Here is a 135,521-nt window from a genome sequence, read left to right as displayed (position 1 = left end):
TAAAGCATGGTACAAACCATAAAGCCTACAAATATGCATAAAAACATAACCCTAAAAGCTTACAAAAGCACATGGGTACAAACACATTATATTGAATAAAAACTTAAACAATATAAACTAAAAGTGCATAAAGTTTCTCCCATTCAAAGTGATGAGAAGCTGTGATGCACTTGGAACATATATACTTGTAACCTGAAACACTTGCATAAAACACATTAGACCTTCAAGGTAAAGCAAGTAATAAAAGGATAAGTATAATGTAACAAGTAAATTGCAATCAAGTAAACATGATGTGAAACATGTGAGCAACTTGATCAAACACCAAAACAGTCATATAGAAATGACAACAATGATCACATAGCAAAACAATTGATCATCCGAACATGCATTCAAAGAAGCACAATAGCATAAGGAAGTATGCATGTCTAAAACAAAAACATGATGCGAAGAGAATCACAAAACATAACTCAAAGCACCATAAAGCCTGCGCTTGTTCAAAACAAAGTTTTCTTATTATCTCAATGTCTTCTCCCCCTTGGTATATGCATCTCCCCTATGGAATATCTCTCCCCCTACAAATGTGCATGAGAAATAGAATTTCTCCCCCTAAGGATGTGCACAAGAGTCATATAGAAATGACAAAACACTCCAACATACTCATTAGAGTATACTCTCCCCCTTTTTGTCAGGAATAGACAAAGGGTCAAGGAGAAACAAGGGCAAGAGATGAAGGTATGAACAATGCCAATGATGCATGAGGGGAAAAATGGAAATATTTTTTTTTTTTTTTTTTTTTTTTGAAAACAACTTTGAAAATAACCCTCAATATGCAAAACACGCGATTTTCGCGACTGAGTTAAGTCGCCAGGGCAAGCCGCCAAAACGCTCAAAGACAAAATTTTGAAAAATTTTCTAAGTGTTTTTCGCGACTGGAGGGTCTACCCACGAGGGAGTCGCGAGCTGAGCCGCCAAAATCTCTGAGTAACCCTCGCGACTAGACCTTCCACTCGCGAACAAGTTGCCAAAAATGACCCGCGAAGACGCGACTGAGTCTCGCGACTTGACTTACCCGCGACTGAGTCGCCAAAACTGGGCAAAACTGGGTTTCTTGAAAAATTTCAGATTTTTTAACAAAATACTTTCCAAAAACACCTAAAAAACTCAAAAATCTTTTTGTGCTTGAATTAACAAAGATTGAGCATGTGAAAACACATTTCATCAAGTACAATCACACAAATGAATATGGCATTTATTGAACATAAACTTGTGTGTTGTGTGTGGATATCAACAATGAAATAGTCCTTAGTCTAATGTGAAGCTTCAATGATCAATTCAACCAAGGCATACACAATTAGCACTAGATCAAGTGATCCATCTCAATTATAGAAATATGTATATATGACCTCCCACAAAACTTGATAACATATCTTGGAGCTTTACATTTGACTCCATAACATTTGATCATTTTGATCTCTTGAGACAATCGCCTCTCATTGTGAGAGTGATATTTGATATTTCACTTTAATGAACAAGCCTTTGGCTTTTTGAATAAACATTCTCTTTAATATAAGGTCGCTTACCCTTTTTCCTAGTCGAATACTAGAATGTGCGACAGGCTTTTGCAGCTCAATATCTCTTTTCATTTGGAGATTTACATTTGGTGAGCTCTTCTTAGCAAAAATAAAAATAAAGAGTGGGAAGATATATAGACACAAGTCTATGCAAGTTTCAAGATCAACATAACCATTCACTAATCATTCATGACAAGTTTGAAGATCTATTTACAACAATCACATAGATTTCAAGATTTCTTCCACAGTGATATGAGTGCAAAGAAACAAGCAATGCTCGAAAATGCACAAAGCCATTAGCACAAAGGTACAAGGCAAAACAAGTTTTGAGACAAACTCAACAACGTCGATCAAGCTTTTTGATTTTCTACTTTTTATGTGGTTTTGGATTTTTACACACACAAACCAAAGACATAAAAGTAAGATCAAAACAAAAACAAAACAATGCATATAAAGATATGCATGATGCACAAATGCATGACAATGAAGCATCTAATGCATGAAGGGTCCTACAAAGATCGAAAGAATTAGATCAAGGACCAAAGGAGCAAAAGCTCAACCATAGGAACCCTTCCTCATCCAAACAGAACAATTGTTTGGAATGAGTGTCTCATGAGAAGTGAGACGAGGGTTGGAAGAATGAGAACCGGAGATGCACATAGACAAGGAGTTAAGAGCATTAAACACTTTCTTTAACAACATGCTATTATCACTCAAATCCGGTTTATCCTTTTTATCACAACTTCCAAGAAGCTCAAGTTTTTCTTTTCTTTTGATTCTTTTAAAAGCATGAAACTTAGAGCATTGAGGTCTTAGATGACCAAAGGCACCACAATGGTGACACACAATGTGTTTAGGTCCACTAGGCCTTTTGGGAAGGGATCTAGCAATATGGTTTTGTTCCCTCTTCAACTTATGACATTGAGGTCTTATATGACCAATCACACCACAATGGTGGCAAGTTGAAACAAACTTAGATCCATCCAGAGCCTTAGGTTGAGACCTAAACAGAGGCTTTGACTTAACAGCCTTTCTCTCCACCTTTTGATTTCTTTTATGTGGAGGAATGTACACCGATTTGTCCTTTAAGGTAGAACACACACTAGGCACAAAATCGGGCATCACAACATGATTGCAACAAATATTTTCATCCTTTTTAACAATAGGTTCAGCAATCAAACACTTGGCATGCATCTTAAGAGATTCATTTTCACATTTAAGATCATCAACAAGTTTGTTAGACAAAACAAGTTTAGCATCCAAGTCCATATTCAAACATTCAAACTCTTTCAGCTTTTCAAGAGAAATTTCAGCAAGTTTTTTATATTTCTCAACCAATTTGTTGGATTCATTGAGCTTAGCAATCAAATCATCCTTTTCACAAAATAACTTGCTCAAATTCTTTTGAAACTTCTTAGCATTTTTCTTCAAGAGTTTGTCAACAACACCCATGGATTCAATTAACATGTCATCACAATTATGAGGATTAGCACTCATAGAGACATTTTCACAAACACGTGGCATGTTACATTCATCACCAACCAAATCATGCAAAGAGTCATACAAAGCACAATCCATGGCAAATAAACACAAGGGGTCAAGGATCACACTTAGGTATTTAAACAACAACAAGTGTACCTGCTCTGATACCAATTGAAAGTTCAAAAACGTGTACAAAAACACTTTTGAACGTTTAGATCCCCAAAAACCAACTTAATCAACACAAGCAATATGTTAAACAACTAGTGTGCGAAAACTTAACATATGCTATAATATGGAATAGGTTAAACAACTATCTAAGCCACAACAAAATAAACCACAGCAGATAATGTAAAGGCAGAGATAGAGAGGAAGGAAGATGCAAACACAGAGATAACACCAGATGTGTTATCGAAGAGGAAACTGAAGACCTCGGCGAAAAACCTCTCCGCCGCCCTCCAAGCGGTAATCAATCCACTAGAAAATACAGTTGGGATACAAGGACAGCAATAGACCCTCCAAGCCTAATCTACCCAATGCACCTAAGCCCTCCAAGCTTCTTGCTCCAACGAGGTTGCGCCGAACCTTTTTCTTTTCTAGCTTCCCGGATTCCGCTACTACACCGTAGCATCAACCAATGAAGATTGGCTCCTTCTTAACTGCTTCCCAGAACTCCAAACGACTGTCTCACAGAGATGATAATGGTGAGAACCAGGTTTGGTATAATGCCTCTCAAGGATTTGACAATGGAGAGGAAGAGAGTGAGGGAATTTGATGAGACTCTAAGGTAGAGATTGTGGATGAAACAATCTGGTTTTTCTTTAGGGTTTCTCTCTCAAAATTCTCTCTGGAAGCTCTCTTTCAATCGTGGGTTAAAAGGGTATTTATACTGGAGTGGAGAGGAATGTGAAACGTCAGGTTTTTCCAAAACAGGGGTGGCTCGCGGCTTGACCTCGCGGCTTGACCAAGTCGCGAGATCCAGTCGCGAGTTAACCGTATGGCCAGTTGTCCTGTAGTGCTCCAGCTAGCATGACTGTTCATCTTCCAGCATGCTTGGCACGTGTGCAGCTTCTGGCGGCTTGCAGCCGCGAGTCCACCCGCGAGTCCACCCGCGAGTCCCAGCCGCGACACTCTGTTTTCTTGCACACTCTTGAGCAATCTTCACTCTATCTCACTCACTACCCTTACAACAATCCCACCTAAATACAGGGTTACTAAATGCTGAATTACAAGCAAATTTGGCACGGAATAAAGCCAATTAGATGGTTGAATAAATTCAACCTTACAACAAGAGTAAAAGATGCGCAATAAACCGAAACACTACTCTTATGCCTAAGTAAGTATAATAAGCGATAAATGTAAAGCTTAAAGTGTAGGGAAGAAAGATGAAAACATAAGATAGCACCGAGACGTGTTATTGAAGAGGAAATCGAAGTACTCGGCGAAAAACCTCTCCACTGCCCTTAAAGCCAAAATCGATTCACTAGTGAATAAGTTGGAGTACACAAATATCAAAAAGACCCTCCAAGCCTAATCTACCCAATGTACTTGAGCCTTCTAAGCTTCAGCTACCAATGGTCTTCTAGAAGTCTTGTCTTCACTAGTTATCCGGATACTGCAATTCCGCCCGATTGCATCTGCACTCAATGGCTTCTTCCAATGCTTCCCATATGCACCAAAACTTCTCTCAAAACTCAGAATGAGTGAGGTAGGTGTTTGGGCTAAGAATCTATCAAGGATGTGTAGATGGAGAGGTAGGAGTAATGGAAACTTTAGAGAAATGATGTAGAGGATTGTGGGTAAACAATATTTATCTCACAAGTGTTTGGCTTAGGGTTTCTCTTTCAAAAGTTTCTTGTAAAGATTCCTTATTCTTCTTACAATTTTGTGGGTAATGAGGGTTTATATAGTGTTGGTAAGGGAATGAGAAAAGGCACACACAAAACAATTAGCCAGAGAGTTTCGTGGGTCATTCATAACTTGGCCTGAGTCGTGAATGACTAGCAAAATTCAGCCTATAAAAAACTCTTCAAATTCTAGCATGTGCTTATCACGTGGCCTATTTCACGGGCTGGCACTTGCAAGCCAGTCACGAAATCCTCATATTCACAGAATCTTCACCAAACTCTCACACACAACCCTTACATTAAATCCCACAAAAATACAGGGAAATGATTGAACATAATTACAATCAAATTTCATACGGAATTAATGCCAACATAAAACATAGTTGTAAAACACAACTTTAAAATATCCCCGTTTGGCTACTTCATGACAAAACCCCTGAACAGACTCTAGAGTTAAAACGTGAGAATGGGAACAGAGGCAAAACTCATTCACACCTAAATCTAGAAACTGTGAAGCACTAGAACCATATATACCAGTATCTTGAAACACTTGCATATAACAAATAGCTTCATTAAATAAGAGGCAAGTAGAATACAAGGCATGTATAAAGAGCAAGTGAAATGCGAACAAGTAAAGACAAAACAGATATGAACAAATAGCATAACTTGATCAAACAAGAACAATCATTAAGAAATGGCCATAATGAACATTTAACGAGTAAATGATCATCTAGACATGCAAGCAATTAAGAGTAGTGCAAAAATTAATTGCATGTCCAACAAACACATGATGCATTAAAGAAACTAATGCAAGGGGCAATAGATAATTAAAAGTATCAAGAAACGGCTATAAAAACCAAGATATAGAAGTACTAAAGATAAACTAAGTTTTAAACTAAAGTACTGAAAGCTTTAAAGTAAAGTAATGTAAATAAACTATACTAATCAAAACAGGGCAAAATGTTGTTAGAACTTCTAAGTTGTGTGGCTGTAAGTTAGCTTCCTCCTTTTGTATCCACTATGCTCCCCCTTTCTATATGCACTCCCCCTTACTCTATGATGCTCTCCCCCATACTCTATGGAGTATTCACAATATTCACAATAAGGATTTATCCCCCTTTTTGGCACAAATAGCTAAAGGTCTGCCTCAAGCTTCCGCTGAATCTCATCCAACTATGTCTCAGTAGTAGTCAAGCGAAGCTGAACATGATTATTGTAAGAATACATGATATTAGCAAGTCCAGAAATGCACTCATGTAAACCCTTCATCAAAGTCATCATCCTATCCATGTGAGGGATAGGTGATCCGGGCTGAGAGTGAGTGTTGGAAGGTTAAGGCTCCAGAGTGTAAGGAGGTAATGTCTCAGGAAGTTCGGAGACACAAGGAGTAGCTGAACTTTTCCCAATGGGAGAGGCAGGAGAGAAAGTCTTAGATCCACTCAATGGAGGCTTGGTGGGGCTCTTCTTTGCCCTTTCAATAGAGGAGTGAACCTTGCTGCTTTGAAGAGAATGCAAGGAAATCGGACCTTGACAAGGCAGGACCGTTCCATTCTTAGAAGGATGAATGCCCTTGAGAGTTAGAATCATCATGATTAGGCTACAGAAAGGAAGATGTGTCCTTGTAGCTGATCGTCCTGTAGTCCTTCCCAAAATCTGAAAGATGTGAGCACAAATGTTAATTGGAACTCAATTAGTAAGATCACAACGGAATTGGGCTCTTCCAAGATAGATGAAACCCGTGTTGGTTAGTGGGTACAGGTTTGAGTACATAATCAAGGTAAGAGTCTTCATTTCCGACCCGAATCTTGAAGTGCCAAATGATGTACCCGTGGATGAAACTTCAAGATCTGCTCCTAATGTTTCAAGGATTTGGACAACGGGAGCCAATCAATCATCATAAGGGGATGTATCCACATTTACCGGACAATTCATTTGAAGAATCTTAGCTAGATAGTCTGGAGTGATGAAGAAGTCCTTTCTACGAACCCAACATTTCAGTTCAACTCCGGTAAACCAAGTGTTGGAGTTGAATTCCATGATCAAGTTCTCAATAGGATCTTCAAAGGCACTAAACAAGCTAGCCCAATCTCTGTTACCAAAGATTTTAGAAATGAAAGTTGATCCCAATGTGTCAAATATCACAATCCTTTCTACCACAAGTGGAGCATTCTTGAAATTGTTGTTGAAGGATTGAGAGTCCAGAAGAGTCTTGAACCACTTGTTATCAAAGTTTGCTGACGATTGTCAAGTCCTCTTTGATACTGGAGATGATGTGAGATCAATCAAAGGCTCTTTACTACGTGAAGATCGATAAGGCATTTGCAAAATAGCCATAAAAACACAAACCATACACAAAAATGGCAACAAACTTGATTAAATGCAAGTTAGTACAAAAACAAGTAAACAACTCTTAAAAACTAAGTAAAAAAGTATACATTAGAACACAAAGACATGAAAACAATGCTAGAAGTCTAATTAGACAAAGAGCATGACAATATGCATGACAATTGTGATAGGGTGTGTGCATGTGTAATGCATGACCAAAGCATGAACAAGCATTCATAGGGAAAAGTGTGCAAAACACATAAGCAATGATAGAAACATGTTACAATTAAGTAAACATGGCAATCCCCAAAGTTTGGTACTCATCAGAGTCCAAACAAGTGCCAAAATGCCTAAGGGGCATTTTATCAAACACTTAGCATGTATGAACTAACCCTATATGATGAAAAATACATGAACATTATGAAATATGCCTTAAATACATGTTCAAAATGCCACATGGGGCTAACATAAACATCAACAAACAAAATGGGACTAAGCCCAATCAACAAAATAGAAAAATTTGTTGGCCCCATGTGGAAAAGGAAAACGCTAACTACGTTTTGATGACTCTGGAAGACTTGTATGTTACTCCTATGAGATCTTAAAGGTTTTGTACCTTCTAACTCTATAAGTGTCTACTAGAAAAAGATTTACATTCAAATGCTGGTGGAATCTAGTTGTTGCAAGATCAACGAGAAGTGATCTAAAAACTTTGAGTGGGATCTCAAAGTCATAAACATAGGAGTTTGTGTTCTACAAATCCAAGAGAGAAGGAGTCTGTGGATTCAGAGCTTCCACGTGGTCATGTCTGTAAGTTACTACTGGACATAGCAATAGATTTAGGGCTAAATCTTTTATAAAAACTTCAATTCTCTTTTAGTGGATTTGTTTTACCTTGAGGATAGTTAGGTCAAATCCTCCCCAAGTTTTTACCTTAAGATGGTTCGTTTCATAGGTTTTCTTAGGTGATCATAAAGGTGTGTTCTTTATTTTTTCCCTGTTGTGCATGATATGATCTCTCTTTGTTTAACCTAGATCTCGTAATTAACCTACGTAATTACTTGGCTAATATTTTAGGTCAAACAATCTGCGTTAATGGGTCTAAACAAACAAACATGGAGAGTTTTGAACATAAAAGCTCAGTTTCGATCAATCAAGGGAAAACTTTGATCGATCAAAGCTGTTAAAAAATTTTGAAACTTAAAAATTTGGAAATTGTATTTAGAAAAACAACTTAAAAAGTAGTTTTTAAGACTCAATGTATATGAACATGATCCAGAAAAGTTTTAAAAAGATTATACCACTCAGATGCAAATATCAAAACCAATCAAGAAGTTAAAATCAAAAAATTTAAACTTCTAAAACATGAAAATTTCTTTTTTCTTCAAACTTCCCAATCAAAAAAAAAAATAAAATTGCATTTACATATTAATTCATATGCAATTAAAGATAGCCAGATTAGACAACACACACAGTCTTAAATACAATATTTAGCATCGATTTGCGTGTAGTGTGTGCAACTAGTAAGTGTACAAAGTATTGAAAATGTGAATTGTAGATAGTAATCAAACAAATTTTCTACATCATCAAACACATTGGTTTGAAAGTAACTGTAAGGTTGAATTTATTCAACCATCTAATTGGCTTTATTCCGTGCCAAATTTGCTTGTAATTCAGCATTTAGTAACCCTATATTTAGGTGGGATTGTTGTAAGGGTAGTGAGTGAGATAGTGTGAAGATTGCTCAAGTGTTTGCAAGAAAACAGAGAGTCGCGGCTGGGACTCGCGACTGGACTCGCGGCTTCAACCCGCCAGAAGATGCACACGTGCCAAGCATGCTGGAAGATGAACAGTCATGCTAGCTGGAGCACTACAGGACAAAACAGGACAACTGGCCATACGGTTAACTCGCGACTGGAACTCGCGACTTAGTCAAGCCGCGAGGTCAAGCCGCGAGCCACCCCTGTTTTGGAAAAACCTGACGTTTCGCATTCCACTCCTCTTCAGTATAAATACCCTTTTAACCCACGATTGAAAGAGAGCTTCCAGAGAGAATTTTGAGAGAGAAACCCTAAAGAAAAACCAGATTGTTTTACCCACAATCTCTACCTTAGAGTCTCATCAAAATCCCTCACTCTCTTCCTCTCCATTGTCAAATCCTTGAGAGGCCATTATACCAAACCTGGTTCTCACCATTATCATCTCTGTGAGACAGTCGTTTGGAGTTCTGGGAAGCAGTTAGGAAGGAGCCAATATTCATTGGTTGATGCTACGGTGTAGTAGCGGAATCCGGAAAGCTAGAAAAGAAAAAGGTTCGGCGCAACCTCGTTGGAGCAAGAAGCTTGGAGGGCTTAGGTGCATTGGGTAGATTAGGCTTGGAGGGTCTATTGCTGTCCTTGTATCCCAACTGTATTTTCTAGTGGATTGATTACCGCTTGGAGGGCGGCGGAGAGGTTTTTCGCCGAGGTCTTCGGTTTCCTCTTCGATAACATATCTGGTGTTATCGCTGTGTTTGCATCTTCCTTCCTCTCTATCTCTGCCTTTACATTATCTGCTGTGGTTTATTTTGTTGTGGCTTAGATAGTTGTTTAATCAATACCATGTTATAGCATATGTTAAGTTTCCGCACACTATTGTTTAACATATTGCGTGTGTTGATTAAATTGGTTTTTGGGGGTCTAAACGTTCAAAAGTGTTTTTGTACACGTTTTTGAACTTTCAATTGGTATCAGAGCGGGTACACATCTGTTTGGTTTTATTACCATTGTGTGATCCTTGACTCCCTTTCTTTTGAGATGGATAGGTCTCAATCCCTTAATGCACCTCCATATTTTGATGGAAGTAACTATGCATTTTGGAAGGTTCGTATGAGAGCCTTTTTATGCTCTATTGATGAATCCGTGTGGGATGCTGTTGAGATGGGTTGGACCAAACCTGAAGCAGCCAAATCCACATGGGATAAGGCAGCACTTACTGCATCTAATGCTAACAGTAAAGCACTAAATGCTATTTTCTGTGGTGTGTCTCCAGATGAATTTCACAGGATTTCTCACATTATTATTGCCAAAGATGCATGGGAGATTCTGGAAACAACTTATGAAGGCACGAAGAAGGTGAAAGATACCAAGTTACAAATGCTGACCACTCGGTTTGAGGAGCTCAAGATGAGTGAGGATGAGTCTTTCGACTCGTTCTATGGGAAGTTAAATGAAGTGGTTGTCAGCAAGTTTAACTTGGGGGAGAAGATGGAGGATTCTAAGATTGTAAGGAAGATCCTTCGATCATTGCCGGAAAGCTTCCGTGCCAAAGTAACAGCCATTGAAGAGAGCAAGGATCTTGACGACATCAAGGTTCAGGAGCTGGTTGGTTCTCTACAAACCTATGAAATGTCGCTGCCAAATCAACGGAAGGGTAAATCCATTGCTCTAAAGACTGTTAATGAGAAGGTGGAAGATCAAGGCTCTTCGGGAGAAGATATGGTGGACAAGGATGTAGCCTATCTTGTTAAAAATTTTAAGAAGTTTTTGAAATTCAAAAACAATGGAAAATTTGATGATAAGAGAAAATTCCAAAATTCTGGAAGGGAGAAGAGGGATTTCCAAAGGAAAGATGGAAAAGAATCCAAATCCACACAAGGTGTTACTTGTTTTGAATGCAACGGGCATGGACACTTCAAGAGGGAATGTCCTAACTATTTGAAATCAAAAGGCAAGGTGTATGCCACAACCTTGAGTGATTCAGACTCGTCCGACTCAGAATCTGAAGAGAGCTGTGATGGAGAAGGGAACTACTCAGCTTTCATGACTATTGCTCATGTTGAGCCTTCGGATGAATTGAATTTGCTTGTTCAAGACCTTGGAGAACATAGTGAGGATGACTCACTAGGAATTGCTGAAGAATCAGAAGCTGAAGAAGAAGAAAGCACAGCAACTCTTCAAGAAAATTACAACTCACTTTTGGAGAAATCAGGTGAATACACAAGGGTAGCCAAGGCAGCTGTGAGAAAGATGAAGAAGGCTGAGGAGGACTACAAAAGTCTCCTAATCCGGTATAGGGAGGCCAAATGCGAGATTGAAACTCTTAATGGTGAGCTGTCCGAAGCCTACACTAAAGTGAGATTCCTTGAGAATGAGGTTGTTCAAGCAAATGCAAAAATAGAGAGGGTCACCACCAAGAAGCTTGATGATGTTATATCATCTCAAAAGAGCTTCTCAGACAAATCCGGACTGGGATATACCGGAGGAAGTAGCTCAACTGGAAATGTCACCAAAGAAGTGAAGTTTGTGAAGTCCAAAGATCCAGTTGTAGCTGACTCTACGAGTGTGAACCTCGAGGTGGAGAAAAAGAAGAATGTGGTAGAACAACGGATGCTGAATCATCGAAATCAGTCTATGGGCAGGTCCGAGTCTCGTGCCAAGTCACGTCCACGACCACAAAGAGGTCCTAGAGGAATGTATGTGTGCCATTATTGCGGACTTCAAGGGCACACTCGACCAAATTGCCAAAAGCTGAGGGCAATGAACAGTGCTACTCCTCAAAGGTCAGGAGGACCAAGAGTTGATAGGAGAACTTGGGCAGGTGATCAACCTAGAGAGCAACATGGAGATCCCGGAATGATGGACGTGATGAAGATGATTGGTGCATTCACCAACTGCTTGGAAAGCTTCTCACGAAGGTTTGAAAGCCCTAACTCCCGTACCCAATCCTCTAAGGAAATCATCCCAAACGCAAGTGTCGTGTGGGTGAAAAGGGGTACTCATGCATAAGCATTTCAACATGTCCATGCATTAATACTTCCTATGCTTTGTGACTTTGGTTGTTTGATATGCTTGTTGTTTTTGATTTTGTTTGTTTGTTTGTGAATTTTTCTTAATTGTGTTTTATCAATCTTTTTGTTTCTTGAGTCAAAAATCCAAAATTACATAAAAATTTGAAAATCAAAAGGCTTGATTGACTTTGTTGAGTTTTTGTCTTAAAACTCGTTTTGCCGTGTACCTTTGTGCTAATGGCTTTGTGCATTTTCGAACATTACTTGTTTTCATGCACTCATATCACTATGGGAAAAATCTTGAAATCTATGTGATTGTTGTAAATAGATCTTCAAACTTGTCATGAATGATTAGTGAATGGTTATGTTGATCTTGAAACTTGCATAGACCTGTGTCTATATCTCTTCCCACCTTTTATTTTTTTGCTAAAAAGAGCTCACTAAATGTAAATCTCCAAATGAAAAGAGATATTGAGCTGCAAAAGCCTGTCGCACATTCTAGTATTTGACTAGGAAAAAGGGTAAGCGACTTTATATTAAAAGTGAAATTTCTTTCAAAAAGGCCAAAGGCCTATTCTTCAAAGAAAAATGTTATATATCCCTCTCACAATGAGAGATGATTGCCTCAAAAGATCAAATGTTATGGCTGAAAGTGGAGTCAAATGAAAGGCTCCAAGTTATGTTATCAAGTTGTGTGGGAAGTCATATATTCATATTTCTATAATTGAGATTGGTCACATGATCTAGTGCTAATTGTGTATGCCTTGGTTGAATTGATCATTGAAGCTTCACATTAGACAAAGGACTATTTCATTGTTGATATCCACACACAACACACAAGTTTATGTTTGATAAATGCCATATTCATTTGTGTGATTGTACTTGATAAAATGTGTTTTCACATACTCAATCTTTGTTAATTCAAGCACAAAAAGATTTTTGAGTGTTTTAGGTGTTTTTGGAAAGTGTCTTGCTGAAAAAATCTGAAAATTTCAAAAATACAGTTTTGCCCTGTTTTGGCGGCTCAGTCGCGGGTGTGTCAAGTCGCGAGCCTCAGTCGCATCTTCGCTGGTCAGTTTTGGCGACTTGTTCGCGAGTGGAAGGTCCAGTCGCGAGATTCACTCAGAGATTTTCGCGGCTCAGCTCGCGACTCACTCGCGGGTAGACCTTCCAGTCGCGAAAAACACTTAGAAAAATTTTTCAAAATTTTCCTCTTGAGTGCTTTGGCGGCTTGATCTGGCGACTGTGTGGCGACTTGAACCAGTCGCGAAAATCGCGTGTTTTGCAGAAACAGGAGCAGTTTTTAAACTTTTTCAGTTTTTCCCTCGAATTTTTGTGACTGTTCATCTTCTCTCTAAACACTCTCCCTCCCAAACACTCCGTGCTCCCTTTTCCAATCTCTTGTGTTGCATCCTTACAGCCCAAAATCGTCGAGTTCCAGGTATGGGTTTTCTAATTTTCACTCTTTTCTACTTGATTTTGTGCTTTTACCCTTGATTTTTCGCATTTGATTGTGTTTTTGAAATGAGTTTGTGGTTCGGTCTCTGCTCTTTGTTCTTGCTTAGCTTGTGGATTCTGTTGTTATAGGTTGTGTTAATGATAGTCATTGTCATATTGCTCTTATGCTTAGCTAAGTATTCCTTTCATTTCAATCTGAACTTTGAGCTGTTGAGATGTTACTATTGGTTCTGTTGAGGTTGTGAGTTTTTCCTTTGCAAGATGTGCATGTCTTAGTTTGATAATCTGTGGGATGACTCTGTTAGGTTCAATATATTGTTTGTTTGTCATATCATTTTTTTAAATCTGCCTCAATGTCCTTCATCTGCCTTCAGGATGGCTTCACCATGTTGTTCATGTGTTTCCTATCCTAGGCTTGGTTTATCCATATGTTTGAACTAAATTGCTTGCTGTTTAAGTGTTTGAAGTTCACTTGTTTGATTGATATCTCTCTCTGTTAACTACATGGTACTGACTAGTTATGCGCATATATTGTTATATGTTGTTGTGGCCTTTTCTGATTGTTCACAGATGGCTCCTTCACCTCAGAAGAAGAAATCTACTGCGAAGAAGGCTGACAAAAGACTTAAGATGGATCCTAGATTGTTTAGGTCAGTTCATCATTTTGAGAGATACAAGGATAACTTCTTGAATGCAGGAATCATTCAAGAGAGATTTGTGGATTTGGATGATTTAAGGCAAACTTTTATTCCCAGTTGTTTTGAAGGAAGAGGATGGGACAAACTTTTAAGTGATTTCCCTTTGGTGTGTGAACCTCTGATTCGAGAATTTTATTCAAATGCTGTGATAAAGGAGAATGAGTTAAATTGCTGGGTTAGAGGGAAAGAATTCATCTTGGATGCACATGTCATAGATGATGTACTAGGGCTTGAGGGTTTGGATGATGAGGAGTTTGTCAATTTCAAGGATAGGAGTGTCTCTATTGAAACAGTTCAACAGAGAATAGGTGGGCAGAGAGAAGGGAAGTGTTTGAATACCACTGCCTTTCCAGTGGACATGAGGGTTCTAACCATAATCATGATGTTTAACCTTTATCATATTAGGAAGTTGACCACAATCAATTGTGCTAGAGCAATTTTTCTGATGGATCTCAAAGAGAAGAACTTCATAGATATAAGTTCCCACATCTTTGACATCATTGTGGATGAGACAAGAACAACATCTAGACCAAAACTGATCTTTCCCAGTCTCCTAATGAGGATATTTCGAAGGAAGGGTGTTCAAATTCCTCAAGACATCAGTCACATGTCCACACCCTCTGCAATCAACAAACTTACCTGCAAAAGGATCAGTGTTAGGCTTCCAGGAGAAGAAGATGAAGGTGATGAAGGAGAGGAAGTCCCAATGGAGACTGATGCAGAGGCAGCAGGGCATGCATCCACCTCAACACCAAGGAGGAGTGGCAAGAGGTCCAGAGCTTCAACTTCTGCAGATGCACCTCCAGATGCTTTCCAGATCATTCTGGAAAGGCTTGATGGGATCAGGGCAGTCCAGACTGAGCATTCTGACAGAATGAGAGCCATGCAAGACCAGATTGATGTCTTGGCTGCTACACTTGACAGCTTCACAACTCAGCATGACCAGTGACCCTTTGGCCATTCCATGTCAAAAAGGGGGAGAAATTTCATTGATAATTGAAGCAGAAAAGCAGCTCTTGAGGGGGAGTAATTTGTTGAGGGGGAGTAATTAGTGTTTTTATGGTTTTTATGTTTTTAATACACTGGGTTTTGGTGTATAACTGTTTCTAACTTTCCTCATATACTCTTGGATAAACTTTTATATATGTTTGATGATGTTATTCAGGTATTTGCTAGTTTGTACCCATATGCTTTTGTAAGCTTTGAGGGTTTATGTTTTTTGCATAGTTTGTAGGCCTTGTGGTATGTACCATGCTTAAGTGCAGCCTTTATGCTATGTGAAATCAGTATTTTAAATCTAAATGTTCTGCATTGTGGTTTATGTACTGTCACTCTTGTGCCCTTGTAGGATTGTTCCTAGATGCATATGTCTTGTGTGCTATGCATTGGTTGAGTGTTGTACATACAAGTGTCTTGCCTTGTGCTTGTTAACTTGTATGTCCTTGTGTTCATTCCAAGTGTGAATGAACACTGTGATCACTACCTTGTGGTGTTCACTTGGTTGATCAAGCCATGGTTTGTTCATTAACTCCATCTTATGCTTGATCTCTTTTTGCCTGTTTCATATGCATTAATAATTTTCTGCTTACAATGATCATGGTGTATTGTTGTGTTTCAGGAGTTTATGTTCATATGATTCAAGTGCTTCACAGCTTCTAGAATTAGGTGTGAGTGAGTTTTGATCAACTGTTCCCAACTCACATGTTAAGTCTAGAGTCTGTTTTAGGGTTTTGTCACGGAATAGCCAAAGGGGGAGATTGTAAGGTTGAATTTATTCAACCATCTAATTGGCTTTATTCCGTGCCAAATTTGCTTGTAATTCAGCATTTAGTAACCCTGTATTTAGGTGGGATTGTTGTAAGGGTAGTGAGTGAGATAGTGTGAAGATTGCTCAAGTGTTTGCAAGAAAACAGAGAGTCGCGGCTGGGACTCGCGACTGGACTCGCGGCTTCAACCCGCCAGAAGATGCACACGTGCCAAGCATGCTGGAAGATGAACAGTCATGCTAGCTGGAGCACTACAGGACAAAACAGGACAACTGGCCATACGGTTAACTCGCGACTGGAACTCGCGACTTAGTCAAGCCGCGAGGTCAAGCCGCGAGCCACCCCTGTTTTGGAAAAACCTGACGTTTCGCATTCCACTCCTCTTCAGTATAAATACCCTTTTAACCCACGATTGAAAGAGAGCTTCCAGAGAGAATTTTGAGAGAGAAACCCTAAAGAAAAACCAGATTGTTTTACCCACAATCTCTACCTTAGAGTCTCATCAAAATCCCTCACTCTCTTCCTCTCCATTGTCAAATCCTTGAGAGGCCATTATACCAAACCTGGTTCTCACCATTATCATCTCTGTGAGACAGTCGTTTGGAGTTCTGGGAAGCAGTTAGGAAGGAGCCAATATTCATTGGTTGATGCTACGGTGTAGTAGCGGAATCCGGAAAGCTAGAAAAGAAAAAGGTTCGGCGCAACCTCGTTGGAGCAAGAAGCTTGGAGGGCTTAGGTGCATTGGGTAGATTAGGCTTGGAGGGTCTATTGCTGTCCTTGTATCCCAACTGTATTTTCTAGTGGATTGATTACCGCTTGGAGGGCGGCGGAGAGGTTTTTCGCCGAGGTCTTCGGTTTCCTCTTCGATAACATATCTGGTGTTATCGCTGTGTTTGCATCTTCCTTCCTCTCTATCTCTGCCTTTACATTATCTGCTGTGGTTTATTTTGTTGTGGCTTAGATAGTTGTTTAATCAATACCATGTTATAGCATATGTTAAGTTTCCGCACACTATTGTTTAACATATTGCGTGTGTTGATTAAATTGGTTTTTGGGGGTCTAAACGTTCAAAAGTGTTTTTGTACACGTTTTTGAACTTTCAGTAACTATCACCTAAAAAGTTACACCATATAACTCCCACATCTTCTAATAAACAAGCTTGCAATCATGTAAAAGCATTTTGATTCTTTTTCCATATATTTTTTTTCTTTTTGACCACAATCAAAGATATCATGCATGGACATATAGGATATAGAAAAGAAAATACCCTTGTTACAATTTTTTTTTTTATTTAAAAAAATAACACCTCATTTTATCTTGTTGTGCAAGTGCTACACCTTACCAAGTATGGCCTTTATGTTTTGCACACAGGAGTTCATGATTGGTGAGTAACAGTGGTGAGATGGTTACTTATGCTTTTCTCCTAGGATTTTCTAGTCCTTACGATCAAAAGAGTGTGACATCAAAATCAAGATCGTTTGTTCAAAGACTGTAAACAACTCACACAATTAAGCACTAAATAGCACAAAACTAGCAAAGTGAAAAGAGTAGCTTATCAAATCTAAGCAAGGTACACAGTCATGAATGCAAATTTCATTGGCCAACCTTAATTACACACTAAGTGATGTGCAATACAAAAAAATAATTTTTGGATTTTCAAGATTTTATTTTGACCACAACAAAAAAGTACACATGATGCTAAATAAATAAAATGCAAAAGCAATGCTTGACACATGTAATGCAAAAACAGCGCTAAACTAAGCTATAAAGGGTACACAAACAAGAAATATCAATTTCTTAATTAACCCATGAGTACATGTATAAACTAGTACATACTTAGGGATGGCAATGGGTCGGGTTCGGGCCGGGTTTTTGCATACCTGGGCCCGACCCGCGGGCCAAGACCCTAAACCCAGACCCGACCCGAATAATAATCGGGTTTTTTTCCCGGGGCCCAGACCCGCCCCGTCGGGCCACGCGGGCCCCGTTTAACTTGTTGGGCCCAAATTTGGCCCAACTAATTTTTTTTTTTTTAAAGCCCATTGAGTTTTTTTTTTTCCAGATTGAAGCCCATTCATTGGGCAGCCAATTTAAGCCCATTCAAGGCATTATTAGGCAGCCAATTCAAGCCCATTCAAGGCATTATTAGGCAGCCCATTCAAGCCCATTCATTGGGCAGCCAATTTAAGCCCATTCAAGGCATTATTAGGCAGCCAATTCAAGCCCATTCATTGGGCAGCCAATAAATCATAACTATAAATCAATAAATCAACAAACATCAATAAGGTAGCCAATTCAAGCCCATTCATTGGGCAGCCAATAAATCATAACTATAAATCAATAAATCACCAAACATCAATACATCTATAAATTAATAAATCATAACTAAAATCACCAACTAAACATAAAAATAAAATAAATCCAATAAGTCCAAGAACTAAGTATCAAAAGTCCAACAAGTTCAAGAAATTCAAAAATAAAAAGTTACAAAACAAATCCTACAAGTGTAAGAAATTACAAAATGTCTTATCCTCCACAAACCAACAAATTAAAAAGGCTAAAAAATTACAAAATGCTAAAAAGGCTTAAAATAATTACAAACCAACAAATTAATCCAACAAGTTTAAGAAATTAAAAAGGCTACTAAATTATTACAAAATGTCTAATCATCCATAATTGTGACACAACTCCCATCCTCTTCATTAGGCTCCCCATCATCAAGAATTGTTTGAACGGTACAATCTCCGGACATAGTTGAAGAACCTACAATAACAATGAATTAAAGAATGAAATATCAAATTGTAACTAGCAAATATAAAACTACAATTTTAATTTTATAAATAGAAATTAGACAATTACTAACCGTTGATTTCACTCCATAACCAATTCTGAGCACACATCATTGCCTCTATAGTCTTGGGATGTAGCCTACTACGGTGTGGACTTAAAAGTCTCCCACTAGTGCTAAAGGCCGATTCTGAAGCAACAGTTGTAATAGGAATGGCTAAAATATCTCTTGCAATCCTTTGTAAAGTAGGATACTTTAAACCATTACTTTTCCACCATCCCAAAATATCAAAATCTTCACTCCTCTTCAACACTCCCTCATCAATGAAATGATCAAATTCCATTCTAGCACTCCCATGTTTCTTTGAACTACTTGAACTATTATTCACAAACTCATCAAAAGATGACATTGCCCCACTCAACCTAAATTTCATTTGTGCCACAGGGCTTGAAGTACTAGCAGGAACATGGGAACTTCCTTCATTATCTACAGAGGACTCATTTATATCTCCATACTCATCAAGTAAATCATAACAAAGATTCTTAATTTTTTCAATCTCCAAATTAGAATTATCACCATAAATTTTAGGATAATAAAATTCTAATAACTTCATCTTATATCTTGGATCTAAGATAGCAGCAATAGCCATAACAACACTAACATTAGCCCAATAAGAATTAAACTTAGCAAGCATACTTTCCGCCATCGTACTTATCATCTCATTTGAATACACACTCCATTCATTCAATGCAATTTTCAACTCACACACCACATTAAAATACATATTAGTTGTGGGGTACTTACGACCAGAGAAAAACTCAGTCGCACTATGAAACAACTCCAACCTCCCACAAATATCTTTGGCTAACTCCCAATCATAATCATATGGTAAACAAGTATAAGATATTTCACGTTTAGCCAAACGTGAGAAAACATCTTTATAAATCAATGCAGTAGAAAGCATTAAGTAAGTTGAATTCCAACGAGTTTTACAATCTAAGACTAACTCTTTGGTGCATTGAACACGCAATTGACGTGCATTTTCTTCAAATTTTTGCCTTCTTTTTGGTGATCCAGTCCAATAAATCACACTATCACGAATCCTCTCAATACCATCACCAATAAGAGACAACCCATCTTGAACAATCAAATTCAAAATATGTGCAGCACACCTCATATGCAACATAGACCCACCCAACATAAGAGAACTAGTATCAAGCTTATTCAAAAGAAGTCTAATCATGGCATCATTAGTACTACAATTATCAACAGTAATTGTAGACAACTTCCTATCAATGTTCCACTCTAAAAAACAATCAACAAGGACATCAGCAAGAACTTCTTTTGTGTGTGGAGAAGGAACATAAACAAACCTAGAAAAATAATATGAATAATTATAACATAATTCAAAAATCATTCTAAATGTAAAGTCTTTAACATTCAATTTATAGATAAAAAAATTACCTTAGAACCCGGCTTTGCAAAATCCAAGTATGATCAATGAAATGAGCCGTAATGACCATAAACCCTCTCTTTTTGTTACTTGAAGTCCACATATCGGTTGTAATGGCCATCTTACTTCCATTCTTGTCCGTCATCTTCAAAGCTTTCTCCCTCTCATTATCATAGATCTTAAAAATGTCACTCTTCAAAGTATTTCTTGTGACAAGTTTAAACATAGGTTGAAGATCGGTCACAAATTCTTTAAACCCAATATGGTCAACCATTGAAAGAGGATATTCATGTAGGATGACCATACGGGCAAGCTTATTCCTCACTCTAACTTGATCAAATTGATAAGTACTTAAACTCATGGTTCCATCCACCTTATTTTGTTGTTTGATCAAAACTTGTTGTCTCATATCCCTTATATCTTTAAATTTCATTCGTGGACATCTTGCTAAATGATTACGTAAATGAGTTGTACCTTGACTAGACTCACCCAAGTAAAGTTTGTTACAATGATGGCATTGGGCTTTAACTTTTCCGTCAACTTTCTTCCTTGTAAAGTGAGACCAAACATCTGAGGTAGTCTTTCTTTTTCTACTTGTATCCAAGTCCTCATTTGTAGGCTCTTGCTCTCCCTCTGTCCCTTCTTGTTCCTCTACCTCTAAGTCTTCTCCTACTAAGTCCACCGTCGGAGATTTCGGATTCCTAATTGGTTCAAAAGTTTGGGAGTTAGAATCAAAACAAATTATCACAAATCTATTATTACACATACTCATTGATTAACTACAAATTCAAACACTTACTCATTTAATGGTGATCCTGAGGGTGAACTGCCAGGTGACAATGGTGAGGGTGACCGTGAAAATGGCGAAGGAGACCGCAAAGTCGGCAAGGGACAACGTCCGGTTCTCAAGGGAGAACCACTTGGCGAGGAAGAACCAGATTTGTTTGTGTCTTCCATCTCCATTTTAGGATCTGCATTCCCAACAAACACAAAAAACAAACAATTTCTTCCATTAAACAAACTATGCAGAAATGAAGAAAACACCAAAGTTATCACATGAAACAAAGTCACAAATCCCTATGGCATTGACCCTTTGAAAAACTTTCTTGCTCCTCAAAGCAACAACAATTCATGTAAATTACTAAATTTTAGCTCCAAAAGTAAATAACACCAAAAAGCAACCAAACCCAATCCAAACCCAATCCCAATCCCCTACTCACAAAATTTTATCAGCCTTTTCATTAACTACACAACACACCCTATGTGACAGAGTAAGTCTGAAACCTTTGCCTGAAGAGCTAGAAATCAAAGCATCAAAGAATTACCTTAAAAGCCACTGATAATCTAGCCAACAAGTCATATTATGTTGTCTTATGCATTATGATTATCTCCTACTCCCAATGACATAAACAATCGAGATCATAGTAATAAGCAACAATTGCAACACATTTGAGAAGCAAATCGAAACTTAATACCAGCAAAGCAAAAGGTAGTAACCTCAGTTTCCTTGGAAAATAAATTTGGGATCCAACAACCATTAAAAGTTAAAATGGTCTCTTCTACTATTTTGATAAAAACCAGATTGCCCATCAATCATTTAATGCTAATCAATATAGCCAATATAAATCCGACAAGATTCAATCTTTTGTGTTTCGTAAATCCAGTTCATACTAAGTAGAAATTTGCATCCAGGTAAAGACAGAACCAATATAACCAATGCAAGCAAAGAAGCAAAAAGTGAAATAAACAGAACCAACATATACACAGACAATATGTGAGGCAAAATGATGGTCAAAAGATAGAATTATTTTTTAACCAAATAGTTGTATGAGAGAGTTTTCCTCCTCACAAAAAATAGTACATCTAAAATTGATAAATGAAACAGAAAGAACAAAATAAAACAAAATTTTCATTCAGCTTCCTTACCTTATGTGAAGAAAGAATGGATTTAATTGGAATCCCAAAACCACAAGCAGCCTCAGTCCACACTAACCAACACAAATCTGTACAGAGAAAACAACAGAGACAAGAAACGTTAGCCAACATAAAACCCATTTTTAAAAAATCCAAACCCATTTAATTGGAACCTCTTCTGCTATATTTGTATTTTACTCAATCCTATATCTTGATTTGAAGGTCTCAAACTACACCAATCAAATGGCTGACTTAAAGTTATAATTTTTTTCCTGTATAATGTGAAGGGATCCTCTACCACATAACACCATGCATGAACCAAATTCATTGAAAGACATTTATTAGAATTGTTGAAGGGAAGTGCATGACAGGAATAGAGCTCGGAATGTGGTTTATCCTATGAAGTACAATTAGTAGGCACCTTTGTAGCAAACAATGTTGCTGCCCAGTTGTTGATAATTAAAGACCATGGGATAGGGTCTCTCATTGTTCATGAAGTCCCTCATATGGGACCGAACTTAGAAGCAAGTTCTAGCTATTAATTACGGGGAAAAAGTTAGGTACCGTCTTAGGTATTGGCGAATGAATCATATGGTTGAAGTAAACTATTGTTGGGAAAATATAACAGTGTTTAATTTCACTTCATTGGTCAATTAATACAGCCACGTAGTTAAAAAATTCAATTGAGGAACTTGAGTTGAGTTACAACACTTGTAGAATAGGTTTTGGCCTGAATCGTATTGTATGCTACAAGCATGAAAGGATAGGCCTAGAATAGAATAGAATAGAATAGCAGCAGACATGATTATGAAAGAAAGATAAGGTAGTTTCAATAAAAATAACAAAGAATGTTGTTGTAGTTGTAGTTGGATGAAATGAATAGGTAAAAATGTAAATCCAGATGTGAAGAAAATTAATTACCTTTATTATATTAGTGAGGTGGTCCGTTAAGTGGATTCGTTGAGATTGACAAGGGTATCAGCTTCCAAGAATCGACTCAGATGCTTATCATCCAAATGTTCCTGAGAACAGAACAATAATCAATCGTTTAAGAAAAGAGAAAGGATGGAATATTCCAATTAAAGAGAAGAGAAGAAGATACGTACAGCCAGGCAAGCTCTGTATTTTTGCCACTCAGAAACACATTCCTCTTTCTTCCATTCACCCTTCACGAACTTCTCTGAATACCATCTGTACATTAAAAACTTTTTGTTAAAGACGAATAATAAAAAAAAGAAAAAGAAAAAGAGAGCCCCTTTTCTTTTCCCTAATAAAGAAATTTTTATTAAAATAAAAAATAAAAGAAGAAGAAAGGATTTGGAAGTTGAAGTTGGAACCTGTTGAAGCAATTGTGGTAGGCAGCTCTGAGATGGGCACAAACCTGTGGGTCGACGATCAGCCACATTACAACAACCAAAAAAAAAAGAACCGGTGACACAAACCTGGAGATGAGCTGCGGAGTGAGGGAGTGAGGGAGAGCTGCGTGCTGCGTGCTGCGTGAGGGAGAGCTGCGTGAGTTGCGTGAGGGAGTGAGGGAGAGCTGCGTGACTGGAGATGGGCGACGGAGTAAAAGAGAGCTGCGTGCTGCGTGCTGCTGCTGCGTGAGGGAGTGAGGGAGAGCTGCATGAGGGAGTGAGGGAGAGCTGCGTGACAGCGTGAGGGAGTGAGGGAGAGCTGCGTGAGGGAGGGCTGGAGGCTGAGTGATTTCAGATTTGGGGATTACTGGGTTAGGGATTTAGGTTAGAATTATAGGTTTATATATATAAAGGGCATTTTAGTAATTTAGGATACCGGGTTTTAAACGGGGCGGGTTTCGGGCCGGGTTTTGGGTCGGGTTTCGGGTTTTTCCAATAAAACCCGGACCCGACCCGAACCCGCTTCGGGTTTTTTTTAAAAAAAATCCATACCCGACCCTATCCTTAATCGGACCGGGTAAAATCCGGCCCATTAGGGTCGGGCCGGACCGGGTACCCGCGGGTCGGGCCGAAATTGCCATCCCTATACATGCTCATAAAAAAATTAAAGATATCTCATGCACTCATTTAAGGAACACACACTTTCTATGTTTTTCCATAATTCAAGCATGTTATAAGTCGAGAGAGAGATATTATAATTCATGTAATTCTCAAGAAAAATAAAACAAAACACAAAATAAAATATTTTTGTCTTTTTGAAAATTTTTAAAGTTTTTGGATTTTATTTTTTTGAATAAAAAAATAACCTAAGAAATAAAACAACCAAAAACTGAAAGAAAACATGTCCACAAATAATTGAAAAAATTATATCAAGGACAAGTAAACAACATTCACCTTAGCGAATCTTTTCTCACCCATACAGCATGCGTCTTTGGCTTTGTAGGTGAAAAACCATGAGAAACAAAGTGTATTTGAGGGATTACACACTTCTTTTGAGAAAGACCTAAATCCTGCAATTTCCTTACATAAGCCAACAAGCTTAAATTTTTCACAAGTATGTGAAACAATTTATCAGGACTTGTAGCAGGAGATATATCATCACAAATTGTTTGTTTATTTAGACTCCTAAAAACACAGATTGTTTAAATTTCAATTTGTGATAGTTAGGACGAATGTGACCATAGACACCACAAAAGTGACAAACAGGAACAAATTTAGTAATATCAGTATTCCTAAAGTAGTTTCTGGTCACAAGCTTTTTGTAAGGTTGAATTTATTCAACCATCTAATTGGCTTTATTCCGTGCCAAATTTGCTTGTAATTCAGCATTTAGTAACCCTGTATTTAGGTGGGATTGTTGTAAGGGTAGTGAGTGAGATAGTGTGAAGATTGCTCAAGAGTGTGCAAGAAAACAGAGTGTCGCGGCTGGGACTCGCGGCTGGACTCGCGGCTTCAACCCGCCAGAATCTGCACACGTGCCAAGCATGCTGGAAGATGAACAGTCATGCTAGCTGGAGCACTACAGGACAAAACAGGACAACTGGCCATACGGTTAACTCGCGACTGGAACTCGCGACTTAGTCAAGCCGCGAGGTCAAGCCGCGAGCCACCCCTGTTTTGGAAAAACCTGACGTTTCGCATTCCACTCCTCTTCAGTATAAATACCCTTTTAACCCACGATTGAAAGAGAGCTTCCAGAGAGAATTTTGAGAGAGAAACCCTAAAGAAAAACCAGATTGTTTTACCCACAATCTCTACCTTAGAGTCTCATCAAAATCCCTCACTCTCTTCCTCTCCATTGTCAAATCCTTGAGAGGCCTTTATACCAAACCTGGTTCTCACCATTATCATCTCTGTGAGACAGTTGTTTGGAGTTCTGGGAAGCAGTTAGGAAGGAGCCAATATTCATTGGTTGATGCTACGGTGTAGTAGCGGAATCCGAAAAGCTAGAAAAGAAAAAGGTTCGGCGCAACCTCGTTGGAGCAAGAAGCTTGGAGGGCTTAGGTGCACTGGGTAGATTAGGCTTGGAGGGTCTATTGCTGTCCTTGTATCCCAACTGTATTTTCTAGTGGATTGATTACCGCTTGGAGGGCGGCGGAGAGGTTTTTCGCCGAGGTCTTCGGTTTCCTCTTCGATAACACATCGGGTGTTATCTCTGTGTTTGCATCTTCCTTCCTCTCTATCTCTGCCTTTATTTTATCTGCTGTGGATTTTATTCTGTTATGGCTTAGATAGTATTTAACCTATTTCACATTATAGCATATGTTAAGTTTCCACACACTTGTTGTTTGACATATTGCTTGTGTTGGTTAAGTTAATATTTGAGGGTCTAAACGTTCAAAAGTGTTTTGGTACACGTTTTTGAACTTTCAATTGGTATCAGAGCGGGTACACTTGTTGTGGTTTTAATACCTAAGTGTGATCCTTGACCCTTTGTGTTTAATTGCCATGGATTGTGCTTTGTATGCCTCTTTGCATGATTTGGTTGGTGATGAATGTAACATGCCACGTGTTTGTGAAAATGCCTCTATGAGTGTTAATCCTCATAAGTGTGATGACATGTTATTTGAATCTATGGGTGTTGCTGACAAACTCTTGAAGAAAAATGCTAAGAAGTTTCAAAAGAATTTAAGCAAGTTATTTTGTGAAAAGGATGATTTGATTGCTAAGCTCAATGAATCCAACAAATTGGTTGTGAAATATAAAAAACTTGCTGAAGATTCTCTTGAAAAGCTAAAAGAGTTTGAATGTTTGAATATGGACTTGGATGCTAAACTTGTTTTGTCTAACAAACTTGTTGATGAGTTAAAATGTGAAAATGAATCTCTTAAGATGCATGCCAAGTGTTTGATTGCTGAACCCATTGATAAAATGGATGATAATATGTGTTGCAATCATGTTGTGGTACCCGATCTTGTGCCTAATGTGTATTCTACCTCTAAGGACAAATCGGTGTACGTTCCTCCACATAAAAGAAATCAAAATGTGGAGAGAAAGGCTGTTAAGTCAAAGCCTCTGTTTAGGTCTCAACCTAAGGCTTTGGATGGATCTAAGTTTGTTCCAACTTGCCACCATTGTGGTGTGATTGGTCATATAAGACCTCAATGTCATAAGTTGAAGAGGGAACAAAACCATATTGCTAGATCCCTTCCCAAAAGGCCTAGTGGACCTAAACACATTGTGTGTCACCATTGTGGTGCCTTTGGTCATCTAAGACCTCAATGCTCTAAGTTTCATGCTTTTAAAAGAATCAAAAGAAAAGAAAAACTAGAGCTTCTTGGAAGTTGTGCTAAAAAGGATAAACCGGATTTGAGTGATAATAGCATGTTGTTAAAGAAAGTGTTTAATGCTCTTAACTCCTTGTCTATGTGCATCTCCGGTTCTCATTCTTCTAACCCTCGTCTCACTTCTCATGAGACACTCATTCCAAACAATTGTTCTATTTGGATGAGGAAGGGTTCCTATGGTTGAGCTTTTGCTCCCTTGGTCCTTGATCTAATTCTTTCGATCTTTGTAGGACCCTTCATGCATTAGATGCTTCATTGTCATGCATTTGTGCATCATGCATATCTTTATATGCATTGTTTTGTTTTTGTTTTGATCTTACTTTTATGTCTTTGGTTTGTGTGTGTAAAAATCCAAAACCACATAAAAAGTAGAAAATCAAAAAGTTTGATCGACGTTGTTGAGTTTTGTCTCAAAACTTGTTTTGCCTTGTACCTTTGTGCTAATGGCTTTGTGCATTTTCGAGCATTGCTTGTTTCTTTGCACTCATATCACTGTGGGAGAAATCTTGAAATCTATGTGATTGTTGTAAATAGATCTTCAAACTTGTCATGAATGATTAGTGAATGGTTATGTTGATCTTGAAACTTGCATAGACTTGTGTCTATATATCTTCCCACTCTTTATTTTTGTTTTTGCTAAGAAGAGCTCACCAAATGTAAATCTCCAAATGAAAAGAGATATTGAGCTGCAAAAGCCTGTCGCACATTCTAGTATTCGACTAGGAAAAAGGGTAAGCGACCTTATATTAAAGAGAATGTTTATTCAAAAAGCCAAAGGCTTGTTCATTAAAGTGAAATATCAAATATCACTCTCACAATGAGAGGTGATTGTCTCAAGAGATCAAAATGATCAAATGTTATGGAGTCAAATGTAAAGCTCCAAGATATGTTATCAAGTTTTGTGGGAGGTCATATATACATATTTCTATAATTGAGATGGATCACTTGATCTAGTGCTAATTGTGTATGTCTTGGTTGAATTGATCATTGAAGCTTCACATTAGACTAAGGACTATCTCATTGTTGATATCCACACACAACACACAAGTTTATGTTCAATAAATGCCATATTCATTTGTGTGATTGTACTTGATGAAATGTGTTTTCACATGCTCAATCTTTGTTAATTCAAGCGCAAAAAGATTTTTGAGTGTTTTAGGTGTTTTTGGAAAATATTTTGTTAAAAAATCTGAAATTTTTCAAGAAACCCAGTTTTGCCCTGTTTTGGCGACTCAGTCGCGGGTAAGTCAAGTCGCGAGACTCAGTTGCGTCTTCGCGGGTCATTTTTGGCAACTTGTTCGCGAGTGGAAGGTCCAGTCGCGAGGGTTACTCAGAGATTTTGGCGACTCAGCTCGCGACTCCCTCGCGGGTAGACCCTCCAGTCGCGAAAAACACTTAGGAAATTTTTCAAAATTTTGTCTTTGAGCATTTTGGCGGCTTGCCCTGGCGACTTAACTCAGTCGCGAAAATCGCGTGTTTTGCATATTGAGGGTTATTTTCAAAGTTGTTTTCAAAAAATTTTCATTTTTCCCCTCATGCATCATTGGCATTGTTCGTACCTTCATCTCTTGCCCTTGTTTCTTCTTGACCCTTTATCTATTCCTGACAAAAAGGGGGAGAGTATACTCTAGAGTATGTTTCGGAGTATTTTGTCATTTCTATATGACTCTTGTGCACATCCTTAGGGGGAGAAATTCTATTTCTCATGCACATTTGTAGGGGGAGAGATATTCCATAGGGGAGATGCATATACCAAGGGGGAGAAGACATTGTGTTAACTAGAAAACCTTGTTCTGTTTGTTTTCTTGTTGGCTTTATGGTGCTTTGTGTTATGCTTTGGTGTTCTCATTGCATCATGTTTGTGCTTTGGACATGCATATATCCCTATGCTATTGTGCTTCTTTGAATGCATGTTCAGATGATCTTTTGCTTTGCTATGAGATCATTGTAGTCATTTCTATATGACTATTTTGGTGTATGATCAAGTTGCTCACATGTTTTACATCATGTTTACTTGACCGCAATTTACTTGTTACATTATACTTGTCCTTTTATTACTTGCTTTACCTTGAGGGTCTAATGTGTTTTGTGCAAGTGTTTCAGGTTACAAGTATATATGTTCCAAGTGCATCACAGCTTCTCATCACTTTGAAGGGGAGAAACTTTAATCACTTTGAAGGGGAGAAACTTTATGCACTTTTAGTTTATATTGTTTAAGTTTTTATTCAATATAATGTGTTTGTACCCATATGCTTTTGTAAGCTTTGAGGGTTTATGTTTTATGCATAGTTTGTAGGCCTTGTGGTATGTACCATGCTTAAGTGCAGCCTTTATGCTATGTGAAATCAGTATTTTAAATCTAAATGTTCTGCATTGTGGTTTATGTACTGTCACTCTTGTGCCCTTGTAGGATTGTTCCTAGATGCATTTGCCATGTGTGCTATGCATTGGTTGAGTGTTGAGCATACAAGTGTCTTGCCTTGTGCTTGTTAACTTGTATGTCTTTGTGTTCATTCCAAGTGTGAATGAACACTGTGATCACTACTTTGTGGTGTTCACTTGGTTGATCAAGCCATGGTTTGTTCATTAACTCCATCTTATGCTTGATCTCTTTTTGCCTGTTTCATATGCATTTATAATTTTCTGCTTACAATGATCATGGTGTATTGTTGTGTTTCAGGAGTTTATGTTCATATGATTCAAGTGCTTCACAGCTTCTAGAATTAGGTGTGAGTGAGTTTTGATCAACTGTTCCCAACTCACATGTTAAGTCTAGAGTCTGTTTTAGGGTTTTGTCACGGAATAGCCAAAGGGGGAGATTGTAAGGTTGAATTTATTCAACCATCTAATTGGCTTTATTCCGTGCCAAATTTGCTTGTAATTCAGCATTTAGTAACCCTGTATTTAGGTGGGATTGTTGTAAGGGTAGTGAGTGAGATAGTGTGAAGATTGCTCAAGAGTGTGCAAGAAAACAGAGTGTCGCGGCTGGGACTCGCGGCTGGACTCGCGGCTTCAACCCGCCAGAATCTGCACACGTGCCAAGCATGCTGGAAGATGAACAGTCATGCTAGCTGGAGCACTACAGGACAAAACAGGACAACTGGCCATACGGTTAACTCGCGACTGGAACTCGCGACTTAGTCAAGCCGCGAGGTCAAGCCGCGAGCCACCCCTGTTTTGGAAAAACCTGACGTTTCGCATTCCACTCCTCTTCAGTATAAATACCCTTTTAACCCACGATTGAAAGAGAGCTTCCAGAGAGAATTTTGAGAGAGAAACCCTAAAGAAAAACCAGATTGTTTTACCCACAATCTCTACCTTAGAGTCTCATCAAAATCCCTCACTCTCTTCCTCTCCATTGTCAAATCCTTGAGAGGCCTTTATACCAAACCTGGTTCTCACCATTATCATCTCTGTGAGACAGTCGTTTGGAGTTCTGGGAAGCAGTTAGGAAGGAGCCAATATTCATTGGTTGATGCTACGGTGTAGTAGCGGAATCCGAAAAGCTAGAAAAGAAAAAGGTTCGGCGCAACCTCGTTGGAGCAAGAAGCTTGGAGGGCTTAGGTGCACTGGGTAGATTAGGCTTGGAGGGTCTATTGCTGTCCTTGTATCCCAACTGTATTTTCTAGTGGATTGATTACCGCTTGGAGGGCGGCGGAGAGGTTTTTCGCCGAGGTCTTCGGTTTCCTCTTCGATAACACATCGGGTGTTATCTCTGTGTTTGCATCTTCCTTCCTCTCTATCTCTGCCTTTATTTTATCTGCTGTGGATTTTATTCTGTTATGGCTTAGATAGTATTTAACCTATTTCACATTATAGCATATGTTAAGTTTCCGCACACTTGTTGTTTGACATATTGCTTGTGTTGGTTAAGTTAATATTTGAGGGTCTAAACGTTCAAAAGTGTTTTGGTACACGTTTTTGAACTTTCACTTTTGTTCTTGCCTCAACAAAAAACAATTTGGTCTAATGTGACCAACAACACTACAAAGGTGATAGGTAGGCACAAAAACAAATTTCTTCTGCAATTTAGCAGTAGGTTTAGACACAAGTTTAAAAACTTTAGTGTCTATATCAGAACTCTTACCTTTGTCTAACCTAGCAAAACAAGCCTTTCGTTTATGATTCCTCTTAAAAGGAGGAACATAAACTTTTTCATCTTTAGCCTTAAGAGGAATGAAAACAGATTTGTTATCAACAACAAGTTTGGTATTAGACAAATTTTCAAGTTTGGTATTATACACCAACACAGAGCAAGGAAAAAAAGGAAAAAGAAATTTGGCCAAAAATTATAACTAACTACCATCACTAATAAACTAGAACTAATTACATTAGGACACTTGGTCAAACTCAATAACTATTTTTGGTATTAGCTTTTCACGTGCTGATCTTGTGACTTCATTAAGCTTAATTTTGTCAATTGCCCAGTATCATTAAACGACATTTCCATTTCTTCTTTATTTACTTTCCATTTCTTCAAAGCATCACAATTTGATCTTTTAACAGTCGGAAACTCAATTGAGTGAGTTCTTAACTAAGATAATTTTTTTTGTTTTTACTAAGATGTTCTCGTGTCCAATCAAGCCTTTTTAGTGAATAATATTGTTAGGTTATAGATTGACCCCAATTTATTAATTTAATTGCTCAAGTTGATTAATTAAGTGAAATTATATGTAAATCATGGAGGCACTAACAAATCACCAAATAAACTAAGTGCAGTGGAAATTAAATTTACATGATGATTTGTTGATGAATGGGGAAAATCTCTCACAAAGAAAAAACCTCACCAGGTGAATTTCATATCACCACTCCCAAGAATCCACTAATCAAGAACAAGCGGTTACAAGTATAAGGAATCTCACCACTACCCTAGACTATCCAAAAATACCAACCTACAATTGAACTTCTACTCCAATCCCTAATTGGACTTGATCTTGTAGAGACTTCTTCCTCTGCCCGGATCCCAATACGTGACTAACTCCCAACAACTGGTTGATTGTTGTTGGATGCAAAGTTCTTCACTCCAAAGCAAATTGAAGATTTGGAAGCATTTGGTTACAAAACCCTAAAGCGCACAAAAACGCAATAGTTTCTCACAAAATGTATGAGTTTTCTAATTGAGTCTCTGTGTCTTTGATGACTTTAAAATAAAAATTTTTTATGGTCTAAAGGTTTAGTGAAAGAAACCCTAGCAATCCAAGTCATTATGGGCTAAATTTGAAATTGCTGAGCTCGATAGATTGAGAGGTGTCGAGCTTGTGTAGAGAATCCTTCATTAAGTCTGGATAGATACTAGTGTCGAGCTAGTGTTGAGACTAGTGTCGAGCTTCACTGAATCAAATTTTCTTCCCTTGTTTCTTGGTTCAATCTTCATGTCTTCAATGATACTGTTAGGTTCTAAATGTTTAGAACAATTGGCAAATCGTGAACACAAACTTGTCTAGATATAGATCTTAGAGTCTATAGGTTTTATTAGACAATGCTCAATGTGATTCAAGTCAAGATTCAAGAACATACAAGTTGCAGGAAGAAGATTTCATAATCTGTCTGGTTCGTTCAATCGAAAGACAAACTCGATCAATCGAAAGTCGTATTTGCAGAATTTTAATTAAGCCCAAACAGCAATTCAAGCCCATTAAGGATTAGGGTTTTTAATCTACTTCTTCAGTATATAAAGGAAACCCTAAGCACGTTTTTATGTGACTTTTCAGAGAGAAAAGAGGGTGCCTCTTTTGTATTTAGGGTTTTGTTCCTAAAAATCTCTCTTATGTCTTCTACCGGTGCTATTCCTTGAAGAATCTCAAGATCCGGTATTGTAGAAGTTGCTGCTTTCTCTAGTCATCAAAGGTGCTGATGATCTAAACCTTCAAGGGTGGTCTTGGAGTCATAAACAAGAGAGTTTGTGTTGCTAAACCTTTGAGTGAGATCTCAAAGTCACAAACGGGGGTGTTTGTGTTTTGCAAAAGCCAAAGAAAGAAGGAGTCCGTGGATTTGGAGCTTGTACGTGATCGTGTCAGTAAGTTCTACTGGTTGGTAGCAATAAGAAGTCAAGCGTGGGGGCTTGTAAGTCTTATTGTATGAACTTCGATTCTTTCTAGTGGATTTGCTTTTTACCTTAAGGATAGCTAGGTTAAATCCTCCCCAGGGTTTTTACCGGTTTGGTTTTCCTGGGTTATCATATCGTTGTGTTATTTATTTTTCCGCTGCTTTGCATGATATGATTGTTTGATTGTGATAAACTAGATTTGGAATTTAGACTAAGTAACAACTTGGCTAATTACCTAGGTTAATACAATTGTGTTTTAAGGGGTCTAAAAACTATCAGATACCACTTGTAAAGTAAACTTCACATACTTGTTGATACATTAAAATCAACTTCTATCTACCTAATTAAAAGTAAAGTGCATTTTGTCGAAGGATAAGTCAATACATAGAAAATATGACCCTAACACATATGCATGATGCGTCTATAGGGCTCTAAATGCCATGGTTCATTTTTGTAAAGTTGTAATTTACAACTATGTATTTTGTTGGCTTTTAATTCTGTGCCAAATTTGACTGTAATTTTATTCAATCTTTTATACCCTGTATTTATTGTGCGATTTTATTGTAAGGGTTGTGTGATAGAGAAAGAGTATGTGAAGACTTAAGCAATTGAAGACAGAAGAGTTTTCATGGGTAGCTCGCGACTAAGCAGCCTGTGAAATGATGCATGTGCCATGCACATGATTGGAATACGAAGAGTCAGGACAGATAGAGACAGCTGTGTTTCGCGAGTAGCTCGTGAGTAAGGCCTTTCCGCGAGACACTCGCGAAACATTTTGTTTTGCCAGACTGTCATTTTTAATACACACTTTCTGTGCTTATACTATATATATCCACTTTACCTATAGATGTTGAGGAGTGCTTCTGAGAGAAAACCCTAGCCACAAACCTTGAGAGTTAGAGATTGTTATACCCACATATCTCTACACATTTGCTTGTGGATTTTCCTCAACTCCTACCTCTCCATTTCCATACCATTGAGAGGTTGATAGCTCAAACATTTACCACACCCTTTCAGAATGTTCAATGAGGTTTTGGTGCTACTGGGAAGCATTGGAAGAAGCCAAGGATGGCAGATGCAACATAGAGCTTGTTGCGGAATCCGGAGAGCTAGACAAGACACGGTTCCGAGAAGCCTTGTTGGAGTAGGAGCTTGGAGGGCTTAGGTACATCGGGTAGATTAGGCTTGGAGGGTCTCTTGCTAACTCATGTATCCCAACTGATTGTTTGGTGGATCGATTATTGCTTGGAGGGCGGCGGAGAGGTTTTACGGTGAGGGCTTTGGTTTCCTCTTCGATAACACATCGCTGTGTTCTCTTTGTGTTTGCATCCTTCTTCCCTACTCTATTTGCCTTCATATTACTGCTGTGTTATATTGATTGTGGCTTAGAGTAGTTTATTTGTTCATCTGCTCGCTTTTACTCTATTCTGCAGTTAGTATAAGTTAGAGTAAAATCTATTGAGTCATAATTTATAATTTGGGGTCTAAATAGCTCTTGTGTTTTCACACATTTTAGAGCATTCAATTGGTATCAGAGCAGGTGCACTTGCTATGGTTTAATTACCTAAGTTCGATCCTTGACCTCGTTTGAGATGGATCGGTCTCTATCTTTAAATGCTCCACCATATTTTGATGGTAGCAACTATGCCTTTTGGAAAGTCAGGATGAGGGCATTTTTGTGTTCAATTGATGAAACCGTTTGGGTTGAGGTGGATGTTGGATGGACTAGGCCGGAGGCTACTAAATCCACTTAGGATAAGGCAGCTCTTGCGGCAGCTAACGCTAATAGTAAAGCTTTGAATGTAATTTTTTGTGGTGTGTCTCCAGATAAGTTCCATAAGATATCTCACATCACTATTACCAAGGAGGCGTGGCAAATATTGGAGACCACATATAAAGGAACAAAGAAAGTGAAAAACATTAAGTTGCATATGCTGACCACTTGGTTTGAGGAGCTGAAAATGAGTGAGGACGAGTCATTTGACTCATTCTATAGCAAGCTAAATGAGGTGGTTATTGGCAAGTTCAACTTGGGTGAGAAAATGGAGGACTCAAAGTGAGGAAAATCCTTTGATCATTGCCGGAGAGCTTTCGTGCAAAGGTTACAGCAATTGAAGAGAGCAAGGACCTTAATGATATCAAAGTTCAAGAACTAATTGGCTCACTTCAAACATATGAGCTGTCATTACCCTCACAAAGGAAGAGCAAATCCCTTGCTCTTAAGATGATCAACGAGAGGGTAGAAGCTCACGACTCATCGGATGAAGTTGTTGTCAATAAAGATGTGGCATATCTAGTAAAGAATTTCTAAAAGTTCTTGAAGTTCAAGAAAAATGGAAAGTTTGTTGAGAAGGGAAAATTCCCAAGTTTCGGAAAGGAGAAAAAGGATTTTAAGAGGAGAAATGGAAAGGACTCTTAATCCTCTCAAGGAATCACTTGCTTCGAATGCAACCGACATGGACATTTCAAGAAAGAGTGTCCCAATTATTTGAAAGCAAAAGGCAAAGTGTATGCCACTACTCTAAGTGATTTAGACTCTTCTAAATTAGATTTAGATGAAAGCTATGATGGAAAGGGAAACTTCTCTGCATTCATGACCATTGCTCATGTGGAATCTTCAGATGATTTAAGTGTGCTAGTGGAAGAGCTTGGTGAGCACACTGAATTGAAGTCAATTGGGATAGTTGAGGAATCTGATGATGAGGAAGATGAAGGAACAGTGGGACTGCAAAAGACCTATAATTCCCTCCTTGAGAAGACCGGTGAATATGCAAAAGTGGCTAAGGCAGCCATTAAAAAGATGAAAAGAGCAGAGGAAGATTATAGAAGTCTTCTAGTGCGATACAAGGAGACCAAATGTGAAATGGAGATGACCGAAGCCTACTCAAAGATAAAATTCCTTGAGCTTGAGGTGGTTCAAGCCAATGCTAAAGTAGAGCAAGTTTCCTCCAAGAAGCTTGATGAAGTTCTTGCTCATCAAAAGCCATTCTCCGATAAAAGCAGATTGGGATACACCGGTGAGAGCAGTTCAAGTGTCAAAGTGACCAAAGATATGAAGTTTGTGAAAGCTAAAGAACCGATGGTAGCTACCACAAATACTGACCAAAGGTTTATGACTAAACCTCCTAAACAATCAGTGGTCAAACCTAAGGGTAATGGGAAATCACTCCCAAAGTCACAAAGAGGTCCGAGAATACAACGCTTCTGCCATCATTGTGGACTTTAAGGGCACACCAGACCAAATTGTCATAAGCTTAGAGCATTGAAGAATGCAAGTGATCAGAGGTCAAAAGGACCAAGAAATGACAAAAGGAATTGGGATGTTGAACAATCTGGGGGTCGAGATAGTGATTTTGGAGTGATGGATGTGATGAAGATGATTGATGCATTCACCACCTGTTTGGCAAACTTCAACAGAAGGTTTGAAAGTCACAACACTCGTACCCAATCTTATAGGGATATCAACCCAAATACACGTGATGTGTGGGTGAAGAAGGGTACTCATGCATGATCACCAACTATGTCCATGCATTAATACTTCCAATGTTTAGGATCATAGGTTCATGCATCATATCATGCATTGATTTGTGTTTATAACATGTTTCTTTTACAAGTTCTGTTTTTGTACATGTTTTTGTTGATCTTACTTTACTTGTTTTGTTTTTTAGTGTGTTCAACAATTCAAAAATCATAAAAATTGAAAAATCTTCAAAAAGTTTGATCGCTTGTTTTGTGTATATCACATGTGAGTTTGGCCTAGTACCTTCATACTAATGGCGTAGTGTATTTATGAGCTTAACTTGTTATGTATGCACATATATCTTTGTGGGAAAAATCTTGAAAACTATGGGTGATTGTTGTAAACAAATCTTCAAGCTTGTCATGAATGATTGGTCAATAGTCTTGATGGTCTAGATACTTGCATAAACTTGTGCCTATATATCTTCCCACCTTTACTTTTATGTTTTTGCTATAGAGCTCACCAAATGTAAATTTCACAATGAAAAAGAGATTATGAGCTGTAAAAGCCTATCGCACATACTAGTATTTGACTAGGAAAAAGGGAAAGTGACTTTTGTATTGAAATGTGTGGTGCTCAAAAACCTAAAGGCTAACTCTCAATGTTGAAATATCAAAAATTTCAAGCACCGATCTCAAAAAGAGATGTTTTATCCAAAAAGGATCAAATGTTATGATTTTTGCTGAAGCCAAATGAAAAGCTTCTAAGTTTTGTAATCATTCTCTTGTGGGAGGTCATATATGTTCATTTCTATAATTGAGATAGACCACTTGATTTAGTACCCGTTGTGTATGACTTGATTGAATTGATCATTGAAACTTCACTCTGATCTAAGGACTATTCCACATTTGATACTTACCCACAAGACACAAGACTTTGTTCAAATAATGCTTATCTCATTTGTATGATTGTACATGTTCAAATGTGATGTGTATGCTTAAGTACTTGCTGATCAAACCCAAAAATATTTTTGAGTGTTTTATATGTTTTTGAAAGTGATATTATACTTTCGTGCTTTTAGTTTTTGTTCAAAATGCATTTTTGTGTTTTTCTTCAAAAACTGGTTCAGAGGCTGTTTCGCGAGAAGCTTGCGACTTAGAGCTTCCCGTGAAATGTGCTTAAGGGAAATTAAAAGGTCACGTTTTCATACAAAGAGTCTCGCTACGGCCTTGCGAGTATTTCGCGACTAAACTCTTCTCGCGAAATGTTTTTAGGCAAAAACTGAAATTTTTTAATTTCATACAGAGGCTATCGCGACTGTCTCAAGACTGTTTTGAGACTAAAAACTTATCGCGAAAGCTTCAGTGTGTCTCGTGACTAATATCGTGACTTCCTAACCCGCGAAAAATGTATGTTTTCAGTTTTATATAGCAGATGTGACAGTTTTTCAAAAACTCTCTATTTCCCTTGCATTTCCTCTCTCGAGCCCATCTCAACCCAAAATCATTTTTCAATCAAACCCCAATGTTTTCAAGCTTGTTTTCTGCATCTTCAACTTCAAGGTATGTTTTCTAAAACATTTTCTTCATGTTTGTGTAGGATTATGTAGAAATTAAGTTAGGATTCTAAAAATTTGGGGATTTTTCGAAAAAGGGTTGGGATTCTTAATTTTGTGATTTTTTTTTTCAAAATTTTGATTGGGTTGAGTCCCATTTGATCTTTGTGTATCTGTGTTGGCCCTGCGTGGCATTCTAATCTTGTATTGAGTCATTTTCACTTATGTTCATGCATTGTTCATTTGTGTTGTGCTCTGTTGCATGCTAAGTGTTTGACAGAATGTCCTAGTGACATTCTTGTGTTGAATTGGACTCAAGTGAGTCCCTTTGCTTGGGTTTACTCTTGATTGGACATGTGTGACATGTTTTGGTCAATGAATGTGTGTTCTACACACTTTGTCCAAGTTGTGCCTCAATGCCATGCCATGCACACACTATGCACACACTAGGCATCCTTTAGGCACACCCCATGCACCTCCTGCTGCACTCACTTGCATCAGCACATGCACAGCACAGATACACACATGCACAATCATGTACTTCATGCATTATGCTTCTGTTTACATGTTTTAACACTGATAGCATGTTGTTTTAAGTTTGTTTGCTCTGTTTTTTAGTTGGTTATACTCTGTTTTAAGTTGTTTTACTTTGTTTTGGAACTAACATGTAACTAATCATGTTTTTGTGTCCTGTTTTGTGTTTGTGCATTTTTTTTTTTTTGTTCTTTGTTCTCTATGTAAATGTTCAAATGTCTCCTACCAAACATTCAGCTTCCAAGAAACCAACCTCAAAGTGTGCACGCACAGATTTTGACAACTTCAAGTCTATGGAAGCAAACTTGAAGCACAATGACTGCTACAAAAGAGCAACCATTATCATGGAAAGGGTTGTGAAGTTAGACACCCTAGAGGACACTTGCATACTTGCAGTGTTCAGGGAAAGGACATGGTCAAAACTGCTAAATCCAGTTGGAGTAGTGTATTCGGAGATTATCAGAGAGTTTTTCTCCAATGCTAGTGTTGAAGGGGATAATATAAACTGTTGGGTAAGGCACAAAGAATTTGTCATCATTAGGGACAGCATTCAGGAGTTCTTAGAAGTTCGTCCTCCCTCACACATAATCACGGTGCAATATAAGGATAGATTGGAATCTACTGAGGAGATGGCGAGGATACTTGGTGGTACTCCTAAGAAAACCTCCATGAACACAATCCCATTCAATCCAGAGATGAGAACCCTTGCTCATGTGATGATCAACAATTTATACCCAGTCACCAACCTCACTACATTGTTCGCTCCAAGGACAACCTTTTTGTACGATCTCTTCACTCACAAAGAGATTGATATTTGTGGACACATCTTCCACATTTTGAAGAGGAGCATTGAGAAGGAAAATTCCAGAACAGTTATGCCTTTTCCCTCATTGATTATGGGCCTAATTGCGAAGACAAGACTCAAACTCTTGAGTGGTCTCACAGTGGTTCAGAGGGACTATCCTATTGGTGCACACACAGTGACTAGGAGCACAGGTCACATCAAAGGCTCCAAAACAGGTGTGCATACGATACCACAATATTGTGTTGAGGAGGAGGGAGGAGATACAGAGGAGGAGATTGATAGATTCACTTCTGCACCAGAGACTTCAGCACAGCCATCCTCTTCAGCACCTACACAAGGACTAGACAAACTTGATTGCCTTCTTGATAGAGTGGACCAGCTATATACTTTATTAGACTCCCATGTGTAGCACACCACGGGCCAGTTTGCTTATGTCTAGGGTTAGATCACTGCCTTATCCTCTCAGATCGATGATTTGTCTGTCGACCACGGTTCAGATTCAGAGTCCGACCAGTTCTAGCCCTTTGGCAATTCTGGTCAAAAAGGGGGAGAAAATTTTGAGGGGGAGCTTGCACAGTTAGGGGGATTATAACTTAGGGCTTAGAAACATTGGTTCATTCAGGCGGTTTACCTTTGTTTATTTTAACTTTTATAACTGCTAGTTTATTGTTATTATTGTTTTAGCTTAAAGTTTCAGTACTTTGTTCTTAATTTTAGTCTTATATTCAGTATGTGTTTACCTTACTGCTTTGTAGCATTTTTTTAAGTACTTTTAGATGTTGATAATATGTCTTAAGTACCTCACTCTTGTGCCCTAGTAGGATCTTGATTCCTAGATGCAAATACTTTGTGTATTTTGCATTGGTTGAGTGTTGGACATGCAATTGATCATTGTGATTGGTCTTCATTGCATTGCATGTCCAGATGAGCATTTCCTTGCTAAATGTTCATTGTGGTCATTCTTTAATGACTGATTTTGTTTGATCAAGCTATACTTACATGATATATAGTGTTTTCAAACTTAATCGCACTTTACTTGCTCATGTACGTACCTTGTATTCAACTTGTCATAAGCTTAATTAAAGTTTTGTTTGTGTGCGAGTGTTTCAGGTTACAGGTATATACATGCAAGTGCTTCATAGCTTCTAGATTAGGTGTGAGTGAGTTTTGCCACTATTCCCAAACTCACATTTAAGTCTAGAGTCTGTTTTAGGGGTTTTGTCACGGAATAGCCAAAGGGGAAGATTGTAAAGTTGTAATTTACAACTATGTATTTTGTTGGCTTTAATTCTGTGCCAAATTTTATTGTAATTTTATTCAATCTTTTATATCCTGTATTTGTTGTGGGATTTTATTGTAAAGGTTGTGTGATAGAGAGAGAGTATGTGAAGATAGAAGAGTTTTCGCGAGTAGCTCGCGGCTACGTATCCCGCGAAATGATGCATGTGCCCTGCACATGACTGGAATGCAAAAAGTCAGGACAGATGGAGACAGCTATGTTTCACGAGTAGTTCGTGAGTAAGGCCTTCCCACGAGACACCCGCTAAATATTTTGTTTTGCCAGACTGTCATTTCTGATACACACTTTTTGTGCCTACACTATATATACCCACTTTACCCACAGATGTTGAGGAGTGCTTCTGAGAGAAAACCCTTGCCACAAACCTTGAGAGTTAGAGATTGTTTTACCCACATATCTCTAATTTGCTTGTGGATTTTCCTCAACTTCTATCTCTCCATTTCCATACCATTGAGAGGTTGATAGCCCAAACACTTACCACACCCTTTCAGAGTGTTCAGTGAGGTTTTGGTGCTACTGGGAAGTATTGGAAGAAGCCAAGGATGACAGATGCAACATGGAGCTTGTTGCGAGATTCGGAGAGCTAGACAAGACACGGTTCCAAGAAGCCGTGTTGGAGTAGGAGCTTAGAGGGCTTAGGTACATCGGGTAGATTAGGCTTGGAGGGTCTCTTTCTAACTCATGTATCCCAATTGATTGTCTAGTGGATCGATTACTGATTGGAGGGCGGCGGAGAGGTTTTAAGCCGAGGGCTTCGGTTTCCTCTTCGATAACACATTGCTGTGTTGTCTTTTTGTTTGCATCCTTCTTCCCTACTCTTTTGGCTTTCATATTACTGTTGTGTTATATTGATTGTGGCTTAGAGTAGTTTATTTGTTCATTTGCTCACTTTTACTCTATTCCACACTTTGTATAAGTTAGAGTAAAATCTATCGAGCCGTAATTTTTAATTTGGGGTCTAAATAGCTCTTGTGTTTTCACACATTTTAGAGCATTCAATTTTAAACATAAGCACAAATAAATTTTTTTTAAAAGAAAAAAAATGCTAAGATATGGTGGGCCTATGTAATTCATGTGGTGATTCACCTAATAAGTTTCAAGTACACATTTTATTCAGAGCCCTCTTTTGAAAGAAATTGAGCTTGAAGCATTGGTGATTTGGTGGTACACAAGGTGAGAATAGCCCATGAGTCAAAACGTAAGCGAGAATAGTTGACTAAGATCTCGGATCTAAAACTTAAAAGTAAATGGGGGCACATAGTCATTCGAGCTATCATTCTCCAAGACAATAACACCTAAAGTCTTATAAGCACATCTCTTGTCATTTCAGAGTTCACTCGTTAAACAAGGGAGTTACCAGGAGCGAAAGGAAGGATGGTTGAATGTAAAATAGCCACGAATGAGAGGTTTGCTCAAATAGAGGGGGACTTAGAGGAATATAAGTTCTAATGCCACTTGTTAGGTCCCAACCTAGTATTGTGTGAATTAAGAAAATCAACTGAAAATTTTAGTAAAAACCTCTTGCTTTTCTTTGCATTCACACAGACAATTGTTATTCTCACTATGCTCACACTACAGCAGCGCCTTTTTAATTTTTTCACTTTGCAACATTAATCAAAACCTTACAAATTCTCCTTAAATTCCACACTAAGAGTCCAGTTGGTTGGGGATGGAAAAGTTGGAGAATATAAGAGATTTTAGTTTCCCTTATTTGAGTTTGGATGAGGGGTGGAAAAGTGGAGTGAGAAAAACTAGTTTATTTGCTTGAGGAGAAAAGTGAAAGAATGGATGATGTAGTTCATATAAATTTACATTTTATGTCCTTACTACATAATATATAGGAAATAATTTATTTATACTTATTAAATATTACTTATTATGAATTAAATTAATAAAATGACGTCTTCAAAAAATTAACATATTACACATATTATTTTACTTTTTTTTTCTTTGTAATTAAATTTATTATATTTTGTTAAATAAAAATTAAATGAAATCGTCCAATAAATGCTTCCATGTCGGGGGAAAAAAATCATGGACCTTTGCTAATTGAAAAGGAATAGCACAAAACATGAATATACAAGCAGTGAATGTTATTGTATGATGATAGAAATGTAACGTTAAAAAAATAAAAAAAATCCAGCAAAAGACGATAAGGACAGAAGAAAACAAATCATAGGATAGAGGTAGTAGTTGAAGTGTTGAACATTGTAAGTGAGGATAAAAATATAATTGTAAAGACTGAAGCAAAAGGGACCAAAATTTCTCTAGTTTTCTCTTCAAATGAGAAAATTGATTTTTGGTGCTCTTGGCCCTACCAAAATCTCACCTCTTTTCCCTCTCAACCAAACAACCAAAATTTCTCTAATAATCACTCCAACCAAATGCAACTTAAGTCACAATTGGATTTTGAGACAATTCTCTAACACTTATAGGTCATATGGATTTTAAAAGTGCTATGATGGTTGAATTGCATAATTAATTTAGATGAGGCCGAAGTCATAACCTTAAATTCTTAAATTCTATAGGGATGGGGTGGTTATTTGAAACGCTAAGGGCTTGGTAATTGCTTCGCTAACTTAGCAAATCCCTCCTCCTGGTACAGTAACACAAGTTGAAGCAATGGCAGCAAGAAAGCAGTTGAGTTCACTTTAGAAGTGGGTATCGGAGAAGCAATTGTTAAGGGTGACTCAAATATTATTTTTAAAGAGAAGCTCTAAACCATCATTCACTTTTTGCATGGGTATTTAATTCACAATGCAAAACTTCAAGTTTCTCATTTTTCTAATATTAATTTTTCCCTTGTTCGCCGTCAAGAGAACACAATAGCACATTCTCTTGTAAGAAGAACAATCACGTCACTCAATTTACTTGTCTAGGTGGAAGATGTGCCACTAGATATTCTTCATATTGTTTAGGCGGATTTGGCCTCTCTGATTTAAAGAAATTGATTTTTTTTTTCTTCTTTCAAAAAACTGGAGACTTGGTATAGAAAGTAATCCTTCCAAGTGGTACTAAAAACCTTTATTTTGAAAAATGATCTCCTAATTTGGAAGGACCATACTTGATTTGTAAAGTATCTAATGGAAATGCGTACAAGTTGATGTATTTCGATAGGAATTAACATCTTAAATCGATAAATAGAATATATTGAAGCATTACAAGCCAAGTATGAATAAAATGGAATCACAACATAAGAGATCCTTGGTAGTAAAACTTATTATACAAGCCAACTAATTTTTTAACAATAATAGTAGTAGAGGTCTTTCAATAGTAATTAAGAAAATAGTTATAAGAGTGATAAGCTGAAAACAAAGCGTGAAAAGTTAATTATAAAATGCAGCAATCAGACCAGTCCAATCAATTGAAGGTTCTTTACGAAGATTATCAATTTCTTGGCTTAGTTGTTGTAAAAGCTGTTCTTTCTCTCGGAAACCACTGATATCTGTCTGAATGCTACTTTTTTGTTGAGAATACACTTTTTTGAAATGGGGCATCTTCTGAATCATTAGCATTTCATAATCTCGTAGATTTTTCTCCAGTTCTTCCTGTTTGGAAACCATCTCTTGCATCTTATCTCGACAGGGTTGAAATTCAGTCTTGCGAGTGTTTAGAGTGTCAACAAGTGAAGCTCGAGCTTTTTCAAGTTCAGCTCTCTTTTTTTCTTTTTCAACTGCAGTGCTTAAACGATTAACTTCCCTATCGATCTCATTAATGAATTTCTTTAAACGGTCACACTTGTCCTTTCCAAGGATACTGGTTTCGCCAACCAAGCCTTCAGCAGCTTTTCTTAACTTGGACAAGCGAGACTCATCCAAAAGAACAACATCAACCGACATATTGAAGAAAGATTTAATATCTGCAAGGGACTCTGTTGTGGCATTAGAAGAGGAAGAGGCAGACTTGAATACTTTTTCCATTTCATTAAGAGATTTAGAGATATTCTCTAAAAGCATATGAAAATCCTTCAAGTTCTCCGTCAATTCAGTTTGTTGTGATTTCTCTTGCAGTTCTTCAGCTGGAACTGCTGGTTCAGTCGATGATGATTGCCTTCCCATGCCTAAAGACGTGGAAGTTGGCTTAACATTAGAACCACCGCGCTTCTCTGCAAAAGTGTAAGAAGATGTAGATAGCAAAGCATGAAATTCAATATACAGGGGACAACAGAAAGATCAATGAAAGATAATTCACCAAACATCCCCTGACTACCTCAGAAAAGAAGGCATAAAGCCTAGACTACCTCGGACATGGCTGTAAATGCCATATAAGTATATAACTCTTCCACCAAGAATTGAATTACAAAAAAGAGCGTTAGTTTGGGAATTGCTTATTTACGGTAGTTTGTTTGTACATAGTTTATTATTTTGGAAACATTTATGTTAAATGTGTTACAAAAAACTTAAAGCTGAAGTAGTTTATTAAAAAAAACTAAAAGCTAGAATATTTGGGGAAAAAAAAAAGAGTCAAAAAATAAAAAACTAATTTTTTTTTTCAACAATTTCCAAACGAATACTGGTATGAAGGAATCCAATAAGAACTAAGTCAAACTATCATAAATATAGTTAAATGTTAGAATTTATCACCAAACAACTTAAGTTTTTATTTATTAGGCTGGTAACTACGGCAAGGACATAAATCTCCACCCCGGAGTTCTTGAGACTTGGTATATAAAATCAACTCTCGTGTTTAAAGGATACTTCCCCAATAATACAATGAGCTGAATCATCTAAGGCTGTTGTCGTTGAAGTGAGAGTCCTAAATTCAATTGTACTATATTTATTCTCTATAAAAGGGAGGAAAGACGGTTCCAACCATTTTCTAAAGGATCAGAAAATAATTCGAAGTACTTTAGATAAGATGGGAATTGGGATTTTGCCTCCAGGATATCAAGCTTTCATCCACATATGAGTGCAAGTATATGACTCTGTCTTTGTAATTCTTGGTCACCCGGGCCAACGAATGAAAATAGGCAAAACACATAGTTGTATTAATTAAAGGAAAAACTTTAAGATCACAACCATTTCGCACTTATTTTTACAACTATCTAATGTGGATGAGTGTTAGTAGTTAAAAAAAAATAAAAATTGATGGGTTCAAGTAAAATTGACAAACAACCAGTAGTCAACCTCTAATCAATGAGTCAGGTTGGGTACATGTGGTGGAGGTTTCTGGAAGCTTGGGGAGGTGGATTTTTCTGTTGAAATAAAATTACAAAAAGAAACGTACACACAGACACAGAGAGAGAGAGAGAGAGAGAGAGAGAGAGAGATTTATAAAATTTCTTGTATTTTTTAAATTAAAAAAATGTAAATAAAATTTCTTGTATAAAAAATTGGGAAAAAAAGAAGTCAAAACTACCTATTTTAATGCAAAATAGAGCTGGACAGAAGGATCAACGTTAGTAACAATTGTGAGCTAGGGACTAAAGTTACAAAAACAAAACTTACGAGCCAAATTTGACAACTCAACAAACTCAAAAGATATAATTTGTAATTTTGTCAAATGTTTATGTTCTTGTACGGCTGTGGCAAGCCTTCCATTAATTTCCCAAATGGTAGTAAACAATAATCTGTAACATAGATGGGAAGAGACTGAGACAAAAACAAATACAGAAAGAAAAAAAAAAAATACCCTATAATTTCCATCTTAATAATATGATGATACTTTTCCATTCTACATGCCCACTTTAGCTCGAAGTATATATTCAAGAAATCACCGTTATTTTAATACTTTAATCTTTTGAAAGCGTAGTTGAGAAATTAAAACAACTCCGGATATTAAAATATTTATGTATAAAAATAACATTTTTTTAATATCGCTCACTCTTTTTTTTCTTATCTTTGTGGGTCAAGAACTCAATTTCGGAAATTTGAAGTTCCCTTCATACACTTTTTTTTTTTTTTTTTTTTTTTTTGAGAATCCTCTTCATACATTTTAAGCATATGCCATCAAAGATTTCCAAAGTGGGCAATAAAAAATGACAATAACGATGTAGTTTTAAAAATATTGACAGTAAAAAAAAATATATATATATATATATATTGAAAATGAAACAAAATAAGAAAGAAAACAACAGGATGAGAAAACATACCGTCCATGTTGCTATTGTCAGACCTGTCTTAGGAATTAGTTTCTTGAAATGCCTTCTTCTTGGATAGAAAAAAATGATAATTTACATTATTTATAGAGAGAAATCAATGGTCATGTTGCTCCACGACCGTACAATAGGACTTCAAGCATCTTGGAACCCGTACGTGCGATTTGTTGAAAGGAAAGAATAATTAAGGAATGGGGATGCAAGAGACAAGAATGATTGATGCCTATTTTGTTTGGAGAGAAGAGAAGAATCGAAGGAAGGTATTTCCCTTCACTATGATAAGATTATTAAAAATAATATTATTGTGGTTATTTTGTATTGGCTCAAGTGACCAAATTTAGTGTAAAGCTCGTCTAGAGCTAAATTTAGACCTTTAGCATCTACATCTCTATAAGCCTTGTATAGAGTTGATTGTAAAGTAGTATTCTTCACTTGCACGCCCAATCCTAGGGTATTTAAAGGAGGTTAAATCCTAGATTAAACACACATTAGTTATGGTTAATTGACTTGTATAACAAGTAGCATTTTTAGCTTGCATATCAAGCAGGATTGGGCTTGACCTAGACTATTGGACTTAACATATCTCTAACAAAGACAAAGTCTCGTTGAAGTTGATGGGTTGATGGGACTTCAATAGTATCATAGCACTTTACACATCAAGAAACTTCACAAACAGAATCGTACAAGTGATTTGTTGGAAGGAAAGAATAAAGAAGGGATCCGAATGCAAAATTAAAGAAGGATCAATGCCTATTTTAATTGGAGATTAAAGAAGAATCAAAGGATGTTATTTTCTTTTGGGGTTAACAAAAAAAAAAAAAAATTATGATAAGATGGAGCATTATTAAATTTGATAGATTAACAAATTCAAATGCTTTTATGTTATCATATATATATATATATATATATCTTAGATGCACAATATTTTTACAATAAATCTTAGGTGACAAACTATTACTAATTTTAATCTAGACACACCACTAACATCACTCTTTTACCCACCATTAACAAACTTGCCACATAGAATTTGTTGTAGAAATATTATGGACGTAGCATTTCTTTATATGTATAGATTTGTCCTACCTTCTAATAAGAAATGATTTTTATTGACTTGTCAAAAGTTCTTCCTACCTTTAAGGGAGCCCATTTGTTAATAAATAAATAAATAAATAAAAGAAGAAGAAGGAAACCTTAATGTTGTGGGCCTTCTATATAAATTAAAAATATCAAAAGTAATATACAACTGGTTTTTCAATCTTTATTATATTTCGAATTTCTTTCGATAAAAACGCAATATTCCTTTTTTTAAGTAATTTTGAATCTATAGATAGTTTTTAATTGCATTTTTACATTGAAAGCTCAATTAGTATAGAAACATTAATGCTTGTTTAGACCCCCGATTTTAAATTACTGCTCAGTTGCTTTTACTCTAACATAACTAAGTGCAGAACAAGAGTAAAAGATGCATAATAAACTGAAACACTACTCTTAGGCATAAGCAAGTACAATAAGCGATAAATATAAAGCTTAAAAAGTAGGGAAGAGAGATGCAAACATAAGATAACTCCGAGATGTGTTATTAAAGAGGAAACCGAAGTACCCGGCGAAAAACCTCTTCGCCGCCCTCCAAGTCAAAATCGATCCGTTGGTGAATAAGTTGGAGTACACAAATATCAAAAAGACCCTCCAAGCTTAATCTACCCAATGTACCTGAGCCCTCCAAGCTTCAGCTACTAACAGACTTCTCGGAGTCATGTCTTCACTAGTTATCCGGATCCCGCAATTCCACCCGATTGCATCTACCACTCAATGGCTTCTTCCAATGCTTCCCATAGGCACCAAAACTTTTCTCAACACTCAGAATGGGTGAGGTAAGTGTTTGGGTTAAGAATCTATCAAGGATGTATAAATGGAGAGGTAGGAGTAATGAAAACTTTAAAGAAATGATGTAGAGGATTGTGGGTAAACAATCTCTAACTCTCAAGTGTTTGGCTAAGGTTTCTCTCTCAAAAGTTTCTTGCAAAGTCCCCTTGTTCTTCTTACAATTTTGTGGGTAGTAAGGGTTTATATATTGTTGGTAAAGGTATGAGAAAAGGCACACTCAAAATAATCAGGTAGAGAGTTTCGCGGGTCACTTGCGACTTAGCCTGAGTCACAAATGACTAGCGAAATTCAACCTGTCAAAAACTCTTCAAATTCCAACATGTGCTTCTCACGTGACTTGTTTCGCGGGTTGGCAGTCGCGAGCCAATCGCGAAATTCTCATCTTCACAGAATCTTCACCTTTCACACATAACCCTTACATTAAATCCCACAAAAATACAAGGAAATGATTGAACAAAATTACAATCAAATTTGATATGGAATTAAAGCAAACATAAAACATAGTTGTAAAACACAACTTTACAATCTCCCCCTTTGGCTACTCCGTGACAAAACCCCTGAATAGACTCTAGGGTTAAAATGTGAGAATGGGAACAGAGGCAAAACTCACTCACACCTAAATCTAGAAACTGTGAAGCACTTGAACTATATACACCTATATCTTGAAACACCTGCACATAACAAATAGCTTCATTAAATATGAGGCAAGTAGAATACAAGACATGTATAAAGAGCAAGTAAAATGTGATCAAGTAAAGACAAAATAGACATGAACAAATAGCATAACTTGATCAAACAAGAACAATCATTAAGAAATGGCCATAATGAACATTTAACGAGAAAATGATCATCCAGACAAGCAAGCAATTAAGAGCAGTGCAAAAATTAATTACATGTCCAACAAACACATGATGCATTAAAGAAACTAAAGCAAGAGCCTATAGATAACTAAAAGTATCAAGAAACGGCTATAAAAACCAAGATACAGAAGTACTAAAGATAAACTGAATTTTAAACTGAAGTACTGAAAGTTTTAAAGTAAAGTAATGGAAATAAACTATACTAATCAAAATAGGGCAAAATGCTGTTAGAACTTCTAAGTTGTGTGGTTGTAGGTTAGCTTCCTCCTTTTGTATCCACTATGCTCCCCCTTTCTATAAGCACTCCCCCTTACTCTAAGGAGTATTCACATTATTCACAACAAGGATTTCTCCTCCTTTTTGGCACAAATAGCTAAAGGTCTGCCTTAAGCTTGTGCTGAATCTCATCCAACTGTGTCTCAATAGTAGTCAAGCAAAGCTGAACACGATTATTCTGAGAATACATGATATTAGCAAGTCTAGAAATGCGCTCATGTAAACCCTCCATCAAAGTCATCATCCTATCCATGTGAGGGATAGGTGATCTAGGCTGAGAGTGAGTGCTGGAAGGTTAAGGCTCCGGAGTCTAAGGAGGTAATGTCTCAAGAAGTTTGGAGACACTAGGAGCAGCTGAGCTTTTCCCAATGGGAGAGGCAGGAAAGGAAGTCTTAGATCCATTCAATGGAGGCTTGGTGGGGCTCTTCTTTGCCCTTTCAACAGAGGAGTGAACCTTGCTGCTCTGAAGAAAATGCAAGGAAATCGGATCTTGACAAGGTAGGACTGTTCCATTCTTAAGAGGATGAATGCCCTTGAGAGTTAGAATAATCATGATTAGGTTGTAGAAAGGAAGATGTGTCCTTGCAGCTGATCGTCCTACAATCCTTGTCAATGCCAGGCCTCGATCGGAGTGAAAAACTGCCGTCATCGGGCTTTCATTCGACCACCCGCTATGGCGATGCTCCTATGCACGTAGGGCCTATTGGAGGCCCCTCTCGATTGGTTGGTGTGCTTGGTGTGGTTTGCGCAAAACTTCGAGTGCTCTCTCTCTCGGTGGAGGAAGGTATTTGTCTAACTTTGGTCGTTTGGCAGGAATCTTGGCCAAATTTTAAAGGATTACCAAAGGTAAGTGAAGTTGCCACCAATCATTGGGTTTTTCTAAGGTGTGATTGGTCACCTGTTTCTAGTTGATTTTATTACCAATCCTAAGCTAAGAAAAAAAGGGTCTTTTTTCCTAATCTAATGTGGATGGTAAAAAAATCATGATTCTTGAGTCCAGAAGTTTGGTTACGTGTGGGGAAGGTGTTAGGCATCCCACAACGCCTGTCCAAGGATAGTCCTTTGTTTTGATAAAACCTTAATTTTTGGGGATTGGCAGTAAAAACATGATTTTGGCATTGGCTTTTGAGGCTTCGCATCCATGGGGTGCTTTGAGGTTTGGCTTTTGAATGGGTGTGGTCCAAATATATACTTTACTAAGGCATTCGAGCAAAGTACCAAATTTTCACAATGAAAATCAGGCGATATGTCACCTTATTTTCGCGACGAAAATTAGACATCGCTTTGCCTTAGGTAACATGGACTATGACAATCACACCAGAAGGAGTGAGCAGGTATTTATATACGTACATCATTCACAATGCAATCACACAGAGCAGGAAAGTAAATGCCTACATCCCTAGAGCATGGCCTAAAATATAGGTGTGGGAAAGTAAATAGGGGTTGCCATACTCTAGAGATGAGGATGAATGGTACATGACATGATATACCTAATATAAATCATCTAAGAGAGAAAGGAAGGAGGAAGGAAGGGGTTTTAAAATAGTACATAACCAAATGGGAGAGGCTAGACCCCTAAAACTACTGAACATTGCTGCTTGGCTTATATCTACATGCTTGCATCTTTGCCCTTTTGCTTGCGCCTAGGAGACCGTGCCCTAACTCCACATGTTCTCGCTTCATATGTGTACATGCAAAGGCAAAGACAAGAAACCATCAGACAAGCAATTGAAGGAAAAGATGCAAAGAGCATATGAAAGAGGCATAAAGCAGATAAGTATGATAGACATAGCAAGCAAAGAAACAAGAAAGCAAGGAAACAAGCGAGAAGGCAAATAAGCAAGAAAGTAAACAAAAGGTGGTGTCCACGAGGGACAAATGTAGGTTTGGGGATTTCCATGACTTCATTGTGTTGAAGTATGGACGAAAAACTAGCAAGCAACACTCATGCATCAACATGTGAGCAAGCATGTAAAGATGCATAGAAAGCCAACGGGTGGCACAAACAAGCATGGCAAGCATATCATCGCACACAGCGGAAAGGGGGAAAGATATGCACGAAACAACTGGCATCATCGTGATGCAACCTAAATGGTTATATCTAAACAAGGCCTCATGGGCGTTGGACGTAACCACAAAACCACAAACCTACTAAAGGCGTCAAGCATGGCAAATCCTAGATCTAGAGAGGATAACACAAGCATAAAACATAGAAGCAAGCAAGCATAGATAAGCAAATAGGATGATCCAAGCACTTTTATGTGGGCCTTGGTGTATGGACGATGACAAAGACCATAGGGTCTAGATTAGGTCCTAACCATCAAGCCAAAACACAAGAAAGAAAGACAAAGCGACAAAAGGGCTACAATAGCACATGGCATGACAAACATGGCCTAGGTCTAGGCATATAAACATGGCATAGAGAGCACAAGCACATGGAAGATAGCATTAAGCATGTAGAGGACATAGATCCAAGCACATAGGCATGTGAAAACATAGATCTAGATATATAGGCATAGAAACATGCATGTAAACATGTAAAAGCCTAGCACATAGACATGGAAGAACATGGATCCAAGCATATAAGCATGTGAAGACAAGGGTCTAACCATATAGTATGGAAATTAACACATAGATACATAGATCCAAGCAACGCATAGTCAATAACATCATACAAGGCATGTGAGCATGTAACCATAACATCATCCTAGAACAAAATGAGGAACAAAGCATAGGAAAACATGGCATATAACATAAAGCATGTAGATCTAAACATATAAGCATGTAAGGATGTAGATCTAAGCATGAAACATGGCATAAGGCATAAAAAGCAAGGGGATTTAGGCTAGAAGCAAAAATAAAGCAAGCAACATGCTAAAGAAAGTAATAAATCATGTGATTCAAGCAAAAAGAACAAGATAAATGCTAGAAAAAAAAAAGTAAAAAGTTAGGGGTGTGGATAGTAGCTAAAAAGCTACTTCCACACCCCTAAACCCCAAATCCAAAGTGTAGAACCAAGGAAAAGAAGATTGGGCATAAGAACTATACCTTGTACTTTTGGTGAAGAAGGAAGAATTAAAAGACTTTGATGTGTTTAGAAGAGAGGAAAAATATGTAGAAATCGTCCAGGAAGAGATCAAAACCTAGAAGCTCCTCCTTTTTTTTGTCTGGAGGGTGCCTGAGGCCTTTTATAGCCCCGGCACGGATTACGAGGCAGCGGCCCTTGTAGGGCCTTGGCTGCCACCTTCAAATGGTCTTGGATGGGGTTGATCTTGACACCCCTAGAAATATCTTGACTTCCAGTTTCTAAAAGGTATGGAACTTGAAAATCCAATGGTCGGATCAAAAGTTATGGCTCTCGAAAGTTAGCTGTGCATCGATCAGTGCATTATCCTAGTTTTCACGATATCTCGGCCGTTCTATCTCCGATTTCAACCCATGAATAGTCGTTGGAATAAGAATTTGATCATCTTTAGAATGGCTTTAGTTTCAACCCGTTCTGACGAATGGATCAAAATTAGGGGTTCTAGGCCTGTCGGGAGTCAACTCTAGGTCAAGCTTGGTCAAACTTGGTCAAAGTTTCCAAAAATCTCCAAGAAGCTCGAGTTTGATGTAAAAATATGAAAGTGTTGTTTTGTGAGGGTTTTGACCTCGTTTTGACCTTCGGTCAACCCTAGGTTGACCAAGGGAATTTTTGTCATTTTAGTTTAAAAAGGCACTTTGGGTGCTTCGATGTCTGAACGGGTTGCAGCACATCATTTTGGATGTCCTCATGGCCCCATGGAGAGAAAATAATATGTTTTTTATTTTTCGGATAAAGAATGTGATTTCAAAATTTGTTGCCCCTAGATTTGCTTGCGGAGACTACTCATAGATCAAGACCGGATCTTACCTAACTGGACCATTCTGTTGTAGTTGCTTTTGAAATATTTTTTGGACCTGTCTCTGAGCTCTAGGGAAGGGAAAGGTTTCCCCCTCTTTTTTCTTTTTTTTTTGGAGGTTTAATCGGGTCAACGGTCAACGCTCACTGACGCCTAAGAAGGTGTGCTAGTAGCCAGGCCACCCCAAAACCCTATAAAAGTCCCTTTTGGCTCATTTTTTACCTCATTTAACCCTTTCCTTTGACTTCCCACTTTTGAAAAATTCTCTGGAGTGACTATGACCTTAGCAAGTCCAACTTTTCAGTTTCAGTCTGCTGCTTCAGTCTTTTCCGTACTTGAGGTCGGTGTCTTTTTCTTCTTCTTCTTCTTCTTCTTCTTCTTCTTCTTCTTCTTCTCTCTCTCTCTCTCTCTCTCTCTCTCTCTCTCTCTCTCTCCCCTACAAAATGTTAGTACCAATACTACTAGGGATGCATGCTAGTGCTTATTTTATTTTTGGAATTTTCATAAGCTCGTATTTTTGCCATGCTATCTTAGGGGGATGCATACATTTTTTTTCTTTTTGCCTGTGTTATATGGGTGTGCAAATATGTGGGAATTTAAATGCTGAAAATAAAATGTGGGATATAGGTAAGGGGACTTACCTGGTAGTCGGGAATAGTGGAAATGGTGAGACGTACGGCATGGCCACTAGTTAGCCTCGAGATGGAATGTGTTAAGCCAAAAATGTATTGACCCCTTTGGCAATTTAATTAATTAATTATCCAAGTTAATTAATTAAGTCAATTTAACATGCAATAGCGTGGTAGCACAATAAAATCACAAACTAAGTTAAATGCAGCGGAAAATAAGTTTGACATAAGTGATTTGTTTACGAATGAGGAAAACCATCGAGGCAAAACTTCATTGGGTGAATTTAAGGTCACTACTCTTGAGAATCCACTATTATCAATCACAAGCGGTTACAAGTAAAAGGAATCCTAGTACCCAACACCAACCAATAGTTGAACCCTAACCCCAATACCAATTGGACTTGTATTGTAGCGACAATCTCTCAATTCAATGCACTAATCCCAGTACGTGATTGACCAATGATGCACGGATCCCAGTACGTGACTAACACACCAACTTTAGGAGGATGTTCGTTGCAAAGTTCTTTAGTTCATCTAACAATAAAGATCAAGAAACTCCTTGGTCACAAAACCCTTGGTGTACAGAAGCAGTAGCTTCTACAAAGAATATGATGAACCAGAGCAATTTCTATCTCCGGTCACAGTATGCATGTATAATCACCTCGCATCACCTTGCATCCTAGTGACGACTCTTAAAATAATCCTTATATATGTCTAGGGTTGTGAGAAAAGAAACCCTACACAAATTCTCAAGGATATGTGTGTAATCAGATCTGGAAAACCTAATTTCGTAATCCTCGATAGATATAGATTGTGTCAAGCTTCTGTTGAGCTTTAGCAGTTAATTCTTGATAGAAAGGATTCTGTCGAGACTTCTGTCGAGATTTAATGAGCAGCACATTCTTCACTTGTTTCTTGGTCAGATTTGCATGGCTTTAATACTAAACTTGAACACTTTTTTCTTGAAGTACTAAACTCATCTTAGATCTACCCAATTGCAAGTAAAGTGCATTTTGTCAAAGGATTAGCCAATTACATAAATATGTCCTTAACAATCTCCCCCTTTGGCAATCTGTGACAAAACCACAACGAAAAAATAAATCATGAGAGAAGTCTGTAGAGAGGGAAAATTCCCTACCTATCGCAAGCTGACACGTCACATTACCAAGTCCACAAAATACAGCCAATTACAGAGCACCATGTATTGCTGCTAGGTTTTGCTATCACTATTCAGAAGCCAACAGAAATTTGCCAAGTGTCATGCAAGAACCAATCACGCATCAGCGCACATGTAAGCGATGACTCAAGCAGCCTCGCACGTGTAAGCGATGACTCAAGCAGTCCAGCATGCGTAAGCGATGACACAAGCGGACTAATCAGGCTGTGACATGTGTCACCAATCAAGTTCTGCCACGTATTGCTCACCCACCCCAAAACTCCTATAAATAGAAGCCTTCCTGAGACATTTAGGAGGACCAGAATTTAGAAGTGAAAAAGCTCTGCGAAGATCAAGCCTCAAAGCCTTCAAGAACTTCAACCCCAAAATCGAAGAACATTCGAAGCAGAATCATCCAGATCATCTGCCTAGATCCTAAAGTTCACGGGAATCAAGCCAAAAGTGTCCGAAAACATCAACAAATCACAAATCATTGAAGCTCAACGAATTCAAGCCTCTAAAGCTCCGAAGAACTTCCACCACAAACCTTCGAAGACGAAGAACGCACGAAGAACACGAAGAACGCGAAGAACAAAGGATTTCTAAACAAGCTCATAGCCAGAGATTCATTGTAATTCCGTTTCAGTAATCTTCGATCCATCCCTCAACCAAATTGAAGGATATTTTGTGTTCAAGTCAAATCCACATTACCATAAATCTAATCAATAAGTTTTGCAAGGAGATCGAATCAGAGGATCACTCTTTTGTAATTCGAGAGAATTGTACCACACAATCATCAATACAAATTCGCATTTGTGAAACTATTTTACTTGTTTGATATATTTCAAACTAGAAATTTAGTCGCTTACAAATTCTGGCACGCCCAGTGGGACCTCTCTACCTCTCATCTCTTCCTCCTTCAAAAGAAAAGAAATTCGATATCATTTTGCTACTAGCTTCAATGGCCTCTAGCAAGAATGTCCGAAAGTCAGTGGTTGATGATTCCAGTGCTGATGAGTATGTCGGCCCAATCACTCGCAGTCGGTCCAAAGCTCTTGATCGACTCCAACCTTAACCAACCCAAGAAAGCCAACCTCCTGCTGTCACCTCTCTGGACTTTCTTGCAAATAGGAAAGCTACCACTAAAGATTCATCTGTCTCGAAAGATTTGGAGACCAGTAATGAATCATCCCCAACAAAGACCTTTTCTATCAACTCTTCACCCGTGATGAGAAACTTAAGGAGTGAAGTACCATTGACTCATCCTGTTTCATCATTTTCCCCGTCATCTATAGAGGTCATGCCAGTAATGATGACTAACACCTCTACCATGGAAGAAAAGATGGCTGAAATGGAACAAAGGGTCATCCTTCTCACAAAGGCACTTGAAGAAAAGGATGTCAAAATTGCAACCCTAATGAATAAGCTGGAGGTACAAGATTCGGGTGAATCAAGTCTTGGCCCTGAGCAGCCACCTGGCTTTACCTTCAAAGGAGAAAATGCCAAGGGTGATAAAGGAAAAGGAGGTGAAGGCACTTCTCAACATGGACATTCCACCTCAATGGCCTCAATATCTGTCCAACAACTACAGGATATGATTACAAATATCATTCGAGCACAATATGGAGGTTCTTCCACAAGTTCTCTCATATATTCCAAACCCTATACAAAGCGCATTGATAACATGAGAATGCCAAATGGGTATCAACCTCCCAAGTTCTTGCAATTTGATGGCAAAGGAAACCCTAAGCAACACATTGCTCACTTTGTAGAAACTTGCGAGAATGCAGGGACTCAAGGAGGCCTCTTTGTAAAGCAGTTTGTCCGTTCACTAAAAGGGAATGCCTTTGATTGGTATACAGACTTAGAGCCTGAATCAATCGATAGCTGGGAACAACTTGAAAGGGAGTTTCTCAACCGATTCTACAGCACACGATGCACAGTAAGCATGATGGAGCTTACCAATACTAAACAGTGGAAGGATGAGTCCGTCGTTGATTATATCAATCGGTGGCGTTCTTTGAGTCTAGACTGCAAGGATAGACTTACTGAAATATCTGCTATAGAGATGTGCATCCAAGGCATGCATTGGGGACTTCTTTACATCCTTTAAGGAGTAAAGCCTTGAACATTTGAAGAGTTGGCAACTCGTGCGCATGACATGGAATTAAGTATTTCCAGCCATGGAAATACAAAACCTCCCGTACCTGAAGAAAGGAAAGAAAGACGGGAAATAAGGAAAAATGACAGGAATGCAAAAAGTAATATCAAAGACTCAATGAATGTCAATCCTGCCCCAATCAAAATTTCAACAAAAAATGTGAAGGCCAATGAAAAGAGGCCTGAAGGAGGTCAACAACGTGAGACGCGTCGCTCATCACTTAAGGAATGGGAACAAAAGGTCTATCCTTTCCTAGACGCCGATATGCCTGAAATGCTAGAACAACTGCTCAAGTTGAAATTAATTGAATTGCCAGAATGCAAACGACCGGAAGAGATGAGAAAAGTTGATGACCCGAACTATTGTAGGTATCATCGCATCATAAGTCATCCAATCCAAAAATGCTTTGTTCTTAAAGAACTCATCATAAAGCTAGCCAAGGAAAGGAAAATTGACTTGGATTTTAATGATGTTGCTCAGTCAAACCTGGTCACATTTTCTTGTGGGTTACCTAGTTCCCTATCTCCAAATACTAAGCAAGGGGTAAATACCACGCTCATCCATTTTGGTTCTCTAGAACCGGTTCAAGTTCAGCTCTCACAAAAAGCACCTCATTATAGTTCAAACGATGATAAAAGGTCAACGACGGATGAGGAAGAAGGTTGGACAATGATTGTTCGCAAGAGATGGAAGAAGAAACGAGCATTCCCTCTTCATTTGATCACCCAAGAGTCCAAAAGAGCACAAAACCAGATTCAGCCTTGGTCAAAAAGAATGAGTGATAAGAGGCAAAGGAGACTAGGAACAAAAGTATATGAAGATTCAGCACAAACCCGAAAATCTCGAAAGCTCATCACATTGGAAGAATTCTTCCCCAGAAAATTCTTTCAAAATGACTCAGCCGAGGCCATCCACACAGTTTCTCGTTGCGAAATGCAGGACGAAAAGGAGGACGTTGACCATGATGATCCAAAAGAGGCCTTGTCATCTTTGGAGGAACTCCAATCTCAGGTCGATGAAGTTAAACCCTTGCAATCCTCCATATCACTAAAAGAAGTGCTCACCCGAGCTCTTGAGGAGCCAGAGATATATGCCCCTCATACCAATACGCTTCAACAAACACAGGGATGTTACGCATGCTCTCCAGATTTGACTTTCACTGATGAAGATCTATTGTTAGGCTCTGAGCCCCACAATCGCCCACTCTATGTCTCTGGTTATGCTCGTAAACAAAGGATCGAGCGTATCCTTGTTGATGGAGGTTCAACCGTTAACATACTTCCAAAAATGACCATGAAACGACTGGGTTTTACTATGGAAGAATTATCACATAGTCGTTTGGTCATCCAAGGTTTTAATCAAGGAGGACAACGTGCAATCGGCCTAATCCACCTAGAATTATCCATTGGAGAATTGAAAAGCAACGTCTTGTTCCACGTCATTGACGCTAAGACAACCTACAACATGTTGTTAGGACGTCCTTGGATCCATGAAAATGGAACAGTGCCATCAACCTTGCATCAATGCTTCAAGTTCTTTCAAAATGGAATAAAAAAGGTCGATGCCGATTTAAAACCTTTTGCAGAAACCGAAGCTCATTTTGCTAATGCAAAATTTTATGCAAAAGAAGACATTTCTAGCGAGGTTCTTCCAGTTGAGATCCCGCCTATGAAAGGTAAACAAGATGAAAAGGAGCATGTTAAATTCATCGCCAAAAAGGACATCTCTTCCCCAAAGAAAGGTCCAGAACCATTCCTCCGGTATATACCATTATCACATCGCAAGAATGGACAATCACCATTCGCGGAATGCCTTGAACCTACAAAAGACATGGGGAGACCTGCAAAGCTCACGATGGAGGATGTAGCCATATTGAAAGAAAATCATGTCATGCCTTTAACTTCGTCCACAAATCCTTTGCCCTCGAAGCCGTTAAATGGATTCGTGAGGTCTTCGCAAAGTCCGATAGAGCATGGTATTCTACCAAGTGAGCGGATGAAAGAATGGTTCAACCCAAAGGCATATAGGCTGTTAGCCAAAGCAGGCTACGATTTCTCAAAACAAGAAGACTTAGGGAAGCTAATTCCAGAAGCCACCGGAGAAAAGATGCATGGCCTTAGCAAAACACAAAGGAAAATGCGGCTTGAAGGGCATGAAATTCCTATCCCAAAGACCGGATTAGGTTATACTCCCGAACAACCAGCTCAGATATGGATCAAGAAAAGAAGCGATCCTTCGAGTTCCCAATACATAACGGTGGAGGTCGGTGAGAGTTCAAATCAAAGAAAAGACCATTCTTCACCCCATGTCTCAGTGTTTGATCGCATCGAGGCCTCGTCATCACGAATCACAGTGTTCGACAAGTTAAATACAACTTGTTTAACACCAAATCGGGACACTATTGCTTGTAAATCAGTCTTTGATTGACTGGGGGCAACAAAAAGGCCTATTGATAGTCATTCTCAAAGTTCAATAAACTTTAACGTTCAAGGGGAGAAGAAAGCCAATGATGAGATCCGCAGTAGCATTCCTTCACGCATGAAACGTAACTTTACCTTGGAGATCAACACTGAAGGATCGCTCAAAGTCAAAAGACGAACGATTGTACATACAAGTCAGTTACCCGTCCATGATGAGGAAATTGAAGAGGTATCATCCTCGTTTCATATTACAATAGAAGAGGGTACACTGTCAGATGCTGAAGCAACCAATGAAGAGGTCGATGAAGCTCCTCCAGCCTTGGAAGATGGAGGACAAGCTACAGTTGATGAACTTAAAGAGATCAATTTAGGAACTGTTGAAGAACCCCTGCCAACTTTCATCAGTGCGCTTCTTACCCCTGAAGAAGAAGAAGGATACCTCAAGCTCCTAGTAGAGTACAAAGATGTCTTCGCTTGGACTTACAAGGAAATGCCTGGGCTCAATCCGAGTATTGCTCTACACCATTTGGCAGTAAAGAAAGGCGTGTGCCCAGTCAAACAAGCTCAAAGACGCTTTCGGCCAGAGCTTATCCCTCAAATAGAAACCGAGGTCAATAAGCTCATTGAAGTAGGCTTCATTCGTGAAGTGCAGTACCCGGAATGGATTGCTAACATCGTCCCTGTCAAGAAGAAGAATGGACAAATTCGAGTGTGCGTTGACTTCCGTGATTTGAGCAATGCATGTCCCAAAGATGATTTTCCATTACCCATCACTGAGGTCATGGTTGATGCCACTACCGGTCATGAAGCTTTATCTTTCATGGATGGATCTTCGGGTTACAACCAAATTCGAATGAATCCTAAGGATGAGCAGCTTACAGCTTTCTGTACCCCTAAGGGAATTTACTGTTACAAAGTGATGCCTTTTGGACTAAAGAATGCTGGTGTTACTTATCAACGGGCCATGCAGAAGATCTTTGATAATGTACTTCATAAATACGTGGAGTGTTATGTCGATGATTTGGTGGTTAAAACAAAAAGGAGGGAAGACCATCTAGCAGATCTACGGTCCGTGTTCACCCGCTTGAGAAAGTATCAGCTTAAGATGAACCCCCGCAAATGCGCTTTTGGCGTAACATCTGGAAAATTTCTTGGTTTCATTGTGAGGCACCGCGGTATTGAAATTGACCAGTCCAAAATTGAAGCAATCCAGAAAATGCCAGAGCCCAAGAATCTGCGAGAAATTAGAGGCTTGCAGGGAAAACTAGCCTACATACGACGATTTATCTCGAATTTGGCTGGTCGATGTCAACCTTTCAATAGATTGATGAAAAAGGATGTGCACTTTGAATGGGATGAGGCTTGTAGCAATGCTTTTGCACGCATCAAAAGATACTTACTTAATCCTCCAGTTTCAGGTGCTCCTATCCCAGGAAAGCCTTTAGTGCTGTATATTGCGGCCCAAGAAAGGTCTCTAAGTGCTCTTATGGCGTAAGAAAATATAGAGGGGAAAGAAAGAGCCCTTTATTATCTAAGTCGAACTCTCAATGGGGCTAAATTAAATTATTCTCCTATTGAAAAGATGTGTCTCGCTCTTTTCTTTGCCATAGACAAACTGGAGCACTACATGCAAGCATATATGGTCCGTTTGATAGCAAAGGCAGACCCAATCAAATATGTCCTCTCCAGGCCAGTGATTTCGGGTTGAATAGCTCGATGGGCAATCTTGCTTCAGCAATATGACCTTGCATACGTTCCACAAAAAGCTGTCAAAGGACAAGTATTGGCAGATTTCTTAGCTAATCACCCAGTTCCGTCTGATTGGGAGTTCTCTGATGATTTCCCAGATGAAGATGTGTTTTACATTGAAGTAATGCCACCATGGGTGATGTTTTTCGATGGGGCTGCACGTCAAGAAGGAGCGGGGGCAGGTGTAGTGTTTGTTTCTCTACAACGGCATATACTTCTTTACTCGTTCTCATTAAGTGAACTTTGCTCTAACAACGTAGCTGAATATCAAGCGTTGATCATCGGTCTCCAGATGGCTATTGAGATGGGCATATCACAACTTGAGATTTTGGGGGACTCAAAATTAGTTATCAACCAAATCTTGGAGCAATATGACGTCAAGAAAGAAGACCCCATCCCCTATTGCAAATATGCGAAGAAGTTGCTAGCAGATTTTGAAGTCATCACATTGGAGCATATACCGAGGAAGGAGAATAGACAGGCCGATGCTTTAGCTAATTTGGCTACTACCTTAGTATTATCCCAAGAAGAGACAACCAAAGTCGCTATTTCCCAAAGGTGGGTGGTACCTCTCGTGGTTGAAGAAGAAGAAGAAGAGCAAGCCAACATCATTTCTGTATGCCTTGTCGAAAAAGAAGATTGGTGTCAAGTGATCATTGAATACCTTCAACATGGAAGACTCCCGAATGATAAACGCCACAAGACTGAAATTCGGCGGAGGGCTGCTCGATTCATTTACTATAAAGACACTCTCTTCCGCCGTTCATTTGATGGATTGTTTCTCCGTTGCTTAGGAGAGGAGGAGGCTAAACAAGCCTTAGAGGAGGCTCATTCTGGAATATGCGGCGCATATCAATCAGGTCCTAAGTTACATTATAGGATCAAACGAATGGGTTACTATTGGCCTACAATGGTGCAAGATTCTATGGAATGTGCTAAAAAGTGTGAAGCTTGTCAGTATCACGCAAACTTCATCCACCAACCGCCAGAACCTTTACACCCAACTGTAGCTTCTTGGCCTTTTGATGCATGGGGGCTTGATGCAATAGGGCCATTACCAAAGTCATCCGGTGGCCACTTGTACATCTTGGCCGCAACTGACTACTTCTCGAAATGGGCGGAAGTTGTACCCCTTAGGGAAGTGAAGAAAGAAACGGTGGTCAATTTCATTCGAACTCACTTGATCTATCGGTATGGTGTCCCTCGGTATATCATAACTGATAATGGCAAACCATTCTACAATAGGCTGATGACAGAGCTATGTGAGAAGTTTGAATTTAAACAATACAACTCCTCCATGTACAATGCCTCGGCAAATGGACTAGCTGAAGCGTTTAACAAAACACTTGGCAGTTTGTTGAAAAAAGTGGTATCCAAGACAAAGCGAGACTGGCATGAAAGAATCGGAGAAGCATTATAGGCATATCGAACAACATTTCGAACGCCCACTCAAGCAACACCATATTCTCTTGTCTACGGAGTGGAAGCCGTCCTTCCTTTAGAACGCCAAATCCCATCATTACGGATTGCCATTCAAGAAGGATTGACTGGAGAAGAAAATGCCAAGCTCAGGTTGCAAGAATTAGAGGCACTTGGTGAAAAAAGGCTCGAGGCCCAACAACGCCTTGAATGCTATCAAGCTCGTCTTTCAAGCGCATTCAATAAAAGAGGCAAACCACGATCATTCCAAGTTGGTGACTTAGTCCTCGCCATTCGAAGACCTATCATCACAACTCATCGTACAGGCAATAAGTTCACTTCAAAATGGGATGGACCTTATGTTGTGCAAGAAGTCTACACCAATGGAGCTTACAAGTTGATTGATAATGATGGTGTAAGGATCGGCCCCATCAATGGGAAGTTCCTCAAACGCTTCTATGCTTGAAAATCGAGGATTGCTCCTCGGTAAGAGCTTAAACTACCCACCATAACGCTGCAAGGGTACATGATGTCTTCCCATTACCTTTGAAAGCGTACAAATAAAGAAAAATGAATCCCACTCTATGTCACCATTTGCGAGTGTGGCGTAGTGGTTGGATGCTTATGTCGCCCTTGAGGCCAAGGTCTCGGGTTCGATTAGTGGTGATACCCACTATGCGCAATTGGTACCCATAAAATATTGTGGGGCGTAGGGCGAGGATTACACACGTGAGCCCTCCTTTTTTGCCAAAGAAAACAAGATTGATCTAGACTTCAATGAAGTTGTCGGGTCAAACCATGTGACCGTTGCTTATGATGTACTTCCAACTCCCAAGTAGAGGACAAACACTAAACAGCTCACAAGTTGATCAACAATGACGATGCAAGGATCGGCCCTATCAATGGGAAGTTCCTCAAATGCTTCTATGCTTGAAAGTGTACCAATAAGGAGAAATTAATCCCACTCCATGTCAACAATTGCGAGTGTGGCGTAGCAGTTGGACACCCATTTCTCCCTTGAGGCCGAGGTCTCGGGTTCGATCAGTGGTGATACCCACTATTACACACTGCGCCCTTTTTCTTTTGTCAAAAAAAAAAAATCTTTTGAACTACGTGATGACTTGATCCCTCTCCGGGGTACGTAGGCAACTTAGTATCTTTTGTTGAGTTCAGTCACGCACTAAAAAAAAAATTATTATTAAAAAAAAAAAACAAAAACAAAAAAAAAAAAAAGAAAAAAAAAACAAAAAAAAGAAAGAAAAAAAAAAAACAAAAAAAAGAAAGAAAAAAAAAAACAAAAAAAAAAGAAAGAAAAAAAAACAAAAAAAAAAAAAGAGATCATAAAAAAACAAAAAAAAGATCATCAAAAAAAAAGATCATCAAAAAAAAAAAAAAAGGAAATCATCAAAAAAAAAAAAAACTGTTAAACTACGTGATGATTTGATCCCTCTCCGGGGTACGTAGACAGCTTAGTACTTGTCACTAAGTTCAGTCACATGAAAAGAAGAAGGATGGCCAGTCTAACTTGAGGAGTTTTCCAACAGTCAGCAATGCGCTTTTAAGGTCCCTTCGGTTGGCAAGGCATTGCTCAATAGGAAGATCAAAGATCGACGTAGTAGAAAATGAAGACTGTAAGGAGTTGACGTTGCTTAACTTTCTTTGAAATGATGATAAACATAGGTTGATGCTTGGTTGTGGAGTAAAATAAAATCTCCAACCTCTTTTGCAAGAAATGAAGTCTTCATAGCATTGCTCATTTTCTGTGGCCATCCTCCTACATCTCTGAGGTATACTTTGCATCATTTATCTCCTGGGGGCATCTCCTTGTACCTTCCAAGTCTAGGCTACATAGTCTTTCTTCTAGGTTGTGCCACTTCATAACTCCGAAATTAGAACCACATCATCTCCCTTCTGAGTGGTGTAATTTCACATCATGTCTCTGAAATCTGGATGACGTCAACTTCCTCCGGAATGATAATAAATTATATATCTGAAGTCGGTGTGGCATCATCTCTCCTCTACGAGCATGTTCGTGCAATATCAAAATTCTTGGTAGCATGCTCTAGCGTCTTCAAATGTTATGCACCCTTGATGTCTAAGCTATGTTGCCTCTAAAAAATTTGGTGCGACTTCAATGCGAGTGCAAGTGCTAATGTGAAGTGTTGTCGTGGCTCCATGGCAAAAATGAACATTGGCACGGCTTCGGCGAAAATGGAGTGTTGACGTGGCTTCATGGCTTTGGCACAAATGAAGTGTTGTCGTTGCTTCATGGCAAAAATGAACGTTGGCACGGCTTCGGCGAAAATGGAGTGTTGACGTGGCTTCATAGCCTCGGCGCAAATGAAGTGTTGACGTAGCTTCATGGCAAAGATGAATGATGACATAGTTTCGGTGCAAAAATGAAGTGTTGACGTAGTTTCATGGCATGGATGAATGTTATCACGACTTCAGTGCAAATGTGGGCACGGCTTCAATACAAGGACAGATGCTGGCACGGCTTCATGGTAAAAAAACTCTTGATACGACTACGTTACAAAGACTCTTGAAATGGCTGCGTTGAAAAGACAAGTGTTGGTGCAGCTTAATTGCCAAGGAAAGCATGCTACATAACAAAAACAAGCAACAACAAAGAGCTTATCAGAAGAAAATCTCATGGTATGTCTAAAAAAAAAAAAAAATCAAAAAGAGAGCTTCATTTCCAATATCTAGCCTGTGAAAAAAAAAAAAAAAAAATCAGTACGAATAAAGCAAGTCATAAAGAAAAAAAAAATATATATATATATATATATGTAAATATAAATAATAATTAAAAAAAAAAAAAAAAAGGAGAAGAAGAGAAAGGCATAATTTCTCTAAGCTTAGGGAATTATGCTACTCATCAGAGATGCTGCTTGTACGAGTTAGTGCATGTCCTGAGTGGCTTTATATAGAGATCCATAGAAGCTAGTAGACAAAACAAAAACACCTGTAAAAAGTTAAAAGTGCCATATTTTCAAAGGGTGACGTACCCATTTGAAAAATTAGAAATGTAAAAGCCCATAAATGTATCATGCTGTCAGAAAGAAAAAATTACACTAAACCTCGGAAACTATGACACTAGACTGTGAATGAAATCCTAGACCGACGAAGGGAAGCTTCTTGTTCTACTGTGTCACCAACTCCTTTGTGAACAGCAGAGACACTCAGTGGTTACTCTGGAACCACTCCCTGCCTGGATTGTCAAACGTTGTCAGAACGGCCACCACCAATGTAGACCAAGGTGCCGACAAGTCTAGCAATGCTTGCAGTCTCCCATCCTAGACCGACGAAGGGAAGCTTCTTGTTCTACTATGTCACCAACTCCTTGAGGACAACAGCGACACTCAGTGGTTACTCTGGAACCACTCCCTACCTGGATTGTCAAGCATTGTCAGAATGGCCCCCGCCAAAGTAGACCAAGGTGGCAACAAATCCAACAATGTGTGCGGACCCCATTCTGGATTTCTAAAGTTTCTGACAAGATTTCACAAAGAAATCAACCCACAAAAATCTTCTAAGGACTTTGGTGTACAAAACCCAGAAAAAATCTTCAGCAGCGGAGCCACCACGAACCGCCATGAGCCGCCACAAACTCCCAAATGTTTCGCGAAGTTTTTCATTCAAATCTGCACAAATCTGAGAAAATTTTCACAAAACTGATGCCACCACTAGATCCATCGGCCCACGATTAACAAAGACCAGAAATTTCAAGCCCAAAAACGGCCGCACGCGCCGCCCCGGAGTCGCGACGACCCGCGGCCTAGTGCTTCAAATTTGTGCAAACCTGCTTAGAATTTTACAAAACTGACCAAACAGGGGTCTTGTACGGCCTTAGATCAACAAAACCCAAAAATTTCAAGCCCAAAAGCCCAAGCACACGCCGCCAAAAGATTCGGCGGCGCGGCCTTCAGTCACACGCGCCGATGAGGACCTCCAGAGCTCGCACGTGCCACACATGTCGCACGTGCCACACGCGTCCTAGCACTGTGACGTCATGGATGACATCATCCACTGCTGACCCGTTTGTCCAGATTCGACCCGAACCGACCCGGAAGTCTGACCCGGTCCGAACTGCCTGAAAAAAAAAAAAAAAAGTGCTTTGATTAAGCGGACCTTTGACCATGACCAAAAAGTCAAAATTTTCAAAACGGACCTGTCCCACTCAATTTTTCGAGTACATTCCGATTTTGGGACCCATTCCTTCATTCAAGGCTCGAAAATTGTGCAAACGTCCAATTTCCAAAAAAATTGACCTTTGTGCAAATGTTTACCAAACGTCAAATTTTTAAGATGGACCTGTCTTGCACAATTTTTCGTGTACATTCCGATTTTGGGGTCCGTTTCATCATTTGAGACTCGAAAATTTCACAAATGGCTCAAATTCCAAGACAGTTGACTTTGATGTTGAAATCAACCTAAAGTCAAAATTTTCAAGTCACACTTGCCTTTCTCAATTTTTCGTGTACGTTCCAAATTTGGGATCTATTTCTTCATTTGAGAATCCAAAAATTTCTCAAATAATGTGATTCTACAACTGTTGGCTTTGAAGTGAACTTTGACCAAGAATCAAGACATTCGAGCAAAGTTTGTTCTATTCGTACTTTCACGAAGATTCTGATTTTGAAATCCACTTATTGGTTTTGGACTTGGTGATCACCAATCAAACCCACATCTTTGAAATACTGACGATGTCCAAAACTTAAACTCCTGAGATCAAAATTTGAGATTCATCCACTTAATTGGGATCTCCTCAGGGTTATTCTCCAGATTTCATCAAGACTTGTCTTTCAAAGTACAAATGAACTCTCACAAGTGTGTCTTGAAATTACACTAGGTCATTAGTTCAATCTGCTATTCCCGTTCGGTGCCTACCAGTCTCCAACTTACCATTCCCACCTACCATTCTCACCTACCGTTCCCACCTACCGTTCCCACCTACCATTCTCACCAAAAATTCTCAACTACCATTCTTAACTACCTACCTACCATTCTTCATCTCTCTACTATAAATAGGAGGGCCGGGTTCATCAAAAACTCATCCAAAAAAAAAAAAAACACTGAATCATGAAATGAAGATTTGCCTCTTTCAGATTTTCAAATCCTCCCTTTCACAACCATTTCTCACTATGACCTCATCATTCTCAATACCTAGCAATCGATTTTGCTTCATAATCGGTTTGAGATCAACCCTCCCATGGGTCAGTCGAAACCCTATTTACAACATCATTGCAGTTTTGAGATCCAAACAAACTTTGTTTCTCCACTTAACAACCACCTTTGTCCATAAAATTACTCGTAACAAGGCCTGCATCGCCCTCCCATGCTTCCGTGGACTTGGTTGGCCAGGAAATCCAGTCCAGCGGACACACCTGTTCCTAACCTCAGGGCTCCTGTAGTCTCTTTCCAATTGCTTGGTCTTCCAGCAGAAGCAGTGGTTCGGAACAAACAGCAACTTGTCTGGTTTCCAAACCAGGTTCACAAGTTAGTTCCATCTTTCATTTTTTCTGTGCTTTTCCAACAAGTGGCAGTAGATGAAGATGGTAAAAAGTGTTGGGGTATCCTATAAATTGTTTTCCATCCAACACTTAAAACAACCTCCAAGGCACCAGCTCATCAGAATTCAGCCTTTGGTGCCGGTAAATGGTCATCAAAGCTTTATTCCATGTCCCCACTACTATGGGACCCAAAGGTCATCGTTGCTGGTACCTCAAAACTCATTTTCTGAAATTACTCCAACTTAAAATCAACTTGAAGAATTTCAGAAAGTACTCTTCTGAAATTACTTCAACATAACGTCCGTCAGCATGGTCTCATTGCACAGGCACATTCAATTACTTGCTGCCGGACCTCATTCAGCATACAGTCAGTCTCATATCCAAAGTTGTACTTCCCATAAACATCTACACCAGAAGGTCCCAGCATACAGGGCCAGCACCATGGTGGTGTATGCTTTGCTCATTTGCTTTGCTCCATCTCCATCTTCTTCGTTGCCACTACCAGCATACCTAGAATACGTAAGCTTCTGAAATTACTTCAACTTAACTTGAGTGATACAATTACGCAGGCGCATTCAACCACTTTCCCACCTGTCCTCGTTGTAATCCAAAGCGTGATCTTCTGAAATAACTTCACCAGAAGTTCTTAAGAACACGAGGCTAGCTTTATGACCCTGCATGCTGTATCCAGCCACCATTCCCTCATCTTCCCCATCTTCAACATCTTGTGATCGCCGCCAACGATCCAAAATACTCTTTTGAAATTACTTCAACTTAATCTCTGCTAAGAAGGCTCCATCATGCAAGTACGTTCAAATACTTGCAGACCCTTTTTTCGGTCTCATTAAAGCCTTTCATATGGGTAGGTCTACTCTTCGGAAATTATCTCATCCTTCTGAAAGCTCCACCACCTTCAACAGCTCCACCACCTTCAACTACTTCACTTAAAGAGTCAAGTACCAAAAATCCATTTTTTCGAAACTCATTCCCACACCACACTCCAAGACTGTGTGCGTGAACGAGTCTCGAGGGGGCATTTGTAGAGAGGGAAAATTCTCGTCCTATCGCAAGCTGACACGTCACATTACCAAGTCCACAAAATACAGCCAATTACAGAGCACCATGTATTGCTGCTAGGTTTTGCTATCACTATTCAGAAGCCAACAGAAATTTGCCAAGTGTCATGCAAGAACCAATCACGCATCAGCGCACGTGTAAGCGATGACTCAAACAGCCTCACACGTGTAAGCGATGACTCAAGCAGCCTCGCACGTGTAAGCGATGACTCAAGCAGTCTAGCACGTGTAAGCGATGACACAAGCGGACCAATCAGGCTGTGACATGTGTCACCAATCAAGTTCCGCCACGTATCGCTCACCCACCCCAAAACTCCTATAAATAGAAGCCTTCCTGAGACATTTAGGAGGACCAGAATTTAGAAGTGAAAAAGCTCTGTGAAGATCAAGCCTTAAAGCCTTCAAGAACTTCAAGAACTTCAACCCCAAAATCGAAGAACATTCGAAGCAGAATCATCCAGATCATCTGCCTAGATCCTAAAGTTCACGGGAATCAAGCCAAAAGTGTCCGAAAACATCAACAAATCACAAATCATTGAAGCTTAACGGATTCAAGTCTCTAAAGCTCCGAAGAACTTCCACCATAAACCTTCGAAGACGAAGAACGCACGAAGAACACGAAGAACGCGAAGAACAAAGGATTTCTAAACAAGCTCATAGCCAGAGATTCATTGTAATTCTGTTTCAGTAATCTTCGATCCATCCCTCAACCAAATTGAAGGATATTTTGTGTTCAAGTCAAATCCACATTACCATAAATCTAATCAATAAGTTTTGCAAGGAGATCGAATCAGAGGATCACTCTTTTGTAATTCCAGAGAATTGTACCACACAATCATCAATACAAATTCGCATTTGTGAAACTATTTTACTTGTTTGATTTATTTCAAACTAGAAATTTAGCCGCTTACAAAGTCTTAAATCACTAAACTCATAATCACTTGTTGAAATACAAAATAAATCTAACCCTAACACAAACTCTTGAAAAACTTTGCAAGAAGAGAGTTCATGGCATGGTAGACTTTCACAACCTGTCTTTCTAAAACACTTAAACAAAACTCATCAAGGCGCTTTGGGTGCCATGGCACAGTTTATGAGAGAGAGAGAGAGAAAGAGAGAGAACACAATCACAACACATAAACAAAGAATAGAAAAGAAAAGAAAAGATATGTATGCATGAAATATGCATGAACATGTGACGTGTAATATTTAAAAAGCATCACGGGTAAGACCCAATCCAAACCTACCAGCACACATTTCAATAATCAAACACACATCTAAAATGCAAGAAACATTGTTAAAATGCAATGAGAATGCAATGCATGGGCATATAACATCAAAACAACAACGCCCAACCCAACAATTTCACAAAAATCTAAAAAACCCCAAAACCTAGGTCTAAAATGCATGAATGCATGTAAATGAAGGGTTGAAGAACACATACCAAGTGATTGAGGCTTGATTTAGGCCGAAAATCACGAGGTTGAAGGTTTTGTGTGAAAGAAAAGCGTATGGGAGGAGAGAAAAAAAATTCTGTAGAGAGAGAGAAGTGAAAAATAAGATCTAATTCGTGCTCAGCCTATATATAAAAATCACAGCTTGATAGATTGAAGTATCTATCGAGATTTGTCGAGCACTAAATCTTGACAAAAATGAATCTGTCAAGGTGCTATTGAGGATCTGTCGATGGCAAAAACACCTCGATAGATCGAGAATTTGTCGAGAATCTATTGGCCAAACAAAAGGTTCAAAAAAATGGCTCGATGGATCAAAGAAGCTGTTGAGAATCTGTCGAGAAGAAACCCAAAAATCTCAATGGATCGAGAATCTGTCAAGATCTGTCGAGAAAAGAGAAAGAAAGGCTCGGTAGAAGGAAATCTGTCAAGGATCTGTCGAGAAGCTGTTGAGCTTTAAGAAGGAATGCTACAAGCAAGCTACTCAAACAAGGATCCAATCAACATATTAAGCTCTCAAAACATCTCTCAACATATAAGCAAAGCATTCATAGATCCAAAACCCACACACATACTAAACAAGTTTAACCAATTTTATATTTCAAAAAAAATTAAGACAATTTAGTGAGCATATATTAACACATGTATTCCTTGTGATGGCCAAATCACATTATACTTGCACATATATCAAAAGTAGCAAAGAGTTTGCGTGTTGTGTGTGAAAACATAGCAAGAGTGCATAAGTGTATATATGACGATTTGAGATATGAGAAAATCAAATACACTCACACACAATCATAATTGCTTGATGGGGATTATCACATTCGAGGTACATCCTATAACTCCCGCATCTCATAGAAACACACTTGCAACCATATTTAAAAGCATTTTGATTCTTTTTGCTTTTGTTTTTCTTTGCATATTCTTCTTTTTGAGCATAGCATGCATAGGCATACAAGAGAGAGAAAAGAAATAGCCGTTTATGTAAGCCAAAACATCACAATTTTGCTATGCTGAATCACACAAATGTTATACATGATTGGCGGGCTTTAGTGGTGAGAAGGTTATTTATGCCTTTCTCTTAGGATTTTCTAGTCCTCGTCAAAAAGAGTGATATGAGTGTTAAGTATAAGAGATTACTTAATCGTGCTCATCACAAACACGACCACAAAGCTCACTTGCTTAGTTGTGCAATTAGATGCTCATCTAAGCTATAAAAGATACAAAGTTTAGAAAACTTTGTTTCAATGGCCATCCAAGGTACACAAGTACCAATATACACAAACACACACTATTTTTTTTTTTAATGAAAAGCAAAATAAGTAAAAAATGAAAAACAACCAAACAAAAACATAAAGAAACACACAAAGCATAAAGCTAGATTGACTCAAAAATAGAAAGCAAAACAAACAAGAAATGCATAACCATAAAGGGAGAGAGAAAAAGTGCTTGAATCACTTTGAGCCTTTTTCCTTCCACACTTTGGAAGAACCTTTCCTTTGTGCGAACCTTTGATCCAGAGGTGAGGGGGAAGAATTGAAACCGTCCAAGTTCGCAAGCAACATGAAGGGCTTTGAGAAGATCTCTAAGAGGAGTAAAAGAGGATGGAAACTGATTCTGGTTTCTGGACGAGAGCATACTATTTCTTTGTTGAGTGGCTAACCACTTATAGCAATTTGGACAAGTATGCCCTGAAGCTCCATAGTGATGGCAGAAATGTGGCTTCTTCAGTTGAGACTTTTTGTTGTTTGCTTTCTTAGTTCTGGGGTTTCTAGTCTCTTTCTTTCAACCTTAGGGGGTGCTCCTAAAATAGATTTGCCTTTATCTAAGTTCTCACTAGTTATTTCAGTTTTAAATTCATTGTTCTCAGAATTAACATTATCAGCAGGTGAGAAAAACACAATTGTATTAGAGGAGGCAATATTAGGAGAAGAGAAATCATACCCCAAACTGGTTTTATTAGAAGCATCTTTCTGAAAGCTTAGCATCTCATCGAGCTTTGCACTGGAAGTCCTCTCCAATTGAGTTCTAACTTGGAACAGTTTCGCTTTAAGCTTCTTTTTCCTTTCAGCAAGGAAGTTGTTCTCAAACCGCAAAGCTCCAATGGTTTGATTTGCTTCATCAACCTTTGTAGAGAGCTCCTCTCGATCTAGCTCCACATCACTCAGGTTCTTAGTGGCCAGCCTATATAGTTTGTCATGCTTTTCAGAAACCTTGTACAATTTTGCATAGGCTGTATGGATGTCATCTTGTTCATCCATTTTCTCAAACTTAGATTCCACAAAGTCCTCTTCATCATCTACTGTTTTTGTAACCCCTTTAGTAGGATCAACTATAGCAGTGAAAGCACTCAAAATTCCCTTGTCATCACTGTCATCTAACTCAGTTTCAAGCTCGGTATCACTCAAGGTAGCAGCAAGAGCCTTGCTTTTCCCAATTGACTTGAGATATGTTGGACATTCTTGCTTCATATGTCCAAAACCTTGACATCCGAAGCACTTTGGTCCAGAGGGAATAGTGTACTGACCACCATCCTTAGCATCCTTTTTTCCTCTGTCTTGGCTTATGAATTGAGAATAATTGGATTGCTTACGGTCCTTATCAAATCCTTTCACATTGGCATTCTTCATGAACTTCTTGAACTACCTAGTGATGTAGGACTTAATCTTGGAATCTTCATCATCTGAAGACTCATCAGTCTCATTACTTTTGGTCTTCAGTGTCATGCTTTTACTTTTGGTTCTTTTCCTAATTCTAGTCAAACCCAATTCATAGGTTTGTAAGTTGCCAACTAGTTCCATTAAAGGAATGGAGTCAATGTCCTTCGATTCTTCAATTGCTGTTATCTTGGCATGAAATCTCTTAGGAAGAGACCTTAGTACCTTTCTTACGACATTGGGTTTAGGAATAGTTTCCCCAAGATTGAAGGCTGAGTTGACTATGTCCTTTAGCTTGGCATAGAACTCATCAAAAGACTCATCCTCTTCCATCTTTATCTCTTCAAAGCTAGTAGTGAGCCTTTGGAGCTTTGAATCCTTGATAGCCTTAGTCCCTTCATAGGTTGTCTGGAGGATGGCCCATGCTTCCTTTGTAGTTTCAGTCAAGGATATTTTCTTGAACTCCTTATTCATGACTGCATTGAAAATGGTGTTCAATGCTCTGTTGTTGAAATTTTCCGCTTTGATCTATGTATCATCCCAATCAGCTAGTGCTTCCTTTGGCTTAGTCTAGCTAGTCTCCACAGCATGCCACACCTTCTCATCTAAAGACTGCAAGAAAGCTCTCATGTGTACTTTCTAGAATGCATAGTTAGTGCCATCAAATAAAGGAGGTTTAATAAGAGATTGTCCTCTATCCATGACAAACAGGGATCAATGGATCACACAGAAAAGATTAAACCTAATCAGAGTGTGCCCACTCTGATACCATTTGATAGGCCAAAAATGTATTGACTCCTTTGGCAATTTAATTGATTAATTATCCAAGTTAATTAATTAAGTCAATTTAACATGCAATAGCATGGTAGCACAAACAAATCACCAACTAAGTTAAATGCATCAGAAAATAAGTTTGACATAAGTGATTTGTTTACGAATGAGGAAAACTACTGGGGCAAAACCCATCGAGTGAATTTAAGGTCACCACTCCCGAGAATCCACTATTATCAATCACAAATGGTTACAAGTAAAAGGAATCCTAGTACCCAAAACCATCCTATAGTTGAACCCTTACCCCAATACCCAATTGGACTTATATTGTAACGGCAATCTCTCCATTCAACGCACGAATCCCAGTACGTGACTGACCAATGATGTACGGATCCCAGTATGTGACTAACACACCAACTTTAGGAAGATATTCGTTGCAAAGTTCTTTAGTTCATCTAACAATGAAGATCAGGAAACTCCTTGGTCATAAAACCCTTGGCATAAAGACGTAGTAGCTTTTACAAAGAATATGATGAATTAGAGCAATTTCTGTCTCCGGTCACAATATGCATGTATAATCACTTTGCATCACCTTGCATCCTAGTGACGACTCTTAAAATAAACCTTATATATGTCTAGAGTTGTGAGAAAAGAAACCCTACACAAATTCTCAAGGATATGCATGTAATTAGATCTGGAAAACCTGATTTCGTAATTCTCAACAGATACAGCTTATGTTGAGCTTCAATAATAATTCTCGATAGAAAGGATTCTGTCGAGACTTCTATTAAGATTTAATGAGCAGCACATTCTTCACTTGTTTCTTGGTCAGATTTGTATGGCTTCAATACTAAACTAGAACACTTGTTTCTTGAAGTACTAAACACATCTTAGATCTACCAAATTACAAGTAAATTGTATTTTGTCAAAGGATTAGCCAATTACATAAATATGTCCCTAACAGAATGTGAACCTAGGGTGCGGTTGCTAGTTTACCCACTGTAAATTAGGAACTTGGAAATTTTTGAGTGACTTGGTAGTTGTGCGATGGCGAGGCATATAGCGCGGCTGCTATTTATCCTCAAGATGGAATGTGAGCCTAGGGCACGGCCGCTAGTTTATCCACTATAGACTAGGAACTTAAACTTTTGAGTGATTGGTAAATTGTGTGATGGCGAGGCGTATAGTGCGGCCGCTATTTAACCTCAAGATGGAATGTGAGCCTAGGGCACGGCCGCTAGTTTACCCACTGTAGATCAGGAACTTGAACTTTTGAGTAACTTGGTAGTTGTGTGATGGTGAGGCATATGGTGCGGCCACTATTTAACCTCAAGATGGAATGTGAGCCTAGGGCGTGGCCGCTAGTTTATCCATTGTAGAATGTGAGCCCAGGGTGTGGCTGCCGGTTTACCCACTCTAGAATGTAAGCCTTGGACGCAGTTGCTAGTTTAGCCATTGTAGGATGTGTAAGAATCTGATTTCTTGTGAGGACATATGCTTGACATGAACCTGTATAACATGTATGATTATGAAAACTGCCTTTAAGAGGGTTGATGTATGACTTTAGGAAGAGTGCCTTTGATAGGGCTGATGTATGATTTTGGAAACTACCTTTGAGAGGGCTGATGTATGACTTTAGGAAAAGTGCCTTTGTAAGGGCTGATTTATGATTCTGGAAACTGCCTTTCAGAGGGCTGATGTATGACTTTTAGGAAATGTGCCTTTGACAGGGTTGATGTGTGATTCTAGAAATTTCCTTTGAGGGGGTTGATGTATGATTTTAGGAAAAGTGCCTTTAAGAGGGCTGATGTATGATTTTGGAAACTGCCTTTGAGAGGGCTGATGTATGACTTTAGGAAAAGTGCCTTTGAGAGGGCTGCTGATATATGTGGAAAAAAAATGCCTCTGATTAGAACTTACGTGCATAGTTATAGGAAATCGCCTTTGAGAGAGCTGCTAATGTATATGAAGAACAATGCCTCTAGTTAGGACTTATATTTATGATTCTGTAAATCGCCTTTCAAAGGGTTGTTGCTGTTCTCACAAAACAATGCATCTGGGTAGGACTCACATGTATAATTCTGGAAATTGCCTTTCAAAGGGATGCTAATGTATGCAAGCATTATCACATTTTTATCGTGGATGGTAGTTTTGAACCAGCTTGTGTCACACTCACTTGTTTTGCACCGCGGTTTTTACGAGTTTATCGTTGGATTTTGACAATGATCGTCCCGCTAGGGGGAGAGAGAAAGGAGAGATCGCATGAAATAAACTACCCCAGTTTAGGGTTGCATGCAATTCTCGACATGAGAGACACATCCTCAATAGGATGGACCCATTCTTGTATATTGAATAAGATGGAGGGAACCACGCAAAATAAACTACCCCAGTTTAGGGTTTTGCGGGGTTCCAAGCCTGTAGACTGGCTAAAAATGGCCTCGACTTCATAGACCCTACCAAATGCTGGTAATGAATGTGAACATTCTAAACGAAATCTTCTTAGACACACCATAAGACAGTATGCATTGATTGCTCTTGTTATTGCCTGGGCGGGCTTAATGATTTAAAGATAGGCTTCTTGGGGTGGCCTTATGGTAAATGACTCCCTTCGTCCTCCAAATAAGCTGAAAAAGTTGCAGCATGGCTAAGAACAGGCTCTAGTGTCTTTTTGTTGTGAGCTCTGATTACGGGGGCTGAACTGACCCCTAAACTGGGTGAACCAAGCTTTAAAAAATAAGGTTCAAGATATCTAGAGGTGCTGAATGAGACGCACAAAGAAAAACTGCCCTAGTGTAGGATTTGTGCAATCTCAGATGCACGAGAGGGAGTTCCTGACAATTTGGTTCACTGCCAAGCCGACCGTGCACTAGGCGGATGCTAAATCAGAAGAATCTTTGCTCCAACGTGGTCGAAAACATCCCAAACCGGGGGGGAGTGGTCCAAGTTCATAGGGGTTTGTGCCCAGGGGGCTAAAAAGCCTTGGCATGTGTCCTGAGGGTTGGCGGCCCTTGAAGGGTAGCCACCTCGGTTCTCATGCATAAAAGGCTAGGTTCAGCCTAACCCTAGCTCATTTTGGTCTACAATTTTCTAGGGTCTTCTCCTACCCTTTTCTTCACCCGAAACGTGCAGAAAACACTATTTTTCATATTTTTTGCGTAGATTCTCATCAGATCATTAGATTTAGTAGGATCCGTTGATGGATGCTCTTGGTGCTCACTCCTATGACATTTTGGTCGAGCTTGAGAGGAAGTCTTATTATGAGAAGAAGCTTAAGAGGTGGTTGAGCTCTTTTTCTTGTGGTGACCGAGCATTCATCCAGTGACTTCTTGGAGATGCTACTGCTTTTCTTCACACCATACTAGATTGGCATTTGTTGGAGGTCATCACCTCTTGTTAGGATCCCATCTTGAGATGTGTCACCATTGGAGATGTTGATCTGGTGCCCAACTTAGAGGAGTATGATCATTTTCTTTCTCTTTCTACCCCTCTGAGCACTATTGTTGTTCCACCAGTGCAGCCACAGGAGACTCACTGATCTGTTAGTCTTTAATAGGCTTGTTGTGGAGGTACTGACTTGGTATGGCAACGGGATAGGAGGAAGCATGTCCTTTGATTTTCTGTGTGATCAGTTCCACTTATTGGAGTGCCCTGTTAGCTATCGAGATGACTTTGTGGACTTAAAGGAGCGGTGGATATCCTATCAGCGTCAAGCCTTCCTAGTGGCCTTCTTTGGTGCAATTCTATTTCCTTCATCATCAAGAGTTGTTAGTTTTGTCGTTCTCCCTCTGGTGAGCACCCTACCTCATGGTATCTCTTTCATTCCTACTCTACTTTCTGAGATGATTAGGTCCCTGTCTTTGTGTCGGGAGACTGATAGGGGTAGGCTAGGTTGTTGTGTTCATATGTTACAACTATGGTTCTATAGCCACTTGAGTTTTATTGCTAGGGATTAGTCTGTGGGCTTTGTAAGTAGGAATAGAGTTCGGGCTACTGTAGTTCTTGATCTTCCCTTTTCTGGGGATATTAAGGATTGACTGAGATACTTTTGCAGCCTGAGTCCCGTTGACTGGACTTGAAGAGTCAAGTGGGGTATCACTTGATGGCAGGGGCAGACCCATTGCGTTGGTTTGCTTGGCATTCCCTTGGTGGGTATCTGGAGTGCATAAGGTACTTTCCGGGTATGGCCATGCAGTAGTTCGGGGGTATCCAGCACATCCCCTAACTTAGTGATCTTTTTATTGTAACTTGCGAGTATGGGCTCGTGGATATCGATGTAGCAATGATAGGGCGTGGCTTTGATTTCTGAGAGGTGCGTAAGTTGAACATTGACTTCCCCCTTTGTTCTAGGGATGACCAGGAGTGGTTTTCTACTGAGTTTAGAGTGTGGTGAGACACCAGAGATCCCAGCTTTGTGTTTGACTTATCATCACCGGTTTTAAATGAGTTGCCACTTCTGGCTGATGTTTTGAGAAACTATACCCTAAAGTTTGAGATTAGGGTTGAGAGGGCCTTTATGGATCTGAGGGAGTGCCTGAGGGAGGCCGTTAGGGATAAAGACCACTGCAGGGAACTAGCTAATACCTATATGGAGGATATTGAGGAGATGAACAGTGCACATAAGAGTGAGCTCGCTACTCTTAGGGCAGAGCTTCATCAAAGGGGGCCAGCCCCTTTAGGCATAGAGGCAGAGTGTGTTCAGCTGAGATCCCAGGTTACAGGTTTGGAGGATGAGCTTGCAGATCTTACTTAGAGATTTGCCACTTTGGATCACTCTTGGGATGAAGAGAGGGCTGCATTGGAGGCAGGCAGGGTCGAGGCTAGTAGCAAGGCCAATGGCTTGGGATTGGAGCTAATACAAGCGAAGGCCTACATTCATTCCACTTTAAGCATGGAGTATAGGCGAGAGGGCGATGAGCCTAGTGAGCCATAGTTGGCCTTCCATCACCTTAAGGCTGAGCTGGCGGAGAGGGAAGAGGCTTTGAGAGTTGCCACTGCAGAGATGAGCACCTTGCAGGCTTTGCTAGAGACTGAGAGACAGGGCTATACTTTTGATTCCATGATGGAGAAGGAGCTGGTCCATCTTCGACATTCGGATGACAGACTTAGAGAGATCACCAGAGACCTGGGCTTTGATGCAGCCGGGTTATTTAGCACTCATGCTCATGATGACCCGATTCTCTGTACTAGTTTTGGGAGATTGTGTCAGGCCGTGTCTGATCGCTTAGGCCATGTTTGACTTACTGGTGTTCTTTTCTACTTACTTTTTTTCTGCACATGAGCTATGTAATTAGTATCCCACCATGTATGGAAAGGTCCTTCGTAAATTGCTAGGCAATTGCGTAAGGCCTTCCTCTTTTCGTTTGAGTTCTTAAAGCATATTCTAGTCTGTTAGGCATGCTTAGAAATTGAGAGGTGGTGGAGAGAGATGTTTATGATGATATTCAAGATATATTTATGAGATGAGATTTCACGTTTTGGTATCCATATGCATGAAAGAAACTGAATGGCACAATACAGGCATGTTAATGAATATGTAGGCAAATGCTTTGAAAATGCAAGATTATACAAATAAGTGGTAAATGTAAAATCCATGCATATCAATATCTTATTTTTCCAAGGATACATCCTATTCTAGATGGATCTTTTCCTTTTCCCATTGAGGTACATTTCCCATTGGTATGAGCCAGAACATCTTGAGCGAACCACCGGGTCATGGTAGTATTATAGACAGAGAGCAATCTTGGAGGCGTTTTCACATCTTGTCTTGGATGCTGGATCCATCTAATTTTCTAATCTTGGCTAGGAATTCAAGTGGGCCAAGCTGACTGATTTTTCTTTTAAGACATGACCAAACCAAGATGGTTGCCTACGTACCTCCACAAGAAAGGATCAGGTCATCACGTACTTCAACTAACTTTTTTTTATAGCCTTAGACCGCCCTTTCGGGTTTTCAATCTAGCAGACTCTCTCACACTCCTTTTTTTGCTCTCCTTTTGCGTAAACCGCCCTTTTGGGTTTTCAATCTACTTTTTGTATTTTCTCATGCTCTCTTTCTTTTGGCTCTCGTTTTACGTAGACCACCCTTTCGAGTTTTCGATCTACCATTTTACATTTTTTTTTGTTCTTTTTTTTTTTTTTTGGGTTGACATAAAAATATAGAAATGAGGTGCACTGAAAGGCTCCTTCATGCAAAGTACCGTATGATGGCGTCAGAATTGGTAGGCATATTGAAGTCATGCCCGTCCATGTCCGCTAAAATCAAGGCTCCTCCAAAAAAGGCCTTCTTTACCACATATGGGCCCTCGTAAGTTGGGGCAAACGACAAGTACTCGTGCCAATCCTTGTATGTGTCTGTCATCTTCACCAAGATTTTCTTTATGTTCTTGTTAGCGGCTTCCATTGCACCATTTTTGTGTGATAGGGAATCGAATTTTTGTGCTCGATCTTGAACCGTTGGCAGAGTTGCTAGATCATTTTTCCATTTAGGTTCACCCCATTATTTGTAATGAGCTCTCTTGGCACGCCGTAGCAGCAAATAATGTTATTTTTCAAGAACCGGGCTATCATTGCTTGAGTGACGCTTTTGTACGAAGCGACTTCCACCCACTTTGTAAAATAATCGATGGCCACTAAGATGTACTCGTGACCATTTGAAACTTTCGGAATCACGAGTCCGATGACATCCACACCCCAAGTTGAGAAGGGCCATGATGCTGCTAAAGAGTGCATTAAGGCTGAGGAAGAGCATTCTTCCTATCTTGATAGGCTGGGCAACGGTGGCATGTCCTCACATGTTTAATGCAATCACTTTCCATGGTAAGCCAATAGTAACCGGCTCTCATAATCTTGCAGGCTAATAGGGGTCCACTGGCATGAGCTCCGAGTAAGCCTTCATGCATCTCTTCCATCAGATAATTAGCCTCGGGGGCATCTACGCATCGAAGCAAGGTAGAATCATAGTTCCTTTTGTATAGGACTTCTGCACTCAAAAAAAATTGGCAGACCAAGCACCGGATAAACTTCTTTTCACTATTCGTTGCACCGAGCGGGTATTCACTGTTCTTGATATAAGCCTTGATATCATGGTACCATGGCTTTCCGTTGACTTTGACTTTGACACTTATGCATTCTTCGAAGTTCATGCAATAGGCTGGAATGCCATGGACTTCTATGCACTATTTTCGCATATCATCTCCTTTTGATAACTTGACCATGCTAGCCAGGGTAGCCAAGGCGTCTACAAACTGGTTGTGTGCTCGGGGCAAATTGGCAAATGTAATGTCTTGAAATTTCAGAATCAAGCGGTTGACACATTTCTGATACGGAATCAACTTGGTGTCTCGGGCTTGCCATTTTCCTTTGATTTGGGAGATGATCAACAAGGAATCTCCAAAGAAGCTCAAGTCATAGGTGCCAAACTCTAGGGCCACTTGCAGGCCGACTATGCACGCTTCGTATTCTGTGATGTTGTTAGTGCAATCAAAATTCAGCTTGACTGAAACAGGGATTTGTTGGCCCTTGGGGGAAACTAAGACTGCTCCTACACCATTTCTAGTAGAATTGACGGCTCCATCAAAATAAAGCTTCCAACACCACGGTTCCATACTATTTGGTTCTGGCTCTAGCGCCATGACATCCTCATTAGGGAAGAGGGATTCTAAAGTTCTGGATCATTTAGCGACTGGTCCGCTAGGTAATCGGCTATGGCCTGGCCCTTGATGGCCTTTCTTGTCATAAACACAATGTCGAACTCGGAGAGCAACATTTGCCAATGGGAGATCTTCCTTGTAAGGGCTGGCTTTTCAAAGATGTACTTAATGGGATCCATATGAGAAATGAGCCGCGTGGAGTAGTAGAGCATGTACTGCCGCAATTTGTGTGAGGCCCACACTAAGGCATAACACATCTTCTCAATGGCGATGTAGTTGATCTCACAACTGGTGAACTTCTTTCTTAAATAGTAAATCACATTTTCTTTCTAATCGAGCTCAGTTAGTTGGCCTAACATGCAACCCATGAAGGTTTCTTATACCGCTAGGTAAAGGATCAACGGATATCCCAGCATTAGGGGAACTAAGACAGGAGGGTTCAACAAATACTGCTTGATCTTGTCAAAGGCCATTTGGCACTCATCTGTCCATTCTATCTTTGTGTCTTTCTTCAAGAGCTTGAACAGCAAATCACATGTGGTAGTCAACTGTGTTATGAAGTGAGCTATGTAATTGACTTTGCCTAAAAAGCTGTGAATCTGTTTCTCAGTTTCTAGTGTCGGCATGTCTCGGATGGCTTAGACTTTTGCTGGGTCCACTTCGATTCCTCTTTGATTGACTATGAAGTTGAGTAATTTCCTTGAACTAGCTCCAAAGACGCACTTGTTAGGGTTTAGTCTTAACTTGTACTTGATAAGGCACTTGAACAGCTTTCTCAAATTTACCAGATGATCCCTAGCTGTGCGGGATTTGACAATCATGTAATCCACGTAGACTTCAATCTCTTTATGCATCATATCATGAAAAAAGGTTACCATGGCTCATTGATAAGTAGCACTAGCATTCTTTAAGCCAAATGGCATGACATCATATGCATAGGTTCCCCAATGTGTTGTGAATGTTGTCTTGGCTTTGTCTTCTTTGGCCATTTTGATTTGATTATAGCCTGAGAATCCGTCCATGAAGGAGAAGAACCTATTGGTAGCAGTATTATCAATCAGAGTATTGATATGTGGCAATGGAAAGTTATCCTTGGGGCTGGCTCAGTTCAAATCCCTGTAGTCGATGCACATGCGTACTTTCCCATCTTTCTTAGGCACGGGAACAATGTTGGCGATCCAATCTAAGTAGGCTATCACAATAAGGAAATTGGCTTTCAATTGCTATTCTACTTCTTCTTTGATCTTCAAAATGATCTCAGATTTCATCCTTCGAAGGGCTTACCACACTGGGGCGTATTTAGGCTTAACTGGAATTCTGTGTACGACAATCTCAGTATCCAACCCTGGCATATCTTGGTAGGACTAAGCAAATATCTCTTTGAATTCCTTAAGTAACGCTATGAGCTCTGGCTTCATGTCTTTAGGAAAGTTCACCCCAATCTTGATAGGTTTTTCATTCTCGCCTTCATCGGCAAGGTTAATCACTTCAATTTCTTTTATGTTGGGCTTGGACCCCTCATTTTCTTTGTTTAGAGCTTGTAAAATATCGCGAGGCAAACTCAGAATTTCCTCTAATCCTTCAATATCATGATCCAACTCTATTGTCTCATTCATGTCGTCAATGTCTTCGTTACGGCAACAGGACAATGTACCCGCTTGGGAATCATAATAGATCTTATAGAACAGAACATATACAAGGGAACATAAGACAATTTGCACACATATCCATGGGAAAGCAAATAAAGAGATAAATGCAAGAATTTCTTGAATAATACGCTGGATAATTTCATTAATGGGCTATAGATAGGGGGATAACAAAGTTCATGCCTGATAATGATAAAAGGGATTTTTTTTTTTTTTTTTGGGAAATAAACTGGGGAAATGCAAACAAGGAATGCAGAAAATAGGAACTGACATGCAAAACAAACTATATATGCTATTCCAACTCTTTTGGGAAATTGGAGGAACCAACCACACGATGATGGAATACTCCTTACTCAGCTAGTGCAACCACAAAGCAAGGCTCAATGGTCCAGTGGCTTGCTGTCTCGCCTAACACACAGGGTTGGATAGTAGAAGTCAGATCATCCCTGAGGGATATGATGGCATTCATTGAGAATTCTTCAGGACATAAGCGGATGAGAGAAGCTAGATCTGAATCCTCCTTGTGTGATTCTTGTACCACTTCTGATCTAATGGCCTCGGCCGGAGCCGGAAAAGTGACCCTAATGTGGGGAATAGACATCCCTTGGCCAATGCACTTCCTTTTCTTTCCTCTGGAAGCTTGAAAAAGTTCTTCATTGAAGGGGTCGTACCCTAGACCGAAACCTCCTTTGTTGTCCGAGAGTTCAATCAAAGCAACCTTCCCTTGTCCTACAGCATCGAGGTCTTAGCCTAACTGATAGCCAAATTTGAGCATCTCTTTGGCAGCCATTAAAGTAGTGGAAGGCCATGATAACTCGAGTTTTGAAGCTCTGGAAATCATGGAGACTAGCTCGAAACTATGAAAAGTTGCCTCCAGAAAGGCATTAGCACCAATGTAGGGGACAAAAGTCTCCTTAAAGATAGTCAGGGATTCTTCAGCCTTAATAGTGATCAACAGATCCTCAAATGGGAACTTGAGCCTCCGGTGAAGGGTAGAAGCAACTATGCCTGTGGCGTGTAGCTAGGGCCTCCCTAGGAGCATATTATATGGGGAATCCACTTTGATGACTTGGAAGTTGACCATGAAAATCATGGGGCCAATTCCAATTGCTAATTCAATCTCACCTTGCACCTCCCGGAGAGTGCCATCAAAGGCTCTAATGATCATGGTGGTAAGGTGGATAAGAGAGGTATCCACATTCAAAAGCTCTATAGTAGACATTGGGCAAACATTCAGGGCTAATCCATTGTCAATTAGTACTCTAGAGACGATCATATCTTCACACTTTACCATAATGTGCATGGGCAAAGTATGCTCTATACCTTCTGGTGGTAGCTCATCATTTGTAAAGGAAATTTGGTTGGTGGCCAACACTGTCGAGACCATACCCTCAAAGGAAGATTTTGTGACACCTGTAGGAACACGTCTCTTTCAAGACTTTCAAGAGAGCCTTGCAGTGGACATCAGAGGATAGCAATAGCGCCAAGATGGAAATCTGAGCTGGTGACTTATTTAGCTGTTGAGTCACACTATACTCTAAGTTTTCTGATAATTTTCAAGAATTTCTCGGCTTCTTCGGTTGTGACCCTATTCCTAATGGGTTCAGCTGTACCCTTGCTAACCTCTTTCCTTCTCTTTTCTAGCTCCTCGGGAGTATAGCAGCAACCACTCCTAATAAGCCCAGGTAGACTTGAAGAGATATTGGAGCAGACTTGCTCTTTCCTAGTTCGAGTGGAGATCAATTACACATCATATTTCCAGGGGACACAATGACTATCATCATAAGGAAACGGCTTCGGCATGCGAATGATAACACCCTCCTGAGTTTGCAAATTGGGCACTATGGAGAACACCTTCGGATTAATGACCACTGAACTTGGCAAAATGGCTTCAAGAGATTTTAAGCCGGATACCCAGAGATTCTTGAGTTAGGCTTTGGCAGAATATGAGGATTGAAACCTCAGATGGTAGGGACAATGGTTGTTCCCTCCTGAACTGATGATGAAGCTAGCCCTATGACTGCAGGCAATGCAAGAACTAGAGGAGTGTATCCCTCGATGGCTAGCAGGGCTTGCCCTTTTCCTGAATCTGATGACCTTCAATCCGCAGGTGATTCTATGATCTCCTCAATGACTACTGAAGAGGGAGGCACTGAAGTAACCTTACCAAGGCATTTTTTGTAGATATTCGTCCCAATCTTTCCTTAACCCAATTGATATGGCATTGCAGCTAGTTCCTGATTGGGCAGCTGAAGGACATAGGCTGGCTGCCATGCAATCACCTCTTTGCACAATTTCCCTTTCAATCCAGATAATACCACAATCGGTTAGACTTTGAACCTGTGCTCAAAGCACTCTACAATCAAATAGGTCGTGCCTGTCTCCATTGTTATAAAATGAGCAGATTCCCTAATCAAATCCCGGGTTTCCTATACCTTTAAGATCAAGGTGGCTCTCTTGGACCAAGGCTTGGAGTAGGGTCTTCCATGGGAATGACAGGGAGGAGAAATTCGGAACCCTTTCTTCCACTGTGATGATGGCATTCACATTCCCTTCCTGATGATGTTCGAAGCAGCCACATTCCTAAACTATACCAACTTATTGTCAATGAGATCCTGGATATGGTCCCTCAAGTGGTAACATTCTTCAAGGGTATGCCCCTCGGCCTCAAAATGGTGTTCACACTTCTTGGATGGATCAAAGCCTGGTGGTGAAGGGCCTTTTCTGGGCCTGGAAAATATCGGGGTCACTAGCTTCTTTTCTAGCAGGTAAGCGTAGAGATCTACCATGGGCATGGGTAACGGAGTGTACTTCCAGTTTTCCCTCCTTAAGAGACAAGGTGGGTTTGGCCACCCTCTCTGATTAAAGGCTCGGTTAGGTGCTTAAATAGACTGAACCTGTTGTTGATAAGGTCTAGCAGTTGGGGTTGCAAAAGCAAAAGTAATACCCCTAGGCCTTTCTGATGTATTGTCAATCATATGCACATCGGCTTCCTTAGTCTTGCGGCTGATCATTTTCTTGACTTGTTGTTCAACCATGGAACTCAAAGACTCAAGATCCATGATTTTCTTGCTCCTACTCATCAATATGCTCCCTAATAGGGATGAGGCTAGCGGAATGAGTGACTTGGGTGCTAATCATCTTCTCATAGTAAGGAGGCTTGAGGTTGTTAATGAACCATTTGATCATCTCATTTTCCATCATAGGGGGTTGAATTTGTGCGGCTAGCTCACGCCACCTCTAGGCATATTCTCAGAAAGGCTCCCCACTCTTTTTCTCTGTTCTCATAAGAACCGTGCGGTCAGGAGCTATCTCGGTGTTGAACTTGTAATATTCCAAGAAAGAGTTGGCCATTTCCCTCCAGTAAGAGGTCTTTTCCAATATCGCATACCATGTGGCCGCGAGGTTAGTCAAACTATTAGGAAAAATCTAGCAAAGCAGAGGGTGATTATCCCCATAAGGAGCCATCCTCCTCCAATACCATCATACTTGACGAACTTTGGTGCCTTGAACTTGAGAGGCATAACAACCTGTGGGAAGTTGGTCAAACTATCTAGATCAACGCTTTCATGGGCACTGGAGCCCTCTATGATTCAAAGCTTTTCAGCCAGAGTTTCCACTTCGCTCTTGACTTGGCCATACCTAGATTCAGGGTTCTTGTCCTTAGAAGGATCTATTCTTGGTCATTTCCCTGAGGCGATATATTATGGCCCTGATCCTGTCCTGGTGGGGGGCTGATTTTCATTCTCAATTTGGGGACCTCCTTGACTATAACCAAAAGAGTTTTGTACTCCTCCTATAACTAGTTGTTGCATCACGCGCATCAATTTTGACATTTGCTCTTTCATCTGAGCGAACTCAATTGGACTCACTTTGGGAGTTGAAGGCCCATTGGTAGACATCTCTCTTGCACGAGACCTAGTGATGATGGGATCATGATGTGGCAATAGCTTGGATTGTTTCTTTTTAGAAATCTTTTGATCCTTATAAAGAATAGGAGGTAAAAGAAATGGGGTGCATTTGACAATGTGGAAACATAACACCAAAATCAAGTTAGTTTATGTCCTTGTTATTTAACATGCACCTACCATTCTCAAAAAAATTTGGCTTTTGCACCCTTGATCGGGTATTTATCATGGTAAATCTAATACTATATATAAAAGCAGAAGCCTTTAAGGAGGTACTGTTACGTTAGGAAAAAACACCAAAATCAAGTTAGTTTATGTCCTTCTTATTTAACATGCACCTACCATTCTCAAAAAAATTTGGCTTTTGCACCCTAGATCGGGTATTTATCATGATAAATCTAATCTAATACTATATATAAAAGCAGAAGCCTTTAAGGAGGTACTGTTACGTTACGAAAAAAGGCCACTTAAAATGCTGCCACGTGTGTAGCTCAAAAGTAACAAAATACCGTACGTTGCACTGTTTTAGGGCTTAAAAAATTCGGCCAAAATGGCCCATTAGCATTAATTTTTGAAATATTTAGCAATAGAGCACTGTTTCGGAAATAATTAGGGAAATACCACTTTTTCTGGTACTCAAGCTTGGTGAGCTCGAGTACCATGTTTTTTTAATCCACCGTTGCCCCATATTCAAGGAGCCCTATAGTGGCGTTTTTAAGACCTATAGTGACGTTTTCGGGCCCTATAGCGGCGTTTTTAAGCCCCCATACTAGGTTTCAGGGGCCCTATAGTGACGTTTTCGGGTCCTATAGCGGCGTTTTCCTGCAAAATTTTTTTTATAAGTCCCCATAACAGGTTAAGGGGCCCTATAGTGACGTTTTTGGGCCCTATAGCGGCGTTTTCCTGCAAAATTTTTTTGCAAGTCCCCATACTAGGTGAAGGGGCCCTATAGTGGCGTTTTTAAGCCCTATAGTGACGTTTTTGGGCCTTATAGCGGCGTTTTTTTTTTTTTTGAAGATGTTTGGCCAATGAAAAGATGGTACTCGAGCTCACCATGCTCGAGTACCACAAAAAGTGGTAGATCCCAAATTATTTCCGAAACAGTGCTCTGTTGCTAAAAATTTCAAAAAAACATGGTATTGGGCCATTTTGGCCTAAAAAATTCTATCCGTTTACCGTGCACACGGTTTAAAACAAAAACACCATTAAATTGAAGGAGACTGACCGACTGAGAGAAACTCTGATAAACAGAGAGAGAGAGGAGTTAATTTTTTTGAAAGCGAGAGAGGAGTTAATTAGGTGTAGGAAAATCTAAGAAATCAGACATAAACTACATATGCCCTATAGTTTCCCAGTTCCTTTCAAAAACTTTGTTTCCAGTTACGCTAAAACGACCTTTTTGCTTTTTGATTTTTCCAGAAAAAGAAGCAGAAGAAGAAGGAAGATGAAGCCGACTAAAAAGAGTTGCCTCCGACGGGTTTCTATTCTTTCTCTAACTTTTGTTTTCTACAAATTTATAGTTAAATTAGTTTTGCTATATGTTTTCCACTTATACAATTGCAGTTAGATTTTGGTTCCAGAAATTAGGGTTAACAAAATCGAAATCACGATGTGTGGCTATTTCTATAAAATATTTTCGATAATGGGTTTGTTTGAATTCTTCTCTTTAGGATATAATCATTCAATTTCTTCCTCTGCAACAATAAAGTGGAATCTTTCTACAATCAAGAGTCTCTAGTTTAATCAAGGCAAAAGTTTCAATTAATTTTCCTAATATTCTCTTCGATTATGGTTTACTGTCAATTTAGGAATTTGGATTCATAACCCTTTTCCTTTTTAGGTCTTGATTTTGTTGTTTTTGATGGTGGGTTTTAATGGGTTTAAATTGTGAAATCTAAAAGTATAATAGTAAAAGGAATTGTAGCCAGTTCTAAAGTTTTGTTTTTTTTTTTTTTTTTTTTTTTTTTTTTTTCCAAATTTCAGTTACGTTTATTAGTTTACTTTGCTAAATGTGAATCAATATTGGATAGATTAAATCAATAATCATAGAGAGCAGATTGAATTAATATTAGATATCTGATTCAATATTTTGGCTTCTCTGTTTGTGTTTGGCTTTTGGTGGGCATCCGGATTGGCATATACATTGAATTTATATGTATGAAATTGAAATTTTCATTGTAATGTGGCAACTGTGAAATGATAAGGGAATGGACATTAGTTATGAATCTTATGGTCATTGGAAAAGACAATTGTGAAGAAGGCTTTAGCACTTTAGATTTTATCTATTAATATTCTCTAGATTTTTTTCTTTCTTACTCTTTTTCCATGCTTCATCCATTCTTTTTTCCTCCAATACATGATGCTTCGTTTTCTCCTAGTTTATCTATCAATGATTTTTCTATCTATGTTTAGAGCAGAAAGTAGGTAGGCAATCTGTCACTAACACAGGTTTTATTACTTTTTTAGGACTCCACCTTTCTTATATGAGACACTGCACTTTTTTCTATGTGTTTAGGACTTACTGTTACTTCTGTTAAATACCTTTTTGCACTGATCTTATTTTAAAATATTTTTTTTATGCCATTTTTTAGTGTATACTGCCATGCACATGATCATGAAGATTAGTTTTCTGGTGGTTATTAATTTATGTTATTGAATCACACTTAATACAGAATACCTCTTTGGCCTTCAAATAGTGACATGCATTGATCTCAAACGATATGGTTAATGTATACTGTTTATCTTTTTTTTTCTTTTTTTTCTTTTTTTGAGAAAGATTGTTTATCTTAATTGATTGTTAGATTACCAAAATCTTCAATTTTTTTTTTTCCATTTTTTCTCCTCTGATTTTTAATTCAGTTACTTCTTCATTCTTCAGCCTTTGAATTGATTTGGTTTTGGTTGGAATATTTGGATTCATTTTTTTAGGGTACTCTAGACGTATAATTCAAAGGCTATGATATTTAGATTTTTTTAATAGTTGGGCTAATAATTAATATACAACAGATTTATCTTAATTGTGTTAACAGTGTTTGCATGACTGGTCTAAAAAAATCATGGATCTCTTGGACCAGTCATGCAAACACTGTTAACAGATTTTCCCTATGAGGATCTTCACTTGGAAATCAGATTGAATTGCATATTTGAGGTTACAAAATTAGTCAAGATTGATAGATAAGTTTTGAAGACAAGATAAAAATCAGATTATAGGCAGATGTGCTCTAAGATTTCCGATTTTTTTTATTTGCTAGGCTTGCATTGGATAGGTTTTTTTGGGATAGTGCTTTGAGATTCCTTTATATAGTGGTTTGTGGAAAATAAGTTTCCACAGCTTTTAGGGTAGTTTTTGGAAACTTCAAGAAGTGTCAATCAAGTTGCAAAACTTTGGCTTCCTAGGTATTTTAAAATAAATATTAAAAATGCTTTATGTTTTCTTTCCCTTTTTATTTTGCTTTCCTATTCATGAACCGTATGTGTATATATATATCAAACCAAGGAATTTTGAGTTTTAGTTCACAATTTTACATTTTTTTTAAAACCTAATGAGAAAGCTAGCCAAAACCACGTAAACCTTAAACGAGAGAGAAGAAGAAGAAGAAGAATAGGAGGGTTTTTTTTTTTTTTTTTTTTCTTAGAGAATGAAGAATAGGAGGTTAGTAATTAGCTAAAAATAACATTGAAGTTATGCCTGAATTGTATGCAGGAACTCACACTGTATTTAATTGTCCATGAATGTTTTTTTTTTTTTTTTGAAGCATTTGAAATTTGAATTGCAGAATTTTGTCACCACAAAAGACAAATTTGGATTTGGATCTTTTTGTCATACAATATTTGTTTAGTCAAGGAGAAAAAAGTGGATTCAGTTTTAAAGTTCAAAGTAAAATTTATTTCCCTGGAACATTGAATTGTTCATATTTTAATTTGATTCACTTTAAAGTTTATTTCCCTATAACATTGAATTGTTCATATTGTAATTTAATCCACTTTGTCAGTTTGGTGATGCCCAAGAAACTTGAGGAGATTGCATTTGGATGTCTCCTACCTAATTACTCAGGAGGCAAGCAATCTCTTCACTTATTATGACAGGAAAAGTCCACAACAACTTCTAAGGTCAAATAGCCTAATTGTTTTCCTTCTCTAAATCTGCTACCCTCTCATCAGACTCTTCTTTTACAATAAACCTTCATCTCTTGGTTTCACGACCACCACATCACACCCTCTCTCCCTTCTATTCCTGAATTTGCAACCCCTCTGTTCCTTATATTCCTTATGATTCTTGAAGATTACAAACCTCTCTAACACTGTAACTATTTAGTCAAAAGCCTCTCTAATCTGTGAGATTATAATAAAATCTCAAGTATTTGTTCTTCTATGACCCAATCACAATGTCGTGAACACTCTGCTTATCTATGTAAGGAGGTCAGTTTTTCTTTGATTTTTTGGGTATTTTCTAATTATTTTTGAGAGATTTTTCTACATATGATTGTGCGGATTGGATTTCTATGTGGGTTATGTTCTGTGTAAGTCTTTCTTTCTTGGGAAATTTTAGTTCCTTTTTTTCCTTAAACTTCTTTCTGCAATTTATCAGTTTTGAAAGATTTAAGTTTTGAAGACGAGCAATGAGTTTTCCATTTTAAAAAAATATTTAATTTCAACCAAAACGTTGAAGCAAACAGAATTTGTACTGCATTATTTATTTAATTGGGTCGGTAGAGGAATTCTGTTGATGGGTTTTGTTGGTGATAGAATGAAATATTTGAAAGATCATTTTGAACAATTTAGAAACTACAAGATGGGAACAACCCAGATTTTGTGGTTGAGGTTTTGTCTAGTTTAGAAGCTATGCCTAGAGCACTGTGACTCTTGAGTATTTGTAATCTATGTAGTTAATTTAGGAAAAAGTTTGTTCATTGATTAATTTTTGTTTATGGGTAAAAGGAAATACTTTACTAATAGGAAATATGTTTACTAATTTATTTATATATTTCACTTCTGTAGAGAACAGATAATTGAGGCTTTAAAATAGGTAGATGTCCATGTTCATCAGTTTGAGTAGTAATACTAATGCCAAATATTTACTGTTTTTTCTCCTTTTTTCTCTATTGTCTCTTTCTGCATCATTATTGGTAGTAGGTTTTGAGGAAGAATAAATTCTTTCAAACAATCGTGTGAACCTTTCACTTTGAGAGAGATAAATGTACACACATGGAAATGAATATTTCATTTTTTATGTTTTCTAGCAAACATAGTTTTAACTTTTAATGAGCGTTTTGCCTCATAAAACTTTTGTTTTTCATGTAGACACTGAATACTGAATATTAAATTTGATGTTTGTGATGTTCTTTCGCAATCAAATTTGTATTACTAGAAAGGTCATTTTTAGTGTATGTTTCTTGAAGTTGTTCTTTTTGAATTTTGTAACTGACTCTGTATTTAATTTAGTTTAGTGTAGTTGTTCATCTTTTTTTTGCGGGATCTCTTATTGTCATTCTCTCATATATAAACAAATTTTTGGAGAAAACATCATTGTTTGATCCTTTAAGCAAAAATATAGATACTAATATAAAAGTGATTTGCATAATGAAGGCACCATTGTCATCTTTTGTTCATGATGAGTTTCACTTTCACAGTTGCAGAACCTATTCACAACTATGGGGTGCTAATGCTGGATGGCACAATGGCAAAACAATAAGCCATATAGAGCAAGCGGACGGAAGTCTATATACTTAAGGGTGGCCGATGCAATAATAGATTTGCCACGAAGTGTTCATAAAAGAAATTTTCAACCTGTGTTGATGCAAAGGATAACTTCCACTTTTTTAAGTTTATGAAATTTTATGTGTATTACTTTTGTGATCTATTGCCTTCATGAAATTGTAGATATGTTTCTGCAAATATTGTGGTTTAAAATGTGACAGAATGTATTGTTTAAGTGTTGTAAACTAAACAAAAAATGAGAAACCTTTAAATATTTGAATTCTTATTTTCAAATATGCCATGGAAATTGAAATAAATAGTCTCTTTTAAGTTTTGTGTTATTTCAACATTGCATAGCATGGGGTCAGTTTGTCTGATTCCCATTTTTAGTCCAAAATTTTATGGAGACTTTGTGGCTGAATGAGTTTCAAGGTTCTAATTTTAATAGGTTGGGTGTTGTTTTTATGTGTTTTAATTCAAGTTGTGACCAAAAGATAACTGAAATTTTTTTTCTCCTAATTTTAATGGTTTGATTGTAGGAAAAATGAGCAATGCATTTATGCTTCAATGTAGCATGGGTGTCATATTTTGCAAATCATAAATCTAGGTCAATTTTGTTCCATCTTCCCTTTGGTGGAAGAATTGACTAGATCAGTAAAATACTTATGTTTTGGCACACGATACAAATTCCTTTTATCTTTTACGTGGATATTGATATTGGGAAAATAAGGAGATTTGAGACCATGAATTCTAATGAGTCTAACTCGCCCTCTTTTGGTTCTATATCTCTTCATCACCAAGACTGAGTGAACTTCTTATATAATGTTTAATTAGCTAATGTCACTGGTATAGTAAGCAATTCTAATTGAATATTTAACTGCAACTATTAGAATTGGGAAAAAGGTGTTACTTCATGTTATTACTTAAAAATATGTTAAACATTCCATCTAACCTTCTCATATAATAGCTTACAACATTATCCGTGTATTGTGCCGGCCCTTTGGCTAGTTTCTATAATGATGCAAGATTAATGCACAAGATTGGCAAGTAACAGAAACTTTCATGATATGCTTGGTAATGAGGGTCGAATCCTCTTTTGATTACATGCTTGTACAAGATTTTCTTTTACAACGTTGGGTTCATCGACTCCAACAATGGGCCTTTTACAATACAAGGAAATGCAATTACGAGGAAAAGCTTGGCTTCTAACAATGAGGACTTCTCGGGGATGCTCTTGCATAGCATGGATCTCTTGGTAACTAGGACAGCATGGATCTCTTGGACCTTTGGATCTCTTGAGGGAGCCTTTGGACTCTTGACATCTTGGTCATTTGGATCTCTCTTGGGAGAATTCTTGAACTCATGATGTCTTAGGATTCTTGACAGTTTTTTCGGCAGCATTTCCTCCTGGGGATTTTTAGTTACTTGCCACAGATTTTATCTTTGCACAATTAGGTGACAGGACCAATTACTGTATGCATGAGCACCCTTGTAGGGTTGTAAACCCTTAGGGATGAGGTATGATCTAGCACGTACAAGCAATGGGGTTGCTGTGCAAGCAGGATAGAAAGAACCTAGAGTAGAGCACAATTTCTTTGGCACAAGCAAGAAGGGCGCACTTGTTACAAAACACTTTCCCCTGACCTCTAGTCGTAGAAGGGTATCCTTTTCTAGGTTTGGATGTTCACTCTTTGGGCTTTTCCTAGTCCTCACGGGTTTGACATAACTAGGCCAACTATATGCAAAGGCTTAACTGGTAGGTTATTCCTATCCTAGGGGGACTCAATCGCCATACCTCTCCTTGTGGGGTAGGAATGATCGAGGGGGCCTTTTTAGCTACTGCTATCCACCCATGGACTTAGAAGTACCTACAAAGTCAGCCCCTAATCTAACTATGGTTAACACTATCGATGTTTGTGTCTAGGCATCTACAAATAGGGTGATGAAATCCCCAAAGAGATGTGACTACGCCAGCAGTGCGGAGCCTGGCTTTGGCTCAAAAAGGGTGTATATATCATGCAATCCTTAATGAAGGGGAAGGGCTTTTCCAAACACAACATATATATATATATATATATATGTATATATATATATATTTATATGAAAGCAGATAAAGGTGCAGTGGAAAATAAATTTTGCTACCCTATGTTTGCATGTGAAGGAAAGCTGTAGGGCATGCGAGGAAAACAGTAAAGCATGTGAAGAAAGTAGTAAAGCATGTGAGTAAAGCTATGTGAAAATACCTCAAAGCCTCCCTTTTGGAAAAGGAGTTTTTGAAAAAAGATTTTTTTGCTCTTTTGAAAATAGTCTACTAGGATATAGTATAAGCCTTTTTCAAAAGGAAAGCCTAAAGGCCAATGTCCAAAGATTATGGTTTTATCAAAAGCTCTAAAGGCCAAACTATCATCGATCCCTAGTGGATTTGCCAATCTATCGACGCTTGGCCTCGATCGGAGCAAAAAACCACCATCGTCGGGTCTTCGTTTGGCCACCATCCGTGGCGATGCTTCCATGCATGTGGGGCTTGTTGGAGGCCCTTCTTGATTGGTTGCTGCACTTGGTGTGGTTCATGCGGAGCTTCAGGTGCTCTCTCACTCTCGGTGGAGGAAGGTATTTATCTATTTTTGGTAGTATGGCAGGAATCTTGGCCAAATTTTAAGGGATTACCAAAGATAAGTGAAGTCACCACCAATCATTGTGTTTTCTAAGGTGTGATTGGTCACCTATTTCTAGTTGATTTTATTACCAATCCTAGGCTAAAAAAAAAAAGGTCTTTTTTCCTAATCTAATGTGGATGGTAAAAAAATCTTGATTCTTAAGTTTGGAAGTTTGGTTACGTGTGAGGAAGGTGTTAGGCACCTCACAACGTCTGTCCAAGGGTAGTCCTTTATTTTGATAAAACCTTAATTTTTGGAGATTGGCAGTAAAAACATGATTTTGGCATTGGCTTCTGGGGCTTTGCATGCATGGGGGGCTTTGAGGTTTAGCTTTTGAATGGATGTGGTCCCAATCTATGCTTTCCAAAGGCATTTAGGCAAAGTACTAGATTTCCACAGCAAAAATCTGGTGATGTCACCTTACTTTCGTGGCGGAAATTAGGCATTGTTTTGCCTTAGGTAACATGGACTCTAACAATCACACCAGAAGGGGCGAGCAGGTATTTATATACGTACATCATTCACAATGCAATCACACAGAGTAGGAAAGTAAATGCCTACATCCCTAGAGCATGGCCCAAAATATAAGTGCAGGAAAGTAAATAGGGGTCACCATATCTAGAGATGAGGATGAATGGTACATGGCATGATATACCTAATACAAACCATCTAAGAGAGAAGGGAAGGAGAATGGAAGGGGTTTTAAAAGAGTACATAACCAAATGGGAGAGGCTAGATCCCTAAAACTACTGAACATTGCCGCTTGGCTTATATCTACATGCTTGCGTCTTTGCCCTTTTTGCTTGTGCCTAGGAGACCGTGCCTTAGCTCCACGCATTCTCGCTCCATGTGTGGACATGCAAAGGCAAAGACAAGAAACCAGCAGACAAGCAATGGAAGGAAAAGATGCAAAGAGCATATGAAAGAGGCATAAAGTAGATAAGCATGATAGACATAGCAAGCAAAGAAACAAGAAAGCAAGGAAACAAATGAAAAGGAAAACAAGCAAGAAAGTAAACAAAAGGTGGTGTCTGCAAGGGACAAATGTAGGTTTGGATCAGATGTCCATGACTTCATTGTGTTGAAGTATAGACGACAAACTGGCAAGAAAGACTCATGCATCAACATGTGAGCAAGCATGTAAATATGTATAGAAAGCCAATGGGTGGCACAAACAAGCATGGTAAGCGTATCATTGCACGGAGCGGAAAGGGGGAAAGATATGCACAAAACAACTGGTATCGTCGTGATGCATCCCAAATGGCTACATCCAAACAAGGCCTCATGGGTGTCGGATGTAACCACACAACCACAAACCCGCTAAGGGCGTCAAGCATGGCAAATCCTAAAACTAGAGAGGATAACACAAGCATAAAATATAGAAGCAAGAAAGCATAGACATGCAAATAGGATGATCCAAACACTTTTATGTGGGCCTTGGTGTATGGACGATGACAAAGACCATAGGGTCTAGATCGGGTCCTAACCATTAGGCTAAAACACAAGAAAGAAAGACAAAGCAACAAAAGGACTACAATAGCACATGGCATGACAAACATGGCCTAGGTCTAGGCATATAAACATGGCATGGAGCACACAAGCACATGGAAGATAGCATAAAGCATGTAAAGGACATAGATCCAAGCACATAGGCATGTGAAAGCACAGATCTAGACATATAGGTATAGAAACAGGCATGTAAACATGTAAAAGCCTAGCACATAAACATGGAAGAACATGGATCCAAGCATATAAGCATGTGAAGACAAGGGTCTAACCATATAGCATGGAAATTAATACATAGATACATAGATCCAAGCAAGGTATAGCCAATAACATCATACAAGCATGTGAGCATGTAACCCTAACATCATCCAAGAACAAAAAGAGGAACAAAGCATAGGAAAATATGGCATATAAAATAAAGCATGTAGATCTAAACATATGAGCATGTAAGGATGTAGATCTAAGCATGAAACACGGCATAAGGCATAAAAAGCAAGGGGATTTATGCTAGAAGCACAAATAAAGCAAGCAACATGCTAAAGAAAGCAATAAATCATGTGATTCAAGAAAAAAGAACAAGATAAATGCTAGAAAAAGATTTAGAAAGTTAGGGGTGTGGATAGTAGCTAAAAAGCTACATCCATACCCCTAAACCCCCAAATCCAAAGTGTAGAACCAAGGAAAAGAAGATTGGGTATAAGAACTATACCTTGTATTTTTTGTGAAGAAGGAAGAATCAAGAGGCTTTGATGTGTTTTTTGGAAGAGAGGAAAAATGTGTAGAAATCGTCCAGGCAGAGAGCAAAACCTAGAAGCTCCTCCTTTTTTGTTTGTTTGGAGGGTGCCTAGGGTCTTTTATAGCCTCGGCATGGATTACGAGGCAGCGGCCCTTCCAGGGCTGCTAACTTCAAATGGTCCTGGATGGAGTTGATCTTGACACCCTTTGAGAGATCTTGACTTCCAGTTTCTAAAAAGGTATTGAACTCGAAAATCCATCAGTCAGATCAAAGGTTATGGCTCTCGGAAGTTAGTGGTGCATTGATAAATGTGTTATCTCAGTTTTCACAATTTCTTGGCCATTTTAACTCCGATTTTGACCCATGAATAGTCGTTGAAATGAGAATTTAATAATCTTCACAATGGCATTGGTTTCAATCCATTTTGAGGGTTGGATCAAAATTAGGGTTTTTGGGCTCGTTGGGAGTCAACTTCAGGTCAAGCTTGGTCAAACTTGCCAAAAATGTCCGAGAAGCTTGGGTTTGATGTAAAACTATGAAAAGTGTTGTTTTGTGAGAGTTTTGACCTCGTTTTACCTTCGGTCAACTTTAGGTTGACTAGGGGCATTTTGGTCATTTTAGCTGAAAAAGGTACTTTGGGTACTCCAGTGTTTGAACGGGTTGTGCCACATCATTTTTGATGTCTCGTGGCCCCATGGAGAGAAAATAATATTTTTTGGATTTTTTGAGGTCTAGCACACAAATCGAGGGCGGACAAAATATAGTATCAACAGTCCTTCCCAAAATCTGAAAGATGTGAGCACAAATGTCGATTGGAACTCCATTAATAAGATCACAAAGGAATTGGGCTCTTCCATTGATGAAACCTGTGTTGGTCAATGGGTACAGGTTTGAGTAGATAATCAAGGTAAGAGTCTTCATTTCCAACCCGAATCTTAAGGTGCCAATTGATGTACCTGTGGATGAAAGTTCAAGATCTGCTCCTAACATTTCAAGGATTTGGACAACGGGAGCCAATCGGTCATCATATGGGATGTATCCACATTTACCGAACGATTCATTTGAAGAATCTTAGCTAGATAGTTTGGAGTGATGACGAAGTCCTTTCTACAAACCCAACATTTCAGTTTAGCTTCGGTAAACCAGGCATTGGAGTAGAATTCCTTGATCAAATTCTCAATAGGATCTTTAAAGCCACCAAACAAGCTAGCCCAATCTCTGTCAGCAAAGATTTTAGAAATGAAAGTTGATCCCAATGTGTCAAATCTCACAATCCTTTCTACCACAAGTGGAGCATGCTTGAAATTGTTGTTGAAGGATTAAGAGTCCAGAAGAGTGTTGAACCTCTTGTTATCAAAGTTTGCTGATGATTATTGAGTCCTCTTTGATACTAGAGATGATGTGAGATTAATCAAAGGCTCTTTACCGTATGAATATTGATGAGGCATCTGCAAAATAGCCACACAAACACAAACCATACACAACAATGGCAAAAAACTTGATTATATGCAAGTTAGTACAAAAACAAGTAAACAACTCTTAAAAATTAAGTTAAAGAGCATACATTAGAACACAAAGACATGAAAACAATGCTAGAAGTCTAATTCGACAAAGAGCATGACAATATGCATGTGTAATGCATGACCAAAGCATGAACAAGCACTCATGGGGCAAATTGTGTAAAACGCACAAGCAATGATAGAAACATGTTACAATTAAGTAAACAAGGCAATCCCCAAAGTTTAGTACTTATCAAAGTCCAAACAATTGTCAAAATTCCTAAGGGGCATTTTGTTAAACACTTATGCATGAACTAACCCTATATGATGAAAAATACATGAACATGATGAAATATGCCTTAAATACATGTTCAAAATGCCACATGGGGCCAACATAAACATCAACAAACAAAATGGGACTAAGCCCAAACAACAAAATAGAAAAAAATTGTTGGCCTCATGTGGAAAAGGAAAACCCTAACTACGTTTTTGAAGACTCTAGAAGACTTGTAAGATCTGAGAGGTTCTATATCTTCTAACTCTACAAGTGTCTACCAGAACAAGATCTACAATCAAATGCTAGCGGAATCTAGTTGCTGCAAGATCAACAAGCAATGATTTGAAAACTTTGAGTGGGATCTCAAAGTCATAAACGTGGGAGTTTGTGTTCTGCAAATCCAAGAGAGAAGGAGTCTATGGATTCAGAGCTTGCACGTGGTCATGTCAGTAAGTTACTACTAGAGATAGCAATAGATTTAGGGTTAAATCTTTTGTAAAAATTTCAATTCTCTTTTAGTGGATTTGTTTTACCTTGAGGATAGCTAGGTCAAATCCTCCCTAAGCTTTTACCTTGAGATGGTTTGTTTCATAGGTTTTCTTAGGTGATCATATCGGTGTGTTTTTTTGTTTTTTCCTTGTTGTGCATGATATGATCTTTCTTTGCTTAACCTAGATCTCATAATTAACCTAAGTAATCACTTGGCTAGTATTTTAGGCCAAAGAATCTACGTTAAGGGTCTAAACAAACAAACACAGAGAGTTTTGAACACAAAAGCTTAGTTTCGATTAGTTGAAGGAAAACTTCGATTGATCGAAGCTGTGAACAATTTTAAAACTTAAAAATTTGGAAATTGTATGTAGAAAAACAACTCAATGCATATGAACATGATCTAGAAAAGTTTTAAAAACATGATACCACTCAGATGCAAATATCAAAACCAATCAAGAAGTTAAAATAAAAAAATTCAAACTTCTAAAACATGAAAATTTCATTTTTCTTCAAAATTCCCAACCAAAACAAAAATTTGCATTTACATATTAATTCATATGCAATTAAAGATAACCAGATTAGGCAACACACACAGTCTTACGACTTTTATATACAATATTTAGCATTGATTTGCGTGTAGTGTGTGCAACTAGTAAGTGTATAAAGTACAGAAAATGTGAGTTGTAGATAGTAATCAAACAAATTTTCTACATCATCAATTACATTGGTTTGAAAGTGACTATCACCTAAAGAGTTATACCATATAACTCCCACATCTCCTAAATAACAAGCTTGCAATCATGTAAAAGCATTTTGATTCTTTTTGCTTTTTCCATATTTTTTTCTTTTTGACCACAATCAAAGATATCATGCATGGACATATAGGAGATAGAAAAGAAAATACCCTTGTTACAATTTTTTTTAATTATTTATAAAAAATAACACCTCATTTTATCTTGTTATGCAAGTGCTACACCTTACCATACAGGAGTTCATGATTGGCGAGTAACAGTGGTGAAATGGTTACTTATGCCTTTCTCCTAAGGTTTTCTAGTCCTTACGTTCAAAAGAGTGTGACATCAAAATCAAGATCGTTTGTTCAAAGACTATAAACAACACACACAATTAAGCACTAAATAGCACAAACTAGCAAAGTGCAAAAAGTAACTCATCAAATCTAAGCAAGGTATACAGTCTTGAATGCAAATTTCATTGGCCAACCTTAATTACACAGTAAGTGATATGCAATACAAAAAAATAATTTTTGGATTTTCAAAATTTTATTTTGACCACAACCAAAAATTACACATGATACTAAATAAATAAAAAGCAAAAGCAATGCTTGACAACATGTAATGCAAAAATAGCGCTCAACTAAGCTATAAAGGGTACACAAGCAAGAAATATCAATTTTTTAATTAACCCATGAGTACATGTACAAACTAGTACATAATCATAAAAAAAATTAGAGATATCTTATGCACTTAGTTAAGGAACACACACTTTCTATGTTTTTCCACAAATGTCAAGCATGTTATAAGTCAAGAGAAAGATATTATAATCCATGTAACCCTCAAGAAAAATAAAACAAAACACAAAATAAAATATTTTCGTCTTTTTGAAAATTTTCAGTGTTTTTGGATTTTATTTTTTTGAATAAAAAAATAACCTAAGAAATAAAACAACTAAAAATTGAAAGAATACATGTCCGCAAATAATTTAAAAAATTAAATCAGGGACAAGTAAAAAACATTCACCTTAGCGAATCTTTTCTCACCCATACAGCACGCGTCTTTGGCTTTGAAGGTGGAAAACCATATGAAACAGAGTGTATTTGAGGGATTACACACTTCTTTTGAGAGAGACCTAAATTCTGCTATTTCCTTACACAAGCCAACAAGCTTAAAATTTTCAAAAGTATGTGAAACAATTTATCAAGACTTGTAGCAAGAGATATATCATCACAGATTGTTTGTTTGTTTGGACCCCTGAAAACACAAATTTTTTAAATTTCAATTTATGATAGTTAGGACGAATGTGAACATAGACACCACAAAAGAGACAAATATGAACAAATTTAGGAACATTAGTATTCCTAAAGTGGTTTCTAGTCACAGGCTTTGGTTCTTGCCTCAACAAAAAACAATTTGGTCTAATGTGACCAACAACACTACAAATGTGATAGGTAGGAACAAAAACAGATCTCTTCTGCAATTTAGTAGTAGGTTTAGACACAGGTTTAAAAACTTCAACGTCTATATCAGAACTTTTACCTTTGTCTAACCTAGCAAAACAAGCCTTTCGTTTATGATTCCTCTTAAAAGGAGGAACATAAACTTTGTCATCTTTAGTTTTAAGAGGAACGAAAATAGATCTGTTATCAACAAGAAGTTTGGTATTAGACAAATTTTCAAGTTTGGTATTATATGCCAATGCAGAGCAAGGCAAAAAAGGAAAACGAAATGGGGCCAAAAATTCTAACTAACTATCATCACTAATAAACCAAAACTAATTACATTAGGACACATGGTCAAACTCTGTAACTGTTTTTGGTTTTAGCTTCTGCACGCGCTGATCTTGTGACTTCATTAAGCTTAATTTTGTCATTTGCCTAGTATCATTAAACGATATTGCCATTTCTTCTTTATTTACTTTCCTTTTTTTCAAAGAATCACATTTTGATCTTCTAACAGACGGAAACTTAGTCGAGCGAGTTCTTAGCTAAGATAAAAAAAAATTGTTTTTACTAAGCAGTTCTCATATACAATCAAGCTTTTTTAGTGAATCATATTGTTGGGTTATAGATTGACCCCAATTAATTAATTCAATTGCTTAAGTTGATTAATTAAGTGAAATTATTTGTAAACCATGGAGGCACTAAGAAATCACCAAATAAACTAAGTGGAGTGGAAATTAAATTGGCATGGTGATTTGTTGATGAATGGGGAAAATCTCTCGCAAGGAAAAAACCCCACTAGGTGAATTTCATATCACCACTCCCAAGAATCCACTAATCAAGAACAAGGAATCTTACCACTACCCTAGACTATCCCAAAATACCAACTTACAGTTGAACTTTTACTCCAATCCCTAATTGGACTTGATCTTGAAGAGGCTTCTTCCTTTGCACGGATCCTAATACGTGACTAACTCCCAACAACTGATTGATTGTTGTTGGATGCAAAGTTCTTCACTCCAAAACACGTTGAAGATTTGAAAGTATTTGGTTACGAAACCCTAAAGCGCAAAAAAATGCAATAGTTTCTCACAAAATGTATGAGTTCTCTAATTGAGTCTTTGTGTCTTTGATGACTTTAAAATAAAACTTTTATATGGTCTAAAGGTTCAGTGAAAGAAACCCTATCAATCGAAGTCATCATGGGCCGAAATTCAAATCTGAGAATTCTGAAATTGTAGAGCTCGATAAATCGAGAGGTGTCGAGCTTGTGTCGAGAATCCTTAATTAAGTCTTGATAGATACTAGTGTTGAGCTAGTGAAGAGACTAGTGTCGAGCTTCACTGAATTAGTTTTTCTTTATTTGTTTCTTGGTTCAATCTTCATGTCTTCAATGATACCACTTGTAAAGTAAACTTCACATACTTGTTGATACATTAAACTCAACTTCAATCTACTCAATTACAAGTAAAGTGCAATTTGTCCAAGAATAAGTCAATACATAGAAAATATGACCCTAACACATATGCATGATGCGTCTATAGGGCTCTAAATGCCATGGTTCATTTTAAACATAAGCACAAATAATTTTTTTTTTTTTTTTTTTAAGAAAAAAAATGCTAAGATATGGTGGGCCTATTTTACAAATGGGGCATGAATTTTAAGTATGTAATTCATGTGGTGATTCACCTAAGTTTCAAGTGCACATTTTATTCAGAACCCTCTTTTGAAAGAAATTGAGCTTGAAGCATTGGTGATTTGGTGGTACACAAGGTGAGAATAGCCCATGAGTCAAAACGTAAGCGAGAATAGTTAACTAAGATCTAAGATCTAAAACTTAAAAATAAATGGGGGCACATATTCATTCAAGCTATCATTCTCCAAGACAATAACACCTAAAGTCTTATAAGCACATCTCTTGTCATTTCAGAGTTCACTCGTTAAACAAGGGAGTTACCAGGAGCGAAAGGAAGGATGGTTGAATGTAAAATAGCCACGAATGAGAGGTTTGCTCAAATAGAGGGGCACTTAGAGGAATATAAGTTCTAATACCACTTGTTGGGTCCCAACCTAGTATTGTGTGAATTATGAAAATCAACTAAAAATTTTAGTAAAAACCTCTTGCTTTTCTTTGCATTCACACACACAATTGTTATTCTCACTATGCTCACAGTACAGCAGCACCTTTTTCTTTTTTTCACTTTGCAACATTAATCAAAACCTTACAAATTCTCCTTAAATTCCACACTAAGAGTCCAGTTGGTTGGGAGATGGAAAAGTTGGAGGATATAAGAGATTTTAGTTTCCCTTATTTGAGTTTGGTTGAGGAGTGGAAAGTGGAGTGATGAAAACTAGTTTATTTGCTTGAGGAGAAAAGTGAGAGAATGGAAGATGTAGTTCATATCAATTTAATTTTGATGTCCTTACTACATAATATATAGGAAATAATTTAATAGTACTTATTAAATATTACTTATTATCAATTAAAATTAATAAGATGACATCTTAAAAAAATTAACACATTACACATATTATTTTACTATTTTTCTTTCTAATTAAATTTATTATATTTTGATAAATAAAAATTAAATGGAATCGTCCAATAAATGCTTCCATGTTGGGGAAAAAAATCATGGACCTTTGCTAATTGAAAAGGAATAGCACAAAACATGAATATACAAGCAGTGAATGTTATTGTATGATGATAGAAATGTAACGTTAAAAAAATTAAAAATTAAAAAAATCCAGCAAAAAATGATAAGAAGGACAGAAGAAAACAAAACAAATCAAAGGATCGAGGTAGTATTTGAAGTGTTGAACATTGTAAGTGAGGATAAAAATTGTAAAGACTGAAGCAAAAGAGACCAAAATTTTCTCTAGTTTTCTCTTCAAATGGAGTTTTGGTGCTCTTGGCACCATCAAAATTTCACCTCTTTTCCCTCTCAACTAAATGACCATTTTCACCACCATTTTCCGTCCCTCCAATAATCACTCCAACCAAATGCAACTTAAGTTACAATTAAATTTTGAGACAATTTCCTAACACTTAGGTCATATGGATTTTAAAAGTGCTACGATGGTTGAATTGGATAATTAATTTAGATGAGGTGAAGTCATAACCTTAAATTCTTAAATTCTATAGGGATAGGGGTAGTGATTTGAAACTCTAAGGGCTTGGTAATTGCTTCCCTAACTTAGCAAATCCCTCCTCCTGGTACAGTAACACAAGTTGAAGAAATGGAAGCAAGAAGAACAATTGAGTTCACTTTAGAAGTGGGTATCAAAGAAGCAATTGTTAATGGTGACTCAAATATTATTTTTAAAGAGAAGCACTAAACCATCATTTACTTTGCGTGGGCATTTAATTCACAATGTAAAACTTCAACTTTCTTATTTTTCTTATATTAATTTTTCCCATGTTCGCCGTCAAGAGAACACAATAGCACATTCTCTTGTAAGAAGAACAATCACATTGCCCTATTTACTTGTCTGGGTGGAAGATGTGTCACTAGATATTCTTCATATTGTTCAAGTTGATTTGGCCTCTTTTATTTAACATTAGACTCTCAAGGTAAAACAAGTAATAAAAGGAAAAGTATAATGTACCAAGTAAATTGCAATCAAGTAAACATGTTGTGAAACATATGAGCAACTTGATTAGACACATGACAGTCATACAGAAATGACCACAATGAACATGTAGCAAAGCAAATGATCATCCGAACATGCAACCAACAAAGCACAATAGCATAAGGATAAATGCATGTCCAACACATAAGCATGATGCGATGAGAGCAACGAAACATAGATACTAAACATAACTCAAAGCACCATAAAGCAACGTGAAAACAAGCATAAGGTAAAACAAGACAAAACAAGGTTACTCATAAAACATGTCTTCTCTCCCTTGGTATATGCATCTTCCCTATGGCGTTCTCCCCCTACAAATGTGCACAAGGGTTATTTAGAAATGACGAAAACACACCAGTATATGCATCTCTCCTTCCTCTTGATTCATTTGTCTATTCATTTGTCACGAATAGACAAATGAATCAAAAGGTAGGAAAGAAAGAAAAGAAGATATGAACAAGGACAAGATGCATGAGGGGTGCAAGATGAATGAGAAAATGAAGCTCAAATGAAAGACAAAAACATCTTTAAAAAAATGCTACAAAATATAAAGTAAACATGACATGCTAAGGATGATGGAACATGATATAGACCAATGGGATGTTAAGGACACAAGAACATGTTATAAGTGTCTGCTCGGACTTCCCACCCCTACAATAGCCCTTCAAAACTCCAACTCTTTCTTTTCCAATGAAAGTGGGATTTTGATTCCTTCCCCAAACCTTGCACACTTAAGGAACATTCCCATGTGGTAACGTCTTTTCACCTACTCTGCACACACTCTTAACGCTTCGGCATTCGGGACGCACCATTAATTGCTTTGCATGGCACTCTATCCCCCACATTCTATGACATGATGAAGATCTTACGGTAGGGATTTTTCATGGGATTTCAAGTGAGAACTTTTCCCCTCATCTCTTCTCCCTATATAAAGGGTGTAAGGGGTTCCTTTCCTCCATTTCCTAAATCTTCAATCTCTCAAAGAAGTGGTCCAAGGTGCTCCTTACATATTTCTCTATAAGTACCATTTAGTTCATATTCTAACTTTAGAATCCGTTCCTTCCTAGATGGGTAGGTTTGCTAGTTTGGTAGATACGCCCGAGGGTATGCAAGATAGATAAAGGAAACAATGTAATGCATGTCTTAATTTATATGTGCAATGCATGTGAATCCTATCACAAATGATGCATGAAAAGACTGATTGGTCAAGAAACTAAAAACTGAAAATTTTCCAATTTCAATCAGTTGAATATCAATAAAGCATCGATCGAGTTAGGTAGAGTGTTAGGTTCTAAAGATTTAGGATTAAATGTTTAGAGTCTCAATTTGTACATGTTGGAAAACTAAGAACAAAAACATGTCTAGGATAGGTGTTAGGCATTGCTCAAAGTGTTTCAAGTCAAGTCTCAAGAATATTAAAACTTCAAGAAAAAGAAGTCATTTTCTGTGGTCAAGCTCAATTGATTGAAATTGAAAAAAAAATAATTTCTACAGAATTTTAAATCAGGCCCAAGCCCGCGAAAATGTTTAGGGTTTCAGTCCAACACTCCTGAGTATAAAAGGAAAACCCTAACTACGTTTTAAAGACTCTAGAAGACTTGTGAGTTACTCTTGTGAGATCTGAGAGGTTATGTACCTTCTATCTCTACAAGTGTCTACCAGAACAAGATCTACAATCAAGTGCTGGTGGAATCTAGTTGCTACAAGATTAATAAGCGGTGATCTGAAAACTTTGAGTGGGATCTCAAAGTCACAAATGTGGAAGTTTGTGTTCTGCAAATCCAAGAGAGAAAGAGTTCGTGGATTCGGAGCTTGTACGTGATCGTGTCAGTAAGTTACTACTGGAGGTAGCAATAGATTTAGGGTTAAATTTTTTGTAAAGACTTCAATTCTCTTTTAGTGGATTGTTTTATCTTGAGAATAGTTAGGTCAAATCCTCCCCATGTTTTTACCTTGAGACGGTTTGTTTTATAGGTTTTCCTGGGTGGTCGTATCGGTGTATTCTTTATTTTTCTACTATTGTGCATGATATGATTTCTCTTTGTTTAAACTAGATCCTATAATTAACCTAAGTAATCACTTGGATAATATTTTAGGTTAAACAATCTACATTAGTAGGTCTAAATAAACAAACAAGTAGTATCAGAATGGGTTAGCTCTAGATTGGGTAGTATATCTTGAGTTGATCCTTGACCCCTGTTGTCATGGAACATGGTCACTCTCTTGTGATCCCCCAATTTGATGGAAATAACTATGCTTATTGGAAGGTTAGGATATATGCCTTTTTGGAATCCTTGGATGAAAGAGTATGGCTCTCTGTTGAGAATGGTTGGGAGAGGCCAACCACTGCTGTCAGTTAATGGACCACTTCACAAAAAGAAGTAGCAAGCTTTAATAGCAAGGCTATGAATGCTATATTTAATGTTGTTTCTATGGAAGAGTTTAAAAGGATCTCTAATGTAGAGGTTGCTCATCTTTAATGTAGAGATTGCTCATATTGTGTGGAATATTTTGCAAACTGTGCATGAAGGCACTAAGACAGTAAAGATTAATAAACTACAATAGTTGACCTCTAGATTTGAAAGCATTAGAATGTCTGATAATGAGACCTTTGATGAGTTCTATGCCAAATTGAATGACATAGTGAACTCTACTTTTAATTTTGGTGAAGTTTATGATCAACCTAAAGTTGTTAGGAAGATTCTTAGATACTTAACTGAGGATTTTAGACCTAAAGTCACTGCTATAATTGAAAGTAAGGACGTGGACACTATCCCTGTTCATGAACTTATAGGATCTCTTCAATCCTATAAGTCTGACTTACCCAAAACCAACAAATCCAAATCTATGGCTTTGAAATCTGTTGATGATGTAGATGATTGTGAATTTAATGATGATAAAATTTCTTCTACAATGATTGCTTATCTTACCAAAAACTTTAGAAACTTTTTGAGGAACAATACTAGAAGGGTAAGAAATTGAAACAATGCTAACACTAAGAATGTAAAGAAGAATGAAACAACCAAAAACAATAATTCTGAAAAATCAAAAGACAAGGTTGTTCAATTCTCTAACAATTATTTAGGTCAACAGTGTTTTGGTTGTCAGGAGTATGGTCACCTTAGGTCAAAATGTCCTACTTGCTTAAGATCTAAGGGAAAAGCTATGGTTGTTACCCTTAGTGATGATGAAGTTTTTGATCATAAGTCTGAAATCGATCAAGAAGGAAATTTCATGACCTTCACTGCTAATGCTGTAGTAAGTGAGTCTGAAATTGTTGAGAAGAACCCTTCTAATGGGAACTCTCTACGAATGTTGACTTGCAAGAGGCTTACAACAAGTTTTGCAAGATTGTAGCAAAGGATGCCATGAATGTTGACTTAGGTTTGAAGAAGATAAACACTCTAGAACAAGAAAAGAAAAATCTATTGGTTAAATTGTTTGATGCTAATGAACTCATAACCTTTGTTAAGATTGAGAACATGTCCTTGATTGAGAAAGTTAAAAGTTTAGAATTTGAATTATCTCTTGCTAGAGAACAACTTGATAGGACTTCTACTTCTAAACTGGATAAATTACTAAATGTTCAAAAATATTCTTCTGATAAGATAGGGTTAGGGTTTGTTGAGAGTGTTTCTACTTCTATTGTTCATCCTCCTAAGTTTTTACCTACTACATCTATTTCTACTCCTGAAGTCAAGGTACCTAAGGAAGAGATTCTAGCTAGTAGGAAGATTAGGGTAGATCTAAGTGAGTCAAAACCTAAGAAACCCAATCATCTTGGAAGTTAAAAAAAACACAAACCTCAATGGTTTTATCATTTTTGTGGTAGAGCTAGGCATACATGCCCAAATTGTTTTAAGTTGCAAGCTTCAAAGCAAGCAACCAAACAAAAAGTGTTTGTGCCAAAAGCACATGATCCTATGGCACTTATTCATGAATTGGTAAAGGCTCTTAATCTTTATGCCAATACAGGAGTTGATTTTAAGTTTAGTTCATCTAGAAACCCTAATCCCAAGTTTGCATCTAAGAGTGTGGATGCAAAATACTCAATCTCAGTGAGAATGTTTGACGTGGTCCTTGTGCTTAATCTTTCAATTCCTTGTGACCAAAATGTTTTTCATTAGGATTTTCCTTTCATTACATTCATGCATTTCATTCTTGGTTTATTTTTGATGTTTTTAAGTTTTTTTAAAAAATTAAAAAAATAGAAAAAAAAATTATATTACACATCTTCAAGTGTGTAATTGAGGTTGGCCTATGAAATTTACATTTCATGACTATGTACCTTGTTTAGCTTTGATGAGCTATTTTTCTACACTTTGCTAGTTTGTGCTATGTAGTGCTTAAATTGTGTAAGTCGTTTATCATTTTTAAACACATGCTCTTGATTTTGATGTCACATTCTTTTGATTGTAAGGACTAAAAAATCCTAGGAGAAAGGCATAAATAAATATCTCACCACTGTTACTTGTCAATCATGAACATCTATGTGCAAATTATAAAAGCCGTACTCGGTAAGATGTTGCACTTGCACAACAAGATTAAACGAGGTGTTGATTTTAAAAAGAAAAAGAAAAAGAAAAAAAAGCAAAAAAAAAAGCAAAAATAAAATACTTTTACATGATTGCAAGCGTGTTTTTTAGGAGATGTGAGAGTTATATGATGTAACTCTTTAGGTGACAGTCACTTTCAAGCTAATGTGATTGATGATGTAGAAATTGTGTTTATTTACTATCTACATATCACCTTTTATGTATTTCACAGACTTACTAGTTGCACACACCACTTGCAAATCTTTGTTAAACACTGTACATGTGATTGTGTTTTAATTTATGTGGCCATCCAAAATTGTGCTTCTTGAAATGTTTAATACTATTTTTGGGGTTTGGGTAGAAATTTCTAAGGATAAAATTTTTAAATCTTAATAAAAATTGATTTGATTGGAGAGAAAGTGTTTTGAAAACATTTGGAATCATTGACATGCATTTCATATCATAAAATCTAGTTTATAAAGTGTTTCTATAGAAAATTTCCAGGTTTTCAAAATTTTCTGATTTTTCATGTCTCGATCAATCGAACCTATTTTTTGATAGATCGAAAAATGCAATTTTTAGGCTAAAACTCTTAGCCTGACTCGATTCCTGCTTCGATTCTTGGCTCGATTCCTCTTGACCAATCGAAAATCGTTTTTCTCTTAAAAATAAAAGGAATTTGAACACTATTCTTCATTGTTTTTGTCTTCCTCTTTGATCCCTCTTGATTCCTCTTAGTCTTTTTTTTTTTTTTTTTTTTTGAGTCAAAGCTTCAAGAGTTTTCTTCCTTAACACCTGGTAAGACCTTTTTACCCCTCCTTTTTGCTTAAATTACATACATTCATGCATTTTCATCAAATTTTTCAAAAATTTCAAACTAAAGGATTTTTGGGGTTTTTGATGTTTTTAGTTGTTTTGATCCAATTTGTTGGATGGGTTTTTGTTCATGCATCATTTAAACATGACTCCTTCCCTTTAGTTTCAAAAATTTCATGATTTCTACAAAATTTCAAAATTAGGGTGTTGTGTTCTTGAGAAATTGGGGATTTTGTTCAATTGGGTAAAATTGATTGAAATTGGCTTGTGATATTGTTTAATTGAGTAATTATAACATGTTTTTATACCTATTGTGTTATTCAATTGATCAATATATGGCTTTTTAGAAAATTAGGGTTTCAAAATTGGGGATTTTGCAAAATTGGGATAAAATTGAATTGGTTTGTGCATTAGTTCATGCATCATATGTGCCTCTACATCATGCATCATATAGATTTTGAAAATTCTATCAATATTGTACTCTAACTCTATCTAATGTAGTCTACCCTTGGTTTTTGTTTCTCTTGTTAATTTTTCCTTTTTTTTTTTAAATCATAGATATGGCTCCTAAGACAATAGAACCACAACTTCCTCTTCTAGCCCTACTTAGGTTGATAGGGTTAGATTTCCTACAGCTAAGACTGAGAAATTATTTGAGACCTTGACCAATTATAGGCCTATTTGGGGGGAAAGATAGATTGTCCTAGATGAGTTAAATCCTTCCATTCATAGGAGTCTATTGTCTAGAAACTGGGTTTCTTTGTGTGATGTTTCTCATCCCCCTCTTACTGCCTTGATCAGAGAATTCTACTCGAATCTCTCTGTTTATTTTGAGGATATAGGTGGTCATTATTTGACTACTTGGATTAGAGGCAAAGAGTTTAAGATGATTAAGCGTATAGTTTCTGAAGCTCTTGGTGTACCTCTAGTTCGTAGACCTATATACCCATACACTGAGTCTCCTCCTATAGATGATGTGATGTCTTTACTCTATGGAAGATCAATCATTTGGGGATCTGAACCAAGAATAATCTCAAGTGAGTTTATTGAGCTCAACTGTCTTTTCTCTAAGATAGCCTGTCACAACATCTTCCCTATCTCTCATATTCATATCATTCCTTTAGACAGATGGTCTTTCCTTTATGCTTTTATCACAGTTAGGTCCAGGTGTTTTCCTTCCTTATTCATTCAGACCATTTTTGAGGGTGTTGATCATTTCTAAAGCACACACGCTATTCTTTCCAATGTTTATATATAGGGTGTTGACCTTTCTAGGGTTAGAAGACTTTCCTGCTCTAGAATTAGTTCACATCATTGCCTCTATAGAGTCTCAATTTGTATATGTTGGCAAACCAAGAACAAAAACATGTCTAGGATAGGTGTTAGACATTGCTTAAAGGGTTTCAAGTCAAGTCTCAAGAATATTCAAGTTGCAGGAAAAAGAAGTCATTTTCTGTGAAGCTCGATCGATTGAAATATTAGGCTTGACCGATCAAAAATCACAGAAAAATAATTTATGTAGAATTTTAAATCAGGCCCAAGCTCGCGAAAATGTTTAGGGTCTCAGTCCAACACTCCTAAGTATAAAAGGAAAACCATAACTACGTTTTGAAGACTCTAAAAGACTTTTGAGTTTCTCTTGTGAGATCTGAGAGGTTTTGTACCTTCTAACTCTACAAAGTTACAAATGTGGGAGTTTGTTTTCTGCAAATCCAAGAGGGAAGGAGTCAGTGGATTCGGAGCTTGCATGTGGTCGTGTTAGTAAGTTACTACTGGAGGTAGCAATAGATTTAGGGTTAAATCTTTTGTAAAAAGTTCAATTCTCTTTTAGTGGATTTGTTTTACCGTGAGGATAGCTAGGTCAAATTCTTGGGTGATTATATCAGTGTGTTCTTTATTTTTCTGCTGTTGTGCATGATATGATCTCTCTTTGTTTAGCCTAGATCTCATAAGTAACCTAAGTAATCACTTGGCTAATATTTTAGGTTAAACAATCTGTGTTAAGGGGTCTAAACAAACAAACACAGAGAGTTTTGAATATAAAAGCTCACAGTTTCGATTAGTCGAGGGAAAACTTTGATCGATCGAAGCAGTGAAAAATTTTAAAACTTAAAAATTTAGAAATTGTATGCAGAAAAGCAACTTAAAAAGCAGTTTTTAAGACTCAATGTATATGAACATGATCTAGAAATGTTTTACAAACATGATACCATTCAGATGCAAATATCAAAGCCAATCAAGAAGTTAAAATAAAAAAATTTAAACTTCTAAAACATGAAAATTTCATTTTTCTTCAAAATTCCCAGCCAAACAAAAAATTTGCATTTACATATTAATTCATATGCAATTAAAGATAGCCAGATTAGACAACACACACAGTCTTATATACAATATTTAGCATCGATTTGCCTGTAGTGTGTGCAACTAGTAAGTGTACAAAGTACAGAAAACGTGAACTGTAGCTAGTAATCAAACAAATTTTCTGCATCATCAATCACATTGGTTTGAAAGTGACTATCACCTAAATAGTTACACCATATAACTCCCACATCTCCTAAAAAACAAGCTTGCAATCATGTAAAAGTATTTTGATTCTTTTAGTTTTTTGCTTTTTCCATATATTTTATTTTTTATTTTTGACCACAATCAAAGATATCATGCATAGACATATAGGAGATCGAAAAGAAAATACCCTTGTTACAATTTTTATTTATATATAAAAAATAACACCTCGTTTTATCTTGTTGTGCAAGTGCTACACCTTACTGAGCATGACTTTGATGTTTTGCAAATAGGTGGTCATGATTGGTGAGTAATAGTGGTGAGATGGTTACTTATGCCTTTCTCCTAGGATTTTCTAGTCCTTACGATCAAAAGAGTGTGAAATCAAAATCAAGATCATTTGTTCAAAAACTATAAACAACTTACACAATTAAGCACTAAATAACACAAACTAGCAAAGTGCAAAAAGTAGCTCATCAAATCTAACCAAGGTACATATATAGTCATGAATGCAAATTTTATTGGCCAACCTTAATTACACACTAAGTGATGTGCAATACAAAAAAATAATTTTTGGATCTTCAAATTTTTATTTTGATCACAACCAAAAAGTACATATGATGCTAAATAAATAAAATGCAAAAGCAATGCTTGACAACATGTAATGCAAAAATAGTGCTCAACTAAGCTATAAAGGGTACACAAACAAGAAATATCAATTTCTTAATTAACCTATGAGTACATGTACAAACTAGTACATACTCATAAAAAATTAGAGATATCTCATGCACTCAGTTAAGGAGCACACACTTTCTATGTTTTTCCACAATGTCGAGCATGTTCTAAGTCAAGAGAGAGGTATTAGAATTCATGTAATCCTCAAGAAAAATAAAACAAAACACAAAATAAATTTTTTTTTCTTTTTGATAATTTTCAATGTTTTTGGATTTTTTTTGAATAAAAAAATAACCTAAGAAATAAAACAACCAAAAATTGAAAGAAAACATGTCCACAAATAATTAAAAAAATTAAATCAGGGACAAGTAAACAACATTCACCTTAGCAAATCTTTTCTCACCGATACAGCACGCGTCTTTTGCTTTGTAGGTGAAAAACCATGAGAAACAGAGTGTATTTGAGGGATTACACACTTCTTCTAAGAGATACCTAAATCCTGCAATTTCCTTACACAAGCCAACAAGCTTAAATGTTTCAAAAGTATGTGAAACAATTTATCAGGACTTGTGGCAAGAGATATATCATCACAGATTGTTTGTTTGTTTAGACCCCTGAAAACACAGATTGTTTAAATTTCAATTTTTGACAATTAGGATGAATGTGACCACGGACACCACAAAAGTGAAAAACAGGAATAAATTTAGAAACATCAGTATTCCTAAAGGGGTTTCTGGTCACAGGCTTTGGTTATTGCCTCAACAAACAACAGTTTGGTCTAATGTGACCAACAACACTACAAAGGTGACAGGTAGACACAAAAATAGATTTCCTCTGCAATTTAGTAGTAGGTTTAAACACAGGTTTAAAAACTTCAGCATCTATATCATAACTTTTACTTTTGTCTAACCTAGCAAAATATGCCTTTTGTTTATGATTCCTCTTAAAAGGAGGAATATAAACTTTGTCATCTTTAGGCTTAAGAGGAACGGAAATAGATTTATTAACAACAGTAGATTTGGTATCAAACAAATTTTTAGGTTTGGTATTATACACCAACGTAGAGGAAGGCAAAAGAGGAAAAATAAATGACGCCAAAAATTCTAACTAACTATCATCACTAATAAACTAGAACTAATTACATCAGGACATGTGGTCAAACTCTGTAACTGTATTTGGTATTAGCTTCTGCATGTGCTAATCTTGTGACTTCGTTAAGCTTAATTCTGTTGTTTGCCCAATATCATTAAACGACATTGCCGTTTGTTCTTTATTTCCTTTCCTTTTTTCAAAGCATCACAATTTGATCTTTTAAAAGATGGAAACTCAGTCAAGCAAGTTGTTAGCTAAGATAATTTTTTTTTTTTTTACTAAGCTATTCTCGTATCTAATCAAGCCTTTTTAGTGACTCATATTGTTGGGTTATAGATTAACCCCGATTAATTAATTCAATTGCTCAAGTTGATTAATTAAGTGAGATTATATGTAAATCATGGAGGCACTAAAAAATCACCAAATAAATTAAGTGCAATGGAAATTAAAAATTGACACGATGATTTGTTGACAAATGGGGAAAATCTCTCGCAAGGCAAAAACTCCACTGGGTGAATTTCATATCACCACTCCCAAAAATCCACTAATTAAGAACAAGCGGTTACAAGTATAAGGAATCTTACCACTACCCTAGACTATCTCAAAATACCAACCTATAGTTGAACTTTTACTCCAATCTCTAATTGGACTTGATCTTGTAGAGACTTCTTCCTTTGCATGGATCCCAATACGTGACTAACTCCCAACAACTAATTGATTGTTGTTGGATGCAAAGTTCTTCACTCCAAAGCACGTTGAAGATTTGGAAGCATTTGGTTACAAAACCCTAAAGCACACAAAAACACAATAGCTTGTGTCGAGGAAGTGTCAAGAATCCTTCATTAAGTCTCGATAGATACTAGTGTCGAGTTAGTGTCGAGCTTCACTGAATCAGCTTTTCTTCACTATGACCCTAACACATATAGACATGATGCTAAGATATGGTGGGCCCATTTTACAAAATGGGGCTTGAATTTTAAATATGTAATTCATGTGGTGATTCACCCAAGTTTCAAGTACACATTTTATTCAGAGCCCTCTTTTGAAAGAAATTGAGCTCGAAGCATTGGTGATTTGGTGGTACACAAGGTGAGAATAGCCCATGAGTCAAAACGTAAGCGAGAAGAGTTGACTAAGATCTCGGATCAAAAACTTAAAAATAAATGGGGGAACATATTCATTCAAGCTATCATTCTCCAAGACAATAACACCTAAAGTCTTATAAGCACATCTCTTGTTATTTCAGAGTTCACTCGTTAAACAAGGGAGTTACCAGGAGCGAAAGGAAGGATGGTTGAATGTAAAATAGTCACGAATAAGAGGTTTGCTCAAATAGAGGGGCACTTAGAGGAATATAAGTTCTAATACCACTTGTTGAGTCTCAACCTAGTATTGTGTGAATTAAGAAAATCAACTGAAAATTTTAGTAAAAACCTCTTGCTTTTCTTTGCATTCACACGCACAATTGTTATTCTCACTATGCTCACACTACAGCAACACCTTTTTCTCTTTTTCACTTTGCAACATTAATCAAAACCCTAAAAAATCTCCTTGAATTCCACACTAAGAGTCCAGTTGGTTGGGAGATGGAAAAGTTGGAGGATATAAGAGATTTTAGTTTCCCTTATTTGAGTTTGGTTGAGGAGTGGAAAGTGGAGTGATGAAAACTAGTTTATTTGCTTGAGGAGAAAAGTGAGAGAATGGAAGATGTAGTTCATAGAAATTTAATTTTGATGTCCTTACTACATAATATATAGGAAATAATTTATTTATACTTATTAAATATTACTTATTATCAATTAAAATTAATAAGATGACATCTTAAAAAAATTAACACATTACACATATTATTTTACTTTTTTTCTTTCTAATTAAATTTATTATATTTTGATAAATAAAAATTAAATGGAATCGTCCAATAAATGCTTCCATGTTGGGGAAAAAAATCATGGACCTTTGCTAATTGAAAAGGAATAGCACAAAACATGAATATACAAGCAGTGAATGTTATTGTATGATGATAGAAATGTAACGTTAAAAGAATTAAAAATTAAAAAAATCCAGCAAAAAACGATAAGAAGGATAGAAGAAAACAAAACAAATCAAAGGATCGAGGTAGTAAAAGAGACCAAAATTTTCTCTAGTTTTCTCTTCAAATGGAGTTTTGGTGCTCTTGGCACCATCAAAATTTCACCTCTTTTCCCTCTCAACTAAATGACCATTTTCTCCACCATTTTCCGTCCCTCCAATAATCACTCCAACCAAATGCAACTTAAGTTACAATTAAATTTTGAGACAATTTCCTAACACTTAGGTCATATGGATTTTAAAAGTGCTACGATGGTTGAATTGGATAATTAATTTAGATGAGGTGAAGTCATAACCTTAAATTCTTAAATTCTATAGGGATAGGGGTAGTGATTTGAAACTCTAAGGGCTTGGTAATTGCTTCCCTAACTTAGCAATCCCTCCTCCTGGTACAGTAACACAAGTTGAAGAAATGGAAGCAAGAAGAACAATTGAGTTCACTTTAGAAGTGGGTATCAGAGAAGCAATTGTTAATGGTGACTCAAATATTATTTTTAAAGAGAAGCACTAAACCATCATTTACTTTGCGTGGGCATTTAATTCACAATGTAAAACTTCAACTTTCTTATTTTTCTTATATTAATTTTTCCCATGTTCGCTGTCAAGAGAACACAATAGCACATTCTCTTGTAAGAAGAACAATCACATCGCCCTATTTACTTGTCTGGGTGGAAGATGTGTCACTAGATATTCTTCATATTGTTCAAGTTGATTTGGCCTCTTTTATTTAATGAAACTGATGTTTTTCTTCTTTAAAAAAACTGGGGACTTGGTATGGAAAGTAATTTTTCCAAGTGGTACTAAAAACCCTTATTTTGAAAAATAATCTCCTAATTTGGTAGGGCCATACTTGATTTCTAAAGTATCTAATGGAAATGCATACAAGTTGATGTATATCGATAGGAATTAACATCTTAAATCGATAAATGGAGTATATTTGAAACATTACAAGCCAAGTATGAATAAAATGGATCCACAACATAAGAGATCCTTGGTAGTAAAACTTATTATACAAGCCAACTAATATTTTAAGAATAATAGTAGTAGAGGTCTTTCAATAGTAATTAAGAAAATAGTTATAAGAGTGATAAGCTGAAAACAAAGCGTGAAATGTTAATTATACAAGTCGTATTTTTTCAAGTTCATCTCTCTTTTGTTCTCTTTCAACTGCAGTCCATAGATGATTAACTTCCCTATCGATCTCATTATTGAAGTTCTTTAAACGGTCACACTTGTCCTGTCCAAGGATGCTGGTTTTGTCAACCAAGAGTGCAGCAGCTTTTCTGAACTTGGATACGAGACCACCATTCAAAAGAACAACATATTGAAGAAAGATTTACCATCTGCAAGGGACTTTGTTGTGGCATTAGAAGAGGAAGCGGCAGAATTGATTACTATTTCCATTTCATCAAGATATTTCGAGACATTCTCTAGGAGCATATAAAAATCCTCCATGTTTTTTGTCAATTCAGTTTGTAGTGATTTCTCTTGCAGTTCTTTGGACTCGGTACTCTTATCTACAACTTGAACTTCTCTGTCAGTAAATGATGATTGTATTCCCGTGCCTGAGGACGTGGAAAATGGCTTCGAAACATTAGAATCATTGCGCTTCTCTGCAAAAGTGTAAGAAGCTGTAGATAGCAAAGCATGAAATTCAATATACAGGGGACAACTGAAAGATCAATGAAAGATAATTCACCAAACATCCCCTTTCAAAATTTCTTGTATTTTTTAAATTAAAAAAAAATGTAAATAAAATTTCTTGTATAAAACTTGGGAAAAGAAGTCAAAACTACCTCTTTTAATGGCAAAATAGAGCTCGACAGAAGGATCAACATTAGTAACAATTGTGAACTAGGGACTAAAGTTACAAAAACAAAACTTATGAGACAAAAATGACAACTCAAAAAACTGAAAAGCTATAATTTGTAATTTTGTCAAATGTTTATATTCTTGTATGGCTGTGACAAGCCTTCCATTAATTTCCCAACTGGTAGTAAATAATAATCTGTAACATAGATGGGAAGAGACTGAGACAAAAACAAATACGGAAAAAAAAAATACCCTATAATTTCCATCATAATAATATGATGATACTTCTCCACTCTTTATGCCCATTTTAGCTCGAAGTATTCAAGAAATCACTGTTATTTTAATACTTAAGACCGGATATTAAAATATTTATGTATAAAAATAACACCATTTTTAATATCGCTCACACCATTTTTATTTTTTTTTTCTTTGTGGGCAAGACCTCAATTTCTGAAATTTGAAGTTCCCTTCATACACTTTCTTTTTCCCCTTTTTTGAGAATCCTCTTCATACATTTTAAGCATATGCCATCAAAGAGTTCCAAAGTAGGCAATAAAAAATGACGATAATGATGTAGTTTTAAAAATATTGAAAATGAAACAAAATAAGAAAAAAAAAACAACAGGATGAGAAAACATACCGTCCATGTTGCTATTGTCAGATATGTCTTAGGAATTAGTTTCTTGAAATTCCTTCTTCTTGGATAGGAAAAAAAAATGATAATTTACATTATTTATCAATGGTCATGTTGCTCCACCACCGTACTATAGGACTTTAAGCATCATGGAACCCGTACGTGCGATTTGTTGAAAGGAAAGAATAATTAAGGAATGGGGATGCAAGAGTCAAGAATGATTAATGCCTATTTTGTTTGGAGAGAAGAGAATTAAGAATCGAAGGAAGGTATTTTCTTTCACTATGATAAGATTATTAAAAATAATATTATTGTGGTTATTGTGTATTGGCTCAAGTGACTCAATTTAGTGTAAAGCTCGTCTAGGGCTAAATCTAGAGCTTTAGTATTTGCATCTCTATAAACCCTGCATAGAGTTGATTGTAAAGTAGTATTCTTCACTTGCATGCCTAATCCTAGGGTATTTAAAGGAGGTTAAATCCTAGATTAAACACACATTAGTTATTGTTAATTGACTTGTATAACAAGTAATATTTTTAGCTTGCATATCAAGCAGGATTGGGCTTGGCCTAGACTATTGGGCTTAACATATCTCTAACAAAGACAAATCCTTGTTGAAGTTGATGAGTTGATGGTACTTCAATAGTATCATAGCACTTTACACATCAAGAAACTTCACACACAGAACCGTACAAGTGATTTGTTGGAAGGAAAGAATAAAGAAGGGATCCTTATGGATGATAAAAGAAGGATCAATGCCTATTTTAATCGGGGATAAGAGAAGAATCATAGGATGTTATTTTCTTTTGTGGTTAACGATATATATATATATATATATATATTATGATGAGACAGATCTTAATTTATTAAAGTTGATAGATTAACAAATTCAAATGCTTTTATGTTATCATATATGCACAATATTTTTACAATAAATTTTAGGTGACAAACTATTACCAATTTTAATCTAAACACACCATTAACATCACTCTTTTATTCACCATTAACAAACTTGTCACATAAAGTTTGTTGTAAAAATATTGTGGATGTAGCATTACTCTATATGTATAGATTTGCCCTCCCTCCTTGTAAGAAATGATTTAATGATTTTTATTGACTAGTCAAAAGTTCTTCTTACCTTTAAGGGAGCCCATTTGTTAAATAAATAAATAAGAAGAAGGAAACCTAATTGTTGTGGGCCTTCTATATAAATTAAAAATATCAAAAGTAATATACAAGTGGTTTTTCAATCTCTATTCTGTTTCAAATTTCTTTCGATAAAAACGCAATATTCCTTTTTTAAGATAGTTGAATCTATAGATAGTTTTTAATTGCATTTTCATATTAATTTGTTTTCTCAATGCACTCTTTACGTGTTCAAATGGTATTGTTTAAATTTATTATATGTTGATATCGTATTTTGTCCGCTCTTGATTTGCGTGTCAGACCCTGAAAAAATCCAAAAATATCATTTTTTTCTCCATGGGGTCACGAGAACATATATAATGGTGTGGCGCAACCCATTCAGACACCGAAGCACTCAAAGTGCCCTTTTTAGCCAAAATGACCAAAATGCCCCTGGTCAACCTTGGGATGATCGACAGTCAAACAATGTCAAAATCCTCACAAAACAACATTTTCTTGGTTTTATATCAAATCTAAGCTCCTCAGAGATTTTTAGCAACTTTGACTAAGTTTGACCAAGTTTGACCCGGAGTTGACTCTTGGTGGGCCCCAGAAACCCTAATCTTGACCTAGTCATCAAAATAGGTTAAGACTAATGCCATTGTGAAGATAATTAAATTCTCATTCCAACGACTATTCATGGGTTGAAATCGGAGTTAAAACGGTTGAGATATTGAGAAAATTGTGAAAAAAACATCAGCATGCTTCCCAAAGTCATAACTTTTGATCTAACCATTGGAAATTTAATTTCTTTAGTTTTCTGAAAACTAGACATCCAGAGCTTTCTAGGGACACCAAGATCACCTCAATACAAGTTCTAGAATATCTCCAAACGTGCATCTAAAGTCAAAACTAAAAAGTGCATAAGGACGAAATTGCTGATGTTAGCCGGGGCCTAACCCGCCGCACCAACAAGGGCCGCCAGCACACCTACAAGGTGCGTCGGGCCCCGAAAAGCATGCCAGGGCCTATAAAAGGCTCTTGGCAACTCAGATTGAAGGAGAGACATTTTGGGAGCTGTTTGGGCATCTTTCTAGGCATTGTTTTTTTCTCACCATATTTCTCTCCCAAAAAACAAAAAAACACATCAAAACTTCTTAATTCTTCTCTCTTCTCCAAAAATACAAGGTAGTGTTCATACCCTCCATCTTCCTCTCCTTGATTCTATACCTTGGATTTGAGGTATAGGGGTATGGATGTAGCTTTTTGGCTACAATCCATACCCCTTTTCCTATAAAGCTTCATCAAGCTTTTTATCCTTTCTTTTTTCTTGAATAACATGATTTATTGCTTTCTTTAGCATGTTTCTTGCTTTATTTGTGCTTCTAGCTTAAATCTTCTTGCTTTTTATGCCTTACCCCATGTTTTATGCTTGGATCTACCTTTTCCATGTGGTGATTATGTTTAGATCTACAAGTTTCCATGCTTTCCATGTTTATGGCTTGATTTACATGTTTTATGTTAGTCTATATGGCTATCTCCACGCTTGTGCCTAGATTTATGGGTCCCTATGCTTGCTTTTATGCTTTATGCCATGCTCACATGTCTAGACCCATGTGTTTATGCCTATGTTTACATGTCTATATGCTTAGATCCTTGTCTTCACATGTTTATGTGTTTCGATTCTTTTTTCACATGCTTAGATCTACATCCTTACATGCTTATATGTTTAGATCTACATGTTTTCATGCCATATGCCGTGTTTTCATGCTTAGATCTATCTTTTCCTCGTATTGTTGTTTAGATCTAAATTCTTACATGTTTGATATCACATTTTTGGCCATGCCTTGCTTAGATCTACATGTTTACATGCATGTTTCTATGCCTATATGTTTAGATCTATGTGTTCACATGCTTGATATTATGTCTCCGGCTATGCCTTGCTTAGATCTACATGTTTGTATGCATGTTCTATGCTCCTATGCCTATGTCCATGTCGGTCACATGCTTGTATGCTTGGGTTTGCGTTCTCCCATGCCTTTATGTTTATAAACCTGCTTGCCCCTCTCGGTGTGATTGTCACATTCCATGTCACCTAAGGCAAAGCAATGTCTAATTTTTGCCGTGAAAGTAAGGTGACATGTCACCGGATTTTCGCTATGGAAATCTGGTACTTTGCCTGAATGCCTTAGGAAAGCATAGATTAGGACCACACCCATTCAAAAGCCAAACCTCAAAGCCCCCCATGCATGCAAAGCCCCGAAAGCCAATGCCAAAGTCATGTTTTTTACTGCCAATCTCTGAAAATTAAGGTTTTATCAAAACAAAAGACTGTCCTTGGACAGACGTTGTGGGGTGCTTAATAACTTCCCCACACGTAACCAAACTTTCGGACTCAAGAATCAAGATTTTTTGCCATCCACATTAGATTAGGAAAAATCCATTTTTCTTAGCCTAGGATTGGTAATAAAACCAACTATAAACAGGTGACCAATCACACCTTACAAAAACTCAATGATTGGAGACGACTTCACTTACCTTTGATAGTCACCTAAAATTTGGCCAAGATTCCTACCACACCTCCAAAGATAGACCAACCTTCCTCCATCGAGAGAGAGAGCACCCAAAACTCCACGCAAACCACACAATTATCGAAAGGGGCCTCCAATGGGCCCCGCACATGCGGGAGCGTCGCCACAACAAGTGGTCAAATATAGGCCAAACGGCGGTTTTCCAGCCGTTCAAGGCCTAGGTGTCAACATTATACATTAATTTATTATCTCTATTTACTCTTTATTTTTCAAGTGATATTGTTTGAATTTACTATATTTAAATGAAACTTTTAAGTTTTAAGTTAAAATATGCTAATGATTATATATAGATTATTTATGTTTATTGTTAGGGCGATATTTTTATGTAGTAGGCATATTCTTTGACAAAATGCATTTTACATATATTTGAGTAGATCTAAGTGGATTCAAGAATATTTTAAAACACCTCAAAAGGTTTTTCAAGTGGTAGTATTGAAGGTATGAAATTGTACAAAGAAACAAATGTGAAAAAGCTAAAAATGGGTGGCTCAATACCTGCATCTATCGAGAACTAATGAGGCTCGATACATCTCGATCTAGTGAGTTTTGCAGATCTAGAATTCTCAAATATGATTTTCAGCCCATGATGACTAGGCTTTTCTAGGGTTTTGTTCTCTAACCTACTAGATGATATAAAAACTTTATTTTATAGCCGTCATCTTACATAGAGAATCTACATACTTCTTGTGATGTTACTACGTTCTTACATGCCTTAGGGTTTTGTAACCAAGTTACTTTCTCTTCTACTAGTGTGTAGTGAAGAACTTTGCATCTAACAACAAGATTCAAGTTGCTAGGGGTAAGTCACAAATTCGAGATTTGTGCGATTAAAGAAGTCTATACAAGATCAAGTCTAATTAGTGTTTTTCTCATGGTTTGGACCCTTTTGGGTTTGGGGTGTGACATTTTGATCCTACCTTCCGATTGAGATAAATTTTTATCTATCTTAAGTATCATGAAAATCCCTTCAAAATGATAGTTCATCGATCAAATTCAAAGTTAAAACAGATGAATTACAAGTTGAAACTCTGATTAATAGTATAATTTTTCAAGTAAAATGATTGTCTTTTTGGCATTTTTTCATAATAAATTGTACCAATACAACCACAATAGGTGCAAACTACTTTGACCATATTGAAGCATGATGGATTAACTATCCTACATAAAAAGAGCTCGACAATATCCTCTCCAAATTAAGAGGACTTAATTTCCCAAGAAAAGGTGCTAGAGAAATTTATACATTGCATCACCTCCTTTCCGAGCACTTTTAGGTTTAGTGCAAATCACTAAAAGAAAGTTTATTAATATCTTTTGGTGTAATCACCAAAGGAGTGAATACCATACTATATCGGCCGGTATGATCGATATTTATCCTACCGATCAGTCAACCAGAATAGAAACACCTCCATATCATGCCACTGAAAATACCGGCCAATACCGGACTATACCAAACGTTGCGGAGAAAATCGGATGTTTCAACTAGGAATCAATACCGGACCGGAAAAAGGAAAAAAATCAAACATGGGTCTTTGTTGTCTTTGCCACTCACCACTATGTCTCTAGTGATTTTCAAGTCGATGATCACCCTCTCCCCAACTACTACTGCGTCTTCGTCTTCATCATTTGTGTTTGCTTCCTATTCTTCTCATTTGCTTCTTTTATTGTTTTGTTCACCTACCAACTGCGTGCACTAACATAATAAGTAAATAAGAACACTTAAAAGTTGAAGACTTTTGAAATATGGGTAAATTACATTAACCTACCCTAAGGTTTGGGCTAATACCAACTAGGTCCAAAACTTTTCAAAACTAACCAATTTGGTCCCTACTCACAATTTAAGTCCGTTAGTCATTTAAGTCTCTCATCTCTCATCTCTCTCGACACTCTCTCTTCTCTGATCTCTAATCTCAACCTTTTCTCATCCTCTCCCTAACCCTAAACTCTAATCCCCCAAAATCTCATGGCTACCACTGGCAAGCCATAGTTGTTGCAAGCTACAACCAAGATGGTTCTCTCTCTAACTTTCTCTTTCTATTTTCTTTTTCCTTTACTTGTTCTATTTTCTTTTCTTGGCCGAATTAACCCTTATTGGGTTGGTGGTTTGGGTTAGCTATCTATTCTCTCTCAAGCATGGGAAGTAGTGTGTGGGCTAGTGGTTTGGTTTGGCTGTGGGTTACTAGTGGTGGCTTTCGATTTGCTGTGGGTTTTTTTGGATTTGGGTTTTTAGTGGTGGTGGGTTCCGATGGTGGTGGATTTGCTTTGGAGGTGGTTGTGGATACTGTTAAATGGTGGGTTTGTTGTCGGTTGTTTGGGTTTTGTGGCCAATGGTTGTGGGTTTCGATATGGGTTTGGATTTGTTGTGGGTTGTTTGGATATTGTGGTTAGTGGTGGTTTTCTGTGGTGGTGGGCTTTGATATGGGGTTGGATTTGTTGTTGGGGTAGGGGTAAGGGTGGTTGTGGGTTTTGTTATGGTGGTAGTTTTGCTATGGTTGTAGTTTTGCTACAGTGGTTGGTTTGATTTTTTGGTTTTGGGTTTGCTGTTGTGGAGTTGCCTGAGTTTTGGTATGAGTAGAATTGGATTGTTGTTTGTATGTGGATATGAAAAAACTGAGTTTAGGGAGAAAGAGAGTAAGGGAAGGATAAAAAAGAAGAGACTAACGGAGAAGAGAAGGGAGAGAAACTAATGTGGCTAATGGTGTCTAGGATTAAATTAGCTTTAGGGACCAAATTGGTTTGGCTTGAAATATGTTGGACCTGGTTAGCCTTAAGCCAAACCTCAGGATATGTTTATGGAATTTACCCTTGAAATATTTATCTTGATAAGCTATCAAGTCAAGTACAGGTAATGTGGCCATTTTGTAGCCTTAGCACCTTGATCTTTTAGTTTCTAATATCTAGGCAAATACATTTAATAAGTATTATTTTTATTATTAAGTATAGGGGAAAATGTTCATACACCCCTAAACTTTCATCCACTAGCCAAAAGACCCCTAGAACTTTTATATCGGCCAATTTACTCCTTAAACTATTCAAACCTGTCAAATTCATAATTTGGTGTTAAAAAACTAACATTTAAATCACGTGAGAAGCACACAAAAATTACCAAGGTGAATCAGCTCAGTTGGGAGGGAGAGAAAAGGCTAGGTTTAGAGAGAGGAAGATGATAGATTGTGGAACTAGAATCTTGAACCTTGGTGATAACCTACTCTTTGGTGCCAGAGTGTTTGTCTTACAATCGTCTTGCCACTAGTATGCTTTTTTTTTTTTTTTTCCTACTCTTTCTTTTTCTAATCTCAATCTCCATGTTCGAATTTTTGCAATTTTTTTTGTTTGATTTAATTTTCAAGCTTACCCTTTACACTTTACACTTATCCAAGTGTTTCAAGACCTGTGGTGGATTGGATAGAGTTGGCTGTGGTGAAATTTTCATTTGATAAAAACTAGTTTTGAGTATGCTATACAACTGTTTGATGAATTGCCTAAGAGAGATATGACTAGTGTTCTAATGGGTTTTCGTTTTTTGTTAGGATTTTAGATAGGTTTGCAATTACTTGAAAATAATTTTCATGGATGGGTTTATGTGTGCTTTCATATAAACTAATTGAAATTAGAAATTGCATAAGAAAATTTTAAAAAGCTGTGGTTATATTACATTTAGTTGTTTAAACTGTAACATTTTCTTTTTCAAAATTTCTTCTTCTAAATGGTTCCAGCACCTTATGGAAGCCTTCAATGCAGAAACCTTTAAATGATTCACCATTTGAGTTCATCTTGTTCGTGTCCTTCACAAACTCTTTGAATGTGGCATTACTATTCTCATTGGATTCACTTGTGTAGGCATTGCCCAGGAGTAGGATTTAGCCCAACTGAAGTTTTTTATGTTGTTTCTTTACATCTCTATTCTCTGCAATTTTTTGGTTTGGTTTAATTTTCAAACTTGGGGTTTAACTACCCTGTTGGACTTGTATTTGTGTAGTGTGGTTGCAAATGTAGCTATTTGTACTTCAGTGACATATATGGGGGTTGTTTTAAGTGTTGTTGCTGGGCTATTGGTTATGTGTTCATCTATTTTTTATTTATTTTATTTATCTATATTATTTTATTTAAATAAGTAGACTAGTAAAAATATCTAGCTTTGAGGGAACAATTTAGCTAATGGATGGGGAGTTTAGCTTTAAGGGAGCAATTACCAAGGTGTTCTTTATATTGTTATTGTTCTTTTTTTATTTTTATTTTTTTCCCATTAAGCTCTTTTTATTGATCTTCTTGTTAATTTTGTGTTGCATTCATGGATGAATGTCCATTGTCACTCCCTCAAAATAATGCATTGATATTGTGGTTGTATTGTTATATAGGGTACTTGGCAATCATGTATGGGTACTCAACAATCAAGTCAAATTCATACAGAGAAGAATAGTGCTAGTGGAAGCAAGAAGGACAAGGGAAAGGCCAAGGTGCTAGTGGTAGCAAAAAGAACAAAGTTGCAAAGCATAAGAGGATTTTGTTTAAGTCCGAGTGTTAATGTTGGATGTCATTTGAAGTGACTATTTATGTATGAGTACTAAAAAAATGGTTTGTGACATAATAAGAATGGAACTAGTATTCTGCTTCCACACCTTTGTACCCAATTTGATTAATTTTTTTGATAGTGTTCAGTGATTAACAAGATATTGTTGTAACTATGACAAAGGGAAAGGTTCATGTAGTTCTCAATTTGGGTTAATTTTTAACTTAAATGGGATTAGTTTAAGGTGCACTTTTTGTTTTTGCATTGGAATAAAGGGATGAGGAAGTCCTTGTCCAAATTGTACTTTATGCAATAACTCTAAGGCTCTTCAATTTCTTTATTAAAAAAAACTATCAATTTTTTACATCCCCATAGAAAATAGAAAATAAATCTTGTCATCAGAGTAATTCAAATTTGTAATGAACTAATATCATTACATAAACACCAAAAATTGAATATGTCTCAATCTTCTATGAATTGAAATATCAATGAGTGCTTACAAATAGCATATTGTTTGCCAAGAAATAGTACTCAATGAATCAAAAATTACACTCTTCCAGCAATATTGAAAAACAAAAGTATATTGGCTCCATTAGTATTCTTAAAAGGATCTCAATTTGCCACGAGTTTAAATATCAAATGAGTGTTTACAAATTGTATATTTTTTGCCAAAAAGATTACACCCAATGAATCAATAATTACGCTTTTCCAGAATAATTGTAAAACAAACGTATATTGTCCCCATCCGTAGATGTGTATTGTAAGGTTGAATTTATTCAACCATCTAATTGGCTTTATTCCGTGCCAAATTTGCTTGTAATTCAGCATTTAGTAACCCTGTATTTAGGTGGGATTGTTGTAAGGGTAGTGAGTGAGATAGTGTGAAGATTGCTCAAGAGTGTGCAAGAAAACAGAGAGTCGCGGCTGGGACTCGCGACTGGACTCGCGGCTTCAACCCGCCAGAATCTGCACACGTGCCAAGCATGCTGGAAGATGAACAGTCATGCTAGCTGGAGCACTACAGGACAAAACAGGACAACTGGCCATACGGTTAACTCGCGACTGGAACTCGCGACTTAGTCAAGCCGCGAGGTCAAGCCGCGAGCCACCCCTGTTTTGGAAAAACCTGACGTTTCGCATTCCACTCCTCTTCAGTATAAATACCCTTTTAACCCACGATTGAAAGAGAGCTTCCAGAGAGAATTTTGAGAGAGAAACCCTAAAGAAAAACCAGATTGTTTTACCCACAATCTCTACCTTAGAGTCTCATCAAAATCCCTCACTCTCTTCCTCTCCATAGTCAAATCCTTGAGAGGCCTTTATACCAAACCTGGTTCTCACCATTATCATCTCTGTGAGACAGTCGTTTGGAGTTCTGGGAAGCAGTTAGGAAGGAGCCAATCTTTATTGGTTGATGCTACGGTGAAGTAGCGGAATCCGGAAAGCTAGAAAAGAAAAAGGTTCGGCGCAACCTCGTTGGAGCAAGAAGCTTGGAGGGCTTAGGTGCACTGGGTAGATTAGGCTTGGAGGGTCTATTGCTGTCCTTGTATCCCAACTGTATTTTCTAGTGGATTGATTACCGCTTGGAGGGCGGCGGAGAGGTTTTTCGCCGAGGTCTTCGGTTTCCTCTTCGATAACATATCTGGTGTTATCGCTGTGTTTGCATCTTCCTTCCTCTCTATCTCTGCCTTTACATTATCTGCTGTGGTTTATTTTGTTGTGGCTTAGATAGTTGTTTAATCAATACCATGTTATAGCATATGTTAAGTTTCCGCACACTATTGTTTAACATATTGCGTGTGTTGATTAAATTGGTTTTTGGGGGTCTAAACGTTCAAAAGTGTTTTTGTACACGTTTTTGAACTTTCAATTGGTATCAGAGCGGGTACACATCTGTTTGGTTTCATTACCATTGTGTGATCCTTGACCCCCTTTCTTTTTGAGATGGATAGGTCTCAATCCCTTAATGCACCTCCATATTTTGATGGAAGTAATTATGCATTTTGGAAGGTTCGTATGAGAGCCTTTTTATGCTCCATTGATGAATCCGTGTGGGATGCTGTTGAGATGGGTTGGACCAAACCTGAAGCAGCCAAATCCACATGGGATAAGGCAGCACTTACTGCATCTAATGCTAACAGTAAAGCACTAAATGCTATTTTCTGTGGTGTGTCTCCAGATGAATTTCACAGGATTTCTCACATTATTATTGCCAAAGATGCATGGGAGATTCTGGAAACAACTTATGAAGGCACGAAGAAGGTGAAAGATACCAAGTTACAAATGCTGACCACTCGGTTTGAGGAGCTCAAGATGAGTGAGGATGAGTCTTTCGACTCGTTCTATGGGAAGTTAAATGAAGTAGTTGTCAGCAAGTTTAACTTGGGGGAGAAGATGGAGGATTCCAAGATTGTAAGGAAGATCCTTCGATCATTGCCGGAAAGCTTCCGTGCCAAAGTAACAGCCATTGAAGAGAGCAAGGATCTTGACGACATCAAGGTTCAAGAGCTGGTTGGTTCTCTACAAACCTATGAAATGTCGCTGCCAAATCAACGGAAGGGTAAATCCATTGCTCTAAAGACTGTTAATGAAAAGGTGGAAGATCAAGGCTCTTCGGGAGAAGATATGGTGGACAAGGATGTAGCCTATCTTGTTAAAAATTTCAAGAAGTTTTTGAAATTCAAAAACAATGGAAAATTTGATGATAAGAGAAATTTCCAAAATTCTGGAAGGGAGAAGAGGGATTTCAAGAGGAAAGATGGAAAAGAATCCCAATCCACACAAGGTGTTACTTGTTTTGAATGCAACGGGCATGGACACTTCAAGAGGGAATGCCCTAATTATTTGAAATCAAAAGGCAAGGTGTATGCCACGACCTTGAGTGATTCAGACTCATCCGACTCAGAATCTGAAGAGAGCTGTGATGGAGAAGGGAACTATTCAGCTTTCATGACTATTGCTCATGTTGAGTCTTCGGATGAATTAAATTTGCTTGTTCAAGAAATTGGAGAACATAGTGAGGATGACTCACTAGGAATTGTTGAAGAATCGGAAGCTGAAGAAGAAGAAAGCACAGCTACTCTTCAAGAAAATTACAACTCACTTTTGGAGAAATCTGGTGAATACACAAGGGTGGCCAAGGCTGCTGTAAGAAAGATGAAGAAGGCTGAGGAGGACTACAAAAGTCTCCTAATCCGGTATAGGGAGGCCAAATGCGAGATTGAAACCCTTAATGGTGAGCTGTCCGAAGCCTACACTAAAGTGAGATTCCTTGAGAATGAGGTTGTTCAAGCAAATGCAAAAATAGAGAGGGTCACCACCAAGAAGCTTGATGATGTTATATCATCTCAAAAGAGCTTCTCAGACAAATCCGGACTGGGATATACCGGAGGAAGTAGCTCAACTGGAAATGTCACTAAAGAAGTGAAGTTTGTGAAGTCCAAAGATCCAGTTGTAGCTGACTCTACTAGTGTGAACCTCGAGGTGGAGGAGAAGAAGAATGTGGTGGACCATCGGATGTTGAATCATCATAATCAGTATGTGGGCAGGTCTGAGTCTCGTGCCAAGTCACGTCCTCGACCACAAAGAGGTCCTAGAGGAATGTATGTGTGCCATTACTGTGGACTTCAAGGGCACACTCGACCAAATTGCCAAAAGCTGAGAGCAAAGAACAGTGCTACTCCTCAAAGGTCAGGAGGACCAAGAGTTGATAGGAGAACGTGGGCAGGGGATCAACCTAGAGAGCAAAACGGAGATCCCGGAATGATGAACGTGATGAAGATGATTGGTGCATTCACCAACTGCTTGGAAAGCTTCTCACGAAGGTTTGAAAGCCCTAACTCCCGTACCCAATCCTCTTCTAAGGAAATCACCCCAAACGCAAGTGTCGTGTGGGTGAAAAGGGGTACTCATGCATAAGCATTACAACATATCCATGCATTAATACTTCCTATGCTTTGTGACTATGTTTGTTTGGTATGCTTGTTGTTTTTGATTTTGGTTGTTTGTTTGTGAATATCTCTTAATTGTGTTTTATCATTCTTTTTGTTTCTTAAGTCAAAAATCCAAAAATTACATAAACATTTGAAAATCAAAAGGGCTTGATTGACTTTGTTGAGTTTTTGTCTTAAAACTCGTTTTGCCGTGTACCTTTGTGCTAATGGCTTTGTGCATTTTCGAACATTACTTGTTTTCATGCACTCATATCTCTTTGGGAAAAATCTTGAAATCTATGTGATTGTTGTAAATAGATCTTCAAACTTGTCATGAATGATTAGTGAATGGTTATGTTGATCTTGAAACTTGCATAGACTTGTGTCTATATCTCTTCCCATTTTTTTATTCTTTTTGCTAAAAAGAGCTCACTAAATGTAAATCTCCAAATGAAAAGAGATATTGAGCTGCAAAAGCCTGTCGCACATTCTAGTATTTGACTAGGAAAAAGGGTAAGCGACTTTATATTAAAAGTGAAATTTCTTTCAAAAAGGCCAAAGGCCTATTCTTCAAAGAAAAATGTTATATATCGCTCTCACAATGAGAGATGATTGCCTCAAAAGATCAAATGTTATGGCTGAAAGTGGAGTCAAATGAAAGGCTCCAAGTTATGTTATCAAGTTGTGTGGGAAGTCATATATTCATATTTCTATAATTGAGATTGGTCACATGATCTAGTGCTAATTGTGTATGCCTTGGTTGAATTGATCATTGAAGCTTCACATTAGAAAAAGGACTATTTCATTGTTGATATCCACACACAACACACAAGTTTATGTTTGATAAATGCCATATTCATTTGTGTGATTGTACTTGATAAAATGTGTTTTCACATACTCAATCTTTGTTAATTCAAGCACAAAAATATTTTTGAGTGTTTTAGGTGTTTTTGGAAAGTGTTTTTGCTGAAAAATCTGAAAATTTCAAAAATACAGTTTTGCCCTGTTTTGGCGGCTCAGTCGCGGGTGTGTCAAGTCGCGTGCCTCAGTCGCATCTTCGCTGGTCAGTTTTGGCGACTTGTTCGCGAGTGGAAGGTCCAGTCGCGAGATTCACTCAGAGATTTTCGCGGCTCAGCTCGCGACTCACTCGCGGGTAGACCTTCCAGTCGCGAAAAACACTTAGAAAAATTTTTCAAAATTTTCCTCTTGAGTACTTTGGCGGCTTGAGCTGGCGACTGTGTGGCGACTTGAACCAGTCGCGAAAATCGCGTGTTTTGCAGAAACAGGAGCAGTTTTTAAACTTTTTCAGTGTTTCCCTCGAATTTTTGTGACTGTTCATCTTCTCTCTAAACACTCTCCCTCCCAAACTCTCCGTGCTCCCTTTTCCAATTTCTTGTGTTGCATCCTTACAGCCCAAAATCGTCGAGTTCCAGGTATGGGTTTTCTGATTTTCACTCTTTTCTACTTGATTTTGTGCTTTTACCCTTGATTTTTCACATTTGATTGTGTTTTTGAAATGGGTTTGTGTTTCGGTCTCTGCTTTTTGTTCTTGCTTAGCTTGTGGATTCTGTTGTTATAGTTTGTGTTAATGATAGTCTTTGTCCTATTGCTCTTGTGCTTAGCTAAGTATTCCTTTCATTTCATTCTGAACTATGAGCTGTTGAGATGTTACTTTTGGTTCTGTTGAAATTGTGTGTTTTTCCTTTGCAAGATGTGCATGTGTGTTAATCTGTGGGACGATTCTGTTAGGCTCAATGTTTTGTGTGTATGTCATATCATTTTCCATAATCTGCCTCAATGTCATTTATTTGCCTTCAGGATAGCTTCACCATGTTGTACATGTGTTTCCTATCCTAGGATTAGTTTACCTATATGGTTGAACTAAATTGCTTGCTGGTTAAGTGTTTGAAGTTCACTTGTTTGATTGATATCTTTCTCTGTTAAATACATGGTACTGACTGATTGTGCACATATATTGTTATATGTTGTTGTGGCCTTTTCTGATTGTTCACAGATGGCTCCTTCACCTCAGAAGAAGAAATCTACTGCGAAGAAGGCTGACAAAAGACTTAAGATGGATCCTAGATTGTTTAGGTCAGTTCATCATTTTGAGAGATACAAGGATAACTTCTTGAATGCAGGAATCATTCAAGAGAGATTTGTGGATTTGGATGATTTAAGACAAACTTTTATTCCCAGTTGTTTTGAAGGAAGAGGATGGGACAAACTTTTAAGTGATTTTCCTTTGGTGTGTGAACCTCTGATTAGAGAATTTTATTCAAATGCTGTGATAAAGGAGAATGAGTTAAACTAATTTTATTCATGCAAGACCAGATTGATGTTTTGGCTGCTACACTTGACAGCTTCACAACTCAGCATGACCAGTGACCCTTTGGCCATTCTATGTCAAAAAGGGGGAGAAAGTTCATTGATAATTGAAGCAGAAAAGCAGCTCTTGAGGGGGAGTAATTTGTTGAGGGGGAGTAATTAGTGTTTTTATGGTTTTTATGTTTTTAATACACTGGGTTTTGGTGTATAACTGTTTCTAACTCTCCTCTTATACTCTTGGATAAACTTTTATATATGTTTGATGATGTTATTCAGGTATTTGTTAGTTTGTACCCATATGCTTTTGTAAGCTTTGAGGGTTTATGTTTTATGCATAGTTTGTAGGCCTTGTGGTATGTACCATGCTTAAGTGCAGCCTTTATGCTATGTGAATTCAGTATTTTAAATCTAAATGTTCAGCATTGTGGTTTATGTACTGTCACTCTTGTGCCCTTGTAGGATTGTTCCTAGATGCATATGCCTTGTGTGCTATGCATTGGTTGAGTGTTGAGCATACAAGTGTCTTGCCTTGTGCTTGT

General features: G+C 37.7%; 2 protein-coding genes and 1 long non-coding RNA gene across 4 annotated transcripts; 1 reads left to right on the top strand and 2 right to left on the bottom strand.

Annotated features, from left to right (window-relative positions):
- Nucleotides 1–18,298: 18,298 nt before the first annotated feature.
- Nucleotides 18,299–19,983, bottom strand: LOC126723137 (zinc finger BED domain-containing protein RICESLEEPER 2-like). Its single transcript, XM_050426427.1, has 2 exons — nt 18,776–19,983; nt 18,299–18,675 (listed from the first exon to the last, which is right to left on the bottom strand). Exons 1-2 carry the CDS (start codon nt 19,941–19,943, stop codon nt 18,575–18,577), a joined length of 1,269 nt encoding a protein of 422 aa, XP_050282384.1. The 5' UTR covers nt 19,944–19,983; the 3' UTR covers nt 18,299–18,574.
- Nucleotides 19,984–43,633: 23,650 nt separating this feature from the next.
- LOC126723138 (uncharacterized) lies at nt 43,634–120,544 on the bottom strand. Of its 2 annotated transcripts, none has more exons than XM_050426429.1 (2): nt 120,506–120,544; nt 43,634–44,574 (listed from the first exon to the last, which is right to left on the bottom strand). In XM_050426429.1, exons 1-2 carry the CDS (start codon nt 120,510–120,512, stop codon nt 43,796–43,798), a joined length of 786 nt encoding a protein of 261 aa, XP_050282386.1. In that variant the 5' UTR covers nt 120,513–120,544; the 3' UTR covers nt 43,634–43,795. The 2 variants fall into 2 exon arrangements, with proteins under 2 accessions (XP_050282386.1, XP_050282385.1); XM_050426428.1 differs by lacking the exon at nt 120,506–120,544 and adding an exon at nt 46,561–46,726.
- Nucleotides 88,843–93,713, top strand: LOC126723141 (uncharacterized). Its single transcript, XR_007654174.1, has 2 exons — nt 88,843–89,152; nt 93,306–93,713. It is a non-coding gene; the product is annotated as an uncharacterized LOC126723141 (long non-coding RNA).
- Nucleotides 120,545–135,521: the final 14,977 nt, after the last annotated feature.

The sequence above is a fragment of the Quercus robur genome, chromosome 4, assembly GCF_932294415.1.
Source record: "Quercus robur chromosome 4, dhQueRobu3.1, whole genome shotgun sequence".
In the NCBI taxonomy this organism is placed as follows: domain Eukaryota; kingdom Viridiplantae; phylum Streptophyta; class Magnoliopsida; order Fagales; family Fagaceae; genus Quercus; species Quercus robur.
This window is presented reverse-complemented; position numbering and strand designations above follow the sequence as displayed.

What these genes read in the sequence shown, in the direction of transcription:
- LOC126723137 (XM_050426427.1), bottom strand. Translation starts at nt 19,943, where the DNA reads ATGATTAGACTTCTTTTGAATAAGCTTGATACTAGTTCTCTTATGTTG. An exon ending in GTTATGGAGTGAAATCAACG is followed by an intron (nt 18,676 to 18,775) that starts GTTAGTAATTGT and finishes TTGTTATTGTAG; the next exon opens with GTTCTTCAACTATGTCCGGA.